The sequence below is a fragment of the Procambarus clarkii genome, chromosome 19, assembly GCF_040958095.1.
Source record: "Procambarus clarkii isolate CNS0578487 chromosome 19, FALCON_Pclarkii_2.0, whole genome shotgun sequence".
NCBI classification, from domain to species: Eukaryota; Metazoa; Arthropoda; class Malacostraca; order Decapoda; family Cambaridae; genus Procambarus; species Procambarus clarkii.
The window spans coordinates 693,112-837,290 of NC_091168.1; the positions used below are offsets into that span (position 1 = coordinate 693,112).

At 48.3% G+C, this 144,179-nt stretch overlaps 3 protein-coding genes and 1 long non-coding RNA gene across 6 annotated transcripts; 2 read left to right on the forward strand and 2 right to left on the reverse strand.

Moving 5' to 3' along the window:
• Positions 1-16,367: 16,367 nt before the first annotated feature.
• Positions 16,368-20,996, reverse strand: LOC123751521 (uncharacterized). The gene is made up of 5 exons (XM_045733605.2): positions 20,511-20,996; positions 17,543-17,919; positions 17,307-17,384; positions 16,945-17,178; positions 16,368-16,815 (listed from the first exon to the last, which is right to left on the reverse strand). Exons 2-5 carry the CDS (start codon positions 17,700-17,702, stop codon positions 16,541-16,543), a joined length of 747 nt encoding a protein of 248 aa, XP_045589561.2. The 5' UTR covers positions 17,703-17,919; positions 20,511-20,996; the 3' UTR covers positions 16,368-16,540.
• A 31,427-nt stretch (positions 20,997-52,423) lies between these two features.
• On the reverse strand, positions 52,424-74,697 carry LOC138366490 (uncharacterized). Of its 2 annotated transcripts, none has more exons than XR_011229132.1 (4): positions 74,612-74,656; positions 70,530-70,649; positions 68,651-68,736; positions 52,424-52,684 (listed from the first exon to the last, which is right to left on the reverse strand). It is a non-coding gene; the product is annotated as an uncharacterized lncRNA (long non-coding RNA). The 2 variants fall into 2 exon arrangements; XR_011229131.1 differs by having other exon boundaries at positions 52,426-52,684; positions 70,530-70,641; positions 74,612-74,697.
• Positions 74,698-90,279: 15,582 nt separating this feature from the next.
• LOC123751520 (uncharacterized) lies at positions 90,280-111,448 on the forward strand. Of its 2 annotated transcripts, none has more exons than XR_011229087.1 (2): positions 90,280-90,461; positions 110,704-111,448. XR_011229087.1 is itself a non-coding variant. In XM_069326905.1 (2 exons), the coding sequence occupies exons 1-2, from the start codon at positions 110,360-110,362 to the stop codon at positions 111,095-111,097; spliced, it is 594 nt and encodes a 197-aa protein (XP_069183006.1). In that variant the 5' UTR covers positions 110,139-110,359; the 3' UTR covers positions 111,098-111,448. The 2 variants fall into 2 exon arrangements, 1 of the variants encoding a protein (XP_069183006.1); XM_069326905.1 differs by lacking the exon at positions 90,280-90,461 and adding an exon at positions 110,139-110,559.
• On the forward strand, positions 90,472-106,172 carry LOC138366186 (uncharacterized). The gene is made up of 2 exons (XM_069326904.1): positions 90,472-90,663; positions 103,253-106,172. Exon 2 carries the CDS (start codon positions 104,247-104,249, stop codon positions 106,170-106,172), a length of 1,926 nt encoding a protein of 641 aa, XP_069183005.1. The 5' UTR covers positions 90,472-90,663; positions 103,253-104,246.
• Positions 111,449-144,179: the final 32,731 nt, after the last annotated feature.

Consider the following 144,179-nt stretch of genomic DNA (forward strand, 5'->3'; position numbering starts at 1 on the left):
CCCATAACCGTCGTGAGGACTCACAACCGTCGTGAGGGCCCACAATTGTCGTGGGGGCCCATCAACCGGCGTGAGGACCCACAACCGTCGTGAGGACCCACAACCGTCGTGGGGGGCCCACAACCGTCGTGAGGACCCGCAACCGTCGTAAGGACCCACAACCGTCGTGAGGACCTACAACCGGCGTGAGGACCCACAACCGTCGTGAGGACCCACAACCGTCGTGAGGACCCACAACCGTCGTGGGGGCCCACAACCGTCGTGGGGAGCCCACAACCGTCGTGTGGACCAACAACTGTCGTGAGGACCCACAACCGTCGTGAGGACCCACAACCGTCGTGAGGACCCACAACCGTCGTGAGGACCCACAACCGTCGTGTGGACCCACAACCATCGTGGGGAGCCCACAACCGTCGTGGGGAGCCCACAACCGTCGTGGGGAGCCCACAACCGTCGTGGGAAGCCCTCAACCGTCGTGTGGACCCACAACCGTCGTATGGACCCACAACCGTCGTGTGGACTCACAACCGTCGTGGGGGACCCACAACCGTTTTGAGGACCTACAACCGTCGTGAGGACCCACAACCGTCGTGTGGACCCACAACCGTCGTGTGGACTCACAACTGTCGTGGAGGGCCCACAACCGTCGTGAAGACCCACAACCGTCGTGGGGACCCACAACCGTTGTGTGGACCCACAACCGTCGTGGGGAGCCTACAACCGTCGTTTGGACCCACAACCGTCGTGTCGACCCACAACCGTCGTGGGGAGCCCACAACCATCGTGTGGACCCACAACCGTCGTGTGGACCCACAACCGTCGTGGGGAGCCCACAACCGTCGTGGGAAGCCCACAACCGTCGAGCGGACCCACAACCGTCGTGTGGACCCACAACCGTCGTGGGGAGCCCACAACCGTCGTGTGGACCCACAACTGTCGTGAGGACCCACAACCGTCGTGTGGACCAACAACCGTCGTGGGGGACCAACAACCGTCGTGGGGAGCCCACAACCGTCGTGGGGAGCCCACAACCGTCGTGGGGAGCCCACAACCGTCGTGGGGAGCCCACAACTGTCGTGGGAAGCCCACAACCGTCGTGTGGACCCACAACCGTCGTGTGGACCCACAACCGTCGTGTGGACCCACAACCGTCGTGGGGACCCACAACCGTCGTGTGGACCTGTAGCTAACGTGGGGACCCACAACCGTCGTGTGGACCCACAACCGTCGTGGGGACCCACAACCGTCGTGTGGACCCACAACCGTCGTGTGGACCCACAACCGTCGTGTGGACCCACAACCGTCGTGGGGACCCACAACTGTCGTGGGGGCTCACATCCTCGTAAGGGCCCCACAACCGTCGCAGAGACCCACAATCGTCATGGGGGCCTTACAATCGTCAAGGGGACGCACAACCATCGTGGGGACCCACAACTGCCGTGAGGGCCCACAGCCGTCATGGGACCCACAACCATCGTGGGGGCCCACAACTGTCGTGGGGGCCCACAACCGTCGTGGGGAGCCCACAACCGTCGTGTGGACCAACAACTGTCGTGAGGACCCACAACCGTCGTGAGGACCCACAACCGTCGTGAGGACCCACAACCGTCGTGAGGACCCACAACGGTCGTGTGGACCCACAACCATCGTGGGGAGCCCACAACCGTCGTGGGGAGCCCACAACCGTCGTGGGGAGCCCACAACCATCGTGGGGAGCCCACAACCGTCGTGGGGAGCCCACAACCGTCGTGGGGAGCCCACAACCGTCGTGGGAAGCCCACAACCGTCGTGTGGACCCACAACCGTCGTATGGACCCACAACCGTCGTGTGGACTCACAACCGTCGTGGGGGACCCACAACCGTTTTGAGGACCCACAACCGTCGTGTGGACCCACAACCGTCGTGTGGACTCACAACTGTCGTGGAGGGCCCACAACCGTCGTGAAGACCCACAACCGTCGTGGGGACCCACAACCGTTGTGTGGACCCACAACCGTCGTGGGGAGCCTACAACCGTCGTTTGGACCCACAACCGTCGTGTCGACCCACAACCGTCGTGGGGAGCCCACAACCATCGTGTGGACCCACAACCGTCGTGTGGACCCACAACCGTCGTGGGGAGCCCACAACCGTCGTGGGAAGCCCACAACCGTCGTGTGGACCCACAACCGTCGTGTGGACCCACAACCGTCGTGGGGAGCCCACAACCGTCGTGTGGACCCACAACTGTCGTGAGGACCCACAACCGTCGTGTGGACCCACAACCGTCGTGGGGGACCCACAACCGTCGTGGGGAGCCCACAACCGTCGTGGGGAGCCCACAACCGTCGTGGGGAGCCCACAACCGTCGTGGGGAGCCCACAACTGTCGTGGGAAGCCCACAACCGTCGTGTGGACCCACAACCGTCGTGTGGACCCACAACCGTCGTGTGGACCCACAACCGTCGTGGGGACCCACAACCGTCGTGTGGACCTGTAGCTAACGTGGGGACCCACAACCGTCGTGTGGACCCACAACCGTCGTGGGGACCCACAACCGTCGTGTGGACCCACAACCGTCGTGTGGACCCACAACCGTCGTGTGGACCCACAACCGTCGTGGGGACCCACAACTGTCGTGGGGGCTCACATCCTCGTAAGGGCCCCACAACCGTCGCAGAGACCCACAATCGTCATGGGGGCCTTACAATCGTCGAGGGGACGCACAACCATCGTGGGGACCCACAACCGCCGTGAGGGCCCACAGCCGTCATGGGACCCACAACCATCGTGGGGGCCCACAACTGTCGTGGGGGCCCACAACCGTCGTGGGGAGCCCACAACCGTCGTGGGGGGCCAACAACCGTCGTGAGGACCCACAACCGTCGTGGGGAGCCCACAACCATCGTGGGGGGGCCCACAACCGCGTTGGGGGCCCACAACCGTCGTGGGGGCCCACAACCGTCGTGGGTGTCCCACAACCGTCGTGTGGACCCACAACCGTCGTGTGGACCCACAACCGTCGTGGGGACCCACAACTGTCGTGGGGGCTCACATCCTCGTAAGGGCCCCACAACCGTCGCAGAGACCCACAATCGTCATGGGGGCCTTACAATCGTCGAGGGGACGCACAACCATCGTGGGGACCCACAACCGCCGTGAGGGCCCACAGCCGTCATGGGACCCACAACCATCGTGGGGGCCCACAACTGTCGTGGGGGCCCACGACCGTCGTGGGGAGCCCACAACCGTCGTGGAGGGCCAACAACCGTCGTGAGGACCCACAACCGTCGTGGGGAGCCCACAACCATCGTGGGGGGGCCCACAACCGCGTTGGGGGCCCACAACCGTCGTGGGGGCCCACAACCGTCGTGGGTGTCCCACAACCGTCGTGGGTGTCCCACAACCGTCGTGAGGACCCACTACCGTCGTGAGATCCCACAACCGTCGTGAGGAGCCCACAACCGTCGTGTGAACCCACAACCGTCGTAGGGAGTCCACAACCATCGTGGGGGGCCCACAACCGTCGTGGGAGGCCCACAACCGTCGTGGGGGGCCCACAACCGTCTTTGGTGTCCCACATCCGTCGTGGGTGTCCCACAACCGTCGTAGGGGGCCCACAACCGTCGTGGGGGCCCACAACCGTCATGGGTGGCCCACAACAGACGTGGGGGGCCCACAACCGTCGTGGGGGGCCCACAACCGTCGTGGGGGGCCCACAACCGTCGTGGGGGGCCTACAACTGTCGTGAGAACCCACAACCGTCGTGTGGACCCACAACCGTCGTGGGGGACCCACAACCGTCGTGGGGAGCCCACAACCGTCGTGGGGAGCGCACAACCGTCGTGGGGAGCCCACAACCGTCATGGGGAGCCCACAACCGTCGTGGGAAGCCCACAACCGTCGTGGGAAGCCCACAACCGTCGTGTGGACCCACGACCGTCGTGTGGACCCACAACCGTCGTGGGGAGCCCACAACCGTCGTTTGGACCCACAACCGTCGTGTGGACCCACAACCGTCGTGGGGACCCACATCCGTCGTGGGGGGCCAACAACCGGCATGGGGCCCCACAACCGTCGTGTGGACCTATAGCTAACGTGGGGACCCCCAACTGTCGTGGGTGCTCACATCCTCGTAAGGGCCCCACAACCGTCGTAGAGCAACCCGTCCTTTTAAAAATAACGTCACTTTTGGCTCGTATGCGCACTATGGCCAAATTTGGACGTAATTTGAAATGAAATCGACTCACAAAAGTGACGTACTGTTCCGTTTTCTGTTTGAGTCGTCCGGCTTACTCGGGAAGCTTAGAAAAGGATTCTTTCCATTAACGTTTTTCATAACGTTTTTAAACTTTATGAGAATTTCCTGCCCACCTAACCTATCAGAGGACCCTTAACTTACTGTTGTTGAAGAAAAAAAATCAAAATTTATTATCATTTCTTTTTCCATTTCAAATTACGTCCATATTCGGCCATACAGGCAAACGGCCAAAAGTGACGTTCTTTTTAAGAGGACAGGTTGCGTAGAGACCCACAATCGTCATGGGGGCCTTACAATCGTCGAGGGGACGCACAACCATATGTGCGTCCCATACCTGAGCTCAGGTATGGTGGCTCAGGTATGGAGCCACCATACCTGAGAGGATATCATTGACGTCCATTAGTTCCCCCTACAGGAGGCCGGAAGTGTTGAGGGCGGTATGAGAGAGCAGACTCTTGCGGATGTGGTTCATTACCCTTATTAGTTTTTCAAAGTCTGCAGAGGGGGTGTGTGTGTGTACTGTCCACCTTTCAGCGGGTAACTGAAGAGTATTTCCAAGTAGCTGGTGTGGTCATATCCCCCCCCCCCCCTCAGTTCCCCTCGTCAGGGACATGTCGCATCCATCATGGGTCTGGAGGACTGCTTTGAGAGTTTTGACATACCACTCACCTCAGCCAGAAGGTTTGCGTTTTCTCGCTAGGGAATGAAAGAATATATGCAATAAACGAGGGAAAAGTAAACACATTATATAAATTTATTTCTTTTATTAAACACTTAAGCGATTTACAACGATAATAATAATAATAATAATAAAACTTCTTGGTGTGTTAGCTAGCAGACAGATTGGGGAAAGGCTTTCATTCAGTCCGTCGAAGCTTCTTGTCATCCTAGTCAATCATTCAATCTGTAGAAAGGGTTTTGGTAGTAGACAAGCAGATTGGGAGTCATTCATCCTCTCCATCGAACCTTCCCACCACGCTAGTCAACCAGCCAATCTGTAGAAAGGGGAAAAAGGTTATAAGTTTTTGTTGTCAATGTTGTAAAAATAAATACAGACATTATGTTCATCATTCAATCTTAACAAAGTATTATTCACCGCACTATCATCCTAGCCAATTTCGTCACACAACGTTTCACACTCAGCATCAGTACCATTTAAGCAGAATGTTTGCTTACACACAGGCATTTTCATCTGAGCATAACTGAATTTCAAAACTTTTTCATCATTCTTGTGAAATTGACCATATTTAAATGCTTCATCAAAGTGAAGCAGGGCCGCCTCTAAGCCTAGTCTGGAAAAATGATAGGCAAAATAAACGGTGAAATTCCCACAGAAGTAACTATTCAAGGATTGAATCCTTTTCTTCATAATATATAGGGTATAGTCTTGGAAGTAGGACATAAACTCTTCGAAATATCTTGAATAAGATCCTATTGCAGGATTGGCGTAGCTGTATAGTATAACTATCTCGCCTCTACCTTCATCCTTATTTACATAGAATGTTATCCAATGCCCCATTTTATTACAAGAACCAGACTCCAGAGTGTTGATTATGAACACCGCGGGTCTTTTTTTATGTATTTTTGTCAGTATTTTCCTTACGCCATCAGCTAGGAAACATCCTAGATAGTTTACCTTATCACCTAAATTACTTCTGATAGCCTCATTTATTTCCAAACAATTCATATTAATATTTATCCTCGCGTATCGCAAATAACGCGACGGTCTGCGTTAATGCTGATCACACCTGTTGTAGACCCATAAACTAGAATGACTATTTCTAGCCACACCGCGTTTAAATTCCAAAGGTATCCGCAGATTACCACTTTTTTCAATCGGGATGGTGTCATCTATATCCTCAGGTTGTAAATTAAAGGCCAGTATGGTTCCACCATTCACATATGTGTCATAAGATAATATATTGTCTTTATCGAAGCCTAAGGCTTGTAATGCTGTGTAATACAACTTGGCGCAGTTATGAGGAAAGTCGCACCCAATATTGACAATATTAGTGCTATTCTGCAATATTAATACTTTACTAAGCTCACAGTTTTCCAAATAAAGCGGGTTGCGATTATATGCACCAGACACTGCCTCCATATCAAGGATGATCATATATAAATGTTCTGGTATAACAGTCCCCCACGGTTGGTCCATTGTTATCGAGCGCTGACCTGTGCCCAATATATACGTTTTGTATAAAGTTTTATTAAAAGTATACGTAATAGGAGAGTTGTTCTGCACCATGGCTTTATTAACGGCTACTAATCCTTCAGGGTACGGCAATACCCGATCCACCCATAGACGTGTAGACTTGAGTAAGTAAGTAATTATCAAAAGAAGGCACCAAACCGGGAAGGCTATGTAGCACCATCAAATACGCAAAATAATCAGAGGGCGCTAAATATCACCAAGGATGCCAATACGAGAACAAAAACGCATAAGGCGAACGATATCAAAAGTATCCGAGTCACCAAGAATTCTATCGAGGGACAGGTGACCGCGAGGGGCGGTCGGAAAGCAAGACATACGCTCGTCCTGGAAGTCAGGACATTCAAGAAGGACATGCACGACCGTAAGAGGGACAATGCAACTAGGACAATAAGGAGCAGGGCGGCGCTCCATCAAGTGACCATGGGTTAAGTGAGTATGGCCAATACGCAACCTCGCCAGAGCTGTTTCCCACCGCCGGTTACGGTGGAAGGAGGACTGCCACGAGGAAACACAACATTTAAGAGTACGTAGCTTGTTACCAGTAACAGACAACCAAGAAGCCTGCCAACGGGTAAGGACTGAGGAATGGATAACCGGGTAAAAGTCGGAATACGGAATGCCCTTACGAGAGATGGGACAAGAGCGGACAGCTTCCTTGGCGGCAGCATCCGCACGCTCATTTAAAGACACACCAATATGGCTGGGAACCCAACAAAACTCAACCGACTTAAATTTACTATGAACGAGAAACAGCCAATGCTGGATCTCGACAACCACTGGATGAACCGGATTAAAGGACCTGAGAGCCATGAGGGCACTACGAGAGTCAACAACAACTACAAAGGAAGACTGACAACGAGAAAGTAGGAGACGAAGAGCATAGAGAATAGCATAAAGTTCCGCTGTAAAGATGCTAGTCTCCGGAGGCAAGCGACACATATAAGTGCGATCAGGAAAAACAACAGAGTAGCCAACACCGTCCGCTGACTTAGACCCATCGGTGAAAACAGAAACGGAGCGGGAGTGAGAAGAAAAGTGCTCGAGGAAAAGGCGTTTTAGAACCGTAGGAGGGGTAAAAGCTTTAGTGATACGGGTCAAGGAAGTACAAAACCGCGGAAGAGGGACCCTCCACGGGGGCAAAGAAGGAACAACACGAGGAGAAACATCAGAAATACGAACGGAAAGAGAATCCTGCAGGCGAGATAACCGGACAGAAAGAGGGAGGTGGTGAAGAGGAACAGGAACCGCAGGAGGGGTAAAAGTTAAAGCACGACAGAGGCGAGAGGAAGGATGTTGCAAGGACCGCGCAAGATAGCGAAGACAGTAGCGATCACGGCGGTCCTGGAGAGACAGGAAGCCAGTGTCAACATACAAGCTAAGGACGGGAGTCGAACGAAAGGCACCAGAACTGAGGCGCAACCCAGTATGGTGCAAAGCATCAAGACGGCGAAGAGTAGAAGGAGAAGCAGACGAGTAAGCAGGGCAACCATAATCGAGCTTAGACAGGACGAGAGAAGAATGTAAAGCAAGGAGAGTGCGCCTATCTGCCCCCCAAGAAGTATGGGACAAGACCCGAAGGAGGGTAAGGGCCTTAGAGCACTCAACACGGAGGTAAGAGATATGGGGAGACCAAGACAAACGAGTGTCAAGGAATAACCCCAAAAGCTTCGCGGAATCTTTGTATTCAAGGGGATGACCATAAAGTGACAAAGAGGGACGAAGAACAACCCGTTTCCGCGTAAATGTCATGGCACAAGTCTTAGAAGTAGAGAACTTGAAGCCATGATCAGTGGCCCAAGACGACACGGCATCAATTGCAAGTTGAAGCCGGCGTTGAAGGAGAGGCGAATCATCACCCTGACAACAAAGGGTAAGATCATCGACATAGAGAGCGGAGAAGACACCAGAAGGAAGAGAGGAAAGAAGACCATTGAGGGCAACCAGAAAAAGAGTAGTGCTCAGAACACTACCCTGGGGCACACCTTCGTATTGCTGAAAAGAGGGAGAGAGAGCGGTACCAAGGCGCACCCGAAAGGAACGACGAGAGAGGAAGCTGCGGAGAAAGAGAGGGAGATGACCACGAAGGCCAAAAGAATGAAGTTGAGATAGGATATGATAACGCCAAGTGGTGTCGTAAGCCTTTTCCAGGTCAAAAAGGACGGCAACAACGGAGGTCTTCGCAGCAAAAGCAGTACGAATATAGACCTCCAAGTTCACCAGGACATCTGTCGTGCTGCGGCACTTGCGGAAACCAAATTGAGAAGGGGAGAGGAGGTGATGGTGTTCCAGGAACCACATCAGACGAACGTTAACCATACGTTCAAAAAGTTTGCAGACACAACTTGTGAGAGCAATAGGGCGAAAGTCCTTAGGGGAAGTACCCAGAGACCCCGGTTTGCGAACAGGGAGGACAACGGCATCGAGCCAGTCCTCAGGGACTGACGACGACTCCCAGATCCGATTATACAGACTCAGTAAATACTGAGACGTGCTCGGAGGGAGATGGCGAAGCATCTCATAATGAATACCATCGGAGCCTGCCGCCGTAGAACCGCAGAGGGCTAGAGCAGAACGAAGTTCAGAGAGAGAGAAGGGATCATTATAGGGAAGCTGAAGATGAGTGCAGAAATCTAAAGAACGAGACTCAAGGACAGGTTTACGAAGAAGGAAAGATTGGGGAAGATGAAGACCAGAGCTAACAGAAGAAAAGTGGGAACCCAGTTCGGAAGCGACCTGCAACGGGTCCGCCACAAGAGTACCATGGAGGTGAAGGACCGGTGAAACATCGGGAACGAACTTACCCGCTATCTTGCGGATACGCTTCCAGATCTGGGCCAGAGGGGTTTCGGACGTAATTGTTGAGACATAAGATGCCCAACATTCACGTTTAGCCGTACGGATGGCCCTACGGGCCACCGCACTCGCTTTCCGAAAGAAAAGAAAAGAATCGGTCGTCTGCCTACGGCGGTGCCTCTTCCAGGCTGCACGCTTACAGCGGACAGCCCGAGCACAGTCCGCATTCCACCAGGGAACGCACTTCCGTGGACCCCGAGAGGAAGAGCGAGGAATAGAGCGGAGGGCAGCGTTGAAGACAGTGTCATGAAAAAGGAGGAGAGCGCGAGAGAGAGGCAGAAGGGAGAGGTCAGAGAGAGCAGCACTGAGGGTAAATAGGGTCCAGTCTGCCTTAGCAAACTGCCACCTAGGGAAAGAGAGGGAAGGGCGAAAAGAGAAAAAGGAAACAAGGATGGGGAAATGATCACTTCCATGGAGGTCATCAAGAACCTGCCACGTGAAATCTAAGTAAAGAGAAGAAGAGCAGAGAGAAAGATCAAGACAAGAAAGGGTGCGAGTCCGAGAGTCCAAATGAGTGGGCTCACCAGAATTCAGAAGAGACAGGGAAGAAGATAGGAGAAACGGCTCAAGGAGGCGACCCCGGGTATTCGTCAGAACGTCACCCCAAAGAGAATGACGACAATTGAAGTCACCCAGCAGGAGCACAGGCTCCGGCAAGGAGTCTAGGAGGTGTTTCAAATCAGGAAGAGAGAGCGGGACACTCGGGGGGAGATAAATGGAACAAACTGTGTACCATTTCCCCACAAAGATACGAGCAGCAGAACAATGGAGAGGCGAAGGAAAAAGTAAAGGAACAAAGGGAACATCTGCACGAATCAAGAGAGCAGAAGAATTAGAAGCCCCAGCAATGGCTGGGGGGGGGGAGAGAAAGGAATAGCCACGAAAACGACCAGGACGAGCACCAAGCATTGGCTCCTGGAGACAGACACAAAGGGGCGAAAAACCGCGAAATCAGAAGTTGGAGTTCGAGGAAATTGGCGTAATAACCTCGAACGTTCCATTGAAGAATGGACAACGACGGGAAGAGAAAGGACAAAAACAGAGAACAAGGAAGAAACAAAGGCGAAAGAGCAACAGAGCACGTTAAAGAATATCAGGGTCGGGATCAGGGTCAGCAAAGTCAGGGTTAGGGGGCATGGGTAAACTGAGCAAAGACGGAGGGAAGGAAACGGGAGAACAGATCAGAGGTGGGCGGGCGGGGTCCGGAGGAGGAGGAGGAAGAGGAGGAGACAACGGAAAGGAGCAGTCAAGGACAGCAGTAGGAAGAGGGGGAGTAGGAAGAGGGGGAGTAGAAAGAGGGGAGCGCACCCCAGCAAGAGCAGCAACCGAAAGGGAAGCAGGGGCCAAAGAAACCTCCATAGCAGGAACAGGGGGCGCAAGCACTGAAACGGGAGTGGAAGGAGCAACAGAGCCAGAAGGAGGACCTGAGGAAGAAAGCGAAGCCTTCTTACCCGCCGGGGAAGAGGAAGGAGAGGAGCCAGGCTTACGCTTCTGACTTAAAGAGACCGGTGTCCCAGCAACTACGTACCGGGCAACGGATTCCAGTGTCTCAACAGGAGAAGCCGAACGAGAGCACACACGACGGCCGTTAGGAGAGCGATGGACATCCGCCCGCACCGACAGGCGGCGGGGAGAGCCGATAGATGGAGGAAGAGGATGGGAAGGAGGATCGGAGGGGGACGAGGAAGGAGACACAGAAGACACGACAGACCGGGTAGAAGGAAGGGGAACCCCAGACAGAGGACCAGGAGGAGGATCCTTCGGGAGAGAACCCAAAGGGACAGAGGAGGGGGCAGTGGGCGCATCAGGGTCCAAGGCCCGGAAACGGTTGTGAGTCTGAGGAAGGCGGGAAGGACGAGGAGAGGAAGAGCGCAACACGCGAGCATAAGAGATATTAGCATAAGGCGGGAGCCGGCGAACCTGGCGCCTCGCCTCAGGAAAAGATAAACGCTCCCGGTGCTTCAAGTTGAGGACGGCTGCCTCAAGCTTGTAATGGACACACGCACGGGAGAAGGTAGGATGGGCCTCACCGCAGTTGAGGCAACGAGCCTGGGGAGAAGCGCACTCCGACTTAGAGTGACCTTCGCCACCACACAAAGGACAGAGAGAGACAGTCCCGGAGCAGCGGAGGGCACCATGCCCAAACCTCCAGCACTTGTTGCAGAGCCGAGGAGAAGGAATGTACTCCTGGACAGAGCACCTGGCACCAGCAAGAATGACAGAGGGTGGAAGGGTCCTACCATCAAAGGTAATCTTCACAACCCGGAGGGGTTGACGGCGACTACCACGAGGGGGACGAGTAAACGTGTCCACCTGGAGAATAGAATGGCCCTGGGCAGCGAGGATATGTCGAATATCGTCGTGGCAGTCGCGTAGGTCCCGAACACCGGTCGCAACATGGGGCGGGAGCAAAATAGTGCCAACACTGGCATTCAACTGGACGTTCTTCGAGACCCGAACGGGGGTCTCGCCAAGGCAGGATAAGGCAGCCAAGCGGGAAGCAGCATCCTGAGAAGGAGCAGCAACGACACGCGTACCGAGACGAGTGGGGTTAAAAGTAATGGAGGCATCCACGGAATCAATGAGATGTCGATGAAGGGAGAAATCGTCAGGAGGCGCAGAATCAAGAGGGAGGAGATCAAAATATTTGGCCCACGAAGCGGGACCAAACAAGGCTTGATAGGTAGCAGAACTGGAAGGAATCGAGCGAGGGCGGCCGTGACGAGAACGGCGGTGAGAACCCCCAGAGAGAGAGGGGTTAAAAGGCGCAGTAGTAACAACTAGAGAAGGAGCCGCGCCAGGGGACGAGGTAGTCACCACTGGGGGCTTGGGGCTCGACCCAACCACAGAGGAGGGAGGGGAGCCAGGGGAAGGAGTCAGAGAGGCCAAAGGAGGAGCAAGGTCGGGGCCCAATGCAGCGGAGGCTACAGAGCCCGGTCTTCCAATACGGACCGACTCGGGGGCTTGGTCGCCCACCCCACGAGCCTGAGAAGGTAAACCAGAAGAAGCCGAAGCAGGGGTAATCATCTTGACGAAAGAAGAATTCACTCACGAATGTGCCCCCACACCCACCATGGAGCCACAATTAGAGGCAGGACACCCAACAAGAAGCTATCGCCGATCTTGTCGGGGCCTCCTAGGGGTGCGTCGTGAGTATACGCCCCACAAACGCCACCTTAAGAAACCGACAGTCCGTCGAGATCGGGTTCAGTGACGAAGTGGGGATTGACAATAAAAGGTTCCCCTCGCTCTCGACGTCGGGTACTGCAGTTCTACGGGTGCAAGAGTATGCCTCCTCAAGCACCCGGGCGTCAAAATAGAAGAAGTCCAAGGGAAGAACCAGAACGAGCAAAAGGTCGGCAGGAAACGGCAAGCAGATAGGAGAAGAGGGGGGAGAAAAACGAAACAGAAGGAAAAGGAAAGGAAAAGATGCCCAGCAGAATTGGAGAGGACGGCAGCAGGAGCACAAGGCTAGAAAAGGACAGGACTGTCCCAAGGAGCATCACACTCCGGCAGCCGCCCACCAAGCCCCCACACGGCGACAACGAGCTGAGCGGGGAGGGGGTCGCCTCAGGAAAAGATAAACGCTCCCGGTGCTTCAGGTTGAGGACGGCTGCCTCAAGCTTGTAATGGACACACGCACGGGAGAAGGTAGGATGGGCCTCACCGCAGTTGAGGCAACGAGCCTGGGGAGAAGTGCACTCCAACTTAGAGTGACCTTCGCCACCACACAAAGGACAGAGGGAGACAGTCCCGGAGCAGCGGAGGGCACCATGCCCAAACCTCCAGCACTTGTTGCAGAGCCGAGGAGAAGGAATGTACTCCTGGACAGAGCACCTGGCACCAGCAAGAATGACAGAGGGTGGAAGGGTCCTACCATCAAAGGTAATCTTCACAACCCGGAGGGGTTGACGGCGACTACCACGAGGGGAACGAGTAAACGTGTCCACCTGGAGAATAGAATGGCCCTGGGCAGCGAGGATATGTCGAATATCGTCGTGGCAGTCGCGCAGGTCCCGAACACCGGTCGCAACATGGGGCGGGAGCAAAATAGTGCCAACACTGGCATTCAACTGAGCGTTCTTCGAGACCCGAACGGGGGTCTCGCCAAGGCAGGATAAGGCAGCCAAGCGGGAAGCAGCATCCTGAGAAGGAGCAGCAACGACACATGTACAGACGAGTGGGGTTGAAAGTAATGGAGGCATCCACGGAATCAATGAGATGCCGATGGAGGGAGAAATCGTCAGGAGGCGCAGAATCAAGAGGGAGGAGATCAAAATATTTGGCCCACGAAGCGGGACCAAACAAGGCTTGATAGGTAGCAGAACTGGAAGGAAACGAGCGAGGGCGGCCGTGACGAGGACGGCGGTGAGAACCCCCAGAGAGAGAGGGGTTAAAAGGCGCAGTAGTTACAACGAGAGAAAGAGCCACGCCAGGGGACGAGGTAGTCACCACTGGGTGCTTGGGGCTCGACCCAACCACAGAGGAGGGAGGGGAGCCAGGGGAAGGAGTCAGAGGCGCCAAAGAAGGAGCAAGGTCGGGGCCCAATGCAGCGGAGGCTACAGAGCCCGGTCTTCCAATACGGACCGACTCGGGGGCTTGGTCGCCCACCCCACGAGCCTGAGAAGGTAAGCCAGAAGCAGCCGAAACAGGGGTTATCATCTTGATGAAAAGAAGAATTCATTCACGAATGTGCCCCCACACCCACCATGGAGCCACAATTAGAGGCAGGACACCCAACAAGAAGCTATCGCCGATCTTGTCGGGGCCTCCTAGGGGTGCGTCGTGAGTATACGCCCCACAAACGCCACCTTAAGAAACCGACAGTCCGTCGAGATCGGGTTCAGTGACAAAAGGGGGATTGACAATAAAAGGTTCCCCTCGCTCTCGACGTCGGGTACTACAGTTCTACGGGTGCAAGAGTATGCCTCCTCAAGCACCCGGGCGTCAAAATAGAAGAAGTCCAAGGGAAGAACCAGAACGAGCAAAAGGTCGGCAGGAAACGGCAAGCAGATAGGAGAAGAGGGGGAGAAAAACGAAACATTAGGAAAAGGAAAAGATGCCCAGCAGAATTGGAGAGGACGGCAGCAGGAGCACAAGGCTAGAAAAGGACAGAGGACTGTCCCAAGGAGCATCACACTCCGGCAGCCGCCCACGAAGCCCCCACACGGCGACAACGAGCTGAGCGGGGAGGGGGTTAGAGTATTGTAAAACTTATCGCGAGAAGGAAGGTGTGGTTCATCTAACACAGACATAGAGGATAAATAATCATAGCAGAATGATTGTTTACCCTTCAGCAGTTTTGGGATGGCTGCTTTATTTACCCCTTTTAACATAGCCAAAGTGAATGTGGTAGGTTTCCCACTATCAATATGATCCTTGACTATTCTTCCTAGCGAGCCGTTGAGAAGGGCTAAACTATCCAAAAATCTTAAGTTGTTCACATCAACTTTCATAAATTTAAATCCATCCCTAGCTAATATATCTATTTCACTTCCTGGTCTATCTCTCATCTCGTTTAGGATTACTTCTAAATCATAGGAAGCGTTGTGGGAAAAAGTGTATAGGAACTTGTATGAATTTATACACTGCAAATTACATCTATCACAGTAAGCTGCTTGATAATTGTGGAATCTTACTGTGTGGTCGTGATGACGGACTTTGATTACATCTTCTCCGTTAAAAGGTTCATCACAGAGTTCACAGGCAGTTTTTTGTCTCAAATATTGCTTGCTGTTGCTGCGACATGTGAAGTTCACAGGATACTAACCCCTTCTTAATTCTAGCCCATGATACTTCTAGCGTGGTTACAAAATGATTGACCGCACCTTTACCCAAATAAGTATCTTTCTCAACAATATTCATCTGTCTGTCAATGATGATGTACGCATACGCCACTGCGTTGTGACGTGATTCTATCATTCCCTTAGGGTTCGAGCGATCTAACATGCACTCAAAGTCATAAAAGCACATGTGACTTGGACCATATCCCCGTCCATAGTTACGGAAAGTAATCTTCCTCTCTGGTGGGTAAAATTTGAGAGTCTGATGTACTTTGCATGTACTTTCGGGACTCTGCATGCGATCTGCTGGGAGTGATATCATACAACAATGACAAAAGCTGTGATGACTTGGGATGCGATCTGGATTGCTGACCATATCCTTAACTAATACTAAGTGTTGAGCTTCCAACATCAGCAATGGTATGACATCTGTATATCCCCCTCTTCTCTTCCTAGCTAGTGTGATGTAGTGTCGTTGTCGCATAGCACTTTCATCTCTTTCTAGTGAATAGATGAATATACTGACTTTATTCATTTTCTGTACCTCGTGAATATCCTCAAACGTCACTGCAGAATTGACATCTGCTGGCCAATTAATGTGTCTGAGACACCATCTCGCTTCTCCACACTGTTTACGAATATTATCTAGATGCATCCCCTTAGCTAAACATTTATAAGCTGCAACACACTGCATAAGGCAAATATCAGCCTCTCCCTCTGGATTGAAAATCAACTGCTTTCCGCGCAAGCCTTCAGGATAGTCTACATGCGAGCCTAATCTTATTGGGTGTTCAATCTGACCACAGTTAATGTAAAACCCGGTGAGCCACTCAACCAAGACATTGGACCCCTCCTTCTCTTCAAGGTACTGGGTTATTTTCCCTGTCAATTCGTCAGCCCAAAAATCAATAAATGTATCTACTTCCTCTAGAGTTATTGTTTGCCCCTCACCTCGTATGGGAAAGCCATCGTTATTTATAGGATCCAATAGATTCTCCTCCTCCTCACCGTCTTGCTGTACATTTAAATTCCGCACAATTAGAGTGATGTCTGGGTAAATTAGGAGGGATGGGTGTTGTGGGGAGAAAAGGGATCGAATCTCATTAATGAAAAATTCACTATATGTTCTCAGATAGAGTCCTGGGGAGGTGTTAACATGTACTGGTTTGGAGAATGAAAGCCGAACATAGCCGCCATTATAGTTATCAATTCGATCCAGTAGCTGAGGTTGAATTTCTAGGGCAGGTGGGGGAGAGGGGGAGAGCGCTGGTGGGGGTGATGGGAGAGGACAAGGGGGGGGTGGGGGTGGTGATAGCCCCCCTCCGAGATGAATGGGCGACACTGCACGGTCAGCTATTATACCAGACGGTGCTAACCAGTCAGAATTGACAGACGCTGACGAGTCATGGTCAAGGTCTGCTGAGCTGTCGTCTGAGTCAAGGCTATTCTCACGGACTGAGAATGCTGTTGTTAACACTAGTGTTCTCCTCACTGCTGCTGATGCTGCTGTTGCTGCTGCTGCAGCTGTCGCTGATTGATTGGGGTATGGGGCTGGGGGAGGAACGGGGGGTTGAGTGAGCGTGTGAACGACCCCTTCCTTCCCTGTGAGCCGAGGGGTGCGAGCCGGATATGGGTAATGTCCACTCTGCTGAGTTGGGTGTGTCACTCTCACTGTCGCTCTCAGCGCTGCTGGATACCAAATCTATGCACAGCGGTGTGACATCTGTAAAAAAAAAGAAAAACATATTATCTCTAGAAAGAATGAAAGCATATATATATTGAGGTGAGGGAACAGACTAGTGGGAATTAATATGTTTAGGAAATAGGCTGAAATAAGACAGTAATAACTTACTTATGTCCTGGTGAGGGGGTTGAGCTGCTGTGAGGCTATGAATCCTTAACGTTGTGTTAACTGGGCGTGATAATGTCTCATAGCCCTCCATCTGCTGGCGCTGCCGTCCTTGTTGAAGGGGCGGTGGATGCTTGCGAGTGACGTCAGCTCTCCTTAGCTGGGTGTGGGACGGATGGGATACCGAATCGATGACGTCTATCTGTTCACTCCGTCGATTAAGGTAAGGATTATAACCTGAAATGGAACAAAATGATATTCAGCATGGGTGAATGTGGAAAATATGTTTATTATGCATGTGTGTTTGCTTGCTTGCAACTGGATGTAATACAGATACGAGAAGTATATTTATATATGTTACCTACGTTTATGTGAAGTTTCATTCCGGCGATGACCTCCTCGAGGGGCAGGTGAGCAATAAGGACACTTCACGGTTTTGTAAACTGAAATTGGAAAGAACATATTTAACTGTGTGGAATGTAATAGCCCGAAAGAGTAAATATTCTCACACTATAAGAGAGATAATAGTTTACACACGCGATATTTCACCTGTGGATGCCATAAAATGAACTGTGGAATATTAAATAAGAATAACACTCACGGTTGTCACAGAAAATCTGCTGACGTCGCTTGCATTTGATGTTGTAATGGCCTAGGGGCGGTTTTTCACAGCTTGCGCATTGCAGCCGACATAGTTGATTTGGTGATGGAATATAAAACACACCGCATTTCATGCAGGCTGTTGAGGTTCGTCTTTCCATGACGCGGAGCTGTATGGTGAGTGTGTGTAGCGAATGAAGACTCGCAGTGAACTAACGGCGCGTTTGTGTGTGAGGGGAGGGAAACGATCCCGGTCAAATGAGAAGTGATTGATGGTTGGCAGGTGAGGGCCTGCTAGCGGAAGTAAGAACCTCGCCCCTCCTTAACGAATCCGCAGTGGATCGAGACCCATGCTGGGGTGAACATCTCCAGAGAACTCTGAAGACATCGAAAAACCATTAAAGCAAATGGACCACATCCGCAAGAGGCTGCTCTCTCATACCCCCCTCAACACTTACGGCTTCCTGTAGGGGAAGCTAATGGACGTCACTTATCCTCTCAGGTATGGGGGCTCTCCTCTCCCTACACAACATAACCTACATACTCCTCCTCTTCCTCCTCCTCCTCTTCCTCCCTACATGACTGCATACCAACCACTTAGCTTCCAGCCCCTACCCAACATGACACTCAAGTGACGCCTGGCCAGATGCCATGCGTCATAACATCCGGGGAAACCTTTGAGATGATGTACACATACCCACATACTTATCTTCCCCTCTTACCTACATGACCCACAACATCCCTTACATTTTACCCCTATGACCCAAAACGTCCCCCTGGACGCAAACCGTCCCATTCTACGGACTCCCACACCACTTTTGACTATGACCGAGTTCGATCCCTGAGGTTCTCCTCAGGTTTGGGACGGTTGTAGTCCTCAACTTCGTGACAGAAGCATTATCAACTGTGGACAGTGGCCAGCAGCATTATCATCCGTGTACAGTGCCAGCAGCATTATCACCCGTGGACCTCGTAGGGTTCTCCTCGGGTTTGGGACGGTCGTAGTCCTCAACTTCGTGACAGAAGCATTATCAACTGTGGACAGTGGCCAGCAGCATTATCATCCGTGAACAGTGCCAGCAGCATTATCACCCGTGGACCTCGTAGGGGGGCCTCGTAGCCTGGTGGATAGCGCACAGGACTCTTAATTCTGTGGCGCGGGTTCGATTCCCGCACGAGGCAGAAACAAATGGGCAAAGTTTCTTTCACCCTAAGTGCCTCTGTTACCTAGCAGTAAATAGGTACCTGGGAGTTAGTCAGCTGTCACGGGCTGCTTCCTGGGGTGTGTGTGTGGGGTGAAAAGTGCCAGCAGCATTATCAACTGTGGACAGTGGCCAGCAGCATTATCAACTGTGGACAGTGCCAGCAGCATTATCACCCGTGGACAGTGCCAGCAGCATTATCACCCGTGGACAGTGCCAGCAGCATTATCAACTGTGGACAGTGCCAGCAACATTATCAACTGTGGACAGTGCCAGCAGCATTATCAACTGTGGACAGTGCCAGCCCCATTATCAACTGTGGACAGTGCCAGCAGCATTATCAACTGTGGACAGTGCCAGCAGCATTATCATCCGTGAACAGTGCCAGCCCCATTATCAACTGTGGACAGTGGCCAGCAGCATTATCATCCGTGGACAGTGCCAGCAGCATTATCACCCGTGGACAGTGCCAGCAGCATTATCAACTGTGGACAGTGCCAGCAGCATTATCAACTGTGGACAGTGCCAGCAGCATTATCAACTGTGGACAGTGCCAGCAGCATTATCAACTGTGGACAGTGCCAGCAGCATTATCAACTGTGGACAGTGCCAGCAGCATTATCACCCGTGGACAGTGCCAGCAGCATTATCAACTGTGGACAGTGCCAGCAGCATTATCAACTGTGGACAGTGCCAGCAGCATTATCACCCGTGGACAGTGCCAGCAGCATTATCAATTGTGGACAGTGCCAGCAGCATTATCAACTGTGGACAGTGCCAGCCCCATTATCAACTGTGGACAGTGCCAGCAGCATTATCAACTGTGGACAGTGCCAGCAGCATTATCAACTGTGGACAGTGCCAGCAGCATTATCAACTGTGGACAGTGCCAGCAGCATTATCATCCGTGAACAGTGCCAGCCCCATTATCAACTGTGGACAGTGGCCAGCAGCATTATCATCCGTGGACAGTGCCAGCAGCATTATCACCCGTGGACAGTGCCAGCAGCATTATCAACTGTGGACAGTGCCAGCAGCATTATCAACTGTGGACAGTGCCAGCAGCATTATCAACTGTGGACAGTACCAGCCCCATTATCAACTTTGGACAGTGCCAGCAGCATTATCAACTGTGGACAGTGCCAGCCCCATTATCAACTGTGGACAGTGCCAGCCCCATTATCAACTGTGGACAGTGCCAGCCCCATTATCAACTGTGGACAGTGCCAGCCCCATTATCAACTGTGGACAGTGCCAGCCCCATTATCAACTGTGGACAGTGCCAGCCCCATTATCAACTCTGTAGAGTGTTAGTCCGATTATTACCAGAAACACTATGCATGCATGTTTGAAAAAATATTCAAAAGTTATATTCTTTGAAAAAAAAAAGTGTATATAGTGGAGTTACTTGATGATGGAGGCATCATCTCGGTGCTTCCAAAAGGGGGTCTTGAATCATCAAGACACTTAGTTAATTCGATAGCATCAAAGGTTAAATTACTGACAGCGTGTTGTTTTCTATTGGGTTAAAAAGATGTGATTGAGGTGATCCAGAACTCAGGTTTGAATTCCTGAATTGCTCCAGTTATTTGCACAAAGATATATTTTGCCATTGTGTTTTCCTATGGCATGATATATCTTTGATTGTGTATGCCCCAGAATCTTTCGTATTATTTGTAACCCAATTTTAATCATTACAAAAGTCTTTATATAATACTACACGCATGTGCATGAGAATAAAATCCATATGAACATTTAACAGCATACCTTCATTGAGATGTGGACTGTTGAAAGCTCTTCGCATTCACGAAGCCAGTCCTCTTCAGCCACATTGTGCTGATCAGGTCTGTGTGTGATTGTGACAGCCTCCAGTGGTCTGTTAAGTCTCCTCAACATCTGAGGAGTCTGCAGCCGAGTCTTCTCTTCCTCTCCAGGTGTTGTCATAACCACAACACTGATATCCTCCTGCTCCAACAGCTTCATTGCCCCCTGGTTCTGCAGAACCAGACCATAGAATTGGTCCTGGAATTGTTCGTGGTCAGTCAAGTCTCCCCGTTGTTCCCAGTACTTCCCCAGTTGGAACAGTTCCTCTAAACAGTTAGTAGCGAGGCTTATGAAGCTGCTCTTCTCTTCCTCCAACATGGGCAGTAATTTTCTGCTCATGCTTCTTGGGTGAGCTTCGTATGGTCTTGTTACAACTGTTCCCACCGCTGATACCTGGGTACCTTTCCTGATAAGGGCCTCCTTATCAGGAGGCCCTTATCAGGATTGATGAATTGTGGAGGTCAACCACAATTGATCGGGAACTGAGCAGCAGCCGTGGCATTGTGCTGGATGCAGCAGCTTGGACACATCAGCTGACCATTCTTGACAGCTTTTTCAATGCACTCAGCGCAGAATATGTAGCCACACGGCACTAAGCGAGGCCGTAACAGATTTTCATAATTATTAAAACAGACTGAACATTGTTCTGGCGGGTTATCCTGTGGGAAAGAAAATTTGTTTAGGTTAGATGCATATTTTTTTTTAATGCTAACCCCATTTATTTTAAATGACACTGAAAACTGATCTAAAAATCAATTCACTAATGTCTGCCATCAAACTTATGCATAAAATTTACAAAACCTTTTACATAATGCTTTGTAACAAGTCCTCCAATCAAATTAATCTAAGAATTAACAATTTCAAATAATGTACAGATTAGAAGTAAATTCCTTTGGTACACATTGACAAGTTGAACATACGTTGCCATTTACAAAGAAAGTATAAAATCTCTTCAACATTATAGCCATTCACTGTTACCTGAAACCATACTTATTAGCTCGCACTGTCATGGAGACACTAATATTCGCTCGTCTCTCCATAACTCGCCTACTGTATCTGTGCTTAGAAATCTATAGTTGTTGATAACAAATATAAGAATTTTCCGTTTAAAATGATCTTCGACCTAATTGATCAACAAATCAACAATTAGAACTAACGAAATCCGGTTCCAGATAGTACTCAGCTCCTTTACTTCATTTATATGAAGTGTCAAGTGTGCTCTACATCTTTAAACTACGTCCTCAAAAGTTTGCTCTTCATCTTCAAACTCTGCAGTGCAATGCTAATCCTGACTAAGCATTTCCTGTAAATAGTAACAGAATACAGGGGCAAAAATATATTTTTGACATTCCAAGAGTGCAACTTGGTCGAAGCAAAAATGCACTGCGAATCAAGGGTCTTAACTGTGGAATGACCTTCCTATTAAGATTACAATTGCCATTTATCTTGCTCAGTTTAAAAGAAAACCTAAGACCTATTATGTGAGATTTTTTGAAATTCCTACTGATGTTACGTTAATGTAACTACCTCGCTTGGGAGGCAGACCTCAAACAGAAAGGACTACTAAGATACAGATTTTACTTTGTGATGAGACCATAGGAAAAAACGGGAGTAACCTCAAGGATTGCACATATGGTGGAATTCCATCCACTTAGGTCGCTGACTCCTTCTAGTGATAAAAACCAAATAAGGGTAACCGACGGATTCTCGTTTCACATTTTTTAGGAAGTGTGGCGGTATGAATTAATTCAAATTCAAGAGCAGACATATAAATTCATAAGTAGAAATGAATTCATAAGTAGAAATGAATTCATAAGTAGAAATGAATTCATAAGTAGAAATGAATTCATAAGTAGAAATGAATTCATAAGTAGACATATATATTCATAAGTAGGAATGGTGTTGCAAAACATTGATAGTGGGACAATATTTTCGTGGGGTAGAACGAAAGACCGTTACTTATGAACTATAACAAATTTATTCAACAAAAGACTAGCACTACTAAAATGAGTTAAGTTACTTTACTGTCTTCTAGTGGCAAGATAGAAACAGCTAATTCAACAGCCTGGTAGAACCACGGACTCCTATCCATAATCTCGGGCTGAATAATGACCGTAACTAAACAGTTGTGCCCACTGATGGCACAAGCTTACAGCCAATATTTCTCACGGCCCTCCCCACGAGATAAATAATATAATTACAATCTTGTCGACTCTCGCAGCCCTCCCTGCGAGGTACCAAAAGTAACTAGGTGGGTAATCCAACACTGATAACCCTCTGTCAAAATCTTACATTAACACTTGTTTCTCAAGACACCAACAACAATAGTAAAAGTACACTAATTGAATTCGATAACAATTATGTTAATTGACTGTCCACAAACAGCAACAATTCAATTACGTTAATCCACTCGTGTCTCAACGACACTAAACTGACAACGATAACTGGAAGGCCCTTAATTACACCACACTCGATACGTCAAGCATTCTCTGAGTAATTCTCAATTACTGTCACACCAACAGCCTATTAATCCAGACGAGTTACGTTAGACCATCTGTCGCCCTACCAACAGTTGTGTCTATGGTCTACGACAAAGTTACATTAACAAGGGTTCTATTACTCTACTTCACTATATCAATCTACACCCTGCAAAGGCGGGCAAAATCAACACCGAATTCATTTGGTGGCGAGTGCTAAACCCCATGAATCAGATACGAGTGCTTAATCCACTGTCCTGAAGATAGATACAATTAGTCCAACGAGAAATGCTTGCTCAATTGACTACACCCATGACAGGCAGTCAACCCTTAACGTTAATTAATTACTTGAAAACCCTAAGCCACTAATTAGCCATCCTGATGATAGTTAATTAGTCGTTAACGTTTCGTTAACACTACTTTAGTCGCCCTCCCGATAATTCCTCACCACTGCATGAACGCACTATGACTGATGCTAATTACACAAATTAGCAAGAGGTGATCAACTAGCTGTCTCGCGGACATGTAATTGCACCAAAATATTACGTTATTATGAACACTGTTTCAACAACATCAGTACAACATTAAGCAATACGTTCCCTGTTGACGTTAATGATTTCAAATTCTCACGGAATCCTTCACGAGCTAACCACATACTACACCAAGGACATTTTCAGCAGATTACACAACATCGTACACCTTTGTAGCTCTGCTGCAATTGAAAGCCGCATTTCCATAGTAAATTATGTCAATAATAATTCACAGCAGTAACCACACATACAACACAAGACTATTATAATGCGCTGGCCAATATATATATATATATATATATATATATATATATATATATATATATATATATATATATATATATATATATATATATATATATATATATATATATCAAATAACTACCAAGGGAAATCTCCCATTACACACCTCACTGCCGGGACTGGTTACTCTGAAAAGGTAACACATACTTGGCACACAGCGGACAGAGCATGAATGAATAAATTGCACTTTCCTCCACCCTTGGAAATACAGTAATATTACGTCACAACTCCACACAACTAAATGTGTATCTCATGAACTCGTACACATGTCCTCTCTCTTAGTTGCGCTCTCTCCTCAACTTGAATGACGTTAAATCCAGGTGTAACTCACGCGTCTGCAATTCTAATCACCTCATGTGTTACTGGACAATGTCAAGAGGGATCACTGGCTTTGAAGCAAGCTTTTGAGTCTGATACGCCAATACAGAATTCAGGTTACTTTATTCTCGAGACCGGTCTCATTCACACACCACATCTATTTATTCATTCCCACCCCACTGAAGCAGCAGTAAGTAATTAACAATAGAAGGCACCAAACCTGGGAAGGCTATGTAACACCATCATATGTGCGAGATAATCAGAGGGCGCTAAACATCACCAAGGATGCCAATACGAGAACAAAAATGCATAAGGCGAACGATATCAAAAGTATCCGAGTCGCCAAGAATTCTCTTGAGGAACAAGCGACCGTGGGGGACGGTCGGAAAACAAGACACACGCTCGTCCTGGAAGTCAGGACATTCAACAAGGATATGCACAACCATAAGAGGGACATGCAAAGTGGACAATAAGGAGCAGGGCGGCGCTCCATTAAGTGACCGAGTTATTCGGGTATGGCCAATACGCAACCTAGTAGAGCCGTTTCCCACCGCTGGTTACAGTGGCAGGAGGAAGGCCACTGGGACACACGACTCTAAGAGTACGCAGTGTGTTACCAATAACAGAAGATCAACATCTCTGCCAACGGGCAAGGATGGAGGCATGAATAACTGGGTAAAGTCGGAATAAGGGATACTTTTACGAGAGATGGGACAAGTGCGGATAGTTTCCTTAGCGGCAGCATCCGCACGCTCATTTAAAGAGACGCCAACATGGCTGTGAACCCAGCAAAATGCACCTGACTTAAATTTACTGGAGATAAGAAACAGCCAATGTTGAATCTCGACAACCACCGGGTGGACCGGATTAAAGGACCCTAACGCCATGAGGGCACTACGAGAGTCAACTACCACCACAAAGGAGGATTGACACTGGGAAAGTAGGAGACGAAGAGCATAGAGAATAGCATAAAATTCTCCTGTGAAGATGTTAGCCTCCGGAGGAAGGCGACACATATAAGTGTGGTCAGGAAAAACAACAGAGTAGCCCACACTGCCAGCAAACTTAGACCCATCGGTGAAGATGGGAACGGAGTGGGAGTGAGAAGAAAAGTGCTCAAGGAAGAGGCGTTTCAGAACTGTAGGAGGGGTAAAAGCTTTAGTGATTCGGGTCAGAGAAGTACAATATTTGGGAAGGGGGACCCTCCACAGGGGCAAGGATGGAACAATACGAGGAGAAACATTGGTAATATGAGCTGAAAGAGAATCCTGTAAGCGAGACAAACAGACAGAAAGAGGAAGGAGGTGAAGAGGAACAGGAACTACAGGAGGGGTAAAAGTCAAAGCACGATAGAGGCGAGAGTGAGGATGCTGTAAGGATCGCGCATGATAGTGAAGGCTGTAGCGATCACGGCGGTCCTGGAGAGACAAAGCCAGTGTCAGCGTACAAGCTGAGGTTAGGAGTTGAACGAAAAGCACCAGAGCTGAGGCGCAACCCAGTATGGTGCAAAGGATCAAGACGGCGAAGAGTAAAACGGGAAGCAGAAGAGTATGCAGGGCAACCATAATCGAGTTTAGACAGGACGAGAGAGGAATGCAAATAGAAGAGCGTGCGTCTATCCACTCCCCGAGAAGTATGGGACAAAACCGTAAGTAGGTTAAGGGCCTTAGAGCATTCAACACGGAGGTAAGAGACATATGGCGACCAAGACAAACGAGTGTCAAAGAATAACCCCAAAAGCTTTGCGGAATCTTTGTACTCAAGGGGATGACCATAAAGTGACAAAGAGATGAAGAACGACCCGCTTCCGAGTAAAAGTCATGGCACAAGTCTTAGTACTAGAGAACTTTAAGCCATGATTGGTGGCCCAAGATGACACGGCATCAATCGCAAGTTAAAGCCGCCGTTGAAGGAGAGGCGAATCACCACCCCGACAGCAAAGAGTAAGATCGTCAACATAAAGAGCAGAGAGAATGCCAGAAGGAAGGGAGGAAAGAAGATCAATGAGGGCAACCAGAAAAATAGTACTACTTAGAACACTACCTTGGGGCACACCTTCATACTGCTTAAAAGAGGCAGAGAGAGTGGCACCAAGCCTGACCTGAAAAATACGACGAGAGAGAAAGCTTTGAAGGAAGAGAGGGAGATTACCACGAAGGCCAAAGGAACGAATTTGGGACAGAATATGATATCTCCAAGTCGTGTCATAAGCCTTTTACAGGTCAAAAAGGACAGCAACAACGGAGGTCTACGCAGCAAAAGCAGTACAAATATAGACCTCCAAGTTCACCAGGACATCAGTCGTGCTGCGGCACTGCGAAAAAACAAATTGAGAAGGAGAGAGGTGGCGATGGTGTTCCAAGAACCACATCAGACGGACATTTACCATACGCTCAAAGAGCTTGCAAACACAACTCGAGAGAGCAATAGGGCGGAAGTCCTTAAGGGATGTACCGAGAGACCCTGGTTTCCGAATAGGGAGTACAATGGCATCGAGCCAGTCCTCAGGGACGGACGACGACTCCCAGACCTGGTTATACAGACTCAGTAAATACCGAGACGTGCACGAGAGGGAGATGGCGAAGCATCTCATAATGAACGTCATCAGAGCCCACTGCTGTAGATCCGCAGAGGATCTGGGCAGACTGAAGTTTAGAAAGAGAGAAAGGATCGTTATAGGGAAGGCGGAGATGAGTGCGGAAATCTAAAGGATAAGATTCAAGAACAGGCTTATGAAGAAGGAATGATTGAGGAAGATGAGAACCAGAGCTAACAGAAGAAAAGTGGGAACCCAGTTCCGTCGCGACCTGTACAGGATCCGCCACAAGAGTACTACGGAGGTGGAGAACCGGCGAGATATCCGGAACGAACTTGCCTGCAATCTTGCGGATCTTCTTCCAGATCTGCAGCAGAGGAGTATCGGACGTAATGGTGGAAACATAAGATTTCCAACTCTCATGTTTAGCTGTACGGATGGTCCTACGAGCCACCGCACTTGCCTTCCGAAACAGAATAAAAGAATCAGCCGTCTGCCAGCGGCAGTGTTTCTTCCAGGCTATCTTGAGGTTATCTTGAGATGATCTTGAGATGATTTCGGGGCTTTTAGTGTCCCCGCGGCCCGGTCCTCGACCAGGCCTCCACCCCCAGGAAGCAGCCCGTGACAGCTGACTAACTCCCAGGTACCTATTTACTGCTAGGTAACAGGGGCATTCAGGGTGAAAGAAACTTTGCCCATTTGTTTCTGCCTCGTGCGGGAATCGAACCCGCGCCACAGAATTACGAGTCCTGCGCGCTATCCACCAGGCTACGAGGCCCTGTCCGCTGTTGGCTGCACGCTAACAGCGGACAGCCGGAGCACAGTCCGCATTCCACCAGGGAACGCACTTCCGTGTGCCCTGGGAGGAAGAGCGAGGAATAGAGTGGAGGGCAGCATTGAAGACAGTGTCATAAAAAGAAGGAGGGCGCGAGGAAGAGGCAGAGAGGAGAGGTCAAAGAGAAGCACGGAGGGTGAATAGGCACCAGTCAGCCTTGGCAAACTGCCACCTAGGGAAGGAGAGGGGAGGGGAGGGTGGAAAGAGAAAAAGGAAACGAGGATGGGGAAATGTTTATTGTTTTGGAGGTCATCAAGAACTTGCCATGTGAAATCTAAGTAAAGGGACGACGAGCTGAAAGAAAGATCAAGACAGGAAAGGGTGCGAGTTCGAGAGTCCACATGAGTGGGCTCACCAGAACTCAGAAGAGAGAAGAAGCGAGAACGAACGGTTCGAGAAGACTGCCTCGGGTGTTTGTCAGAACATCACCCCAGAGGGAATGTCTACAGTTTAAATCACCCAAAAGGAGCACCAGCTCTGGCAAGGAGTCCAGGAGGGGCTTAAGACCAGGAAGGGAAAGCGGGACATTTTGGGGAAGATGAATGGAACAGACTGTATACTATTTACCCACAAAAACACGGGCAGCAGAACAATGGATAAGTGACGGAAGTAGGGGGACGAAGGGAATATCAGATCGAATTAAGAGAGCAGTAGAGTTATGGGGAGGGAGGAAGAAAGAAAGGAATAACCACGAAAGTGACCAGGACGAGCACCAAGCATTGGTTCCTGGAGACAAACACAAAGTGGTGAAAACTGTGTAATTAGAAGTTGGAGTTCATGGAAGTTAGCATAAATTCCACGAATATTTCACTGAAGAATAGACGTTACCAAAGAGACAGGACAGTAACAGAACAAAAAAAAAGAAATAAAGGTATAGAAGAACACAGTTTATTAAAGAATATCAGGGTCAGGAGCAGGGTTGGCAAAATCATGGTTAGGGGGCATGGGTAAACTTAGTAAGGATAGAGGGAAGGGAGCAAGAGGACAGACCAGAGGCGGACTGATGGGGTCCGGACGGGTAGGAGACAGCTGAAAGGGGCAGGCAAGGACAGCTGGAGGAGGGAGGGCAGACAGCAGGGAGTGCGCCTCAGCAAGGGGCAGTAACCGAGAGGGAATCTGGGGCTAAAGAAACCTCCATATTTGGGACAGGGGGGTTCGACCATCGAAATGGGAGGGGATGTAGTGAGAGTCAGAGAGAGGGGGTGAGGAAGAGAGTGAAACCTTCGTACCCGCTGGAGAGGAAGAAGGAGAGGAGCCAGGCTTACGTTTCTGACTCGAAGAGACAGGCGTTCCAGTAACAACGTACCGGGCGACAGACTCAATGGTCTCAGCAGGAGAAGAGGAGTGGGAGCGAATAGCACGAAGATTGCTGGGAAGATGATGGATATCAGCCTGGACAGACAGGTGGCGTGGAGGGTCAAGAGACTGGGGGGAGGGTCGGGAAGAAAGAGTGGGGAGAGATGCGGAAGAAGACAAAGGAGATATGGTGGACTGGAGAGGAAGGGGGGGAACTTCAGATGGAGAACAAGGAGGGAGACCATCTGGGACAGGAGGCAAAGGAATAGGGGAGGAGGTGGTGGGTGTGGTCGGGTTTAAGGCCTAGAAACGGTTGTGAGACTGAGGAAGGTGGGAAGGATGAGGAAATGTAGAACGCAACACGCGAGCATAGGATACGCCCGCGAAAGAGGCGAGACGACGAACTTGGCATCTCGCTCCTGGAAAGACAGACGATCACGGTGCTTCAATTTGAGGACGGCTTCTTCGAGTTTGTAGTGTACACACGAGCGTGAGAAAGGTAGGGTGGGCCTCACCGCAATTGAGGCAGCGAGCCTGGGGAGAAGTGCACTCGAACTTAGAATGACTATCGTCTCCACACATGGGGCATAGACACACAGTACTGGTGCATTTGAGGACACCGTGCCCGAACTTCCAACACATGTTGCAAAGTCTAAGGGAGGGAATGTACTCCTGAACGGAGCATCTGGCACCCAGCAAGAATAAGAGAGGGCGGGAGGGTCCTACTATCAAAGGTGATTTTTACAACTCGAAGGGGCTGACGGCGACGACCACGAGGGGGTTGAGTAAACGTGTCCCCCTGGAGGACAGAATGGCCTTGGGCTTCGAGGATATGTTTAATGTCCTCATGGCAATCTTTGAGGTCCCGAACACCAGTTCCAACATGGTGAGGGAGGAGAACAGTGCCAACACTGGCATTTAACTGAGCGTTTTTGGAGACCAGAACAGGGGTCTCTCCAGTGCAGGACAAAGCGGCTAAGCGAGTAGCTGCATCCTGAGAAGGAGCAGCGACGACACGCGTACCGTAACTGGTGGAGTTAAAAGTAACAGAGGCATCTACTGAATCAACAAGGTGTTTATGGAGGGAGAAATCGTCAGGAGGAGTAGAATCCAGATGGTGGAGATCAAAGTATTTAGCTCACGTAGAGGGACCAAACAAGGCGTTGAAAGTATTATTACGGGAAGGGATCATGCGAGTGCGGCCATAGCGGGAACGGCGTTGAGAACCCCCGGAGTTAAATGTGTTAAACCCCCGGTTAAAATGTGCAGTAGTCACAATGAGAACGAAGCCGTGCCAGGGGACGAGGTTGTCACCACTGGGGGCTGGGGACTCGACCCAACCACAGAGGAGGGAGGGGAGCTGAGTGGAGTAGTCAGGTCGTCGGGGCCCAATACAGCAGGGGCTACAGGGCCTAGTCTTCCAACACAGTCCGACTCGGGGGCTTGGTCGCCCACCCCACGAGCCTGAGAAAGTACAAGGGAAACATTATCAGCCATGAAAACGAAGGAAAACTTTCATTCACGAATGTGCCCCCACACCCACCATGGATCCACAATTAGAGGCAGGACACCTAACAAGAAGCTATCGCCGATCTTGCCGGGGCCCCCCAGGGGTGCGTCGTGAGTATCCCACAAACGCCACCTTAAGGAACGTGAGTCCGTCGAGAGCGGGTTCAGTGACGAAAGGAGGATTGACAATATAAGGGTTCCCTCGCTCAAGACGTTGGGTACTACAGTTCTACGGGTGCAGGAGTATGCCTACTCAAACACCCAGGCGTCAAAACAAAAGAAGGTCGAAAGAATAATCATAACTGGTAAAAGCTCGGCAGGAAATGACAATTTGATAGAAGAGGGGGAGAAAAATTTAACACGAGGAAAGGGGTTTGGCAAAATTGGTAAAGGCAGCAGCAGGAGCATAAGGCTGCAAAAGGAGAGGACTGACCCCATGGAACATCACACTCTGGCAGTTGCCCACCAAGACCCCTCACGGCGACAACGAGCCAGATAGTGAGGGGGATGAAGCAGCAGTAGACTGAAGCTGAAGTGGAAGCTCTCCCACTTCCTTCACGTGGTCAGACTGGACCACAGGTGGCTGGCCCAGTGTGACGACACGATGGGGCCCCAAGATGTGGGCGAGAAGTACCCGAGACTTAGGCTTGGCTCAGCCTAGCGAGATGGTGCGGTAACTCTCCTCAACTCATGACGGTATGCATACACCCTCAACATGGTGCAGTTCGGCACTGCACGGCGACGGCTTCGATAAAGTTAAGTCGTGTAATCAAGATTAAATACTACACAAGAAAGCCTTCCTAAGTTCGGCTCTCACAGGTACCTTCTGACTAAGGCACGATTGACGACGGATGTCACTACCAAACGCAGGTATAACAACCACCACAGTCCATTTCATCTGTGCAGCTGGCTCTTACGCAGTAGCCGACGCTCTCATGTAAAAGTCCACTTCTATATAACTCGATGATACCACTCTTCCACGATACCGATTCTTACTCTAGCGGTTCCAGGACGATGGCACGACGATAGAGTCTGCATAGACTTTTGTGTCTATGCAGGTGGTATTTCTGATGCTTGACCGAGCATGGAAAATCAGGCCTCCTTAAACAACTGACATGGCAAGAACGCCTCTTGGTGGGAAACGAGGTGCCCACCTAAGCCATGCACCATTCAGCCCTTCCTCACCAATCGGAGAAGCATCTTCAGAGGCCTGGTGCCCTGACGAATCACGACTCATCTAAGATGACGCTACCTGCATCATGGCTCGAGGGGGCTGGTGGTTGGGTGATCGGCTTATGACCAGTAATCCCCCCTCTCCTCTTAAACTTGTACAAAAATTCACCTGAAAGAATCTCTTATAACTTTCTCTACCGACCAGCTATAGCAACCCTATAGCATTGTTGGATCATTGGAGTGGAGTGACCGGTCACACGGGAGTGACGGTGAAGCGGCCCATACCATGACCACACGGTTCCTGCCCTGCTTGACTCCCAGTACTCCCCATCCCAGTCAGCCACCAGCGAGTATCCTCCAAAACCATCATTATTCTCGTAGTCTCCACCTACCAGACTCTTCCCTTGCTCACCTCTTTAACACACATCATTTTACTGTTGTGGAAGGTGTGGCCCCACTGGCCAGTACACAACAGCATAAACTGTCTGGCCAGCGGGGTGTCAACAGGGCTCAGATGAATGATGACCCGACCTCCTCTTGACACCACCCCGCCCGAGGTCTTTGAATGCCATGGTGCAGGTGGGCTTCAGTACGCTCACAGCATCACTTCCTTGCACAAAATGGAGTAAATCATGTTTATAACTGTATAATAAAATGTTTTATACGTTATTAAACTTTAGAAATGTCCGTAACGCTACTTTTACGTGTAATAGCGTTACTTGTAGGGTGAGCGTTGGAGGGCTAAGTCAATAAGAATGAGTGGAGGTATAGCTGGCTTCTTGCAAGGATATCCTGGTAGAGAGGCGGCCATATTGGTCTTGATTAACAGCCATTACAAGGCCAGCCTCCACCTGCCTCTTGACAGGTTCACTCATCTGGCGAAGATTCCTCAACCTTCGGAGAGGATTCGCAGGTCAGTCCTGTTGAGATCGGGTTCAGTGATGAAAGGGGGATTGACAATAAAAGGTTCCCCTCAGTCGAGACGTTGGGTACTACAGTTCTATCGGGTGCATGATTATGCCTCCTTAAACACCTGGGCGTCAAAACAAAAGGCCAAAAGAATGATCAAAATAGGCACAAGGTCAGCGGGAAATGACGAGAAAGGAGAAGAGGGGAGAAAAACGAAACAAAAGGAAAAAGGTGTCCAGCAGAAGTAGAGAGACAGCAGCAGGAGTACAAGGCTACAAAAGGCGAGAGGACTGTCTTAAGGAGCATCACACTCCGGCAGCCACCCACATCACTGCGTGGGTGGCTGCATGGGCAGTGTCTCCTCACGGCAACAACCAGCTGGACAGGGAGGGGGTATCTTGCCAAGACTACCATGTTCATTTAGAATTTAACGCCACTCAAACTATCTTGCCACCTTTACCTCTCTAGAAACTTCTTGCTTCAGATATCACTGCTCTTGGCAGAGTTCTTCCTTCTGGTGTGGGCTCTCTTTAGATTTTTTCTGAAGATGTTGACTGTAGTTTTGTGTTTAAACTTTATTACTATGGAACCAATAGTTCTTTCGTGTTTCCTAGGAGAATGATGGACATAACTTTGTTTACAACAGATGCAATGGCTTCCTGCAGATTGATTTCGTGTGTTCAAATTCTCAGGTGTCATGTATGTTGCATACCATTTTTCAAGGTCCTCCTGATATGTATACCAGTTGACTTAATTCCACCTGGTTGTGCAGGTATTGTGGGAGGACGTTCTATGTTTAGTGTTGTGACAGTAGCATAGTGGTCACTGGTGGTCACAGGTGATCACCGGTTCTACCTCTCACTTCGCCTGATGCTTGAGTGCTATTGAGATTAATGTAAGATCAAGGGGACCTCCTTGAATGTGAGTGGGTTACTCAGTGTTGAGAAGTGTAATCTCAGGTACTTCTCGTAGAGCTGCAGCTAAATGGCGCCCATCTGCATTGGCTGGCCCAGTCGCACCTAACTATGATGAGCATTAAAATCCCCAGCAATAATTTCATTTTCATGCGTGGCCAAGGCAAGCACTGCCTCTGCTTCTAGTTTACGTCTAAGGGACTTGTAGACGTTGTATGTGTGAATATGGCTAATATTAGCCATATTCACTGTTACTGCTAATACCTATACTCCATCTCCACATAAAACTGGGTCCATTTCCTTCCTGAGTATGGTGTTTCTGACTAGGATCATAACCCTCTTTGTCTCCCCTGTTCATTCGGTATAATAGTGCTGATATCCAGCTAAACTGACAGACTTCGTGGCTGGGGAAAACATTTCTTTCTAAACGATTACATCTGCTTTCGTACTGATTGTAGCTTCCTGAAGGGTGTGGTTTTTATTTACAAAACGTTGTATGTTCCACTCCAGTATTCGTAATGGCCTGACGACGGTTTCGGTTCGTGTTGCCTGCTCTAGTAGAACTCTTCAGAATCTAGGTCTATATTTTCCACCTCGCAAGTCATATCGCTGCAAATCGGACTGCACTGATTGTTCATGGCCGGTTCTTGTGTTGTCAGAATCTCTGCCATCCAGTATTCCGTTGTTGATGATACTGCATATTGGGTTGCATTGATAGTTCATAACCGCGCCTTGTGTAGTTGTTGGAACCTACGCATCTCTGCTGTTCATTACTTCTTTGTTGGTGGTGTTGCATATCAGACTGCATTAGCTAGTGTCTGTCTTGTGTTGTACGATTGTTGATCTTGAGTGGTCACTGCTTCTTGCAGTTGCTTTTGTGAATGTTGGTGGTTTGGTGTCTTTTCTACCCAACTGTTATTGGTATTATGTATGTTCATGTCGCGTTTTTTTCCTCTTGTGCTTCGTCTTGTCTCATACTATTTCTTGTGTAACCGTTGTCTGCTGCACGATCTTGTCCATTATTACACAAGTGATTTCTTGAGTGAGGTTGTGAGGCGTTGTGCATCTGTAGACAATTGATAATGGTCTCTGCCATAATCTTCACGATGTTTTTCAGTTTGATTTCTAAAACTTGAAATTTGTTGTGTTGTTTCCAAAAGTAAATGCTTTTTGCTTTTGTTCTATTTCTGCAGGATTTGTGTGTATTTTCTGAATTAGAGTTGGTAGATTCGGGAATTTTTTTTCTGTGAGAGTGGGTCTCTGCTTTGGCTGTACACGAGTGTTCCAGACGTTGATGTAAGATACACACACTGGTCTGTGTGTTTATCCAGGCCTGCACCTATTCTTTCCGTGCAGAGCAGGTTGTGCTCCAGGCATGATGTTTGCCGCTACAATTTGGACATTTGGCTGTTGTGGTCTGGTTTACCTTGTGCTTAGCTATACAGTCTTTGGTTGGATGCCTCAGGCTACACACACTGCATCTCTCATGCCGGTGCAGCGTGGTTGTTGGTGACCGTATTTCTGACACCTGAAGCAGCGCAGAGGTTCTGGGACGTATGGTCTCTGTCGGTATATCCCCCAATTCCCAAGATTGAATATTTCTGGCACATGTCCCATGACGGTCTCCAGAACCTGACGTGTCACTGCTTTGTCTGCTTTTGTGCGGCATCGTTCCGCATACAGGATTTGCTCGTGTTTTAGTACTTGATCCGGGATAAAGTCGATAGGGTATCCCAAAAGCACGACTCGTGTGTGTCTTACTGAAGGGTCCAGCTTTTCCAAGCACACAGATTTCACTTGCAGGACTTACTTTTTCCAAGTAATTTGCAGTCTGTTGGTCTCGTGGTGTCATTTTTTCTCCTTTCAGGTTGACTAATGGAAAGTTTGAGCTCTAGTGGTTCCTTTTCCATTGCCGTTACTACTCTATATGCTGTATGAAAGTGGTCTGTCGAAGATGTGCAGGGTCTGACGATGTCTGGTGTGAGAGAGGTGCTGTCCTCTCCTGTTTCATACTGTCGTCTTGTGGCTGGGTTGTGGGCAGAGGCATTGCCTGACACTGGCTGGTGTGTGACTGATGCTGTCCTCTGTAGGTCCATTATGTCTGCTCTCTTGCTGGTAGAAGCACATGATGAGGCCTCGATAGCAGTTTTCTTCGGCGCCTGCTGCACCTTGGTCCACTGTCTCCGTCTGAAAGCTGCCTCCATTGCCTTTGACTTCCCCACGTCGTCTCCACGTAGTGAGGACCGATTCACTGCTCTACCTAATGCCTGAGACACTCCTTGGCCTGGAGAAATTCTTTCCCCTCCAACGGAGGTCGTAGAATGATTACTCTAGGTCTAATGAGGGTTACCTAACACCTAATTGAGCTGTTTGGTCTACCTTCCCCTGAAAAGACTCAGTACATCTAAGGTGCCCCTTTGTGGCGATTCCCACAGGGAATCTTCAGGATATTCAGAATCTTCAGCCTTGCCCTTCAGGATAGGACTAAGTGACCTGGTCAGTGATACGGTCCTCATGAGAAAAAAAAATTGTCATGGGCGACGGGAATGAGGTACGAGAGTTTGGGCCGCCTGCATACTGGGTTGCACAGAATATCAGTCAGCTGGACAGCAGATAATCAACAACGTTGTTTGTCCAATTGTATACGAAATCGGAAATGTTTCTTTCCAAACAAGATATTGTCTGGGTCTGAGTATTTATGTATTTTTCCTCACAAAACCCCAATGATTTGTACTGATAGTTGCTCAGAATCTTAAGTTTTCCCCAGGCCAAATCCATTTTCTGCCAGCTTGAAATGGCGCTGGCAGAGTCCCCCCCTCGTGGTGGTAATTATGGTAGATTCGTCCCAGACTTATCGTAAACCAACTAATGCAAGTAAATGCATGAATGGTAAGAATATTAATTCATGGCTCCATGGGAGTATCCCCTCCCCCCCCCCCCCCCCCCACACACACACAAAAAGACATTTTAGTGTATTTAAAAAACAATTTACTTAAGCCTGTAAAAAGAATGAAAAAACTACATTGAATATAATTGACAGGGATTGTAAACTCTGCAGTAAAAAGTCAGATTCATTATAACATTTAGTCGAACAACTCTTTAATAGCTTGTCACATGGAACATAATTTTTCTCCCTCCTTTGACAGACTGAAGTATCCTAACGTAGTATATGAATACAAGTGCAGTTAGAGAGACTGCACACTTAGGAATGTACGCTACATTGGACACCACAAATACGGAGTAGATATCTTGCTTTTAATTTGCAAGGCAGTATTATGCATCACTCAACACCGTTCGGAGTTGCTAGGAAATAGTGAATTATACAACAATCAAAGGCACCAATGACTGAAGGCGGCTCTCAACATTTGTGGCTGTGTTTATTCAAGGGCCGACACCAGTAACACACATTCAAGTGAATTCAAGTTCGATTATACTATCGTTTGATTTCGGTCCTTTAATCCAGAAGAATTATAAACTTTGTAGACAAGATTTATATGTAGTGTGGCAGCAGTCACCTCGCCCAGTCCTTTGTCGCTCACTATGATTAAGAACGACAATCATCGGGCGAGGTGTACCGATTATCTTGAGGTTATCTTGAGATGATTTCGGGGCTTTAGTGTCCCCGCGGCCCGGTCCTCGACCAGGCCTCCACCCCCAGGAAGCAGCCCGTGACAGCTGACTAACACCCAGGTACCTATTTACTGCTAGGTAACAGGGGCATTCAGGGTGAAAGAAACTTTGCCCATTTGTTTCTGCCTCGTGCGGGAATCGAACCCGCGCCACAGAATTACGAGTCCTGCGCGCTATCCACCAGGCTACGAGGCCCCGATGCTTATAAATATTTTTCCATATACAATAGTATAATTGTGTCCCTAGTAGGCAAATATTCCTATAGAAGTAACATTGTTGACGAAACGTCGAAGAAATCAAATATAATGATTAAGTGATTTTTTAGTGTTCTTCACCCATCAGCAGGGCCGTCTTAACAGCATTATGGGCCCCCTACTGGGCAAACCCCAGTGTGCTGGGGGGGGGGCCCCTACTGGGCAAACCCCAGTGTGCTGGGGGGGGGGCCCTACTGGGCAAACCCCAGTGTGCTGGGGGGGGCCCCTACTGGGCAAACCCCAGTGTGCTGGGGGGGGGCCCTACTGGGCAAACCCCAGTGTGCTGGGGGGGGGGGCCCTACTAAGCAAACCCCAGTGTGCTGGGGGGCCCTACTAGGCAAACCCCAGTGTGCTGGGGGGGGGCCCTACTGGGCAAACCCCAGTGTGCTGGGGGGGGCCCTACTGGGCAAACCCCAGTGTGCTGGGGGGGCCCCTACTGGGCAAACCCCAGTGTGCTGGGGGGGCCCCTACTGGGCAAACCCCAGTGTGCTGGGGGGGCCCCTACTGGGCAAACCCCAGTGTGCTGGGGGGGCCCCTACTGGGCAAACCCCAGTGTGCTGGGGGGGCCCCTACTGGGCAAACCCCAGTGTGCTGGGGGGGGCCCCTACTGGGCAAACCCCAGTGTGCTGGGGGGGCCCCTACTGGGCAAACCCCAGTGTGCTGGGGGGGCCCCTACTGGGCAAACCCCAGTGTGCTGGGGGGGGTGGGAGCCCCTACTGGGCAAACCCCAGTATTCTGGGGGGGCCTACTGGGCAAACCCCAGTGTGCTGGGGGAGGGGGCCCCTACTGGGCAAACCCCAGTGTGCTGGGGGGGGGGGCGCCCCTACTGGGCAAACCCCAGTGTGCTGGGGGGGGGGCGCCCCTACTGGGCAAACCCCAGTGTGCTGGGGGGGGGCGCCCCTACTGGGCAAACCCCAGTGTGCTGGGGGGGGGGGCCCCTAGCAACCTTCCTAACTCGCACAGTGTGTAAAACAACTAGAGTAGAGAATATGAAGGCAAAGTTACACATGGAAATGACAATAACGTGATGCATCAAATGAACAAATTCACAAGGGCCGTGACAAGGATTCGAACCTGCGTCCAAGAGTAATAAAGTAAGGGCGAAGTAAGTTAAAAAAAAACTTCGGTTTCAACTCTTGACCATGTCGTAGCTTATTCGATTAAGGCAGCGTCTGGGATGCTTTTGGACGCAGGTTCGAATCCTCGTCACGGCCCTTGTGGATTTGTTCATTTGATGCATCACGTTATTATGATTTCCGTGTGTAACCTTGCCTTCATATTCTCTTCTACAGCTGTTTTACACACTGTGCGAGTTAGAAAGGTTGCTATCATAATGCTGACATAAGGGCCCACTACGAATCCAGTAATCTATTGCTAGTGTCATTATGTTCCATAGCCCCGGATGTCTCTTGGATTGTTAACTCCTTTACTGTTACAGATATGGGTATTTCCTCTTGTAAAATGTCACCAGCAGCAGCAACAGGCAATGATGATATGGCTGCTGAAACTGGATGATTGATAAACAGGAATGGATGTAGATGATGCTATATCTGAAGGAACAATAGTAGTGGCTGACATTGCAGAAGTGGATGTAGATGTGGATGCTATATCTGAAGGAACAGTACTAGTGGCTGACATTGCAGAAGTGGATGTAGATGTGGATGCTATATCTGAAGGAATGGTATGAGAGGCTGTCGTTGCACCTGTGTTGAGAGCCATGATGTTTATTTCGGAAGTTTTCCTATTTTCTTCTCCTCTGCAGTTCTTCCTCTTCTGTGCTCCACTCAGAACATTACGTTTAATTTCTGCTGAAAGGGTTATTCACTTTGAAATATATTTCTTAAATACTTAATCCAGCACCAGGATGTAGTGTATACTATCTATACTATCACTGCTATATCACCACTATACTATCACAGCTATATTGCCATCACCTCACTATCACTGTCATATGACCACCTCAGTATCACTATTATATTACTATCACTGCTATATCACCATCACCTCAATCACTCAGGTGAGTTGTGATATTACCATACTGGACCATAGTGTGTTGTGATATTACCATACTGGTCCATGGTGTGTTGTGATGTTACGATACTGGACCATGGTGTGTTGTGATGTTACCATACTGGGCCATGGTGTGTTGTGATATTACACAACACACAATATTATTAAGGTCATGTTGCAAGTGTGCTTGCAACATGACCTTAATATTTAAACATCCTGCTTCCATAATGAACATGTCCTATGCACGTGGGGCCCTCAGGCAAGTGCCCATCGGGTCCAGGCGGTAAGACGGCTCTGCTCTTCAGATGATACATATTTACACAATAGAAAAAAATCCATAAGAAAATTACCAAGTCAATACTATTGTATTTAATTACGCATGTATTAGAGAAAACCTGCTCTCAAAATATACTAACAATTATATACATTAACATACACGACAGGAGAGCTCGGGGAGACATGATCACTACCTACAAAATTCTAAGAATCGACAGGGAATAAAGATAAATCTTTAACACTGGTGGTATGTGAACAAGGGGGGACAGGTGGAAACCGAGTACCCAAATGAGCCACAAGGACGTCAGAAGGAACTTTTTCAGTGTCAGTAGTTAACAAATGGATTGCATCAGGCAGTGATGTGGTGGAGGCTGACTCCCTACACAGTTACAAATGTAGATACGATACAGCCCAGTAAGCTCGGGAATCTGTACACTAGATGATTGACAGTCGAGAGGCGGGACCAAAGAGCCAGAGCTCAACCCCAGCAAGCACAACTAGGCGAGTATACTGTTGAGGGTCCTCACACAGCTCTCGTACCCTTGTTAATGCCCCCGTTAAGAATTGTCATTATCTGTTTCACACAAGGACTACAGGGACCCTAGCAAGTCCCCTGATGACTGCCAGAAACACTCTCCCCCGAGGGTGGAAAAGGTGAGGTGCAATGGGGGCTTGCATCCCCCATGATCACCACACACTTATTATGCCTTTGGTTCTTGGGGTACACACCTCTTCACCCAGTGCAACATTAAACTCGCTCACCGCGGCTCCCCCCAGCTATTTCCTGTGGTAGCCGTCAAGCAAATTAGAGAGTAGGTTACCCCACAGTCCTACTCTGGATTAGGTTCCCCCTCAACAGCATCAACACTACTGCGAGCTTCTGGTTAACTATTGGCCTGAGTTTAGAACCGACACACACAACCAGGCAGAAATGTCACGACTGTTTCTGATGAGTTTCGTCTTGAGCTGTAACTGTCAGGACGCTCGCTAACAGGTTCATCAAAATGGAGACCACAAGTAATGGAGGCACTGTGACTACTATCGTCACTAGGATCACCACCAGACAAACTGGCAATTATTGCTTTTGAGCTAGAGGGGTTGACTGATGAAGTCAAGGACGCAAAGGACGAGGCAGAACTATAAAACCACCTTAGAAGAGAAATGCCATCTGCCGAAAGGGTAGAATTAAAGCGCAAACTGAAACGCACTAAGCACAAATTATTGCTCAAAACCAGAGCAGCTAACAAGTATGTCGTAGAACATGTTCCGTCTAGTGAAGATTCTAAACAATATATTTTCAACATGATTCATTGAGGAAGTTAAATCAATTTTTTGTTAGAAATTGTTAAAAATTGGTTAAAGTATGATTATTATTACATATGTAATAAATACTAATTAAATGATAATTCATTAAAAAGAACACTGATCACAAGGTAACTTAGCCTGCATCTGCTCCTCCCTCTCATGTGTGGTTTATAAAACATTGCTGCAGTGTTGGACATTCTTGAATTATTCTAATACTCTGGGGTGGCGCGAGTTCACCAACTCATAGCTGCTATGGCAAAGCATAATAGAGGTGAGTACGGAAACAAAATAACTAACATTTACCGAGAATAATAAATACAACACTGGTAGTACTAGCCTCATTTACCAAGTATTTATTAGCCGCTCTCGGCCATGGTTCTCAGTTTTCACTACATTACAGGGATACTGGTAGTGACACAAATAGTAATAATCCCCAATAATTACGAGATGTTGAGCCAAAATTTAATGTAATTTAAATTCTCTTGGTCAAAATTCACCAGATAACCTCTAACCGCCACTAGACTACAGCTCAAGTTTGATTATTATACGACATCAGTAATCAGTACACCTTAATATATGTAAATCAAAGCATATCCTGACAGCATTAGATTATAAAACCTGTTCTCTAAGGAGCTCCTTATCAAAAGGGGATATATTACAGGAGGGGGGGGGGGGTATTAACAGTTGATTAGTATCACTGAGGCGAAGAGCTGCTCCTGGCCCAAGTCCCGCCACTGCTTCAGATGCTGTCTCCAATGACGTTACTCCCTCACCAGTTGTCCTCCGATGTTGGGTGCACCCTTCAATCCACTCCACTTTCTAATAGCCTCGGTGGGTATTCACTGGCTTCATATTCCAGCTTCCTCACATCCGAGCCCACCACTACTGGGCTTCCTCGTAAGTGTCACAGGTCGCGTTCCCGGGGGCCCTTCCTGAACCCTCTCGGGGCCCTTCTGGAACCCACTCGGGCTAAGCTGTTGTAAAAGCTTTTCGCTCTACTAGCCTACTCGCCATCCTCATGTAGCTGTTGGGAAGTTGCTTCACACACTAACAAGCTACACTAGCTCCTAGAACCACACAACCACTGTCACTACTTGTTGGCCAATATTTAACACTAACCATCTCTGCTGACCAATAGTTTCTCGACTCGACAGCGAACTCTTCATTAATCACTGCCTTGCCGCATCAGTGTAATGTTTCCTGTCACTGCAATTTTCAGTCAAAAAATTGCAGTGACAGGAAACATTACACTGATGGAATTTTACATTACAATTTTTCAGTGAAAATTGTCACTGGCCACTTCTAAACCGGCACTACGTGTGCACTGACCACTGACCGACTCCCTCACTTCTTCGGGACTGCGTTGAAGACCTGGAGGGTGATTACACTGCCCAGTTACTCTTGGGGTTGTGGCTGATGTCCTTGGTCACTTCATTAAGCTGTGGAGCGACCCCTCAATAGGCCCTCCTGAACAGAAGGTAATCCAGCAAAAATCTTTGCGCAATCACGTGAATGTCGTTCCTCGTCCAAGTCTGAGATAACAGTTACATCGTCAGGACCTATGAGCTGTCTCGTAGCTCGGCTCGCCCAAAACAATCGGAAGGTACAGCCCTGCACCTTTCCTACTGATTAGAGGAAGGTGCAGGGCTGTAGCCAATCACGTCTCTCGTTGCATCCCGGGTATGCCAGTATCACCGCCCTAGATGGGAACCAACTCCCCTACAACTGTCACAGAAGCCAAATTTGGAGTACTAGGCTAATACCTTCCCTTGCGAATTCCTCAAAGCTGACGTTATAAACAAAATCGTGCGATTTGCACATTCCCACAAACTTAAACATTCTCTGGGCCATCTAGCACATTTGTAGGGTGGATATCAATGACTTTGGGAAGGCCTGAATTAGACAAATCAAAATATTCAACATGGTGCAATTTCAGAAGCTGTTTCAAGTATCATTTCACCTCTGGCCTGCGTGTGCTGCCAAAGACCATGTTTTCATAACCATATCTTTACATTTAAGTCATTGAAGGCTGGTGCAATCCCCATTTTTCTATTACTCCCTTTCATTTAAGTAAGTGGCTCGTAGTTGGTCAAATTCTTGAACCATCCCTCCGATTCTGATGTTGCAGTTACTGTGTTGTGGTCACTGTACGTCTTTGGCATTCCCCTCTCAATTATTGGCTTAATCTGTGCTAAACTAGTATGTAAATGTCTAGATTTGTCTCTTTGTTGCAAGTTTGCTTAAGTATCCTACAATCTTAACTGTCGAGTGTTCACATTAATGCTATGACATTTGTAGTCAGTTGGATGTTGCAATGTCTGTTCAATAAGAGCAGGTTCCAAAGCCTTTTGAATGGCTAGCATTTTTGTAAGGTAGAACACCTGTTTGAGTCTCTCCAACTAGCTACAAAATTTACTGCCTTAACTGCAGCTCCGGGTTCTTGTCCCTGCTGGTCTACTGATCCGTCAGTGAAGTGAATCTGTCAGGTAAGTTTGCTTCGTATTCATCTGTGCAATGAAACAACAGATCGGGATTAGGCCGATTATTTTTTTCTTAAAGAGCAATGATCTTAAAGTCTGCTGGCAGATGGATTACCAAGGGGCCTACATAAAGAAGTCTGCATGTATTTCGTCGACAACCCACTCAGTGATTGTATTTGTGACCTCTTATGTATGATGTGTTTATTGCACAATGGGTCCACGTGCTGGAGTCTGAAGCTCTTCGGTTCCGAGTTGGTGCTCCAGTGATTATAATTTCAAGTGAACCTATTCTTTGCCTAATCATTATCTTGGCCAATGCATCAAGCCCATTTACCGTTATTTCAACCGATGTTAGTTTAAATTCTAGTCTTAGGCTTAATATTTTCGTTCATCTAGGCGCTCCTGTTATGTCTCACATTACAAAATTTTGAACAACCTCAACCTGTGCCCATTGACCAACCCGTCCTCGACTAAAGTCCATTACATCCAGCGGGCGAACCCACAGATGCACTCCAAAATTTTTACATGCTGTTGATTCAAAACGGAAATTCTCAAAGATAAATTAATATAATATAATAGCAAATTGTGCATATATAGGCATAGGTTAGGTTAGCTGTTTAGGTTCTGTTGATTACTTGTATTTGTAGTACGTGGGTGAAGCATTTACAGCGTTGTGATTCGAACGAAATTCCTCAGTGAAGCACTTGTTCCGGAAGTGTTCTAATGAAATCGGTTGCGATTCGTGTGTACTCCGTTTTTCATTCATAAACAGGAGTGTTTGGCAGGTGCAAGGAATCACTTTTGGGTCTGTTTGGAGGATCGGCTGATTGGCCAGTAGGAAGAATGATTAAGGAAAACGCTGCATAAGCAACTAAGGAACGAACGACGCATTTTTAAAACATTAACACTGTCCAGCTCCTAGACTGCGCCATGTGATTGCTCTTATTGTGATGATAATGCTTAGTCGCCATGTACCATGTGATAATTGCTCAGTCGCAATTATGCCTTCTGATATTGAATTTACGGCTGAATGTAGTTTTAGAATTAATCCCCCGAAGATACCAGAGTTGTGTAACCCGCCGAAGGTTAATGTCGTGAATGCGTAGGTGCCTGTCTGGAGTGTTGTCACCTTGTTTCATTGCCTTAGGTTTCTGTGCAGATATGTTTAGCCCTAAAATGCTGCATTCGGCGGTTACTTTATCTAGTGCTACTTGTGCTTTATTCGAGAGTGAAGGACCTTTGGCGACTAATGCTGTATCAGCATAGCTTTCTAATTTAACTCCTGCAAATGCAATGGTAACTTTTTATCATTAACATATTTAGGTACATCTGCATTTGCGCAGCTATCCTAGATAATATGATGGAAGAGTACAGTGTGTCAAAAAGCTAGCTACGTGATGGTTAAATCCCCATCACACAGGATGGTTAGTCATTTGGGGCCATATGTGCAGTAGCCTGCACTGGCAAATTTTGGGTGCATTATTAGGATATCCTCAAGAACACGTGTGAATAAAGTTATTGCAAATCTTCAGGTACCTCATGCCAAAAGGTCTGAATGGTCTGATAACTGGGCATTCGGTGATGTGTGCAAGATCATACCCCAGTTCCTGTTCACAGTTTGCATCAGGAGTGCTCAGGATTGGGAGATTGTCACCTGTACCACCTGCCACAGGTAAGTAAGTAAGTAATTATCAAAAGAAGGCACCAAACCGGGAAGGCTATGTAGCACCATCAAATACGCAAAATAATCAGAGGGCGCTAAATATCACCAAGGATGCCAATACGAGAACAAAAACGCATAAGGCGAACGATATCAAAAGTATCCGAGTCACCAAGAATTCTATCGAGGGACAGGTGACCGCGAGGGGCGGTCGGAAAGCAAGACACACGCTCGTCCTGGAAGTCAGGACATTCAAGAAGGACATGCACGACCGTAAGAGAGACAATGCAACTAGGACAATAAGGAGCAGGGCGGCGCTCCATCAAGTGACCATGGGTTAAGCGAGTATGGCCAATACGCAACCTCGCTAGAGCTGTTTCCCACCGCCGGTTACGGTGGAAGGAGGACGGCCACGAGGAAACACAACATTTAAGAGTACGTAGCTTGTTACCAGTAACAGACAACCAAGAAGCCTGCCAACGGGTAAGGACTGAGGAATGGATAACCGGGTAAAAGTCGGAATACGGAATGCCTTTACGAGAGATGGGACAAGAGCGGACAGCTTCCTTAGCGGCAGCATCCGCACGCTCATTTAAAGACACGCCAATATGGCTGGGAACCCAACAAAACTCAACCGACTTAAATTTACTGTGAACGAGAAACAGCCAATGCTGGATCTCGACAACTACCGGATGAACTGGATTAAAGCACCCGAGAGCCATGAGGGCACTACGAGAGTCAACAACAACCACAAAGGAAGACTGACAACGAGAAAGCAGGAGACGAAGAGCATAGAGAATAGCATAAAGTTCCGCTGTAAAGATGCTAGTCTCCGGAGGCAAACCTGCCACAGGTAACTAACCCAACCTGATCCTGGCAACCACTGTGTCGCACAGTCTGGTGGACGTTTAGTACTGCCCATAAACATAGGTTTCAGTTTCATATCTGAACAAATAACTTTTTATTCTGGCGCTTTCAGGTTGTTGGGAGTCTAATTTCTCTCCTATCAGACCCGAGTGTTTGGAACAATATAGTTTTGACAGCAGAGATGGGGACACCCAGGTCTAATTTAACTTCATCTTTGTTACACGCTATTTTGGCTGCAATGTCATTATGATGGCTTATATTAATGTGTGCATTATGATGGCTTATTTGTGTGATGGTATCCATGCAAAGTTGAATCGAAACCCTTTACTCTGTGCAGCGATTAGGTCATTTAACAGTGGTAGTATGAGGCTCTTGCCATCGATATTCCAGAAGTTTTCGATTGCTTGAAGACCAGACTTTGATCACTAAATATTTTTCTTCCTCCTATGTTTTTTAATGTACTGGTAGCTAGTTCAAGTGCTGCTAGTTCTGCTTGTGTGGAGTACAGCCAGTTGTTTAACCGGACACCGACAGTCTGTGTGCATGTATTATTTCTATAAAACATTTATGCTGCGGCAATCCGTCCAGTAGAAGATTGGACAGTACCGTCAGGGTCGACAGTGCTCGTGAGATCTTAAACTTTTTATGAAGGAGGCAATTGTTTCAAGTAACTTTTTTGAGAAGAGCAAGTTTCTCGTAACCTTTTTTGGTGACTGGTGTGTATAACACCAGAGTGGTGAGGTACAGATGAAGAGAAATATCGGAGACAAGTAGATTGAATGTAAAAGGAATGTCGAGTTTGATGAGATTGTAGGCATTTTTGCTCAGCCATTAATCACAAGAAGCGCAAGTCTAAGTTGGCAACAGTCATTAGGGTGTTATCACTAAATAATGTCAGAGTAATGCAGGAGATGCAGAGTTTCTCATGACTAAGGCGAAAGTTAGGATGGCAAAAGGACAAGGGCTGAGGAGGAGGACTAAGAGTTCCACTCTCATACAAGTGTTGTCTCGCACCTGGCCTTGCAGCTTTAGTATAGCATATGTGCCTGTGCCTAAGAGTCAATGTCTACAAAATAATTATATTATATAATCAATGCAGTCCGATTTGCAATGTCTACTAGCGAAGTGGAGAATATGGAAGTCGATTCCATAGATAAGTTCTACTAAGACAGGTAACACCAACAGAAATTGATTCTGCATTGATTATTTATGCCAGTTTCTGGTGGTGTCTGAATGCATCTCTGCCATCCAGTATTTCGTTGTTGCTACATAATCAAACAGCATTGATTGTTTATATCTATCTCTTGAATTACAAGATATCATTGATTCTGAGTGGCTACTGCTTCCTGCAGCTGCTTTTGTGGATCGATATGGTCTGATGTCTTTACTACCAGACTCTTATTGGTAGTCTGTCCATGTCGTGTTTGTCCTCTTGTGCTCCGTCTATTCTCATACTGTTGCTTATGTAACTGTGGTCTAATGCACGACCGTGTATTATTACACGTGATTTATCGAGTCTTGTTGGGAGAGTCTGCGTTATCTGTAAGCACTTAATAATGGTCTTAAGCCATGATCTTCACATTGTTTCTCAGCTGGACCTCTAAAATTGTAAATCTTGTGTTGACTCAAAGTAATTGTATTCTGACCAATCCACACTAGAAAATGAAGGGACGACGACGTTTCGGTCCGTTTTGGATCATTCAATCGACTTGAGAATGGTCCAGAACAGACTGGAGTGTCATCGTCCCTTCATTTTCTAGTGTGGATTGGTCAAAATACTTCATTTCCGTTATTGTGAATCATCGGCTGCTAATTGTATTTTGTTACCATGCATTTCTGCAGTGTTTTTGTTTATTATCCTATTTGGAGTTGATTGAGTCGGTAAATTGTGTTCCGAGTACGCGTTTCTGTCGTGGCTGTGCACGAGTGTTCCAGACGTTGGTGTTTGTTTATGTTGTGCTGGTCGTCTGATTATCCTGACTTCAGCTGTCTGTACCTTTTCTTTCCGTGTGGCTCAGGTTGTTCTCCAAGCACGATGTTTGCAGCCATAACTTGGACATTTGGCGGCTGTGGTCTGGGTTGCCTTGTGCTTTGCTATAATGTCTTTGGTTGGATGCCTCAGGCTGTACACTCCGCATCTCTCCTCCTCGGTGCAGCGTGTTTGATGGAGGCCGTATTTCTGACATCTGAAGCCGCGCAGGGGTTCCGAGACGTATGGTCTCTGCACATTCTCCAACTTCCATGACAATGTTTCTGGCGCACATCCCATGACGGTCACAAGTACCTGACGTGTAGCTGCTTTTGTATATTTTAGTGAGCCATCATTCTGCATTCAAGATCTGCTTGTGTTTTAGTATTGGATCTAGTGTTACGTTGACTGGGTATCCCAACAGCACGACTCTTGCGCATCTTTCTGAAGGGTCCAGCTTGAGCAAGCACAAAGATTTTCCTTGCAGGAATATTACCATTTCTAGATAAATTGCAGTCTTTTGGTCTGGTAGTGTTATTATTTATCCTTTTAGGTTGACCGAGATGGGAATTTTGAGCTCGGGTTGCCTCTTCCGTTGCCGTTACTACTCCATATGTTATAGGAAAGTTGGCTGTGCATTATCTTAAATTTGGGAAAATGTGCCGAGTCTGACAGTGGATGGTGTATGACTGGTGTTATCCTCTCTAGGTTCATTATATCTGGTGTCTTGCTGGTAAAAATACTTCGTGTAGCCTTGATAGCAGTTTCCTTCTCTACTTGCTGTTCCTCGGTGCACTATCCTTTGTTGTCAGGAAAAGGCTTCCATTTCCCCTTTCTCCTGAACTTCTCCATGTCGTTTCCCCATAGTAAGGACAGATTCACTGCCCTCCCTAATCTCCAAGTCACTCGTAGGTCTGGAGAAATTTATTTCACTCCAACGGAGGTCTAAAGTGATTTTAACATTGTAATCAGGGATACCTAACACCTAATTGAGCTGTTTGGTCTACCTTTCACAGGCAAGCTCAATGCACCTTGTAAAATGCCCCTTTGTGGCACTACCCACAGGGTATCGCCTCGCCCTTCAGGGTATGACTAAGTGACCTGGTCAGTGGTAATGCCCTCACACAAAATAATAGGTCATGGGAGCCAAGCTACCAGACCACTGTGGTAACTGTGGGTCTCCTGCATAAGGTGCAAACAGCAAATAGTCAACAACTGTATTTATAAAAGAATTGCAGACGAAACCTTCAACGTTCCTTCCAAACAAGATATGATCAGAGTTTTGGTACTAATTTGTTGTTCCTCACAAAACAGCGAGGATTTGATCTCATAACTGCTCAAAGTCTGAAGTTTTCCATAGAACAAACCCGTGTGTCCTCTGCTGTACCAGTGGCGAGTCTCACGGCTTGTGATAGGCTCATCCTAGTAATGTAGGTCATTATGAGCTTTAGCCACAGCCTATAGTTCTTAGTTACCTCTACCTCTCGCCTGATGCTTCACTACTCGTAATTTGTATTATGGCTTCACTCAATTCTTAATGGATAGACCAAGTTATGGTATACTTTTATTAGCGTCTTGGCCTTGACACATACCAAACATCCATGAGCCCTCCCAATTATTAAAGATTCTAGAACATCACGCACTTCCGGCGGCACGCACTCCGGGCCCCACGCACTCCGGGCCCCACACACTCCGGGAGGCCCGACACACACATGCAGTCAACATGTTACATCAACAGCTGTGCAAGTTCACTTCCTCGTATCACTGGAGATTGCTGCGAACCCAAAATGTTTCGTCTGAGAACATTTAATACAAGAACATTAAGTCCAACAGATGCTATGTAGTGATTGTCTATAAGAAGACCTCATCCAGCAGACGACCCCATCGTCATAACCTCGGAGAGCTCAAGAGGTTCCTGCTCATGCTAACACCGCCAGGTGATGAACATTCCTTGACATGAGCGCTATGTGATGAGCATTCCTTCACATGAGCGCTATGTGATGAGCATTCCTTCACATGAGCGCTATGTGTTGAGCATTCCTTCACATGAGCGCTATGTGATGAGCAACTGCAGCCATCGTGTTGGGTTTGAGTGTTGTGAGTGGTGAGCCGGACTACGGTGCTCGGTGCTCACATGGCCACGTGTGCTCTTCGCCCCACAACCAACAACACTGCTCAAATAATGGAGAGAAAAAGGCCTCCAGAGACAACCTATTCTCCCTTGCCAAACTCTCCAGTAATAAACTAAAAATGCCTAAATGACCACAGAAGAAAAATTATCGACTGTGTGCTCACTTCAACCCAATTCCCAGACTGGAATTGGAATTACAATGGACCGGAGTCCATAATTTCCCCAAGTACTTATCTGGAGATAGTACCAAGAAGGTGGAATTTGCTGACTGTGTGGCTATGAGGGCCTCGTAGCCTAGTGGATATGAGGGCCTCGTATCCTGGTGGATAGCGATGAGGGTCTCGTAGCCTGGTGGATAGCGCGCAGGATTCGTAATTCTGTGGCGTGGGTTCGATTCCCACACGAGGCAGAAACAAATGGGCAAAGTTTCTTTCACCCTGAATGCCCCTGTTACCTACCAGTAAATAGGTACCTGGGAGGTAGACAGCTGCTACGGGCTGCTTCATGGGTGTGTGTAACAAAAAGGAGACCTGGTCGAGGACCAGGCCGCGGGGACGCTAAGCCCCAAAATCATCTCAAGATAACCTCATGAGAAGAGTAGCGAGGGCAGCCAAGTAACATTCTTACACATGTCCCCCACTGTGTACACCACCAACAATCTCTAGCAGCTTCACGCCCCAGTACTACAGGTACACATGTCCCCCACTGTGCACACCACCAACAATCTCTAGCAGCTTCACGCCCCAGTACTACAGGTACACATGTCCCCCACTGTGCACACCACCAACAATCTCTAGCAGCTTCACGCCCCAGTACTACAGGTACACATGTCCCCCACTGTGTACACCACCAACAATCTCTAGCAGCTTCACGCCCCAGTACTACAGGTACACATGTCCCCCACTGTGTACACCACCAACAATCTCTAGCAGCTTCACGCCCCAGTACTACAGGTACACATGTCCCCCACTGTGTACACCACCAACAATCTCTAGCAGCTTCACGCCTCAGTACTACAGGTACACATGTCCCTCACTGTGTACACCACCAACAATCTCTAGCAGCTTCACGCCTCAGTACTACAGGTACACATGTCCCTCACTGTGTACACCAACAATCTCTAGCAGCTTCACGCCTCAGTACTACAGGTACACATGTCCACCACTGTGTACACCACCAACAATCTTTAGCAGCTTCACGCCCCAGTACAACAGGTACAAACGTTACCATCATCCTCCTGGTGGTTCCTGAACCTCGGGCAGCTGTAAGTGCTTGACCGCAGTGGTCACCCATCTGTGGTCACAGCCACCGTCTTGTGTAAATAAGGTCACCTGGGTGTGGTCACAGCCACCATCTTGTGTAAATAAGGACACCTGGGTGTGGTCACAGCCACCATCTTGTGTAAATAAGGTCACCTGGGTGTGGTCACAGCCACCATCTTGTGTAAATAAGGACACCTGGGTGTGGTCACAGCCACCATCTTGTGTAAATAAGGACACCTGGGTGTGGTCACAGCCACCATCTTGTGTAAATAAGGTCACCTGGGTGTGGTCACAGCCACCATCTTGTGTAAATAAGGTCACCTGGGTGTGGTCACAGCCACCATCTTGTGTAAATAAGGTCACCTGGGTGTGGTCACAGCCACCATCTTGTGTAAATAAGGTCACCTGGGTGTGGTCACAGCCACCATCTTGTGTAAATAAGGTCACCTGGGTGTGGTCACAGCCACCATCTTGTGTAAATAAGGTCACCTGGGTGTGGTCACAGCCACCATCTTGTGTAAATAAGGTCACCTGGGTGTGGTCACAGCCACCATCTTGTGTAAATAAGGTCACCTGGGTGTGGTCACAGCCACCATCTTGTGTAAATAAGGTCACCTGGGTGTGGTCACAGCCACCATCTTGTGTAAATAAGGTCACCTGGGTGTGGTCACAGCCACCATCTTGTGTAAATAAGGTCACCTGGGTGTGGTCACAGCCACCATCTTGTGTAAATAAGGTCACCTGGGTGTGGTCACAGCCACCATCTTGTGTAAATAAGGTCACCTGGGTGTGGTCACAGCCACCATCTTGTGTAAATAAGGTCACCTGGGTGTGGTCACAGCCACCATCTTGTGTAAATAAGGTCACCTGGGTGTGGTCACAGCCACCATCTTGTGTAAATAAGGTCACCTGGGTGTGGTCACAGCCACCATCTTGTGTAAATAAGGTCACCTGGGTGTGGTCACAGCCACCATCTTGTGTAAATAAGGTCACCTGGGTGTGGTCACAGCCACCATCTTGTGTAAATAAGGTCACCTGGGTGTGGTCACAGCCACCATCTTGTGTAAATAAGGTCACCTGGGTGTGGTCACAGCCACCATCTTGTGTAAATAAGGTCACCTGGGTGTGGTCACAGCCACCATCTTGTGTAAATAAGGTCACCTGGGTGTGGTCACAGCCACCATCTTGTGTAAATAAGGTCACCTGGGTGTGGTCACAGCCACCATCTTGTGTAAATAAGGTCACCTGGGTGTGGTCACAGCCACCATCTTGTGTAAATAAGGTCACCTGGATGTGGATTTGATTTTCACGAACTTACTATTTGTGTGTTGAATTGTCTTCCACTGACGTGTCCATGTCCACAGCGATTAGCCTGTCAGTGCCAGAACAGGTGAAGGCCGAGTCTTGGAGACGAAGATTACCTGACCATCCCTGGCGTGTCCAGCACTGGGCGAGGTGTCCTCAGGTGAGTGGCTAAGTATAGCGGAAATATCTTATTTAACAACTCACTTTTCAACACTTTGTAGAGATTATTTAATGTATCAACTATGCATAACAAAGAACAATTATCTTGATTGGAACGTTTCTAAATCTTTGAAATTTGGGGAGAGAGAAGCCATATTGGCGAGGCAGGTCAAAGGGTTAAGGAAAGATTTCCCTTGAGAGGGTTGAGTACCCATCCAGTTGTATTGTTATGTGCCTCTGATATACAGAGCAATCGCAGCATAATGTATTATGCTTAATACACTGGATGACGAACACGTTACAGTTATGTTAGGTTGATTAACGATCCAACCCATCCTTGCAGGTTAGGTTGGGTTGGTTCGTTAATGCAAGATTCTCAACTAATTAAAAACAACATTGGGACTAGCACTATAGGTCAGTGTTAGATGGAGGAGCTGGTAGGCGGAGGACAACGGTGTGACCCGTTAGATGAATGGTGGATTAACAGGACGATGGTTCACTGGTAGACAAATGGTGGATTAACAGGACGATGGTTCACTGGTAGACAAATATTGGATTAACAGGACGATGGTTCACTGGTAGACGAATGATGGATTAACAGGACGATGGTTCACTGGTAGACGAATGGTGGATTAACAGGACGATGGTTCACTGGTAGACGAATGGTGGATTAACAGGACGATGGCTCACTGGTAGATGAATGGTAGATTAACAGGACGATGGTTCACTGGTAGATGAATGGTGAATTAACAGGACGATGGTTCACTGGTAGACGAATGGTGGATTAACAGGACGATGGTTCACTGGTAGACAAATAGTGGATTAACAGGACGATGGTTCACTGGTAGACGAATGATGGATTGATTAACAGGACGATGGTTCACTGGTAGACGAATGGTGGATTAACAGGACGATGGTTCACTGGTAGACGAATGGTGGATTAACAGGACGATGGCTCACTGGTAGATGAATGGTAGATTAACAGGACGATGGTTCACTGGTAGATGAATGGTGGATTAACAGGACGATGGTTCACTGGTAGACGAATGGTGGATTAACAGGACGATGGTTCACTGGTAGACGAATGGTAGATTAACAGGACGATGGTTCACTGGTAGATGAATGGTGGATTAACAGGGGGCACCGAGGGATAATGGTGTTAATATCACACAATTCGCTCTTGTACACAATAAGACAATTTAGGTTAGGTCAGGACAGTGATGCATCGACATTATTTACACGTTACATGTGTAGTGGGAGGAGGCGGGGGGGGGGGGGGGGGGGAGACAGTCACGACTGCCAGCCGACGAACGGAAGGGCAGACAGTCACGACTGCCAGCCGACGAACGGAAGGGCAGACAGTCACGACTGCCAGCCGACGAACGGAAGGGCAGACAGTCACGACTGCCAGCCGACGAACGGAAGGGCAGACAGTCACGACTGCCAGCCGACGAACGGAAGGGCAGACAGTCACGACTGCCAGCCGACGAACGGAAGGGCAGACAGTCACGACTGCCAGCCGACGAACGGAAGGGCAGACAGTCACGACTGCCAGCCGACGAACGGAAGGGCAGACAGTCACGACTGCCAGCCGACGAACGGAAGGGCAGACAGTCACCACAGTCAGCCGACGAACGGAAGGGCAGACAGTCACCACAGTCAGCCGACGAACGGAAGGGCAGACAGTCACCACAGTCAGCCGACGAACGGAAGGGCAGACAGTCACCACAGTCAGCCGACGAACGGAAGGGCAGACAGTCACCACAGTCAGCCGACGAACGGAAGGGCAGACAGTCACCACAGTCAGCCGACGAACGGAAGGGCAGACAGTCACCACAGTCAGCCGACGAACGGAAGGGCAGACAGTCACCACAGTCAGCCGACGAACGGAAGGGCAGACAGTCACCACAGTCAGCCGACGAACGGAAGGGCAGACAGTCACCACAGTCAGCCGACGAACGGAAGGGCAGACAGTCACCACAGTCAGCCGACGAACGGAAGGGCAGACAGTCACCACAGTCAGCCGACGAACGGAAGGGCAGACAGTCACCACAGTCAGCCGACGAACGGAAGGGCAGACAGTCACCACAGTCAGCCGACGAACGGAAGGGCAGACAGTCACCACAGTCAGCCGACGAACGGAAGGGCAGACAGTCACCACAGTCAGCCGACGAACGGAAGGGCAGACAGTCACCACAGTCAGCCGACGAACGGAAGGGCAGACAGTCACCACAGTCAGCCGACGAACGGAAGGGCAGACAGTCACGACTGGGTGTTACACTTGTACGGGAAGTAATCATTGCTAACAGGTATTGTATCTCACACCCCCTAAACCTTCCTTCATGCTGACACTAACCTGGTAATGCTTATCTCCTCACTAAACCTTAATGGCTTCACACAATCTACTTTAAATGTTCCTTGAAGCGACCTTGAAAAATGCTTTTTTCCTCTGTGAATCCTTATTTGCTTAATTGCTGCAAAGGGGCCTGACGGCTGAGTGGACAGCTTTCGTTATTCCTAGTCGTAAGGTTTCGAGTTCAATCCCCGGCGGAGGCGGAAACAAATGGGTAGAGTATCATTCACCCTGATGATCCTGTTCACCTAGCAATAAATAGGTACCTAACAGACAGCTGCTAAGGGGTGCTTCATAGGGGTGTGTAACAAAAAGGGGGCTTGGTCGAGGACCGGGCCGCAGGGACACTAAACCCCGAAATCATCTCAAGATCAAGATAACCTCATTGAAACTGACTAAACCAATTTGAAACTCTTCCCTAAACGTTTCTCCTCCCGAAATTAAAGTCTAATGTTTGCTGTATCTCTCACTAATTCTTTGTTACAGTATATGAAATGATCAACTGTATGAATCTATTTAAAACATTTGTAATTCTCTCCTAATTTCCTCCCTTCCCCTCATTCCCAGGCATGTTGCAATGATAATTACAGTTGAAAAACCCTACTTACACTACCTAATATACGAAACATTGAAAAAAACGGTATAAAACATTGATAAAACAAACACTTTGGTTTTGAAAGTTTTTAACTTCGTTCGTCACTTATGCCCTTCTTACCCTACTATTTTATCTTGTATTGTACCTCAATAAATGTGTTTTAGTAATATTCTCATACAACGAGACAGGATAGTTGAGGGCGCCAGGCTGTCTGATCTTAGTAATTAAGGGATCTCACCCTTTAGAAGTAAGTAAGTAAGTAATTATCAAAAGAAGGCACCAAACCGGGAAGGCTATGTAGCACCATCAAATACGCAAAATAATCAGAGGGCGCTAAATATCACCAAGGATGCCAATACGAGAACAAAAACGCATAAGGCGAACGATATCAAAAGTATCCGAGTCACCAAGAATTCTATCGAGGGACAGGTGACCGCGAGGGGCGGTCGGAAAGCAAGACACACGCTCGTCCCGGAAGTCAGGACATTCAAGAAGGACAAGCACGACCGTAAGAGGGACAATGCAACTAGGACAATAAGGAGCAGGGCGGCGCTCCATCAAGTGACCATGGGTTAAGCGAGTATGGCCAATACGCAACCTCGCTAGAGCTGTTTCCCACCGCCGGTTACGGTGGAAGGAGGACGGCCACGAGGAAACACAACATTTAAGAGTACGTAGCTTGTTACCAGTAACAGACAACCAAGAAGCCTGCCAACGGGTAAGGACTGAGGAATGGATAACCGGGTAAAAGTCGGAATACGGAATGCCTTTACGAGAGATGGGACAAGAGCGGACAGCTTCCTTAGCGGCAGCATCCGCACGCTCATTTAAAGACACGCCAATATGGCTGGGAACCCAACAAAACTCAACCGACTTAAATTTACTGTGAACGAGAAACAGCCAATGCTGGATCTCGACAACTACCGGATGAACTGGATTAAAGCACCCGAGAGCCATGAGGGCACTACGAGAGTCAACAACAACCACAAAGGAAGACTGACAACGAGAAAGCAGGAGACGAAGAGCATAGAGAATAGCATAACGTTCCGCTGTAAAGATGCTAGTCTCCGGAGGCAAGCGACACATATAAGTGCGATCAGGAAAAACAACAGAGTAGCCAACACCGTCCGCTGACTTAGACCCATCGGTGAAGACAGAAACGGAGCGGGAGTGAGAAGAAAAGTGCTCGAGGAAAAGGCGTTTGAGAACTGTAGGAGGGGTAAAAGCTTTAGTGATGCGAGTCAAGGATGTACAAAACCGCGGAAGAGGGACCCTCCACGGGGGCAAAGAAGGAACAACACGAGGAGAAACATCAGAAATACGAACGGAAAGAGAATCCTGCAGGCGAGATAACCGGACAGAAAGAGGGAGGTGGTGAAGAGGAACAGGAACCGCAGGAGGGGTAAAAGTTAAAGCACGACAGAGACGAGAGGAAGGATGTTGCAAGGACCGCGCAAGATACCGAAGACAGTAGCGATCACGGCGGTCCTGGAGAGACAGGAAGCCAGTGTCAACATACAAGCTAAGGACGGGAGTCGAACGAAAGGCACCAGAACTGAGGCGCAACCCAGTATGGTGCAAAGCATCAAGACGGCGAAGAGTAGAAGGAGAAGCAGACGAGTAAGCAGGGCAACCATAATCGAGCTTAGACAGGACGAGAGAGGAATGTAAAGCAAGGAGAGTGCGCCTATCTGCCCCCCAAGAAGTATGGGACAAGACCCGAAGGAGGGTAAGGGACTTAGAGCACTCAACACGGAGGTAAGAGATATGGGGAGACCAAGACAAACGAGTGTCAAGGAATAACCCCAAAAGCTTCGCGGAATCTTTGTATTCAAGGGGATGACCATAAAGTGACAAAGAGGGACGAAGAACAACCCGTTTCCGCGTAAAAGTCATGGCACAAGTCTTAGAAGTAGAGAACTTGAAGCCATGACCTGTGGCCCAAGACGACACGGCATCAATCGCAAGTTGAAGCCGGCGTTGAAGGAGAGGCGAATCATCACCCTGACAACAAAGGGTAAGATCATCGACATAGAGAGCGGAGAAGACACCAGAAGGAAGAGGAAAGAAGACCATTGAGGGCAACCAGAAAAAGAGTAGTGCTCAGAACACTACCCTGGGGCACACCTTCGTATTGCTGAAAAGGGGGAGAGAGAGCGGTACCAAGGCGCACCCGAAAGGAACGACGAGAGAGGAAGCTGCGGAGAAAGAGAGGGAGATGACCACGAAGGCCAAAAGAATGAAGTTGAGATAGGATATGATAACGCCAAGTGGTGTCGTAAGCCTTTTCTAGGTCAAAAAGGACGGCAACAACGGAGGTCTTCGCAGCAAAAGCAGTACGTATATAGACCTCCAAGTTCACCAGGACATCTGTCGTGCTGCGGCACTTGCGGAAACCAAATTGAGAAGGGGAGAGGAGGTGATGGTGTTCCAGGAACCACATCAGACGAACGTTAACCATACGTTCAAAGAGTTTGCAGACACAACTTGTGAGAGCAATAGGGCGAAAGTCCTTAGGGGAAGTACCCAGAGACCCTGGTTTGCGAACAGGGAGGACAACGGCATCGAGCCAGTCCTCAGGGACTGACGACGACTCCCAGATCCGATTATACAGACTCAGTAAATACTGAGACGTGCTCGGAGGGAGATGGCGAAGCATCTCATAATGAATACCATCGGAGCCCGCCGCCGTAGAACCGCAGAGGGCCAGGGCAGAACGAAGTTCAGAGAGAGAGAAGGGATCATTATAGGGAAGCTGAAGATGAGTGCAGAAATCTAAAGGACGAGACTCAAGGACAGGTTTACGAAGAAGGAAAGATTGGGGAAGATGAAGACCAGAGCTAACAGAAGAAAAGTGGGAACCCAGTTCAGAAGCGACCTGCAACGGGTCCGCCACAAGAGTATCATGGAGGTGAAGGACCGGTGAAACATCGGGAACGAACTTACCCGCTATCTTGCGGATACGCTTCCAGATCTGGGCCAGAGGGGTTTCGGACGTAATTGTCGAGACATAAGAAGCCCAACATTCACGTTTAGCCGTACGGATGGCCCTACGGGCCACCGCACTCGCTTTCCGAAAGAAAAGAAAAGAATCGGTCGTCTGCCTACGGCGGTGCTTCTTCCAGGCTGCACGCTTACAGCGGACAGCCCGAGCACAGTCCGCATTCCACCAGGGAACGCACTTCCGTGGACCCCGAGAGGAAGAGCGAGGAATAGAGCGGAGGGCAGCGTCGAAGACAGTGTCATGAAAAAGGAGGAGAGCGCGAGAGAGGGGCAGAAGGGAGAGGTCAGAGAGAGTAGCACTGAGGGAAAACAGGGTCCAGTCCGCCTTAGCAAACTGCCATCTAGGGAAAGAGAGGGAAGGGCGAAAAGAGAAAAAGGAAACAAGGATGGGGAAATGATCACTTCCATGGAGGTCATCAAGAACCTGCCATGTGAAATCTAAGTAAAGAGAAGAAGAGCAGAGAGAAAGATCAAGACAAGAAAGGGTGCGAGTTCGAGAGTCCAAATGAGTGGGCTCACCAGAATTCAGAAGAGACAGGGAAGAAGAGAGGAGAAACGGCTCAAGGAGGCGACCCCGGGTATTCGTCAGAACGTCACCCCAAAGAGAATGACGACAATTGAAGTCACCCAGCAGGAGCACAGGCTCCGGCAAGGAGTCTAGGAGGTGTTTCAAATCAGGAAGAGAGAGCGGGACACTCGGGGGGAGATAAATGGAACAAACTGTGTACCATTTCCCCACAAAGATACGAGCAGCAGAACAATGGGGAGGCGAAGGAAAAAGTAAAGGAACAAAGGGAACATCAGCCCGAATCAAGAGAGCAGAAGAATTAGAAGCCCCAGCAATGGCTGGGGGGGGGGAGAGAAAGGAATAGCCACGAAAACGACCAGGACGAGCACCAAGCATCGGCTCCTGGAGACAGACACAAAGGGGCGAAAACCGCGAAACCAGAAGTTGGAGTTCGAGGAAATTGGCGTAATAACCTCGAACGTTCCATTGAAGAATGGACAACGACGAGAAGAGAAAGGACAAAAACAGAGAACAAGGAAGAAACAAAGGCGAAAGACCAACAGAGCACGTTAAAGAATATCAGGGTCGGGATCAGGGTCAGCAAAGTCAGGGTTAGGGGGCATGGGTAAACTGAGCAAAGACGGAGGGAAGGAAACGGGAGAACAGATCAGAGGTGGGCGGGCAGGGTCCGGAGGAGGAGGAGGAGGAGACAACGGAGAGGAGCAGTCAAGGACAGCAGCAGGAAGAGGGGGAGTAGAAAGAGAGGAGAGCACCCCAGCAAGAGCAGCAACCGAAAGGGAAGCAGGGGCCAAAGAAACCTCCATAGCAGGAACAGGGGGCGCAAGCACTGAAACGGGAGTGGAAGGAGCAACAGAGCCAGAAGGAGGAGCTGAGGAAGAAAGCGAAGCCTTCTTACCCGCCGGGGAAGAGGAAGGAGAGGAGCCAGGCTTACGCTTCTGACTTAAAGAGACCGGTGTCCCAGCAACTACGTACCGGGCAACGGATTCCAGTGTCTCAACAGGAGAAGCCGAACGAGAGCACACACGACGGCCGTTAGGAGAGCGATGGACATCCGCCCGCACCGACAGGCGGCGGGGAGAGCCGATAGATGGAGGAAGAGGATGGGAAGGAGGATCGGAGGGGGACGAGGAAGGAGACACAGAAGACACGACAGACCGGGTAGAAGGAAGGGGAACCCCAGACAGAGGACCAGGAGGAGGATCCTTCGGGAGAGAACCCAAAGGGACAGAGGAGGGGGCAGTGGGCGCATCAGGGTCCAAGGCCTGGAAACGGTTGTGAGTCTGAGGAAGGCGGGAAGGACGAGGAGAGGAAGAGCGCAACACGCGAGCATAAGAGATATTAGCATAAGGCGGGAGCCGGCGAACCTGGCGCCTCGCCTCAGGAAAAGATAAACGCTCCCGGTGCTTCAAGTTGAGGACGGCTGCCTCAAGCTTGTAATGGACACACGCACGGGAGAAGGTAGGATGGGCCTCACCGCAGTTGAGGCAACGAGCCTGGGGAGAAGCGCACTCCGACTTAGAGTGACCTTCGCCACCACACAAAGGACAGAGAGAGACAGTCCCGGAGCAGCGGAGGGCACCATGCCCAAACCTCCAGCACTTGTTGCAGAGCCGAGGAGAAGGAATGTAATCCTGGACAGAGCACCTGGCACCAGCAAGAATGACAGAGGGTGGAAGGGTCCTACCATCAAAGGTAATCTTCACAACCCGGAGGGGTTGACGGCGACTACCACGAGGGGGACGAGTAAACGTGTCCACCTGGAGAATAGAATGGCCCTGGGCAGCGAGGATATGTCGAATATCGTCGTGGCAGTCGCGTAGGTCCCGAACACCGGTCGCAACATGGGGCGGGAGCAAAATAGTGCCAACACTGGCATTCAACTGGACGTTCTTCGAGACCCGAACGGGGGTCTCGCCAAGGCAGGATAAGGCAGCCAAGCGGGAAGCAGCATCCTGAGAAGGAGCAGCAACGACACGCGTACCGAGACGAGTGGGGTTAAAAGTAATGGAGGCATCCACGGAATCAATGAGATGTCGATGAAGGGAGAAATCGTCAGGAGGCGCAGAATCAAGAGGGAGGAGATCAAAATATTTGGCCCACGAAGCGGGACCAAACAAGGCTTGATAGGTAGCAGAACTGGAAGGAATCGAGCGAGGGCGGCCGTGACGAGAACGGCGGTGAGAACCCCCAGAGAGAGAGGGGTTAAAAGGCGCAGTAGTAACAACGAGAGAAGGAGCCGCGCCAGGGGACGAGGCAGTCACCACTGGGGGCTTGGGGCTCGACCCAACCACAGAGGAGGGAGGGGAGCCAGGGGAAGGAGTCAGAGAGGCCAAAGGAGGAGCAAGGTCGGGGCCCAATGCAGCGGAGGCTACAGAGCCCGGTCTTCCAATACGGACCGACTCGGGGGCTTGGTCGCCCACCCCACGAGCCTGAGAAGGTAAACCAGAAGAAGCCGAAGCAGGGGTAATCATCTTGACGAAAGAAGAATTCACTCACGAATGTGCCCCCACACCCACCATGGAGCCACAATTAGAGGCAGGACACCCAACAAGAAGCTATCGCCGATCTTGTCGGGGCCTCCTAGGGGTGCGTCGTGAGTATACGCCCCACAAACGCCACCTTAAGAAACCGACAGTCCGTCGAGATCGGGTTCAGTGACGAAGTGGGGATTGACAATAAAAGGTTCCCCTCGCTCTCGACGTCGGGTACTGCAGTTCTACGGGTGCAAGAGTATGCCTCCTCAAGCACCCGGGCGTCAAAATAGAAGAAGTCCAAGGGAAGAACCAGAACGAGCAAAAGGTCGGCAGGAAACGGCAAGCAGATAGGAGAAGAGGGGGGAGAAAAACGAAACAGAAGGAAAAGGAAAAGATGCCCAGCAGAATTGGAGAGGACGGCAGCAGGAGCACAAGGCTAGAAAAGGACAGGACTGTCCCAAGGAGCATCACACTCCGGCAGCCGCCCACCAAGCCCCCACACGGCGACAACGAGCTGAGCGGGGAGGGGGCCCTTTAGAAGTAATGACTACAGGTTGACCTTGCCTTTTGCTAAGCCGATAATTGTAGACAGCTGGCTGGGGTGTGTCCTTCAGACAAGCAGCTGCCTACTGTTTTAGGGAGAGAGCCTGAGGCTATCTTACCGGGTAGGCAGGGCTTAGCTCCAGGATCCCTCACAAATACCCATGGAAGTGTACTTTTGAGAGGAGACAAAATTGAATGTTGAGCAGAACAGTAGTGGAGACCGCTGGTCGTGAGTCCCACAGCCAGGCCAGGCTTACACAGGCCGGGTGGGGAACTCAACTGTAACCATCCCACCCTCTCACCTCTCTATCAAACTTTGGCTCAGTCTTGGGTGAGAGCTTGTGAGGTGACGTATAGTGTGTTTTCCAACTTAGGTGTTGTGTGATTTTCAGGGGCAGTCAGCCGTAGAACTGTCAATTTCCTGTATGGTGATTCACATTTGTGTATTCATGTTGATATTGAACATGTTATGATATAGTTGAATTGTATTACCCATTTAAGTGAAGACCTAATAGTAAATATAAATGATTAATTTGTTGCTGTAAATTGGCTTTAATTCCGATCCCGGGATCTTGAGTTTCCTATGATAGGTTGCAGGTTGGAAAGGGAGGGGGGAGGGGAAGAGTTCTCGGATGCTTATGGATTTGAAGGCTTGATTATATACGAGTACAAACTTACAGTTGATACATGAACAACTCTGATATTGTGTTGTACAAACAAGTTCCATTCCTTGTATTACATAGGTTTACAAGAATGGATGGTGGCGGTGGAAAGTATTAGTCTCTCGAGTTTACTGGTAGCTGATCAGGTACAATGCCTTGTTTTTGTGGTACCTTGGTGATCAATCCTCGAGGTTACAGGGTGTTGACCTGGAGCGTGTAGTATGAACTCTGGGGAACTCTTGAATAGTTAATATAATGACCGGGCTAATGGACAGAAGAGCTATTAGTTTCCGTTTTTCGTTACAGTAACATCTTGCATCTAACCAAAAACATTTGGTTTTCTATAATTTCACCTTTTTAATGTTGCATGCATTCATTGCAGCATGACTTAACCACGTTTTAAATTCTCGGTATTGCTTTGCAATACCGAGGATTTTCAACCCAGGACGGGAGGCATCCTTTACATCCTCAATAACCCCTACAATGGTCCTCTGCTGTTATTATTTAATCTTAGTCTGAGGCATAGTATCTTACCTGACAGCTAGACACTGACTCATAATACCCAAGCCAAATTAACAACAATTCAGGCCCACATCAGAAAATTAATGAGAGTCGAGAGAGAGTCGAAGCGATACTCGGGGGACTTCCAATCAAAGATATTAGACAATTGCACCACCACATGGTCAAATAAATTGCAACCTGGAATGTCTTTGATTACCCAGAGCCGAGGTTCGAATCCTGCTCACAAACACCTAATTTTCTCATTGATACATCACATTAATGTGTTTCTTGGTGCCTTCAGACCCATCTCTGACATCCTGTAAGTTTAAAGTTCTTGAAAACATTATACACGACAGGTTAATGATTCAAATTAGATTCCAACTTGCTACTAACCTGTATGGTTTCCTTCCTGGAAGAAGCATTCAGACTTGCTTTACTGAATATTTTATTTGACAGGGACCATATTCTCGGGCGACATTTATTGACCTCCAAACTGCTTTTGATTCATCAAAAAGGGGAAATAATCTTAGAACAATTAACCTCTTTTGGAGATAATGTTATACTCGACATACCTCAAGGGGTACCCTTGTATCACAACTGCCTCAGTTCTTTCAAGGGGGCTCAAAAGTAAACATTTTGCACCATTTGAGTCGAGTTCGTCGAAAGGAGGCGGGCTTAGCCCATCACTGTTCAATGTGCTAAAACGCCAAACAAACTTATATTCCCACACTAGCTGATGAAGCTGTCATCAGTTATGTCTGACATTTGTATTGTTTCGAATACCCAAACGAGACTGCAAGCTCTACGCGATTCACTCGCTGCTAAAAGCATCGAATTCAGTTTTGTATATAATTTAATCCATCGCTCTTTTCCCTAAAATGAATCAATGTCCCTCAAGCTTTCAAAGTCAACAACCAAAACAAATATAGGCAGCACAAATACCTTTGAGTAGGTATCAGTGACAATGTAAACGACCATCTTAAGTTAAAAGACAAATCACTGAAAATACTTTCTGGTAAGAAATTGGTATTAATGTTAAATATGGTAGACTGTTCAACACTTGTTAGTTCATTGCATTTATCTTCCTCGCCTCTGTTTGAACAAATTGGAAGTAATACATAATGAAGCCATGAGGGTGTTTCTTGGTACCCCAAGATGCACATGAATCATTAACTTGAGGGAAGAACTGAAGCTTCCAATTATACTAGAGAATCTTACAAGTCAACTCAACCTTTTCCCTTAAAGTCATGAGACCTTACATCTCCAGCCTTGCTCGGAGACAAAGTATTCTGTACCGTTAACTCCGTATTAAGTGGTGCAACATACCAACTCACTCCTTGTATGATAAATGACCGAGTAAAATCCCAACAATCTAATCAAACTGAACATTCCTTTTAAATGCAATACACCTGCAACTGATATTCCTCTTCATCTGTTCCCACAATTCAAGTACCATATACACCTGCCACTAAGAAAGGTAATGAGAATCTGCTCTTTCCAAAGCTGTCACACTTTAAATAATTGCCTCTCGTCATAACTTAAGATCCCATGAGTACTGTCTACACCGATGACCCAGTCCAATCATCTACAGGACGGACTGCAGCAGTATGCAGGTACAGGAACAATACTTCCACACAGTAAGTGTCAGGTTAAACAACTGGCTGACCTCTGTACAAACTGCTGCTGCACTACAACTAGCTCTCAGTATATATAAAGTCACAGGAGGTGGTGACATAATTGTGTTTCAAAGTCTGCTCTTCAAAACTTTTCCAGCATGATCGACAGTAAGAGCTTCATAATTGCACTTATAAATAGTCGCAGAATAAAGGGTTCAGAATCTCATGTATGGATACCATCTCACAAATATAACCCACCATAATGACTAACATTACAGACAAATTTGCGTGTAACAAGGAAGTTGAATTAGACCTAGGTGTCCCCCATCTCTTGTCAAAACTATATTGTTTAACACTCGGGTATAAGAGAAATTACCGACTCCCAACGATCTGAAAACACCAGGATAAAAACCTGTTTTGTTTAGATCAGAAACCTATGTATATGGGCAGCACAAAACGTTCCCAAGACTGGGCGACGTTACTGAAAATCAGAGTCAGGCCAAACCGACTTGCACAAGACGTTAACATACTGAGAAGCTGCACATTTATCACAATATATTATAACACCTGACAGACTGAAAAAGCCATCGACACACTGGCTTGACTGCTAGAAGTAAATTATGAATGACCTTCCACGTCCGATAAAATACTTCTTTGACAACTACAAAATAAAAGATTCCTCCAACAATACACTGACTATTTGGACCCTAATGCTGGAGTGCCACAAGGCTGTGTACTCGCGCCAACATTACACCTCACACTACAGAGGGAAGGAAGGGGAGGAGCGCGGCCCTGCTGATGAAGGATTAGGGTTTCCAGGAGATTGATATCCCAGGCTGCGAGGAGTTCAGAGACTACATAACAGTCGCCATGACGATGGCAGGACCAAAGATAGTAACTGATACATAACCCTCCATTAAATGACAACCATTGCAGTTCCTACCATAACTGAAAGGGCAGACTGTCGCCTGTTAAAAATCGATTCCGACTTCCAATCATAGGGACTCCACCCATTAAAAGATACAAGAACCATATGGTGGCACAGCGAGCGAGCTAAACTATTGGACATGACAAACATTTTAATCCAACATGTAATCAACACGTAAAGATTAACCAGCGTGACTTTACCTCGAATTCACTGAACGATTCACATACATGGGAAATAATGTTCGAAGACCCATGTGAATGAGTGAACACTGTCTTTACGTTTAAATATATGGTGAAAGAAAGGATAACTTACTCAGGGAAGGGACCAGAAAGCCAAAGCCTGCAATATCTAAATTGAAATTACAAGGAAACAAAATTTATAATATAACACAGGTAGAAAAGCTCAAAAAGAAAGACTGCACAGACGTTATTGATTACATCACCCAGAAGAGTAAGGAGGTGGCACAAGTTTGTCCTGGTATGAGAGAAAGGATTTTCACTTGTGTTAAGTTGGGCGAGTGAGTATGACCAGATGTATATCAGCGTGGAATCCACAGGAGTGCACATCCATCCGTGCACTCTTCTGTATTCTCTGGTCTGGGACCAAGGTCTGCCTTCCTGGGTTTCTATGGGCTGGACTCTGGCTGGGCTGGCCAAGGATATTGCAAGAGTTGTTGCACGCCCAGATCACCAGAGGAGACTATGCAAGTCATCAGTGGCACTCAGTTGTTCCCATCATAGGGAGAGAACTTAGAGGGTTAGTTTCGTGCACCCAGGTCTGAAGTGTTCGCTCACACGTTAAGGCAGGTCTAACCTTCCTTGTTACTAGTCCACGACACCATGAATCCTTGACATTTCTTTATGGAATTGCCATTTGTCACGGTAAAATCTCTAGGAAGAGATTCGGCCTACTCCATTATCACCTATTCTACTCATTCACATCTATTTAATCAAGAACTGCAGCCAAGAACAACTACTTCCGTACATCTAGACAATACCACCAGTCTACCTACCCCATCGGCCGTCACCCCACCTCACACCTGGGTCGCTGGGAGACCACCTCCGAAACAAGCAGTTTAACAGCCGGTTAATAGTTAAAGAAGTCACCAACGCCATCTGCCCGGCCATTATTCTGTATAAATTGGGCGTTTTTGCTCAACATGAGTTAGATTACTCCTGTGTGCTTAGCTGAGTAGACCTGTTAACCCATCTCTGTGGTGTAACGGATTTAGACTCGCCCATAGTATCCTGCACCTTTATTTTGCATCTAACCGTAACGTAAATTTGATTGTTCATCCTGTTTGTTTTGCACACTTTGTATTAGAGCCAAGCCTGGATATTTTTGTAATTTGTTTAATTTATTTTTAAAGTAAAGTATATTTTAAATGTTTTTTTCCCTCTGCTTTATCCTACAGTTTACCTCACTGTGAAGACACCTTTGCAGTTTAACTTTTATTTTTTAATATTTTGTGACTGGTATTAGAGACTGCACGGCCACCAATGTTTCCCGTCACACATTCGTTTACACATTTGTCTGCTATTCGTCTTATTAGGTCACTAGATAATTGGGCAAAGCAAAACTAGACCAAATTATGTTTTTTTTTCACAGCCAGGATTGTGCAGCAAGCACTACTGACAGAACTCATCAATAGCATCAACTGAGAGAAAACATGAAACCAGGAAGTCTGTTCTATCCTTGTTTGTATGTGATAATGATGGAACTAGTACTCTGAGCAGACCTAGATGAATTATGGACTTTGACTATAGATTTCAAAGAGTACACAGGACTAAGATTCTTACAGCAGGCACCCAAGGACACAGCAGAAAAAGTATATTTCTGTCGATTGAAAGAATAAAAGATTGAATAAAAGATTGTCGATTGAACAGAAATAATGGATAAGGCAAACAGGCTGGAGACAACGATAGGCCCAGACCAAGAGAAGGAGCATCCCCCAGTGACATTAGTATGCTTCATTCCCAGCAAAACCATAGACCCCTTGAGTAGTATGGGGTCCCTGCTTTAAAACCTTTTATCCTGTGGTCATAGGAGCTCTGCCAAATATATAGTCTTCTCGCAATAATGAGGGACACTTAGCACTAACAAACCAGGTAAACTACGTTACGCAGTTCTGGAGACCCAGAAACGTTCACCTCTAACACTTCACAGGGCCTGCCACCTGACCACAATATCTGTTGATCTGTAGAAATGCTGCAGCGTTCCAGAGCTACCAATACCTTGTGCAAGATGCGGATGATGGCCACGTAGCTGCCAAGTGGTCAGCCTCCCGAAACTGTGCCCGACGGTATATTAAGCTTGATAGGCTTTGCCCCGACACTTTCTCCTCATGCTATAACTTTCCTCTCGCAGAACAGTCTTCTAACCCCAGCTGAAGCATCACCCTCTTGGGTAATTTTTGTTTATAACTGATTGGACTGGTGGGATAGAAGAGACTAACAGAAGGGTGGATGGAGAGGGGAGGCAAGAGGATTGAAATGTACCCAAAAATTTTAGATTAACATTAACCATGTTACACTACCTACTACTAAATGGTCAAATTACTGACCAAAAGAATGGTTTACCACTCTTAAGTGGTTGATGCACAAATTACATTAGAATATACCTATTAGAAGATCACTGCTTCATGGTATAGTGAGTTAAATTATTAAAATTATTAAACCCTTCACCTATTGTACTTGTGGGAATATATACACTACATTATGACCACTGCGATTCAAGAGAAGTTTTACCAAGTAACTTTAATCCCTCCATACCTGCAGTGCCGTTGTACGAGACCAATTTCTTGGGTCTGGTTGACCATTCCTGCAGTGCCGTTGTACTGGTGCACTCTCGTACATATCTGAAATTACAAATTATATTAAATACCTCAAAATAATAAAATGAACACATCTTCATGTAAAGTTTGAGAAATATCCCGCTAAACAATCGATCAGATCAGACTTTGGTTGATCTAAAAAGCCAACTTACCACTGAATGGCAAAATCCAACCTCAGACTTGACTCGTCCACAGGCCGTTCTCAACAACGGCCAAGTGGTCGTTAACCCGGGCAGCCAAACATGACCGTTCTCAACAACGGCCAAGTGGTCGTTAACCCGGGCAGCCAAACATGACCGTTCTTAACAACGGCCAAGTGGTCGTTAACCCGGGCAGCCAAACATGACCGTTCTCAACAACGGCCAAGTGGTCGTTAACCCGGGCAGCCAATCATGACCGTTCTCAACAACGGCCAAGTGGTCGTTAACCCGGGCAGCCAAACATGACCGTTCTCAACAACGGCCAAGTGGTCGTTAACCCGGGCAGCCAAACATGACCGTTCTCAACAACGGCCAAGTGGTCGTTAACCCGGGCAGCCAAACATGACCGTTCTCAACAACGGCCAAGTGGTCGTTAACCCGGGCAGCCAAACATGACAGTTCTCAACAACGGCCAAGTGGTCGTTAACCCGGGCAGCCAAACATGACCGTTCTCAACAACGGCCAAGTGGTCGTTAACCCGGGCAGCCAAACATGACCGTTCTCAACAACGGCCAAGTGGTCGTTAACCCGGGCAGCCAATCATGACCGTTCTCAACAACGGCCAAGTGGTCGTTAACCCGGGCAGCCAAACATGACCGTTCTCAACAACGGCCAAGTGGTCGTTAACCCGGGCAGCCAAACATGACCGTTCTCAACAACGGCCAAGTGGTCGTTAACCCGGGCAGCCAAACATGACAGTTCTCAACAACGGCCAAGTGGTCGTTAACCCGGGCAGCCAAACATGACCGTTCTCAACAACGGCCAAGTGGTCGTTAACCCGGGCAGCCAAACATGAACGTGAAGAACGCTTCACACATAACTTGTCCTCAATCTATGCTCCTCCGTGCACTGACCCACAACAGTTCATACATTTTAACACTAGATTCATTTAAAATAGTTTTTCATACGTGAACTATTATTATACATAGTTATTTATTACGCGAGGGAGACTGGTTGGAATACACTCGGGAGCTATAATGTCCAACAACTATCAGACCTATACACTATATAAATATACATTAATATTTACTTGTATTGGACAAAATATAGTGCTTAGTTACACAGGAGGTTAATGTTAATTATGGCGTCTCTGGTGTTGGCTGCAGCGTGGACGACATTGAGTCAGGATGCCTAGTTGCATTCACATTGGATGGTCGGAGGGGGGGGGGGAGGGGTGAAGAGTGATACTTGCTAAATTAAAAGTCTTTGGTCCGAATTTCAAAGCCTGAAGTCTGATAATTCACAAGAAACACCTTGTAACTGCCAGAATTAAACTTTAATTGTAAACTTTTTCCACCTGCTTTTGGTCGAAGGTTCAATTTCACTATAAAGTTAACACGCCGTTGTTATGGAACAGTTAATCACGTAGCAGTCGTTTTAGAATTTAATTTTGTTTTAATAAGCTTCATGAAAAGTCTTGAGCAAGGTAAAAGTTTCTACTAATAAACAAAGGTATATTACACTATAATATTTACTAACAAGTAAACCAGAGCTAATTGAATTATTTTAAATAAAGTTTTAATATTTTGTAGCAATGGTTATTTAAAAAGTCAGCAAATATTGTTCTACCAACAGAAAACAATGTGATAAAATAACTAAACATATAGAGTAACTTGCCTGTAAGCCTGGCGCAGGTAACCTGATCTACAGCACTGTCCAGGTGACTAATTAGTAACACCAGTGAGGCGGGCGGTGAGCTGTACCTCTCCCCACGACGGCCCTGTTATATCTGTAAGACTAGATTCCATTCAGCTTGTACAGGAGTGAGTAACACTACGGCACTGAGAGCTGGCCACTTGCTCTGGGTGTGTAAAAATGACCTGCCAGCTTGGAATATCCTAAAAACCTTCTAGATAACATGACGCATGAACGGAAAGCATCATTCATTGGAAGCCTACCAGCCATCCAGAAGGAGTGGGAAAGGAACAACAATTCTAATATACAAGGGGCGGAGGCTATAGTCAGGGATGAAACTGAGGCTGAAACTCAGGAAGTTGTAAACTCTGACTCAGTAGGCCAGGATGTAGATGACAGTAAACTAGAAAGTGTACCAGACAGCACTGACAGCTCGATAGGTACAGACACCACGACGGTTCTCGATAGAGCAATTCAGAACAGAAGGACAGACTTATGCAAATTTTATGCAAAGGGCATATGCAGACATAGATATGCTGGTAATAAGAAAGGATTAGAATGCAGTTACCAACATCCCAAAAAATGTTTAAATATGCTTAGGAAAGGTGAGTGTCGATTTGGATCAATATGTAGGTTTTTCCATCCTGACATGTGCCAAACCTCACTGGAGGACAGAAAATGCTATGACCTTAGCTGCCCACACTTTCACGTGAAAGGCACGGAACGCTACATAAAGAGTGGCAAGCAGGATAATGAATTTGGAAGAAACTATAAATTTTTTATACCAGACCGGCAGAGAATTCAAAAGGAGCAGCATGGAGAGTATGGAACTGGATGCCAGATCCACTTGCATTCCAGAATTACGGATACAATTACCCACCGAAAGGGAACTACAACTACGACAGAAAACTGCCCTACAACAATCAGTACTGGTCAGAACAAACTCATTATGTCCACGATTAATGGACTTGCCGAAAAAGTCTCCCATTCAAACTATCACTAATAGAGTAACCTCATTCATCTTTGCCAACATACAAGGACTGAAAACAAGAACAAACAACAAAGTACAGTTCATAAATGGCCTCCTCACGGAGTCAAATGCAGTATTTGGAGCTTTCACAGAAACCCATGCAGGGGAATTGTTGGACAGTGAGATCTGGATTCCAGGATATAACCTATACAGGTGTGATAGGAAAATTAGGTCACATGGAGGAGTGGGTCTGTATATTAGGGAAGACCTTGTATGCTCGGAGCTCCTAAACGTTACAAATGAGGTGGTAGAGGTATTGGGATTAAAAATAGAGAAAATAAATTTAGTGATTATACTAATATACAAACCGCCAGATGCAACGGCTGAGGAATTCACAGAACAGATAAGCAAAATAGAGAATAGCCTTGATAATTTGGAGAACCCGATACCTGATATTATCTTCCTAGGTGACTTCAACTTGCCTAGTCTCGGGTGGAAAATAGCAAACAATAATATTATACCAGGAAATCTATCAGGACCTAACCAACCACAGATTAGAGAACTACTTATATTCTGTGACAAATTTTCACTCAATCAGCAGATATCGGAGCCAACGAGAAATGAAAATATTCTTGATCTGGTCTTTACGAACAATGAAGACATTATCAGAGACATTACGATATCAGATACCACATACTCAGATCACAAACTCATTGAAGTGCAAACTACCATCAATACTCAGAATAGACCTAAAACGTTGATAAAGCGAGAGGGGGCTATTCAGTAAATTCAATTTTAATAATAAAAGGATAGACTGGGAGATAATAAACAGGGAACTTACAAACATTCCATGGGGAACTGTTCTAAATAATACAAGTCCTACAGAAGGAATAGAAAAACTGACTTCAGGAGCGTATCAAGTCTGTCTGAAACATGTTCCTTTGAGGAAAGCCAGAGAGAGATCTAACGTATAAAGAGAACGCAGACGACACTATAAACGCAGGAAAAAAATAACGGAACTGCTTATGCAGACACGAATTTCCCGTCAAAGAAGGAATAATTTAAATAGGGAGATTGAAGAAATCGAGCGGAAATTGAAACACTCATATGAAACTGAAGAAAGGCAGTTAGAACAGAAAGCAATTCAGGAAATAAAGAAAAATCCAAAATATTTCTTCTCATATGCGAAATCAAAAGCAAAAACCACTGCCAGTATTGGACATATTCGTACAAGTGAAGGTTCATACACGGAGGATGACAAAGAAATTAGTGAAATCCTAAAAAAGCAGTATGAGGACATGTTTAGCACTCCAATAAACAACATCAAGGTGGAAGATCCAGACAATTTCTTTATGTGGGATATTCAAACCCCTGTAAATATAACTGATATAAACACGAGCGCACTAAATTTTGAAAAAGAAATTGAAAACATGCCCATGCACTCGGCCCCAGGTCCAGACTCATGGAATTCAATATTTATAAAGAAATGCAAAGTGCCGGTAGCACAGGCACTCAGTATAGTGTGGAGGAAGAGCTTGGACACGGGGGAGATACGAGATGCACTTAAAGTAGCAGACATAGCCCCTCTACACAAGGGAGGGAGCAAAGCATTGGCAAAAAATTATAGACCAGTTGCACTAACATCGCACATCATAAAAGTATTTGAGAGAGTGATTAGGAGTCAGGTCACCAATTTCATGGAGACCAATGACCTTCACAACCCAGGCCAACATGGATTTCGAGCGGGAAGATCGTGCCTCTCACAGCTACTTTAGCACTACGACAAAGTCACTGAGGCATTAGAAGAGAAACAGAATGCTGATGTGATATACACGGACTTCGCAAAGGCTTTCGATAAATGTGACCATGGCGTGATAGCACACAAAATGAAGTCAATGGGAATAACCGGTAAAGTAGGACGCTGGATACTCAGTTTTCTGTCAAACAGGACTCGGCGAGTAACTGTCAACCATATAAAATCTAGTCCAAGTGCAGTGAAAAGCTCTGTACCTCAGGGTACAGTCCTTGCACCGCTGCTTTTCCTTATTCTCATATCAGATATAGACAAAAATACAAGTCACAGCTTCGTATCATCCTTTGCAGATGACACAAAAATCAGTATGAAAATTACCTCGGCTGAGGACATTGAAAACCTTCAAGCTGATATTAATAAAGTTTTCGACTGGGCATCAGAAAATAACATGATTAACAGTGATAAATTCCAGGTACTCAGGTACGGTAAAAATGAGGACCTTAAACATAATACAGAGTACAAAACACAATCAAATGTACCCATAGTAGGAAAACAGCATGTAAAGGATTTGGGAATAATAATGTCTGACGACCTAACGTTTAAGGAGCATAACCAAGCAAATATTGCGACAGCCAGAAAAATGATAGGATGGATTACGAGAACTTTCAAATCCAGGGATCCTATCACAATGGTTGTACTCTTCAAGTCACTTGTGTTGTCCCGTCTTGAGTACTGCTCAGTACTCACTTCCCCCTTCAGAGCAGGAGAGATTGCTGAAATAGAGGGAATACAGAGAACATATACGGCACGCATAGATGCAATAAAGCACCTAAATTATTGGGATCGTCTCAAAGCCCTCCAAATGTACTCACTAGAAAGAAGACGAGAGAGATATCAAATAATATACACCTGGAAGATACTGGAGGGCCAAGTACCAAATCTACACAGTAAAATAACAACGTACTGGAGTGAACGACATGGAAGAAAATGTAGAATAGAACCAATGAAGAGCAGAGGTGCCATAGGCACAATCAGAGAACACTGTATAAACATCAGAGGTCCGCGGTTGTTCAACGTCCTCCCAGCAAGCATAAGAAATATTGCCGGAACAACCGTGGACATTTTCAAGAGGAAACTAGATTTATTCCTCCAAGGAGTGCCGGACCAACCGGGCTGTGGTGGGTATGTGGGCCTGCGGGCCGCTCCAAGCAACAGCCTGGTGGACCAAACTCTCACAAGTCGAGCCTGGCCTCGGGCCGGGCTTGGGGAGTAGAAGAACTCCCAGAACCCCATCAACCAGGTAACCAGGTATCAACCAGGCCCGCCGCGCCTCTTGACTACCTTGGCCTGTGGTGGGCGGTGAGCAGCACCTCTCCTCACGACGGCCCGCGCCACACTGCCCGCCGCGCCTTTTGACTACCTTGGCCTGATGGGTCAACTACCTGTGACGTCATTCACCTCACCTCACATGAGGCCGCCTCACTTACAAAGCAACAAGTCACTTCAACAATATTAATATAGTTTATTTCTATTAATGTGAAGAATGAGCAAGTGTGAGTATGTATTAAGGGCACATACTTCACTACTGGACATTAAACCCACTACCACACTCACCTAGTAGCTTGGAGGCTCCATAACGCCTTCTGTAATTGTTATGTTGGGGTCTAGGCCAGGGGCCAGGTACAGCAATCGGTAATGGTGTTCAGCCTCGTGTGTGTGTGTGTGTGTGTGTTGGGGTCTAGGCCAGGGGCCAGGTACAGTAACCGGTTATGGTGTTCAGCCTCGAGTGTGTACTCACCTAATTGTGCTTGTGGGGGTTGAGCTCTAGCTCTTTGGTCCCGCCTCACAACTGTAAATCAACTAATATACAGGTTCCTGAGCCTACTGGGCTCTATCATATCTTCACTTGAAGCTGTGTATGGAGTCAGCTTCCACCACATCACTTTCTAATGCATTAGATTTCACTACTACTCTTCACTGAAAAAATCTTTCTAACGTCTCTATGGCTCATTTGGGCACTCAATTTCCACCTGTGTCCCCCTACTGCGTGTGCCCTTGTGGTAAATAGTCTGTCTTTATCTACCCTACCAATTCCACTGAGAATCATGTATGTGTTGATCATGTCCCCTCTAACACTTCTGTCATGACCTACAAGAGGCAGCTACTTTTGAGCCACGGCGCACCTACTATTTAACCACACGAAGCAGCTACTATTGACCTACGTGAGGCAGATATTATTAACGCATACGAGGCAGCCACTATTGACCCTTGGGAGACAACTACTATTGACCCCCACGAGGCAGTTTCAATTGACCCAAACTAGGCAGCTACTATTGACCCACAAGAGGCAGCTACTTTTGACCTACAATAGGCAGCTGATATTGACCCCATACGAGACAGTTGATATTGACCCACACGAGGCAGCTACTATTGATCCATAGGAGGCACCTACTATTGACTCACACGAGGCAGCTGATATTGACCCATACGAGGCAGCTGCTATTGACCCACACGAGGCAGATACTATTGAGCCACACGAGGCAGCTACTACTAACCAACACGAGGCAGCTACTATTGGCCCAAGTGAGGCAGCTACTATTGATCGACACGAGGCAGCTACTATTGACCCACAAGAGGCAGCTACTATTGACCCAAGTGAGGCAGCTACTATTGACCCACACTAGGCAGCTACTATTGACCCACAAGAGGCAGCTACTATTGTCCCACACGACGCAGCTACTATTGACCCACGCCAGGCAGCTACTATTGACCCAAGTGAGGCAGCTACTATTGACCCACACGAGGCAGCTACTACTGACCCACACGAGGCAGCTACAACTGACCCACACGAGGCAGCTACTATTGACCCAAGTGAGGCAGCTACTATTGACCCACACTAGGCAGCTACTATTGACCCACAAGAGGCAGCTACTATTGACCCACACGAGGCAGCTACAATTGACCCACGCGAGGCATCAACTATTGACCCATATGAGGCAGCCACTATTGATCCACATGAGGCAGCTTCTCTTCACCAATACGAGGCAGCTACTATTGACCAACACGAGGCAGCTACTATTAAGAACATAAGAACAAAGGTAACTGCAGAAGGCCTATTGGCCCATACGAGGCAGCTCCTATTTATAACCACCCAATCCCACTCATATACTTGTCCAACCCGTGCTTTTTTTTTTTTTTATTTTTTTTTTATTTTTATAAATTACACAAATACAAGAACACACAAAACAACGCAAACCTGTACACATCAAGCACACCAATGAAGGAACAGTACACAGGAATAAACAGTCTGTACACTAAACAATAACAGTAACCGCAAAACAAACACAAGCGCTGAACAAAATAAAAACGCATTGAAGCAATGGGCTAAACAGTACAGGGAATAAGTGCTAAAACAGTACATGGAAACAATAGGCTAAACAGTTCATATCTACATAGCAACACAGAACATGGCCAAGAAAATTACATGAAAAATAAATTAACAATAAAGTACATAAATAACATTTAAACACACCTGGAACCAATAACATAAACATACACAGATGTGGATATAGAATCACGTGCACAAAACCACGCCTACCACACACACAGAAGAACAATGGAGCATAGGACCATGCACGCGCTACCCAGGAAAATGATATACACGAAATAAGAAGAAATTATGTACACACACACTGAACACTCTAAACAACAAGACAAACACACTCATACCACCCACACCACCACGGCACACCACACTGCACCCAAGCACGCAAAATAATGGGTTTCAGGCCAAAGCGAAACACGACCACAAAAGGAACAGTAGAAAACAGTACAGCAGAAAACCCAGGCCCACGCAGGAGCCAAAACCCCCCTCAAAACCACACACCCACACGCATACGGACACAACCGGCACCCGGAGGTACGGAAAACACACCACACACACACAGGAGCAGCAGCATCTCAAGGGGGGAGACACACAAATACACGCAACCCCCGCCAAGGACACCCCAAGAAGCGGAAAGGGAGCGCATAGCAAAGCGAACCCCGAAACCCCCCAACCCCTCTAAACCCCCCCATCAACACCCCAACCCCACCCAAGACGAGAACATCACCTTGCCACCAAGGCACCCGCCGACCCAAAGGCAACCCCACGAACATAGGCATCTGTGAACCACCGACCAAACTCCTCCGGAAAAGCGCGCTGCAACCACCACCAGGTAAACCGCATGCGCCCCCGTAAAAATCCTAACATTCGGGCAATCCCAAAACCCTCCCGCCTCCCAACCCACACACAAAACACATAATCAGCAACCAAAACACACAATGTATTACGCACCCGCTGCGGATAAGCCGGAAAATACAAAAACAAAAACTGCAAAACATCACCCCGACAACCCGGACCACAAAACACCTCCAGGACATCCCGAAACCAGTCCACCAACCCCTGTAACCGGACACAAAAATAAAATACATGCACCTGCGATTCACATAAACCACAGTGAACACACGCCCCAGAATCACGCAAGCCAAGCATACACAACCGCTCATTTGTCGCCAGCGACAAATGCAGAACCCGAAACAGCAATTCACGCTGCTGAGGCGCCAAGAACCGTGCCCCCAAACACGACCAGATACCACCCCAATCCCAACACGGGAACAAGCCCTCCACTCGAGGCCGCACCCGGGGCAACAACACCCCATACACAGCCTTGCACGAGAAAGACAGAAACCCAGGATGGCGGCAGAGCTCCCGAAGAATCCCCACGGCCCAAGAATAAACAGGGGGGGTAAACAAGGCCACCTCCTGACAAACCCCCAAATCAACCAAAAAACTGAAGCGAAGCGAGCAGAAAAACACACCCAGCGTATTCAACCCCCCACCGAGAGCCAGCCCCCGACGCAACGAGACCCAGAAGAGGGCCTTGGCCTTCGTGAAGACGTCAGGAATGCCAACACCCCCCTCTCTCACCCCTAACACCAACGTCGAACGGCGCACCGGTTGATAACGCCCACACCATACATATCTATACACCACACTCTCCAAACTCAAGGCCTTCCGACGATCCAACGGGAAACATCGAGCCACAAACCAGACACGCGACAAGACCTTACACGCAACAAGCAGTCCCCTCTGATAAATCGTCAAGGGACGATGCGACAAAAGGCCAACTGCAACACCAACCGACCGAGAGACAGCACCCCAATTCCACTCCAAGGAGTGGTCATAGGAGGCAAACCAAGTAACCCCAAGAACCCGAATCGAGGAGACCACCGGAAACCACGACCTATCCCACACCAGGCGGGAGGCCCACTCACCGATCCCCATCAACCCTGACTTCGCCCGATTAAGAACGGCCCCCGTAGCGGACTCAAACCGCAGGAGAACGTCCTGGACAGCTTCAACAGAATCCTCCGAAGCTACAAATAGAATGGTGTCGTCAGCATACCCGCAAACGGGTAGCCGGAGACCGGACGGCAGACAAGGAGGCACGATCAAGGAACACGCTTTCACCGCCCGGAAAAGAGGTTCCTGAAAAATCACATACAAAAGCATGGACATGGGACACCCCTGACGAACGGAACGGCAAATAGGAAAAAATGAGCTAAAAAACCCATTCACACAAACGCGACTGCGACTCCGGACATACAACAAACGGACCCACCCCACAAACACCACCGAAAAACCAAGCCTCTCCATAGCACTAAAAACAAACTCTATAGACACCCGATCAAAGGCCTTGGACCAGTCCAAGCTGATCATAGCCGCCGAAAGCCGATACTCGGACGCATAGAGAAGCACGTCACGAAGTAAGGCATTGCAATGCATCAGGGCACGGCCAGGTACACCACAAAATTGTTCCACAGAGACCACCGACGCAACGACACCCCGACATCGACGCGCTAAAACCTTAGAAAGAATTTTATAATCAACATTTAAGAGCGTAATAGGCCTCCAATTGGAAAACAACTGCAAATCGCCCGGCTTCGGGAGTAGCCGCACGATCCCGTCACAAAAGGAATCAGGCAGAGCACCCAAACGCAAACACGCCTGCACCACTTCCAAAAGCACCCCCCCCCCAACACATCCCAAAAGGTAAGGTAGAACTCAATGGGCAGGCCATCCGCACCCGGCACTCTCCCAGAACGAAACGACCGAACCACCTCCAGGAGCTCCACCGTGGAAACATCCTGCACCAACCGGTCACACTCCGAGCGCGACAAACCGGGGAAGCACCCGTCCAAAAAGGAACCCGTGAGCACACTATCACCATGCACCTCCCCATAGAGTGCCTCCAACTCCCGCCGCGCGGTAAGCAGAACACCCTCTGTGCTAGAGAGCACAGACCCATCAGGCCGCCGAAGGCCCTTGAGAAGAACGGAACCCCTAGCAGCCTTCTCCCTCCCTAAAAGAAAGGGAGAGAGCCTCTCCCCATCCACCCGCTCAGCTACACGAGCACGCACGCGAACACCGTCAGCCAACACCGCACGCAAATCACAAATACGCTCCTTACACTCAGCAATCTCACTAAAGCAGTCAACCCCAGCATTCAACTGCACATATAAAGAAGACAAACGCGCCTGAAGTAACCGCAGCAGACCAAACCTCCCGGCAGCCTCCCGCTTAGCAACAATCCCAAAAAACCTCCGACACTCCACCTTACACCACTCCCACCAAACGAACAAAGAGGAGAAATCAGCCTTCCGGGCAACGATGCCAACCCACCAGGCCCGAAACTGCGCACAAATACGTGGACAACGCAATAACCGACAATTGAGTTTCCACCACCCAGGCCCCACCCGCACCTGACTCCGGACACCAACCCGGACAACCACCATACAATGATCCGAGAAAGCCACCGGGACCGTGCGAAAATAAAAAACCGAACACTCCCCACCAGAAACATAGAACCTATCCAACCTAGAACTCGCCCCACGCGCAGCGAAGGTATACTCCAACGAGCCGCCACACAAAACAGCCGCATCGCGAAACCCGCACGCACGCAAAACCTCAATTAAAGCGGCCGAAACATTCCGAGGGTGAGCACTAGAGCAATCCCTCACACACGTAACACAATTAAAATCCCCCCCAAAGATCAAATCCCGCGTATCATGCCGCAGGTATGGCAAAAGCCCCTCCCGAAAAAACAGCTCCCGGTCCTGACGATGCGCCACCCCAGAAGGGGCGTACACTGTCAAGAACGGAATCACAACCCCCAAATACTCAGCCCGAACAAACAAGACCCGCCCGTCTTCATCCATTTCCGTGTGAAGCACGGAAATGGATGCCCTCCGCGAAAACAACATCAGCGTTCCCCCAAAGGACGTCCTCGGCGGGTTCAACACAACATGATACTCAGCACACAACCCCTGCAACACAGACACATCCCGAACATTGTGCTCTTGGATCAGAGCCACATCCACCCGCTGCTCCCGAAGCACATCCACAAGGCCCAATTGGACCGCCAAAGCATTCAGACCACGAACATTCAAAGACGCACAAACAATAGCAGGCGCCATCGAACCCATTAATGACCCCCAGCCCCTCCAGGACCACCAGAGGGCACAGAGCCACCCACTGCAGAGGCGCCGTCATCATCCTGAGGCTCAAACTGCCGCCGCCCCACCGTCGGGGAATCCACCATAATGCCTGGCCTCTGATCCCGCAGGAGGCGGACAGTGCCGGCATCACCCAGCTAAGCACGCCGAGACCCTGCTGCCACTGACCAGGTATCACCAACGTCCACCACCGACGAGGAATTCTTGCTGCCAACCGGCACTGCATCACTTCCGGAATCCATATCAGACACAGGAGAATTAGGAGGAGGAGGGGGGGGGCACCACCCAAAGCACAACTCCGCGAAGCCTCAATCCGTTTGCCAGGGGGCTCTCGACTGCGTGAGCGCGCCCCCGCAACGCGCTTCCGGCGAGGAGCAAGGGAGGGCAACGCCCCCTCATGGCACGCACCCGCAGGGGGAGCAGAAGGCGGACTCGCAATGCATGCAACAGGAACGCCGGCACCAACGACGACGCTTCCATCACCCTCAGTGAAAGCATCGCCTACAACGGGAGGCACCGAGACGACACTCCCAACACCACGCCCATTCACCAACGAAGCACCAGGAACAGGATGCACCTCCACATCCACCGGAAGTAGAAGACGGGAATCAGGAGCAGCCACGTCCTCCACCACAGCTGGCACAGAAGACACGACAGGCACAGACGAACCAGCAGGCACAGCAGTCGCAGGTGCACCACCAGGCACAACAGTCGCAGGTGCACCACCAGGCACAACAGTCGCAGGTGCACCACCAGGCACAGCAGTCGCAGGTGCACCACCAGGCACAGCAGTCGCAGGTGCACCACCAGGCACAGCAGTCGCAGGTGCACCACCAGGCACAGCAGTCGCAGGTGCACCACCAGGCACAGCAGTCGCAGGTGCACCACCAGGCACAGCAGTCGCAGGTGCACCACCAGGTACAGCAGTCGCAGGTGCACCACCAGGCACAGCAGGCGCAAGTGCACCACCAGGCACAGCAGACGCAGGTGCACCACCAGGCACAGCAGTCGCAAGTGCACCACCAGGCACAGCAGGCGCAAGTGCACCACCAGGCACAGCAGACGCAAGTGCACCACCAGGCACAGCAGTCGCAGGTGCACCACCAGGCACAACAGTCGCAGGTGCACCACCAGGCACAACAGTCGCAGGTGCACCACCAGGCACAACAGTCGCAGGTGCACCACCAGGCACAGCAGTCGCAGGTGCATCACCAGGCACAACAGTCGCAGGTGCACCACCAGGCACAACAGTCGCAGGTGCACCACCAGGCACAACAGTCGCAGGTGCACCACCAGGCACAACAGTCGCAGGTGCACCACCAGGCACAACAGTCGCAGGTGCACCACCAGGCACAGCAGTCGCAGGTGCACCACCAGGCACAGCAGACGCAGGTGCACCACCAGGCACAACAGTCGCAGGTGCACCACCAGGCACAACAGTCACAGGTGTACCACCAGGCACAACAGTCGCAGGTGCACCACCAGGCACAACAGTCGCAGGTGCACCACCAGGCACAACAGTCACAGGTGCCCCACCATTCACACCCCCACGCCGAGGACCAGCCAGGGATGCACCATCCTCACGGAGGGGGGGAAATCCCCCACACTGAATACAGAAGCAGTCTCCAGTCGAGGAATCTCACACTGGGCAGCGTCATGGCCCTCCTCCCCACAGCGGAAGCACGTGCGGGCCTGCCCTGGATAGAAAACCCGGAGCGGAAGACCACAGCACATAACCTTGGAGGGGATGGGCTCCTTGAGGCGCATATGCAGCGTGCGAGTACCCAGCCGGAGGCCCCGCAGCCGCCCGGCACTAAACAAGTTGTACCGATGACGCAATACCATACCATACCTCGTAAACACAGAAGAAAGCTCCACCTCTGGAAACGTAACAGGTACCCCGTGCATGCTCACAAAGGTCAGTGGACCCCACGGATCAGAGACAGTCACAGACAGCCGAATGAGGAAGGGGAGTCGTCCGCTCGTTCCAACACCCCACAAACCGCTCGTATCCAGGTGACGTGGCAAACGTCACCGCCACGCGAGTGGGAGAAAATTTCTCGAGACCGAGGAGATCTTTAATATCCACCTGACTCTGGCTTCAAACTCAATTCAGTGCTGTGCCTTGTGGTGTGGTACTGTCTTGTGGCGGTGTGCGAGCCAGCAGTAATTTTCATCAGTACTCGGGCTGCATGTGCTTAGGGTTACCTTCCCTAGTTGCCCTGTAAAGGATTCGCTCACTGGCCGCCAGAGGGCCAGGACGTGCTCGTTTGACCTGCCAGTTGTCGCCTGGTGCTGAGTGGAGGCGGGTGTGGGTTGTGGTGTGGTGCGCCCGCTGGCCGGAGGGCCCGGCTGGTGGTATGGTGGTTGGTGGTGTGTCCCGCGTTCGGCGGGTGGACACGGCGTGCCTTGACTTCTCAGGGGATGTGGACTGGGCGATTGTGGAAGTTGCTGTCGTCGATGTGCTTCAAGCGGATGTCCAGGATTTGATAGGGCTGGAAAAGCTTTCCCCTACGCGAGTGGCGATGACCTTCTGCAGGAGCTCGCTGTACAAGGAGTTTGTGGCGCGTTGGGCCGGCCACTCTGTTCCAGTCACCGACACGGCTGTGTCTGTGGCCGTTTCGGATCCCTGGGGGGCCGTGCAGTACGCGAGTGTGCATGGTGTACCGGTGACGTTCTCTGAGGATGAGCTGCGGGTTGTGTTTGGAAAATATGGAGAGGTGCAGTTTCATCGTTTCAACCATCTGCGTACAGGTCGGCTGAGCGGGCTGCGTACGGGCATTCGTACGCTAGGTATGAAGATTACGTCACCGGTACCGTCTCGTCTTCTGTATCGTGGGCTCTCGCTCAGAGTATTCTATCAGGGACAGACTCGTACTTGTTTCCGGTGTGGTGCTGAGGGCCATGTGGCAGCGAGCTGTGATGCTCCTCGGGCTGAGGCTCCCTCCGTTTTCTTGGAGGGTGACTTCCCCCCTTTGGAGACGCGGGGGGCTTCCTCATCGCTTTCTCGCCCTGGCGAGGTGCCTGGGGTGGTTCCTGCGGCGGCTTCAACAAGTGCTCCCTCGGTCCCTGTTTGGTCTGGACATAGTACGTCTGCTTCCCCAGTGTGCTCTGTGGGAACGGGAGCTCCTACCTCGGGGGTTCCTCGTTCGGTGGTGGCGGAGGTGCATCCACAGCCGGAGGCTTCTGTGCGGTCCTCGGCTGCTGCTGTTGGTGTGGTGCCTGCTTCCCCTGCTGAAGATTGTCTGCTGCCCGGGGATGCTGGGGTGGTGGGGTGTGTGTCCTCCTCCCTGCCCTCTGACTCTGCGTCGACTCCCTCGTCGTCTACGAAGGTCGCCTTATCCCGTGGTTCGTCAGCTGCGATTGCCTCGGCGTCCGTGGTGGATGCCCCCTGTGAGCTGGAGTGTGCTCTCCCGCTTTCTGGACCTGCTCCTTCTGCTCCGGTCTCCGGGCGTGGTGGTAAGCTGTGGCCCCATGCTGTGGAGGTTGCTGCTGTGTGTGCCCGTGCTGCTTTGGCTTTGGGCCCGCCCGCGTCGGGTTCTTCTGGAGCACCCCTTGCTGGGGGTTGTTGTACCGACGATCAGCAGCCTCATGTGAAGCGCCGTCGTTCGGCTCAGAATACATCGCCTCGTCGGTTGTGGGCGGAGGGCGGTGTTGCGATGGAGGTTGCGGGCGAGGACATCGAGGAGGTTTCTTCTGTGGTGCCTCCAGTGACGGCAGCTGCGCCTCCTGATGGTGGCACCTCTGGGTGGGTGGCTCATCGCGGTGACCGGGACCTGGTGGTCGTGTTGTCTAAGAGTACCTGTCGGGGGTCTTCGGCCCTTGTTCCGGTTGGTGGGGGCTCTGCGGATCCGGCAGAGGGCTCGTCCGTGGGGCTGGGTACGGCGACTGGCGGTGTTCATTGTGATCGCCCTGAGGTCCGGGATGAAGTGCGGCCTGTGTGTCACGACGGGTTGGGGGTGTCCTGAGGTTGTTCCAATGGCGCCCTCTGTAGTTTGTGCGTCCTTGAATGTTCGGGGTTTGAATGCTCTTGGGGTCCAGTTGGGCCTGTTGGATGTTTTGCAGGAGCAACGTGTGGATGTGGCTCTCATACAGGAGCATAATGTGCATGATGTGTCTGTGTTGCAGTGTCTAAGCGTGCATTATCATGTGGTGCTCAACTCGCCGAGGACGCCTTTCGGGGGGACCCTTATGTTATTCTCTCGTAAGGCCTCCTTCTCCGTGCTTCACACGGAGTTGGACGAGGATGGGCGGGTGTTGTTTGTGCGGGTGGAGTTTTTGGGGGTCGTGATTCCGTTTTTGACGGTGTACGCCCCCTCGGGTGCAGCGCGTCATCGGGAGAGGGAGGAGTTTTTTCGGGTGGGGCTTCTTCCTTTCTTGCGCCATGATACGCGGGGCATGATTTTTGGAGGGGACTTCAATTGTGTGACGAGTGTGCGGGATTGTTGTAGCGCCCGTCCGCAGAATGTCTCGGGTGCGCTGCTGGAGGTGGTGCATTCATGTGGTTTCCGGGACGCTGCTGTGCTCTTTGGTGGAGGGTTGTCGTTTACTTTTGCTGCACGTGGGGTGCGTTCGCGCATCGATAGGGTGTATGTCAATGGTGGGGAATGTACGGTGTATGATTTTCGCACTGTCCCGGTTGCATTCTCCGACCACAGTTTGGTGGTGGTCCGGGTTGGGGTACCCAGTCAGGTGCGGGTCGGTGCGGGGTGGTGGAAGCTAAACTGTGGGTTGTTGCATTCTCCGCGTGTTTGTCGTCAGTTTCGGTGTTGGTGGATCGGGATTCGAGCCCGGCGTTGTGAGTTTCTCTCTGTCATGGAGTGGTGGGAGTGGTGTAAAGAGCAGTGTCGTTTGTTTTTTCGCGTGGTTGCTAAGCGCGAGGCTGCTGGGCGCTTTGGGTTGCTGCGGTTGTTGCAGGCGCAGCTGTCGAGGTTGTATGTACGGTACGATGCTGGTGTTGATTGTTTTGATAAGATTGTGGACTGCAAGGCGCGTATATGCGGGTTGCGGAGTGAGTGGGCGGAGGGTGTGCGTGTGAGGGCTCGTGTAAGTGAGAGGGTCGACGGGGAACGGATTTCTCCATTTCTTTTAAGTAAGGTACGGGCCGCGCGGGACTCTGCTCTTTTTACGGCCTTGCGACGGCCAGATGGGACGGTTGTTTCGGACACTGGTGGGGTGTTGCACTATGTTCGGCAGGAGTTGGCTGCGCTGTATGCAGAGGTGGCTGGGGACGCCGCACTTGCGGAGGATTTCTTGGGTCGGTGCCTTCCTGGGTTGTCGGTTGCGGAGTGTGCTGGTCTGGTGAAAGAGGTCTCCTTGGCGGAGCTGCTTGTGGTGGTGCGGTCGTTTCGTTCCGGGAAGGTGCCGGGTTCGGATGGTCTTCCTATTGAGTTCTATGTCGCCTTTTGGGATGTGTTGGGGGATGTTCTGCTGGAGGTGGTCCAGTCTTGTCTTCGGGAGTGTGTTCTGCCTATGTCTCAGTGCGTTGGGATTGTGCGGCTTCTCCCGAAGTCGGGCGATCTACGGTTATTCTCAAACTGGCGGCCCATTACTTTGTTGAATGTCGACTACAAGATCCTGTCTAAGGTCTTGGCTGGTCGGTGTCGCAGTGTTGTTGCGTCTGTTGTCTCTGTGGAGCAGTTTTGTGGTGTTCCGGGTCGTTCCTTGTTGCATTGCAATGCATTGTTTCGAGATGTGCTCTTGTACGTGTCCGACGCTCGCTTGTCGGCAGCGATGCTTTGTCTGGATTGGTCGAAGGCTTTCGACCGTGTGTCGCTCGATTTTGTGTTTCGCGTGTTGGGGAGGCTGGGATTTCCGCCCTTGTTTGTTCGTTGGGTGCGTATGTTGTACGCTCAATGTTGTAGTCGGGTCTGTGTAAATGGGTTTTTGAGTGATTCTTTCCCTGTGCGTCGCTCGGTGAGGCAGGGTTGTCCGCTTTCGATGCTCCTGTATATCGTCTTTCAGGAGCCGTTTTTTCGGGCGATCAAGGGATGCCCGTTGACCATCCCCCCCCGTTTGCCGTCGGGTCTTCGGTTGCCTATCTGCGGTTATGCAGATGATACCGTCCTGTTCCTGGCCTCGGAGGGGTCGGTTGGGGCGGTCCAGGTTGTGGTTGAGAGGTTCCAGTTGGCCACTGGGGCGCAGGTGAATCGTGCGAAGTCCGGTCTTATGGGTCTTGGTGGGTGGTCCTCTCGCCTTGTGTGGGTGGGGTCATGGTTTCCGGTTGTCACTTCTATGCGGGTTTTGGGGCTTACCTGGTTCGCTTCCTATGAGAGGTCCTTGGCATGCAATTGGGATATGGTTTTCCGGAGTGTCGGTGTTGCGATTGGGTTGCTGGCTGTGCACCCGTTGACGCTTTATCAGCGGGCGTTGCTTGTGAATTGCAAAGTTTTGTCCCGGGTCTGGTTCGTGGCTCGGGTTTTCCCCCTGGATCGTAAGCTGGCTTTCGGGTTGGAGCGCCAGGTTTATCGTTATGTGTGGTGTGGTCGTTACCACCCAATTCGCCTGTCGACGTTGGTGTTGGCTGTGCGGGAGGGTGGGGTGGGCATTCCTGATGTGTTCACGAGGGCTCGGGCGCTCTTTTGGGTCTCGTTGTGTCAGGGGTTTGAGTTGGGTGGGGGGCTCAATGGTTTTGTGTGTTTATTATTGCTCTGTTAGGTTTAGCTATTTGGTGGATTTTGGTGTTTGTCGGGAGGCGGCGGTCTGTACCCCCCCGGTTTACTCTTGGGCGGTGGCAATTCTTCGGGAGGTATGCCGTTGTCCGGGGTTCCTGTCCTTGTCGGTCAAGGCGGTGTATCGGGTTTTGTTTCGTCGTGTTCCACCGCGGGTGGAGGGTTTGTTCCCGTGTTGGGATTGGGGGGATGTGTGGGCGGCGCTGGGGGCTCGGTTTCTGGCTCCGCAACAGCGGGAATTGTTGTTTAGGCTCTTGCATTTGTCGTTGGCGACTAATGCACGGTTGTGCATGCTGGGTTTGCGTGCCTCTGATGCGTGTGTGCACTGTGGGCTCCCTGAGACGCAGTTGCATGTCTTTTATTTTTGCGGGCGGTTGCGGGGTTTGCTTGATTGGTTTCGGGACGTGTTGGTTGGAGTTTGTGGACCTGAGTGTCGGGGTGACCTTTTGAGGTTTTTGTTTTTGTCCTTTCCGCGGAGGTCGCGCCGTGTTCGTAATACGCTTTGTCTTCTTCTTGTTGCTGACTTTGTGTATTGTGTGTGGGTGGGTCGGAGAGAGGGTTATGGGGTTGCTAGGCTTTTGGGGTTTTTGAGGGGTCGTTTGCGGTTCACGTGGTGGTGGGTGCAGCGTGCGTTTCCGAGCGAGTTCCGTGGTTGGTTCACGGGTGGGTATGTGCGTGGGGTTGCTTTTGGGTGAGTGGTCTTCTGTTTTCATCCTAGATCCCCGGCCCTCCGGTGGGCCTCCTCGGGGGAGTTGTGCTGGGTGTGTGTGTGGTTGCTCCTGTGGTTGTGTGTTCGGTTTGATATGTGGGGTCGAGTGTGAGTGTGGGTTTGCTTCTATGTTGGCTCCTGCGTGGGCCGTTGCTTGTACCTTGAGTGAGTTGCATGCGGCTGTTTTGTTACTCATTTTGTTGGTTTGATTGCTGTTCTTCCTGGAAGTGTGTTTGTTTAGGGTACATGTATCTCTGTGTTACATTGTTCGCCCCGGATTTTTTCTTGGAGTTGTCATATAGTAGTGCCTGGGCCTTGGCCATGGTTTGTTTTTATGTTACTTATATGGTTTGTGTGCGATGTGCTTATGCTTTGTGTTATTTCTGTACTTGTGTGCATTGTGTATTTATATATGTGTGTCTGGTTTATTCTTTATATGTTAGTTGTGTCTTTCCATGTCCGTATGCGTCCGTTTGTTGTGTGTCCGTTTCTATGTTTATGTGTATTCGGACTTGTGTCCCTGGAGTTTCTGGGGTCTTATTATGCAATGTTCTCTTCTATGCCTGTTTATGATTATGTTTTTGTTGTTATGTTCTGTTCTTAGTTTCATGTCATGTATATATTGTGCTATACTTTGTATATTTCTTTTATCAAAATAAAAAAAAAAAAAAAAAAATATCCACCTGAAGGACATCCAAAAGCGCAGCCGCCACTAGTTCCCAGTCCACCGGTGCAGAGAACTCCAGCCGAGCAGTATTCACACGGCGGATGCGGCCACCACCAGCCGCCGCCATATTGCTGACCTCCGCCTCAGTCAGCTGGCGCCCAACAGCAACGAGCAACCACCACCAGTCAGCGACAAACAGCTACTGGCAGCCAGAGCCCGACGTCCACGCCCCCCAGAGGCAGAGGACGGAATCCACCTTGTGGTAAATAGTCTGTCTTTATCTACCCTACCAATTCCACTGAGAATCATGTATGTGTTGATCATGTCCCCTCTAACACTTCTGTCATGACCTACAAGAGGCAGCTACTTTTGAGCCACGACGCACCTACTATTTAACCACACGAAGCAGCTACTATTGACCTACGTGAGGCAGATATTATTAACGCATACGAGGCAGCCACTATTGACCCTTGGGAGACAACTACTATTGACCCCCACGAGGCAGTTTCAATTGACCCAAACTAGGCAGCTACTATTGACCCACAAGAGGCAGCTACTTTTGACCTACAATAGGCAGCTGATATTGACCCCATACGAGACAGTTGATATTGACCCACACGAGGCAGCTACTATTGATCCATAGGAGGCACCTACTATTGACTCACACGAGGCAGCTGATATTGACCCATACGAGGCAGCTGCTATTGACCCACACGAGGCAGATACTATTGAGCCACACGAGGCAGCTACTACTGACCCACACGAGGCAGCTACTATTGACCCAAGTGAGGCAGCTACTATTGATCGACACGAGGCAGCTACTATTGACCCACAAGAGGCAGCTACTATTGACCCAAGTGAGGCAGCTACTATTGACCCACACTAGGCAGCTACTATTGACCCACAAGAGGCAGCTACTATTGTCCCACACGACGCAGCTACTATTGACCCACGCCAGGCAGCTACTATTGACCCAAGTGAGGCAGCTACTATTGACCCAAGTGAGGCAGCTACTATTGACCCACACGAGGCAGCTACTACTGACCCACACGAGGCAGCTACAACTGACCCACACGAGGCAGCTACTATTGACCCAAGTGAGGCAGCTACTATTGACCCACACTAGGCAGCTACTATTGACCCACAAGAGGCAGCTACTATTGACCCACACGAGGCAGCTACAATTGACCCACGCGAGGCATCAACTATTGACCCATACGAGGCAGCCACTATTGATCCACATGAGGCAGCTTCTCTTCACCAATACGAGGCAGCTACTATTGACCCACACGAGGCAGCTACTATTAAGAACATTAGAACAAAGGTAACAGCAGAAGGCCTATTGGCCCATACGAGGCAGCTCCTATTTATAACCACCCAATCCCACTCATATACTTGTCCAACCCGTGCTTGAAACAATCGAGGGACACTACCTCCACCACGTTACGCGGCAATACCTGAGGACATGTGGGCCGACACTAGGCGCAGTTCGAGGCTCGCGTTACTGGTTGGTGGACATGTATAGTTGTGGACGAGTTCTTCGTCAACAGTTGGCCTCCTCCTTAAAGGCCTTCTCGTACAGCAGAAGTAAGTTGGTGTTGATTGCTCACATCGTGGGTCATCCGGTGTTTACGACCTGTCCTCTAGTTTATTGTAACATGGTTACCCACTGAGGTCGTGTTCTGGCGCTTCACTGTAATTGTTACGCTAATAACTATATTTGATTAGTGAGCTTCCGCACCTGTAAGTGACGTGGGTTTTAAGAGATTCAGCCGCAGTAACATGACTAGTAAGCTAATGTTCCTTCTGCTGAAGGGTATTATTTAAATTAAATTTTTGCTGGGGGTTTAACTACTGGCCCGTTGACAAGCAGACTAAATCCTATGCACATATCTGTTGCTTTTTTTTCCCCGGTCTAAGAATATCGCCGTCAAATCTTACTTTATCAGAAATATCGGCGTGACTAAGAATGAAATTCGGTGAAATGTGTAAGAACGTCTTTGGGGACAAAGATGGGTGAATGACATTCGAGTTGCGTGGTGACCACCGGCCAGGTCGGACGCTCCTGAGGTCTCTCCGCACTGGCTAGTGTTTACGTTGGGTGATTGCTTGTTTGCCCTGCTGGTGGTGGTTTGCCACTGACAGGGTGACGTTTGCCTTCGCCATGGGGTCATCTCGCCCTCCAGTGCAGAGGACATTGTCGGCTGGTCTAGCGTTTACGGTGCCGGTGGACCATCCATTGGTTGGTGTCGCCCTGGTGGACGTGCTTCATGTGCAGCTGTCGGACCTGGTGGGCGTCCAGCTGCTTCAGGGCAACCGTGCTGTGGTAAAGTTCCGCCTCCAGGCTGCCTTTCAGGTGTTTCTCGAGCGTTGTGAGGGGCGTGTTTACCCACTCCCTGATTCAGCTGGCTCAGTTAAGGTGGTGAATCTTAGTGTCACCTTGACGTCTGTGGCGGTGCATGGTGCCCCCTTCGAATTTCAGGACGACTTTTTAACCTCCTGTTTTGAGCGATTTGGGACCGTGTTAAGTGTTCGTTGGAACAAGGTCGTTGCCGGGCACTGTGTTGGTATGCTTGACGGCTCCCGCACCCTGACGATGTCGCTGAAGTGTAGTGTACCGTCGTCGATGTCCGTGTTGGGTTACACGCTCCGCTGCTTGTACCGGGGTCAACCGCGCACCTGTTATCGGTGTGGTCACGAGGGTCACCTGGCTGCGGCGTGCGACGTGGGTGCAACTGGTAGGGTGCATGTTTTTCGTGCAGAGGATTTCCCGCCCTTGTTACGTTCGGACGGTTCTGAGGATGGAGTAGGTGCTGTGCCTGAGGCGCCTGATTGCCTGTCTGCTGCTCCGCCTGTTGGGGCGAGTTCTACGGCGACACGTCAGGTGACTGCTATGGCCCCTGGGGTTGTTGAGCCGGTGTGTGTGGGTGTCGGGCCGTCGCCTGAGCTGCGTGTAGTGAAGGATGTCTCGGTGGAGGTCCATGTCCCGCCCCCGCCTGTGGATGTGATACCGGCTCCCGGGGACGCGGGTTCTGCTGTTTTAGAGGGGGTGCTTCGGCAGGGGGAGGTGCCTGCCGTGTCTGTGTGTGTTGGTGAGTGTAGTTCTGCTCTTTCCGTCCCTTTGCAGAAGCGTGCGCGTCGGTGTTCTGAGGCTGTTTCCCTGCATGATGTGGACAGTGTGGGTGATGTGGCCTCTGTGGACTCTTCGGACGGTGCGGGTGTGGCCTGTGTGGATGTAAAGATGGTGGCCGTGCCTGCCTGCTGGGCGTGGTGTGGTAAGGCCTGTCTCGAAGCGTTCACGGCGGGCTCGGAGTGTGTCTCCCCTTCGTGGTGTGCCTTGGGAGGAGGTGGGGGAGTATGGTAATCTGGCGCCCCCCGCCGAGAATGGTGGTGCTGTGAGGGGCTCCGACGTTGCTACCTGTGCCTCTCCTCCTGCGTCTCCTGCTGTTGGATCTCCACAGTGGGGGGTTGTCCCTGCTGATCGGGACCTCGTCGTGATGTTGCGGAAAGATGTGCGCCAGAGGGCCTCGGCTCCTGTGCCCGGTGGTGGGGTCGGTGCCGCGCCTGCGTCCCCTGCTGTATCCCCTCCTTCCTTGCTCCAGTCTGGGGATTGCCTAGTCCCGTCTGCTGGGGTCGTGCCCTGTGAGGGTCCGGAGTTGGGCCCTTATCGGGATGCCCGGGTGCTTCCGATCCCGTGGTGCTCGTCCACTGTCTGGGTGTCGCGGGTGAAGGAGTTTGTGTATAGGGTGCCGGATAGGATGTCTCAGCCGAGGGCGCCGCCTGGTGGCCGGCTGCCCGCTGACCTGCGGGTGATATGGGAAGCGTACTGCTTGCGCTTTCCGATACACAAGTTTCCGGAGAAGTATTAGTTCCCGTCTTGCGCACGCTGCTAAGCCGTGCATGGATCAGCTGCCACCGTGATCACGACGCCCCGCCCCCCGGTGCGGGGAGTCTCCCTCTAACGTTCGCCTCTGTTTTCGTCGCCACTCCTCTCTCTACGGCCCATCACATCTACCGCTTTTGACTTTCTTCTCCTCCTGACCGTCAACGCGTCTCCTTACATCTGTCCTGGTGCAGTCATCGGGAGGGTTACCCCTTCATGCAAACTGCGCCTATTCTCAAGAAGAAGAAGAAGAATGACATTCATGAACTATCGGATGACTTGCCGACAATTTGGTTTGGTAAATATTTTTCATAAAGTATTAAAGATTGCCTTGATTACAGTATCCCTGTGACTGATGTGGTGAACCTTAGCAGTATGTAATTCCTAAAGTTTATTGTTGACTGTTGTTCTTTAAGATTCGCTACCTGGAACAAAAAGTTCCCAGTAGCACGGGCTATGATGAGCCCGTAGTGGACCTATTGTAGACGTGTAAGCTATAACTATCTTTATGTCTGAAAAGGAATTTTCATCTTGTATTATCTGCGGTTACTATTATATAAATATATAATATACTAATTGCTGAATTGGAGTCTGGTCCTAGCTTCGGTGCGGGGCAGACGTGTTGAATCGGCGCTCCAGCAGTTTGGTGTTGTTTGCCCGTTTCGGCCGGTTGGGGGCGGGTGTGTGTCTGCTCGCCTGTGCTGACGTGGCGTTACGATGGGGGTCCCTCTACCCCCAGTCGTCCGGGCTCAGTCTGTGGGACTAGAGTTCTCTGTGCGGGCTGGTTACCCGGAGATTGCCCTGGCTTGTGAACTGCTCTCTGTCCCTGTGTTTGCGATTTATGGGGTCGATTTGGTAACGGCCCGTAGGGCCATTGTGAAGTTTGCAGAGGAGGCGGCGTATTGCGATTTTCTCCGGCGATACGAGGGGCGGACACTGCCCCTGCCGGATGGTGCGGGCACTGTCACCCTCTCGGATAGAAGTGGTGCACTTACTTACATCAGTGTGCATGGGGCACCCTTGGAGTTTCCAGAGGCTCTGCTACGGCGGTATTTTGGCCGGTTTGGCGCAGTTGTTAGTGTGAGAGTGAACGTGGTGTCTTCTAGTCCTCTTAAGGGTGTGAGGTCTAACATTCGCACCCTGGGCATGAGACTCCGGGCGGATATTCCGTCCTCTGTGCGCCTTATGGGGTACAACGTTCGGGTGTTTTACGCCCGTCAGCCGCGGACGTGTTATCGTTGTGGTCTTTTGGGCCATCAGGCTGCTGACTGTTCTGCGCCTCCTGTTGCACCAGTGAACCTCTTCAGTGAGGAGGATTTTCCGCCCCTTCCTGTGGGGGATGATTCGGTGGGTATGGACGTCTCTTCGGCTGAGGTGCCCTCTGTAGCAGCTGTTGCTCCGCCTGTTGCGCCCCCTGTTGTTGCCGCATCTCTTCCAGAGGTTGGGTCCTCGCCTAGTGCTCCGGCTGATGTCCCTGCGCCTCTTCCGCCTGCCGTTTGCTCGGTCCCCTCGTCTTCCAGTTCTTCCTCTGCTGTGTCTGTCCCGGTCCCTGCACCCTCGCCGTCTGTCCCGGCTGTGCTGGGAGATGAGGTGGATCCGGAATTCCCTCCTGTGCCTGGCCTGGTGCCCCGTGTGGTTAAGGAGCCTGCCGTGCTGCGGCGTGCGTCGGTTCGCTCGGTTGGTGCTGCGCGGGTCGCTGAGTCTGCCTCCGGGTCTGATGATGTGCGGCCCGAGCCTAAGCGTTCCCGGCGTTCTTCTGCGTGGGCTGATGTTGGCGAATTCGACGAGTGTCGTCCTTCCGTTGACGGTGGCGTGGCTCCGGATGTGGTGCACACTACGGTGGTGGCGGAGGTACACTTGCCTGAGGATGCCGGTGCCGGCGTTTCTGCCTCCACTTCTGGTCCGGTGTCAGAGGGTCCTGCTTCAGGTGCGTTGCCTGCGTCGGATGGCTCCGGTTCTTCGTGGGCGGTGGTTCCCCCTGCTGTAGTTGGTGGTGAGCGGGGTGGCCTGGTGGTGATGTTGAGAAAGGATGCTCGCTCTGGATGTTCTGTGGCCCCTTCCTCGTTACCCGTTTCCTCGGCAGCGGTCTTGCCGCCTCTTCCGTTTCCTGCAGTCCCTTCCGTGTCTCCTGCGGTATCCGTGGAAGTGCTATCGTCTCAGCGTCCGCCACCTGCTCCGATGGCGAAGGCGTGGCAGGCTCGGCGTCCCTCGTCCGCTTCTCGGGTGTCGTCTGCTTCCTCGAAGGGCGTGGTTGGCGCTCCCCAGCCTCGTTATGCGACTTGCGTCAGTGACCTTAGGCATTGGCCGATGCCGCCAGATATCGATGTTCCTGAGTTTATGATACCCGCTCGAGTGCGGGGGATCAAAAACCCTACCGACCTTGCAGATCTCGTCTGGGAAGCTTAAAAGTCGAAATATCCTTGTGAGCTGTTCCCGTAGAAGTACGTTTCTTCCGATGTTCCTCGCAAGTGATTTCTATGTATTTTGTGTTGCCTGGTTGTGGGGTGTGTATGTGAGTGGGTGGGGTGGGTATTGTTTCCCGGTTCCTGCGTGCTCCGGTTTGTTTTGTGGGTTTTTTTGTATGGCTCGTGTGGGGGGGGGGGGGGTGTGTGGTTCCTATGCGTTTGTGTGTTCGGTTATGGATGTCGTGTGCGCTTGTTTGTCATATTGTCTGCCCTTCAGGCTGTTGGCGTGTGCTCTTTGTTATGTTTTGCCTTCCGTTTGTTATGGCGGATCTGTTTTCTTTATTGTTATTGTCCTTATTCTTGTATGTTTCTCGCCTCTCTGTATGTATTTGAGGTGTTAGCAGGCTTGTTTTGTGTGCATTTTGTCCTGGGGTTTTCCCTTATGTTTGTATTACACTGTGTTACTAATTGTGTATTGTTTGTATATGCATTTTTTTGTGGTCAGCCCTTCTGGCTGGTCTTCTATTGATTTGTTCCTTTGTCCTTGTACATATGTGTGCTTTGTACTTTTGTTCTATGTTATATTTGTTCTGTTTTTCTTGTACATTATACGCATGCTTGCATGTAAAAAAAAAAAAAAAAAAAAAAAAAAAAATTGCTGAATTTGAACCACGTTGCGTGCGTGAAGTGACTTAGATTCATTAATATATAAATGTAGATACACATTTGACTTTATTAATGAACTTCGAAATATATTTAAGCATAATGTTTATAGTAGACTTTGCACCTTTTACCAAAGTGTCCATGAAGAACGTGAAGGGAAGCTGTTGGGTAGCTCTTCAAACTAAAAGGGTAATTTACTATGTTACGGAACCAACAACGCCTTGTCCGATAAGCTTAAGTTAAACTACTTAAATTTGTTTCAGAATACATTAGATTTTTATGGTGAAAGGCAAGTTGCCTTTAATGTAGTAATTGCATATTAACCCATGCAATAGTTTGGTTTAAGCGGACATAATCTTCAAATATGCAATAACTGAAAACTAGTTAGATTTCAAAATTTTTCAACTAGTTTATGTAAAGGGCTTAATTTGGTCAGTATCGGCATCGTAGCATAAATGGGGAGAAACAATATTTACTAGTGTCAACAACTTGCCGAAATGTTAAAAAATTATCATCAAAAAAGTGTCGACTGAAATCTTTACTATCGGCTGTCAAAATAGCATATAATAAATATATTTAGTTGTATCCAAAAAACTTTAATATTTTGTTTATCGAATGATTTGCATGAAACTTGTACACCTGACTGCACGTAAACCTATCTGTAAGGATGCCAATTTTGAAGGAAATTAGTTATCAACCCCGGCCACGGATGGCAGCACCTTAGACTTCTTTTTTTAATTTCTATTAAAGTAATATAAACGTAACATTTACTTCCCTCTTTTATTCAATTTACATGAAACTTACCTTGTGTAGTTTCTCTACAGTCTGCAAGAAGCGTTTTTTTCTAAAGTTCATTTAATAATTTTATAAATGGTAATAAACATACTTGTAAAATTTTTTAGGAACTTGGACTACTTGTAATAGTTTTCACTAAACATCTTTTGGAGAATAGTCCTGGATACTTTATTATATGCTAATGTGATAGTGCCATAGAAATTTTCATTTCACACTTGTGGTTGTAGATCCCTCCGTGATGTCGCCTCGTCGTAGTGAGAGGCTTGCGTACTAGGGACATGTGAGGTTTGCCTTTGGCCTCCTCTCCTGCCCCTCTTTGGGTGGTGTACATGCAGGAAGTCGTACCGTAGGGGCCTTGTGAGCCATCGAACCACTCGCTGGAGGGGGTCGCCCGTGAGGGGCCGTCCTGAGTGGATGGTTGGGGTTCAAGGCTGGGGCGATAGGGGGGAATGGGGTCTTGGCACCAATGGGGTCTTGGCACCAATGTGGGAGAATGAACGATGGAGTAGGACTTCCATTTTGAAAAGGGGAGCACTGCTTGGGACGACGCCCCTTTCCTGCACTGGCCCTCGCTCCACCTCCCTGACTTGGTAGGTGATATCCCTTGGGTTCAGGCCCCAAACGTATCGTGACTAATGCATGGCTGACGACATGACTTCTCTTAACCAGGCTAAAGGGGTGGGCGACCAGGTCACTGTGGTGGAAGACCAGGCTCTGTAGCCCCTGCTTAATAGGGCTCAGACTGAATTATTCTTCCTTCTCCCCCACCCCTTTTCCTCTTCTATGGTAGGGTTGAGCTCCAAGCCATAGGGTTGAGCTCCCTATGGTGACAGTCTCGTCCCTTAGCACGGCTCCATCTCTCGGTGACTACTGCGCCTTATGACACCTCGCTAGGGGTTCTCATCGTTGTCCCCGCCACGGCCGCTCTCGCACGTTTTTCCCATACTAATTCGTACCACGCCTTGCTTGATCCTGCTACATACAATAAGTACTTTGACTTCCATCAGTTGGATTCTTCTCCTCCTGAGGATTTCTCCCTCCATAGGCATCTTGTTGATTCGGTAATTACCTCTGTTATTTTTTTAGCCCCACCCATCTTGGCATGTGTCGCTGCTCCTCAAGATGCAGCCACCCGCTTGGCCGCTTTGTTCTGCATTGGGAGACCCCTGTTTGGTTCTCCTAGAACGCTCGGTTAAATGTAGTGTTGCCACTGTTCTCCTACCACACCATGTTGCGACTGGTATTAGGAACCTAAAGTACTGCCACGAGGATATTAAACATATCCTCGAGGCACTAGGCCATTCTGTTCTCCAGGTAGACGTTCACTCGACCCCCTCGTGGCCGTCCCAGTCTGCCCCTTTGGGTTGTGAAGATTACCTTTGATGGTCGGACACTTCGCCTGCTGTTACTCTTGTTGGTGCCAGATGCTCCGTTCAAAAGTACATTCCCTCTCCTCGGCTTTGAAATAAGTGCTGGAAGTTCGGACATGATGCCTTCTGATGCTCCAGTACTGTCTCGTTCTCATGTGTGGGGGCGAGGGTCACTCTAAGTTCGCGTGCACTTCTCCCCAGGCCCGCTGCTTCAATTGCATTGAAGCCCACCCCACCCTACCTTCTCCTGTGCGTGTATACATTTCAAACTTGAGGCAGCCATCCTCAACTTGAAGCACCGGGAACGTTTGTATTTTCCCGAAACGAGGCGCTAAGTTCGCCGTCTCCCCCACTCTTGCTGACATCTTGTGTGTTGTAATCTTCCTCTCGTCCTTCGCACCTTCCTCAGTCTCGCAAGTTTCCAGGCATTAGACCCGGACACGCCCACCTCCTCCCCTGTTCCTTTACATCCAGAAGGTTCACCAGCTGCTTCTGTCTGGGGGAGGGGGGGTTTACTTTCTACCAACTGTCATGTCTCCTGTATCTTTCCTAATTTCCCTCCGATCCTCCTTCCCGTTCTTCTCCCCTGTCTCTTGGCTCTCCACGCTGCCTATATGTGCGAACTGCTTTCCATCGCTCCCAGCAATCGTGTTCCCTCTTTGTCCGTTCACACGCTAGAGGTCTGTTGTCCAGTACGTTGTTGCTGGAATACCTGTCTTGAGTCAGAAGCGAAAGCCTGGCTCGTTTCCCTCCTCCCCAGCGGGAAAGAAGGCTTCACTTTCTTCCTCGCACTCTACCTCTGACTCTATTGCTCCATCCCCTCCCATTTGTGGTAGTTTCCCCCCCCTGTTCCTGCTATGGTTTCTTTGGCCCCTGCTTCCTTCACGGTTGCTGCCCTTGCTAAGGTGTGCTCCCCGGTTTCTGCCCCTCCTGCTGTCATTGACCCTCGGATGTCTCCTCCTACAGACCCTGCTCATCCGCCTCTGGTCTGTTCTCCTGCTCTTACCTTCATCCTTACTCGGTTTACCCATGTCCTCTGACTTTCCTGAGCTTCTTTAACATGTTCCATTTTAACCCTTTGCGTATTCTTTATTCTGTTGCTGTCCTCTCTTTTTGTCGACGTCTATTCTTGAATGGAATATTCGTAGATATTACGCCAATTTCCATGAACCCCAATTTCTGATTTCAGTTTTCCCCCCTTTGTCTCCACGAGCAGATGCTTGGTGCTCGTCCTGGTCGCATCCATGGCTATTCCTTTCTCTCTCTCACCCCAGGCTTTTGCTGAGGCCCATTACTCTACTGCTATCTTGATTCGTTCTGATATAACATTAGTTTCCCTACTTTTCTCGTCGCCTCTCGGATGTTCTGCTGCCAGTCTTTGGGAGTAAATGGTATACGGTTTGTTAAATTTCTCCCCCAAATGTCCCCCTTTACCTTCCGATCTTTAACACCTACTGGACTCTGTGCCAGAGCCTGTGCTCCTGCTGGGTGATTTAAATGGTTGACATACCCTCTAGGGTGATGTTCTGACTACTGGGTTTGTCTTCTCGAACCGTTCATCCTCTCTTCTTCCATGTCTTTTCTGGTTTCTGGTGAGCCTACTCGTGTAGACTCACTCACACCCTTCCTGTCTTTATCTTTCTCTCTGCTCGTCTCTTTACTTACATTTCACTTAGCGGGTTCTTGATGACCTCCATGGCAGTGACTTTCCCCATTCTTGTTACCTCTTTCTCTTCACCCTCCCCTCTCCTTCCCTAGGTGGCAATTGTCCAAGTGAGACTAGAACCTCTTTACCCTCGGAGCTACTCTCTCCAACCTCTACATTCTGCCTCTCCCTCGTATCTTCATTCTTTTTCAAGTCTTCGACGCTACCTTCCACTCAATTCCTCGCGCTACCTCTTGGGACACACAGAAGCGAGTTCCCTGGTGGGAAGTGTAATGTGCTCGGGCTATCCACTGTAAGCATGAAGCCTGGAAACGACACCGCTGCCGGCAGATGGCTGATTATTATTTCCTGTTTCGGAAGGGAAGTGGTGGCTGGTAGGACCATCCGTATGGGGTAAAAGTGAGAGTTGGAAGTCTTATGTTTCAACCATTACGTCCGAAACTCCTCTGCTGCAGATCTGAAAGCGTATCTGCAAGTTATCAGTAAAGTTCGTTCCCGATATCTCGCCGGTCCTTTACCTCTGCGGTACTCTTGTGACAGACATGGTGCAAGTTGCAGCCGAACTATGTTCTCACATTTCATCTGTTAACTCTGGTTCTCGTCTTCCTCGGTCTTTCCTTCTTCGTAAGCCTGTTCTTGAATCTCATTTTTGGATTTCCGTGCCCATCTCGGATTTCCTTATGACGATCCATTCTCTCTGATTTTCAATCTGCCCTGGCCCTCTGCGGTTCTACGACAGCGGGCTCTGAAGACATTAATTATGGGATGCTTCGCCATCTCCCTCCGTGCACGTCTCCGTATTTGAAGTCTGAATAACCGGGTCTGGGAGTCGTCGTCAGTTCCTATGGACTGGCTCGATGCTGTTGTCCTCCATGTTCAGAAACCAGTATCTCTTGGGACATCTTCTCAGGACTTCCGCCCTATTGCCCTCAAGAGTTGTCTGCAAACTCTTTGAACGTATGGTTAACGTTCGTTTGATGTTCTTGGAACACTTTCACCATCTCCCTCTCAATTTGGTTTTTGCAAATGCCACAGCACAACAGATGTCCTGGTGAACTTGGTCTATATTCGTACTGCTTTTGGTCCGAAGACCTACGTTTTTTGCCGTCTTTTTTGACCTGGAAAAGGCTTTAGATACCACTTGGCGATATCATATTCTGTCCCAACTTCATTCTTATGGCCTTTGTGATAATCTCCCATTCTCTCCAGTCTCTTCTCGTCGTTCTTTTAGTGAGGTTTGGTGCCACTCTCTGCCTCTTCTCGGCAATGCGAGGGTGTACCCAAGGTAGTCTTCTGAGCTCTACTTTTTCTGGTTGCCCTAAATGGTTTTCTTTCCTCTTCCTTCTGAAGTCTTCTCCGCTCTGTCGACGATCTTAAACTATGTCGGTGATGATTCGCCTCTCCTTCAACGGTGGCTTCAACTCGAGATTGATGCCGTATCGTCTTTGGCCACCGATCATGGCTTCAAGTTGTCTAAAAGTCTAAGACTTGTGCTATGACTTATACTCTGAAGCGTGGTTTTTCTTCGTCCGACATTTTATGGCCATCCCCTTGTGTACAGAGGTTCCACTAAGCTTTTGGGGGTTAATATTTGACTAGTTTGTCTTAGCCGCTCCATATCTCTGATGTAAGAGTTGAATGCTCTAAGGCCCTTAAGCTCCTTAAGGTTTTATCCCATACTTCTTGGACCGGAGAAGAGCATGATCCTCTTTACATTCCTCTCTCATCCTGCTAAACTCATTTATGGTTGCCCTACTTACTCGTCTGCATCTCCTACTCTTCGCAGTCTTGATTCTTTGCACCATACTGGGTTGTGCTTCACCTCTGGTACTTTTCGTACTGCCCTCGTATTGTTTGTTGACACTGGCTTCCTATCTCTTCAGGTCCGCCATGATCGCTACCGTCTTCCCTATCTTGCGCGGTCCTAACATCCTTACTCTTGTCTCTATCGTGCTTTGACATTTACCCCTCCGGTAGTTACTGTTATTCTTCACTACCTCCCTCTTTTTGTCCGGTTATCTCGCTTACAGAATTATTTTTAGATTCGTATTACTGCTTTTTCTCCTCGTATTGTTCCGTCCTTACCCCTTGTAGAGGGTCCCCCCCCCCTTCCTAAATCTTGTACATCTCTGACCCGTATCGCTAAAGTTTTTACTCCCTCCTACGGTTCTGACACTCATTTTTCTTGACCATTTTTCTTCCCTCTACCACTAGATTTCCATCTTCACCGATGGGTCTAAATCTGCAGAAGGTGTAGGCCACTGTTATTTTTTTTCCCCTGACGACACTTGTCACCTGCCTCTGGAGACTAGCATCTTCACAGCAGAACTTTATGCAATTCTCTATGCTCTAGTCTCCTACATTTTCGTTGTCAATCCTCCTTTATGGTTGTAGTACTCTCTCGTTGTGCCCTAATGCCTCTAGGGTCCTTTAATACAGTCCATCTGGTGGCTGTCGAGATTAAACATTGGCCGTTTCTTATCTCTAGTAAATTTAAATCGGTAGTTTTGCTGGGTTCCCAGCCATATTATAGTTTCTCTAAATGAGCGTGTGGATGCTGCCACTACGGAAGCTATCCGCTTTTGTCCCATCTCCAGTAAAGGTATTCCTTATTCAGACTTGTACCCAGTTATTCGTTCCTCCATCCTTGCTCGTTGGCAGGGTTGTTGGTCTTCGGTTACTGGTAACAAACTGCGTACTATTAAGCGAAGTGTCCCCCATGGTCTTCCTTCATACCACTGTAACCAGCGCTGGAAAACGGCTCTGGCGAGGTTGCGTATTGGCCAAAAACACTCAACTTGCGGTCACTTAATGGAGCGCTACCCTGCTCCTTATTTTCCGAATTGCTTTGTTCCTCTTAGTCGCGCATATCCTTGTTGAATACCATGACTTCCAGGACAAGCGTGTCCTGCTTTCCGATAGTTCCTCGCGATCACTTTTCCCCTCGATAGAGTTCTTGGTGAATCGGATACTTCTAATGTCGTTCGCCTTGTGTATTTCTGTTCTCGTATTGGCATCCTTGGTGTTATTAAGCACCCTCTGATTATTCAGCACATTTGACGGTGCTACATAGCTTTCCCAGTTTAGTGCCTTCCTTTGATTATTAATTATTGTGGTTGTAGCAGCTTAATGAATGTGAAATTCGTTGAAAAAAAAACTAATTTGCTTTCTATTGAAGCTGCAATACTGAAACTTGAAACAGTTGCAGCCATTTTCATATCAAACTAGTAAAAAAAGTTTGACCTTGAACAACTTATTATGACCCCCTTAATTACAAATTAAGAGGGTGGGTGGGGGTGAAATATGAAAGATAAGGGGTTCAATGGTGGAGAGGTTGGGGTAGACTGTTACCTTTGCTTGTACATAAATGTGTAAATTTGCTTATTGGAGAGAGGGAAGAGATGTTGAATTGGCAGGAGGGATCCAGAGCCTTTAACAGCTACCCTCATAGTACATGATAAAATTATAAGTGTTGTGCTATTAATGTAACTTTTTTTGTATTTTTATGAAAGGTAATATGAATATGTAATGGTTATCGTGCAAAAGCCAGAAAGTCGTGAGCAAGTTTCTAAAATTAAGAGATGTATGTTTGGCAGTGGGTTCTGCAGGAAGTGCGGGCGCTGTCGGACCGCAGGCCAAAATAAAGGACGATCATGTGAAGGAGGCACTGAAGATGGACAAGGGCAGAGAGGCCATATTTATCTCTCAAAGCGTAAGACCTTGCTGGCAAGGGCGACCACTTTTCTTCAACGGTTACCAGTGTTGAAGTAAAATTCTCCCTGATGGGGAAGCATAACGTAGTGTCTTATGTGGTAAAAATAAGCCCACACCCTGGAAACACAAATCGAAACTTTCTCTCTTTTCCGCTTGTTACAACTTGTAATAAAGTTGTTACATCTTGGCTTAACGTGTTTATGACGTATTAAGACGTTGTTACAACTTGCTATATTGGTTGTTATAACTGGTTAGGTGTTAAAACTTGTTCCAACGCTGTACCATCGTCGTAGTTTCGGTGTGTTTGGCGGGCATAGATCAGAGGACCACTTGGCTGATTTTCCCCCCTCCCCGCTCAGCTCGTTGTCGCCGTGTGGGGGCTTGGTGGGCGGCTGCCGGAGTGTGATGCTCCTTGGGACAGTCCTGTCCTTTTCTAGCCTTGTGCTCCTGCTGCCGTCCTCTCCAATTCTGCTGGGCATCTTTTCCTTTTCCTTCTGTTTCGTTTTTCTCCCCCCTCTTCTCCTATCTGCTTGCCGTTTCCTGCCGACCTTTTGCTCGTTCTGGTTCTTCCCTTGGACTTCTTCTATTTTGACGCCCGGGTGCTTGAGGAGGCATACTCTTGCACCCGTAGAACTGCAGTACCCGACGTCGAGAGCGAGGGGAACCTTTTATTGTCAATCCCCACTTCGTCACTGAACCCGATCTCGACGGACTGTCGGTTTCTTAAGGTGGCGTTTGTGGGGCGTATACTCACGACGCACCCCTAGGAGGCCCCGACAAGATCGGCGATAGCTTCTTGTTGGGTGTCCTGCCTCTAATTGTGGCTCCATGGTGGGTGTGGGGGCACATTCGTGAGTGAATTCTTCTTTCGTCAAGATGATTACCCCTGCTTCGGCTTCTTCTGGTTTACCTTCTCAGGCTCGTGGGGTGGGCGACCAAGCCCCCGAGTCGGTCCGTATTGGAAGACCGGGCTCTGTAGCCTCCGCTGCATTGGGCCCCGACCTTGCTCCTCCTTTGGCCTCTCTGACTCCTTCCCCTGGCTCCCCTCCCTCCTCTGTGGTTGGGTCGAGCCCCAAGCCCCCAGTGGTGACTACCTCGTCCCCTGGCGCGGCTCCTCTCGTTGTTACTACTGCGCCTTTTAACCCCTCTCTCTCTGGGGGTTCTCACCGCCGTTCTCGTCACGGCCGCCCTCGCTCGATTCCTTCCAGTTCTGCTACCTATCAAGCCTTGTTTGGTCCCGCTTCGTGGGCCAAATATTTTGATCTCCTCCCTCTTGATTCTGCGCCTCCTGACGATTTCTCCCTTCATCGACATCTCATTGATTCCGTGGATGCCTCCATTACTTTTAACCCCACTCGTCTCGGTACGCGTGTCGTTGCTGCTCCTTCTCAGGATGCTGCTTCCCGCTTGGCTGCCTTATCCTGCCTTGGCGAGACCCCCGTTCGGGTCTCGAAGAACGTCCAGTTGAATGCCAGTGTTGGCACTATTTTGCTCCCGCCCCATGTTGCGACCGGTGTTCGGGACCTACGCGACTGCCACGACGATATTCGACATATCCTCGCTGCCCAGGGCCATTCTATTCTCCAGGTGGACACGTTTACTCGTCCCCCTCGTGGTAGTCGCCGTCAACCCCTCCGGGTTGTGAAGATTACCTTTGATGGTAGGACCCTTCCACCCTCTGTCATTCTTGCTGGTGCCAGGTGCTCTGTCCAGGAGTACATTCCTTCTCCTCGGCTCTGCAACAAGTGCTGGAGGTTTGGGCATGGTGCCCTCCGCTGCTCCGGGACTGTCTCTCTCTGTCCTTTGTGTGGTGGCGAAGGTCACTCTAAGTCGGAGTGCGCTTCTCCCCAGGCTCGTTGCCTCAACTGCGGTGAGGCCCATCCTACCTTCTCCCGTGCGTGTGTCCATTACAAGCTTGAGGCAGCCGTCCTCAACTTGAAGCACCGGGAGCGTTTATCTTTTCCTGAGGCGAGGCGCCAGGTTCGCCGGCTCCCGCCTTATGCTAATATCTCTTATGCTCGTGTGTTGCGCTCTTCCTCTCCTCGTCCTTCCCGCCTTCCTCAGACTCACAACCGTTTCCAGGCCTTGGACCCTGATGCGCCCACTGCCCCCTCCTCTGTCCCTTTGGGTTCTCTCCCGAAGGATCCTCCTCCTGGTCCTCTGTCTGGGGTTCCCCTTCCTTCTACCCGGTCTGTCGTGTCTTCTGTGTCTCCTTCCTCGTCCCCCTCCGATCCTCCTTCCCATCCTCTTCCTCCATCTATCGGCTCTCCCCGCCGCCTGTCGGTGCGGGCGGATGTCCATCGCTCTCCTAACGGCCGTCGTGTGTGCTCTCGTTCGGCTTCTCCTGTTGAGACACTGGAATCCGTTGCCCGGTACGTAGTTGCTGGGACACCGGTCTCTTTAAGTCAGAAGCGTAAGCCTGGCTCCTCTCCTTCCTCTTCCCCGGCGGGTAAGAAGGCTTCGCTTTCTTCCTCAGCTCCTCCTTCTGGCTCTGTTGCTCCTTCCACTCCCGTTTCAGTGCTTGCGCCCCCTGTTCCTGCTATGGAGGTTTCTTTGGCCCCTGCTTCCCTTTCGGTTGCTGCTCTTGCTGGGGTGCTCTCCTCTCTTTCTACTCCCCCTCTTCCTGCTGCTGTCCTTGACTGCTCCTCTCCGTTGTCTCCTCCTCCTCCTCCTCCTCCTCCGGACCCTGCCCGCCCACCTCTGATCTGTTCTCCCGTTTCCTTCCCTCCGTCTTTGCTCAGTTTACCCATGCCCCCTAACCCTGACTTTGCTGACCCTGATCCCGACCCTGATATTCTTTAACGTGCTCTGTTGGTCTTTCGCCTTTGTTTCTTCCTTGTTCTCTGTTTTTGTCCTTTCTCTTCTCGTCGTTGTCCATTCTTCAATGGAACGTTCGAGGTTATTACGCCAATTTCCTCGAACTCCAACTTCTGGTTTCGCGGTTTTCGCCCCTTTGTGTCTGTCTCCAGGAGCCGATGCTTGGTGCTCGTCCTGGTCGTTTTCGTGGCTATTCCTTTCTCTCCCCCCCCCCCAGCCATTGCTGGGGCTTCTAATTCTTCTGCTCTCTTGATTCGGGCTGATGTTCCCTTTGTTCCTTTACTTTTTCCTTCGCCTCTCCATTGTTCTGCTACTCGTATCTTTGTGGGGAAATGGTACACAGTTTGTTCCATTTATCTCCCCCCGAGTGTCCCGCTCTCTCTTCCTGATTTGAAACACCTCCTAGACTCCTTGCCGGAGCCTGTGCTCCTGCTGGGTGACTTCAATTGTCGCCATTCTCTTTGGGGTGACGTTCTGACGAATACCCGGGGTCGCCTCCTTGAGCCGTTTCTCCTCTCTTCTTCCCTGTCTCTTCTGAATTCTGGTGAGCCCACTCATTTGGACTCTCGAACTCGCACCCTTTCTTGTCTTGATCTTTCTCTCTGCTCTTCTTCTCTTTACTTAGATTTCACATGGCAGGTTCTTGATGACCTCCATGGAAGTGATCATTTCCCCATCCTTGTTTCCTTTTTCTCTTTTCGCCCTTCCCTCTCTTTCCCTAGATGGCAGTTTGCTAAGGCGGACTGGACCCTGTTTTCCCTCAGTGCTACTCTCTCTGACCTCTCCCTTCTGCCCCTCTCTCGCGCTCTCCTCCTTTTTCATGACACTGTCTTCGACGCTGCCCTCCGCTCTATTCCTCGCTCTTCCTCTCGGGGTCCACGGAAGTGCGTTCCCTGGTGGAATGCGGACTGTGCTCGGGCTGTCCGCTGTAAGCGTGCAGCCTGGAAGAAGCACCGCCGTAGGCAGACGACCGATTCTTTTCTTTTCTTTCGGAAAGCGAGTGCGGTGGCCCGTAGGGCCATCCGTATGGCTAAACGTGAATGTTGGGCTTCTTATGTCTCGACAATTACGTCCGAAACCCCTCTGGCCCAGATCTGGAAGCGTATCCGCAAGATAGCGGGTAAGTTCGTTCCCGATGTTTCACCGGTCCTTCACCTCCATGATACTCTTGTGGCGGACCCGTTGCAGGTCGCTTCCGAACTGGGTTCCCACTTTTCTTCTGTTAGCTCTGGTCTTCATCTTCCCCAATCTTTCCTTCTTCGTAAACCTGTCCTTGAGTCTCGTCCTTTAGATTTCTGCACTCATCTTCAGCTTCCCTATAATGATCCCTTCTCTCTCTCTGAACTTCGTTCTGCCCTGGCCCTCTGCGGTTCTACGGCGGCGGGCTCCGATGGTATTCATTATGAGATGCTTCGCCATCTCCCTCCGAGCACGTCTCAGTATTTACTGAGTCTGTATAATCGGATCTGGGAGTCGTCGTCAGTCCCTGAGGACTGGCTCGATGCCGTTGTCCTCCCTGTTCGCAAACCAGGGTCTCTGGGTACTTCCCCTAAGGACTTTCGCCCTATTGCTCTCACAAGTTGTGTCTGCAAACTCTTTGAACGTATGGTTAACGTTCGTCTGATGTGGTTCCTGGAACACCATCACCTCCTCTCCCCTTCTCAATTTGGTTTCCGCAAGTGCCGCAGCACGACAGATGTCCTGGTGAACTTGGAGGTCTATATACGTACTGCTTTTGCTGCGAAGACCTCCGTTGTTGCCGTCCTTTTTGACCTAGAAAAGGCTTACGACACCACTTGGCGTTATCATATCCTATCTCAACTTCATTCTTTTGGCCTTCGTGGTCATCTCCCTCTCTTTCTCCGCAGCTTCCTCTCTCGTCGTTCCTTTCGGGTGCGCCTTGGTACCGCTCTCTCTCCCCCTTTTCAGCAATACGAAGGTGTGCCCCAGGGTAGTGTTCTGAGCACTACTCTTTTTCTGGTTGCCCTCAATGGTCTTCTTTCCTCTCTTCCTTCTGGTGTCTTCTCCGCTCTCTATGTCGATGATCTTACCCTTTGTTGTCAGGGTGATGATTCGCCTCTCCTTCAACGCCGGCTTCAACTTGCGATTGATGCCGTGTCGTCTTGGGCCACAGGTCATGGCTTCAAGTTCTCTACTTCTAAGACTTGTGCCATGACTTTTACGCGGAAACGGGTTGTTCTTCGTCCCTCTTTGTCACTTTATGGTCATCCCCTTGAATACAAAGTTTCCGCGAAGCTTTTGGGGTTATTCCTTGACACTCGTTTGTCTTGGTCTCCCCATATCTCTTACCTCCGTGTTGAGTGCTCTAAGTCCCTTACCCTCCTTCGGGTCTTGTCCCATACTTCTTGGGGGGCAGATAGGCGCACTCTCCTTGCTTTACATTCCTCTCTCGTCCTGTCTAAGCTCGATTATGGTTGCCCTGCTTACTCGTCTGCTTCTCCTTCTACTCTTCGCCGTCTTGATGCTTTGCACCATACTGGGTTGCGCCTCAGTTCTGGTGCCTTTCGTTCGACTCCCGTCCTTAGCTTGTATGTTGACACTGGCTTCCTGTCTCTCCAGGACCGCCGTGATCGCTACTGTCTTCGGTATCTTGCGCGGTCCTTGCAACATCCTTCCTCTCGTCTCTGTCGTGCTTTAACTTTTACCCCTCCTGCGGTTCCTGTTCCTCTTCACCACCTCCCTCTTTCTGTCCGGTTATCTCGCCTGCAGGATTCTCTTTCCGTTCGTATTTCTGATGTTTCTCCTCGTGTTGTTCCTTCTTTGCCCCCGTGGAGGGTCCCTCTTCCGCGGTTTTGTACATCCTTGACTCGCATCACTAAAGCTTTTACCCCTCCTACAGTTCTCAAACGCCTTTTCCTCGAGCACTTTTCTTCTCACTCCCGCTCCGTTTCTGTCTTCACCGATGGGTCTAAGTCAGCGGACGGTGTTGGCTACTCTGTTGTTTTTCCTGATCGCACTTATATGTGTCGCTTGCCTCCGGAGACTAGCATCTTTACAGCGGAACTTTATGCTATTCTCTATGCTCTTCGTCTCCTGCTTTCTCGTTGTCAGTCTTCCTTTGTGGTTGTTGTTGACTCTCGTAGTGCCCTCATGGCTCTCGGGTGCTTTAATCCAGTTCATCCGGTAGTTGTCGAGATCCAGCATTGGCTGTTTCTCGTTCACAGTAAATTTAAGTCGGTTGAGTTTTGTTGGGTTCCCAGCCATATTGGCGTGTCTTTAAATGAGCGTGCGGATGCTGCCGCTAAGGAAGCTGTCCGCTCTTGTCCCATCTCTCGTAAAGGCATTCCGTATTCCGACTTTTACCCGGTTATCCATTCCTCAGTCCTTACCCGTTGGCAGGCTTCTTGGTTGTCTGTTACTGGTAACAAGCTACGTACTCTTAAATGTTGTGTTTCCTCGTGGCCGTCCTCCTTCCACCGTAACCGGCGGTGGGAAACAGCTCTAGCGAGGTTGCGTATTGGCCATACTCGCTTAACCCATGGTCACTTGATGGAGCGCCGCCCTGCTCCTTATTGTCCTAGTTGCATTGTCCCTCTTACGGTCGTGCATGTCCTTCTTGAATGTCCTGACTTCCAGGACGAGCGTGTGTCTTGCTTTCCGACCGCCCCTCGCGGTCACCTGTCCCTCGATAGAATTCTTGGTGACTCGGATACTTTTGATATCGTTCGCCTTATGCGTTTTTGTTCTCGTATTGGCATCCTTGGTGATATTTAGCGCCCTCTGATTATTTTGCGTATTTGATGGTGCTACATAGCCTTCCCGGTTTGGTGCCTTCTTTTGATAATTACTTACTTACTTGGCTGATTTTCATTTATCCATGATGAAGAAAGAAAATGAATTTTTCAAAAAAATCCTTCCGCAACTCAACTAGGAGCTGAATTCCTTGGGGGACAGTAACTTGAGAATGCCAAGGTGGTTATACACATCTTTAGAAGAGGGTAAAGAGCTGATCTTCTTGGAAGACCTCCAACCTTTGGGCTTTAAAGTATTCGACTGCAAAGTGGGCCTCGATGTAGACCATACAAACCTGGTCCTGAAGGAGCTGGCCCGACTCCATGCAGCCTCTCTCCTGCTAAAGGCAAAAACGCCCTTGCAAGACCTGGCTCAAACATTCCCGCACATTGCTGTAGACTGGACCAGTTTATCGGAAAATGCATAACAAGACATGCTCGGGAAGTTTAGCGGGTGCCGAGGCCTTGTTGACCAACATGAAGGGCTACGAGGTGGCGAGGCTGTGGTTGGCCAAGCATCAGAACAATTCTCTTGATCTTGTCAAACACTTTCTGGTCAGAAATCCCAAGTTTGATGTGATTTGTCATGGCGACTGCTGGGTGAACAACGTACAATTCAGGTAGGCAGAAGTTTGTTCATCTTACACTTTTTAGATGTATTTTGGCTCTCAATTTTGAAAATTTAACTCGCTCAAATAGGTATTTTTTTTTAATGATATACAAAATAGTTCGTGTGCCACTAATGTTTTACCTCATAATTCCAGGTACAGTGAAGGTAAACCGGTTGATGTAATGCTCCTTGAACTCCAGCTGAACCGTCTGGCTTCCCCGGCCACAGACTTAAACTACCTTCTCTACACCAGCCTCCACGGCAAAGACAGGAAGGCGAACTGGCGGGACTTCCTCTCCTACTACTATGACTCCTTTAGAAGTGTGATGGAGGCTGGGGCTAGGGGGATGCCCTTCACCCTAAAGGAGCTCCATCAGGAGTACAGAAACAAGATGGAGTACGGTATGTTGTATGGGTCAATAACGGTGTCGTTGGTGATGAGGGAGAGCTCCAGTACCCTGGACGAGAAGAAGAAAAATCCACAATTTCTATCTCGGTTCCTCGCCTTGTATGGTGAACTGATTGAGCAAGAGCGATCACGTCTTTAATGTTGCCCAGTGAAGAAATCGCAGGAAATTTATTTATACCTAATGAATTCGGCCGTGTAGCAGACTGTGGCAATGTGGTGGACATTGATCCTGAACTGTCGGTGTTTTTGCAGGAGCCTCGGACCCAGAACCTACCAAGAGTATCTCTATGAATGTAACTAATTACTACTTGGAGTACCAAATTTGGCAAGTATCAACTTTTACTCGGACTTCTGAAGTCTTCGTGTATATATAAGGGTAACAATTTACCCTTTCACTTGCTTAGAAAGTTGATAGTTCCACCATTGTCCTTTAATACCAAATAAATATCTATAAATTGTTAATGATCCAATTATAAAATTAATAGGCATTCTTGTACTTGTCAATTCTCTCCCTTTTATAGTTATTAAATTTGGAAAGGTCTTTAAAATATGTGGGACCTAAAACATGGCTCCTTTTCGTCCTGACATCTAATGTCTTGACAACTTCAGTCAGGACAAATATTTTAGACCAGGCAAATAATGCTCTAAATTGGTAACTGTAGTGACCTTGGTCCTGCCTGCCGCTGCCGCCAGTATTGTAAGAGCTAAACATGGTCATGGTTGTAAAACGTTGGTCAGTTTGATGGAGAAGGGATGGTGAGGGGGGGGGGGGTTTGAGGTAAATGGGGAATTTTGTATAAAAAGTTTACACTATTAATACTAGATATTTAATTTGCAGTATATTAACAAATCTAATCTACAAAAAAAAAACGACTCTAAAAAGTTGTGAAGCATTTTATTGAACGTTTAACTTCATGCTTGACTTGCAATACAGCACTCACTGGTGTTGACATGATCGCACCAATAATAGCTTGCCAAAAGTGATTGTTACAATGTTAGGCTTGCTAACGTCAACACACTGAGGAGGATCCACACAAATCTTTGGCCAATAATAACTATTTTACAATTGCATTCTATGTAACGTTCCAAGCTACTTAGCCATGTTGACGAATTATTTACAGACAGAAGTCACAATATCACTAGACTGTTGACATTGATATACTCGGTGGCCACAAATGTCCAATCGGTTTTGCATGCTACTTTCTAATCTTGATATTAAACAATCACTTAAATCACATTCGTTTTGCATGTGCGGTATATAATCTATTAAACCCTCAGTAAAGTCGGAATTCAGTTAAGAGATTTTGGCGGTAAATGTCACTAGCTTAATCTTTTGCTTCCGTTTCATGTTGTGAATTTTAACCTGGAAAGTGAACACTGAAGACATCAACATCTTTGGAAAGCGGAATAATAAAAAATGTATTAATTTAAGATGACCTTTTTATAAAGGTCATAGGCACAACTAGAACCACACTGTACAGAGTTTCATATAAATGACTAAGGGAAGTTTGCTGTGGAGAATGTCAAGATTGCAAGGAAAGGGAGGAGGCGACGACTATTTTAAACAAATTTGGTGCAAACCTGTGTAAGCTCGTCCCCTATCATACCATGGCTACAAACACAAATAAAAGCCGAATATAAGTCTTGCTCGTTTATATGGTAAGTAGACGCCCAATTTCACAACCGGCTTCATCGTGGACCATTATACTATAGTTAAAAAGTTTGAGAGGCGACTCTGCCAAAGATCCCTCACTGGGTTCGTTATCGGACTATAAAGCCTGCCAGCCTGGCCTCCAAACAAAGACCCAAAAGTGATTCCATGCACCCGCCAAACCCTCTGTTTATGAATGAAAAACGGTTTACACAAGTCTCGCGACTGATGACGTTTGAACAGTTCCAGAAAGTGCTTCACTGACGCCTTTTGGTTAAAACACGACGCTGTAAATGCTTCACCCACGTACTGCAAATACAAATAATTGCCAACAGAACTCTAAACACCTACCCTAATCTATGCCTATATATATGCTAATACATTAATATTAATTTACTTAAGAATTCCTGTTTTAAATGAACAGCATGGTTTAAAATTTATAAATGCCTCTGTGGGTGTCGACTGCTGGATGTAATGGACAAGTCGAAGATTAGTTGAGACTGCAGCTATAGCCCCCATCCCTAACCCCCCCCCCCCAACACACACACACACACACACACACACACACACACACACACACACACACACACACACACACACACACACACACACACACACACTGCAATTCTTGGACAATGCCAAATCGTACATAAGATTCCCTGCCGGCGCCATTTGCATATCAGGCTGCACATAGCTCTCTGGGGGAAAACATTATATTCTGAGGAGCCATTTGCTCTCAGCATTGCTGTTTTGTGAAGTGGCCCCCTTCTCTTCCCAGGCCGTAGCCGTCGTGAAGGGAGGGGGGGGGCTTAATGGGCGGCTCCCCCTCCCTGTCAAGCTCGTTGTTGCTGTGAGGGGGGGCTTGGTGGGTGGATGTTGGAGCGTGATGTTCCTTAAGACAGTCTTGTCCTTTTGTAACCTTATGCTCCTGCTGCTGTCCTCAAATTCTGCTGGACACCTTTTCCTTTTTCGTTTTTCTCCCCCTCCCCTTCTTTCTGGTTGTCATTAACTGCTGACCTTGTCCCTGTTTTGATCAACCTTTTGGCCTTCTTTTGTTTTGACGCTCGGGTGTTTGAGGTGTTGTTTTTACTCTTGCATCCGTAAAACTGTAGTACCCAACGTCTCGAGCGAGGGAAACCTTTTATTATCAATCCCCCTTTCGTCATTGAACCCGATTTCGACGGACTGACAGTTCTTAAGGTGACGTTTGTGGGGCATATACTCACGATGAACCCCTAGGGGGTCCCGGTATGATCGGCGATAGCTTCTTGTTGGGTGTCCTGCCTCTAATTGTGGATCCATGGTGGGTGTGAGGGCACATTCGTGAATGAAAGTGTTTCTTGTATTTGTCTGTGAACGTTCCTCTTGTACCCTTTCTGGCTCGTGAGGTGGGCGACCAAGCCCCCCGAGTTGGACTGTATTGCAAGACCAGGCCCTGTAGCCCAAGCTGCATTGTGCCCCGATGACCTGACTACTCCCCTCAGCTCCCGTCCCTCCCTCCGCGGTAGGGTCGAGTCCCCAGCCCCCCGTGGTGACCACCTCGTCCCCTGCCAAGACTTCGTCTCTCATTGTGACTACTGCGCCTTTTACCCGCTCTCTGGGGGTTCTCAACGCCGTCCCCGCCACGGCCGCACTCTCACGATCCCTTCCAGTAATAATACTTGCAACGCCTTGTTTGGTCCTGCTACGTGGGCAAAATACTTTGATCTCCACCATCTGGATTCTACTCCCCTCCTGACTGTTTCTCCCTCCATAAACACCTTGTTGATTCAGTAGATGCCTCTGTTACTTTTAACTCCACCAGTTACGGTACGCGTGTCGTCACTGCTGCTTCTCAGGATGCAGCTACTCGCTTAGCCGCTTTGTCCTGCATTGGAGAGACCCCTGTTCGGGTCTCCAAAAACGCTCGGTTAAATGCCAGTGATAGCACTGTTCTCCTCCCACACCATGTTGGAACTGGTGTTCAGGACCTCAAAGATTGCCATGAGGATATTAAACATATCCTCGAAACCCAAGGCCATTCTGTCCTCCAGGTGGACATGTTTACTCGACCCCCTCGTGATCGTCGCCGTCAGCCCCTTCGAGTTGTAAAAATCACCTTTGATAGTAGGGCCTTTCCGCCCTTTATTATTCTTCCTGGTGCCAGATGCTCCGTTCAGGAGTACATTCCCTCTCCTACACTATGCAATAAGTGTTGGAAGTTCGGGCACGGTGTCCTCAAATGAACCAGTACTGTGTATCTATGCCCCTTGTGTGGGGACGATAGTCATTCTAAGTCAGAGTGCACTTCTCCCCAGGCTCGCTGCCTCAATTGCGTTGAAGCCCACCCTGCCTTCTCACGCTCGTGTATGCACTACAAACTAGAGGAAGCCGTCCTCAATTTGAAGCACCATGATCGTCTGTCTTTTCCTGAAGCGAGACGCCAAGTTCGTCGTCTCGCCCCTTTCGCGGGAGTCTCCTATGCTCGCGTGTTGCGTTCTACCTCTCCTCGTCCTTCCCGTTTTCCTCAGTCTCACAACCGTTTCCAGGCCTTAAACCCGACCACACCCACCCCCCCCCTCCTCCCCTATTTCATTGCCTCCTGTCCCGGATGGTCTCCCTCCCGGTTCTCCATCTGGGGTTTTCCCCTTCTTACGCAGTCCACCATATCTCCTCTGTCTTCTTCCCCATATCCCCCCCACTCTTTCTTCCCGACCCTCCCCCCAGTCTCTTGACCCTCCACGCCACCTGTCTGTCTTGGCTGATATCCATCATCCTCCCAGCAATCTTCGTGTTGTTCGCTCCCGTTCCTCTTCTGCTGAGACCATTGAGTCAGTCACCCGGTACGTTGTTACTGGAACGCTTGTCTCATCGAGTCACAAACGTAAGCCTGGCTCCTCTCCTTCTTCCTCTCCAGCGGGTAAGGAGGTTTCACTTTCACAAGGGAGCCGAGCGGACAGCACACTGGACTTGTGATCCTGTGGTCCTGGGTTCGATCCTAGGCCCCGGCGAGAAACAATGGGCAGAGTTTCTTTCACCCTATGCCCCTGTTACCTAGCAGTAAAATAGGTACCTGGGTGTTAGTCAGCTGTCACGGGCTGCTTCCTGGGGGTGGAGGCCTGGTCGAGGACCGGGCCGCGGGGTCACTAAAAAGCCCTGAAATCATCTAAAAATAACCCCCTCCCTCTGACTCTCACTACATCCCCTCCCATTTCAGTGGTCAAACCCCCTGTCCCAGATATGGAGGTTTCTTTCGCCCCCCGATTCCCTCTCGGTTGCTGCCCTTGCTGAAGTGCACTCCCTGACTTCTACCCCCCCCCCCGTCCTCCAGCTGTCCTTGCCTGACCCTCTCAGTTGTCTCCTCCCCCTCCGGACCCCGTCAGTCCGCCTCTGGTCTTTCCTCTCGCTCCCTTCCCTCTATCCTTGCTAAGTTTACCCATGCCTCCCTAACCCTGATTTTGCCGACCCTGCTTCTGAGCTCTGACCCTGATCCTGAAATTCTTTAATAAACTGTGTTTTTTAATACCTATATTTTTATCTTGTTCTGTTACTGTCCTTTCTCTTTGGTAATGTCTATTTTTCAGTGGAATATTCGTGGATTTTATGCCAACTTCCATGAACTCCAACTTCTAATTACACAGTTTTCACCACTTTGTGTTTGTCTCCAGTAACCAATGCTGGGTGCTCGTCCTGGTCACTTTCGTGGTTATTCCTTTCTTTCTCTTCCCCCCCCCCCCCAGCTCTTGCTGGGGCCCGTAACTCTACTGCTTTCTTAATTCGATCTGATATTCCCTTCGTCCACCTACTTCTTCCGTCACCTATCCATTGTTTTGCTGCCCGTGTTTGTGGGTAAATGGTATACAGTCTGTTCCATTTATCTCCCTCCAAATGTCCCGCTTTCCCTTCCTGATCTTAAGCACCTCCTGGACTCCTTGCCAGAGCCGATGCTCCTTTTGGGTGATTTCAACTGTCGACATTCCCTCTGGGGTGATGTTCTGACAAACACCCAAGGCTGTCTTCTCGAACCGTTCGTCCTCGCTTCTTCTCTATCTCTTCTGAATTCTGCTGAGCCCACTCATGTGGATTCTCGAACTCGCACCCTTTCCTGTCTTGATCTTTCTCTGCTTGTCGTCCCTTTACTTACATTTCACGTGGCAGGTTCTTGATGACCTCCAAAACAGTGATAATTTCCCTATCCTCGTTTCCTTTTTCTCTTTCCACCCTCCCCTCTGCTTCCCTAGGTGGCAGTTTGCCAAGGCTGACTGGAGCCTATTTATCCTCCGGCCTACTTTCTCTGACCTCTCCTCTCTCCCTCTTCCTCGCCCTCCTCCTTTTTTATGACAGTCTTCAACGCTGCCCTCCGCTCTGTTCCTCGCTCTTCTTGTGCGTTCCCTGGTGGAATGCGGACTGTGCTCGGGCTGTCCGCTGTAAGCGTGCAGCCTGGAAGAAACACCGCCGCCGGCAGACAGCTGATTCTTTTTGTTTCGTAAGGCAAGTGCGGTGGCCCGTAGGACCATCCGTAAAGCTAAACATGAGAGTTGGAAATCTTATGTTTCCACCATTACGTTCGATATTCCTCTTGACACAGATCTGGAAGAAGATCCGCAAGATTGCGGGCAAGTTCGTTCCAGATGTCTCGCCGGTTCTCCACCTCCGTGGGACTCTTGTGGCGGATCCAGTGAAGGTCGCGGCCGAACTGGGTTCCCACTTTTCTTCTGTTAGCTCTGGTTCTCATCTTCCTCAATCCTTCCTTCTTCGTAAGCCTGTTCTTGAATCTTATCATTTAGATTTCCGCACTCATCTCCGCCTGCCCTATAATGATCCTTTCTCTCATTCTGAACTTCAGTCTGCCTTGGCCCTCTGCGGATCTACGGCGGCGGGCTCGGATGACGTTCATTATGAGATGCTTTGCCATCTCCCTCCGTGCACGTCTCGGTATTTACTGAGTCTGTATAACCAGGTCTGGGAGTCGTCGTCCATCCCTGAGGCCTAGCTCGATGCCGTTGTACTCCGTATTCGGAAACCAGGGTCTCTCGGTACGTCCCATAAGGACTTTCACCCTATTGGTCTCACGAGTTGTTTGCAAGCTGTTTGAGCGTATGGTAAATGACAGTTTGATGTGGTTCTTGGAACCCAATCGCCTCCTCTCTCCTCCTCAATTTGGTTTTCGCAAGTGCCGCAGCACGACTGGTGTCCTGGTGAACTTGGAGGTCTATATTCGTACTGCTTTTGCTGCGAAGACCTCTGTTGTTGCTATTATTTTAGACCTGGAAAAGGCTTATGACACAACCTGGAGATTCCATATTCTGTCCCAACTTCGTTCTTTTGGCCTTCATGGTAATTACCCTCTCTTCATTCAAAGCTTTCTCTCTCGTCGTATCTTTCGAGTCAGGCTTGGTACCACTCTCTCTGCCTCTTTTCGGCAGTATGAAGGTGTGCCCCAAGGTAGTGTTCTTAGTTCTACTTTTTTATCTGGTTGCGCTCATTGGTCTTCTTTCCTCCCTTCCTTCTGGCATCTTCTCCGCTCTGTATATTGACGATCTTGCCCTTTGCTGTCGGGGTGATGGTTCGCCTCTCCTTCAATGGCGGCCTCAACTTGCGATTGATGCCGTGTCATCTTGGGCCACCAATCATGGCTTCAAGTTCTCTACTACTAAGACTTGTGCCATGACTTTTACTCGGAAGCGGGTCTTTCTTCGTCCCTCTTTGTCACTTTATAATCATCCCCTTGAGTACAAAGATTCCACGAAGCTTTTGGGGTTATTCGTTGACACTCGTTTGTCCTGGTCGCCCCATGTCTCAGAACATTCAACATGAAGGTAAAAGGCCCTTAACCTACTTAAGGTTTTGTCCAATACTTCTTGGGGGAGCAGATAGATGCACGCTCCTATTTGCATTCCTCTCTCGTCCTGTCTAAACTCGATTATGGTTGCCCTGCTTACTCTTCTGCTTCTCCTTCTACTCTTCGCTGTCTTGATCCTTTGCACCATACTGGGTTGCGCCTCAGCTCTGGTGCTTTTCGTTCAACTCCTACCCTCAGCTTGCACGCTAACACTGGTTTTCTGTCTCTCCAGGACCGCCGTGATCGCTACAGCCTTCACTATCATGCGCGATCCTTACAGCATCCTCACTCTCGCCTCTATCGTGCTTTGACTTTTACCCCTCCTGTAGTTCCTGTTCCTCTTCACCACCTTCCTCTTTTTGTCCTTTTGTCTCGCTTACAAGATTCTCTTTTGGTTCGTATTACTAATGTTTCTCCTCGTATTGTTCCATTCTTGCGCCCGTGCAGGGTCCCCCCTTCCCAAATTTTGTACTTCTCTGACCCGCTTCACTAAAGCTTTTACCCCTGGTAAAGTTCTGAAACGCCTCTTCACTGAGCACTTTTCTTCTCACTCCCACTCCGTTCCCATCTTCACCGATGGGTCAAAGTATGCTGACGGTGTGGGCTACTCTGTTGTTTTTCCTAACCACACTTATATGTGTCTCCTTCCTCCAGAGGCTAGCATCTTCACAGCAGAACTTTATTCTATTCTCTATGCTCTTCGTCTCCTGCTTTCCCGGTGTCCATCCTCCTTCATGGTGGTAGTTGACTCTCATAGTGCCCTCATTGCTTTAGGGTCCTTTAATCCTGTCCATCCGGTGGCCATCGAGATTCAACATTGGCTGTTTCTTATCTCCAGTAAATTTAAGTCCGGTTGTGTTTTGCTGGGTTCCCAGCCATGTTGGTGTCTCTTTAAATGAGCACGCGGATGCTGCCGCTAAGGACGCTATTCGCATTTGTCCCATCTCCAGTACAGGTATTCCTTATTCTGACCTTTACCCAGTTATTCATGCCTCCATCCTTGCCCACTGTCAGAATTGTTGGTCTTCTGTTATTGGTAACAAACTGCATACTCTTAAGTCGTGTGTCCCAGTGGCCTTTCTCCTGCCACCGTAACCGGCGGTGGGAAACGGCTCTGGCTAGGTTAGGTATTGGCCATACTCGTTTAACGCACGGTCACTTAATGGAGCGCCACCCTGCTCCTTGGTGTCCAAATTGTATTGTCCTTCTTACGGTGGTGCATATCCTTGTTGAATGTCCTGACTTCCAGGACGAGCATGTGTCTTGTTTTCCGACCGTCCCCAGCGGTCGCTTGTCCCTCAATAGAATTCTTGGCGACTCAGATACTTTTGATATCGTTCGCCTTATGCATTTTTGTTCTCATATTGGCATCCTTGGTGACATTTAGCGCCCTCTGATTATCCCGCACATTTGATGGTGCTACATAGCCATCCCGGTTTGATGCCTCTTATTGATAATTACTTGCTTGTGCTGTCTAAACACGATTATTGTTGTCCTGCATACTCGTCGGCCTCTCCCTCAACTCTTCGTCGCTTTGATGCTCTTCATACTGGGCTCCGACTTAGCTCTGGTGCCTTTCGGTCGAGTCCTGCCCTAAGCTTGGATGTTGAAACCGGCATCCTGTCTCCACAAGATCGCCGTAATCGTTACTGTCTTCTACTTTATGTAGTCCCTACAACACACACTATCACATATGTCGTACTTTGACCATTACCCCTCTTGTGGGCCCATTTTCCCTTTCACCGCATTCCCCTTTTTATATGATTGTCTCGCTTGCAACGTTCTTTCTCGGTTTGTGTTATCAATGTTTCTCCTTGTGCCGATCAATCCTTGCCCCCCATGTAAGGTCCCTCTTCCTAAGTTTTGGAAAATTAATATAATATGAATATATATATGTGAATATACCTTTGCCAAGTTCTCCAGTAAATCCCTTAAATCCTCCCTGATAATCGGTGCCATCTATAGATTTCCTAATACCAACATAGCTTTATTCTCTGACAATGTAAGGAATCTTATCATAAATAACAATCTCAACAAAAATCATATCATTCTGGGAGGTGATTTCAATATTGACCTGGGTCTTCAAAACAACCCTCAAGTTGACTATTTCCGTAACAGCATGCACTCCTGTATGCTAATCCCCACAATCACCAAGCCCACCCGAGTCACTCAAACATCTGCCACTACCCTGGATCACCTATGGACTAATATAACAGCTCCCCTTACATCTGGGGTAATTTATGACAGAACAACTGACCACTATCCTACCTTCCTCATAGCAAACATTGACACATCACCAACAGAAACCAAAAAACTTTCATTCAGGCTACATAGTGAATCAGCTTTAGGCAATCTCTCAAATGCACTTCACAATATTAACTGGGAATCTGAATTTAATAATTCACAGGATATAAACTCATCAACTAACCACTTTCTCTCCTAAACTCTAAGCCTCTACAACACTCACTGTCCCCTCCTTACCAAACAAGTAACTGATAAAAGAAAAAATAACCCGTGGCTCACAAGTGGCATAATTAAATCAATCAACAAAAAACATGAATACGAAAAGAAATTTAGGAGTGGCATAGTTTCAATGGAAGTAGTTAAAAGGTACTCATCAGTGCTTACCAGTATCATAAGAAAAGCGAAACTTTCATATTATGAGACTTGATTCAAAGAAGCAAAAGGAAACATGAAAAGCACATGGAATACCATCTCTAACATCCTGGGAACTAAACAACACTCCCACAACCATATAACACTCTCTAAGGATGGCCTTACACTGCCATCTGACTTAGAAATGGCGAATGAATTTAATAGCTTCTTTTCATCGGTTGGTGCTAACCTTGCAAGTAAAATCCCACAGACTCAGACACATATCAACACATATCTCTCAGGCAGCTATCCAAACTCTCTTCTCCTCTCACCAGTCAGCCCGTCAGATGTTGTGTCCATCATACTCACTAAAAACCAAAGCTGGGAACATCAGTGAAATCCCATCCATTGTATACAAGAGCGCCTCCCATGCCCTTGCACCACCTATAGCTCTGCTGTTCAACAAATCCCTTGAGTGTCATACCTTCCCTGATATCCATAAAAACGCAAGAGTAACGCCAGTTCATAAAGGAGGTAATCCGTCAGACATAAACAACTACAGACCAATATCGAACCTACCCATACTATCAAAAATATTTGAAAAAATTATCTACAAACAGCTCTACTCCTATCTCGTAAAATTCGACATTCTTAGCCCCTGTCAGTTTGGCTTCCGCTCTCAAAAGAGTACCAACGATGCAATTATTAGTCTCCTTGATATAATTTACTCAGCCCTTGACAAAAATGAGTTTCCAATTGGACTCTTCATTGACCTGAGAAAGGCCTTTGATACTGTTAATCACGATTACCTCTTATGTAAACTCCATCATTATAGAATCCGAGGCCATGCACTGGACTATATCCAATCCTATCTTAGTGATAGACACCAATGTGTAGCCATCAATAATATAATCTCTCCCAGTCTACCAATAACCGTTGGAGTGCCACAGGGCAGCATCTTGGGACCCCTACTATTTCCTATATACATTAATGATCTGCCTAATGTCTCTAACATTCTGAAACCTATTTTGTTTGCTGATGATACTACCCTCATTTACTCCAACCCCAACCCACATACACTAAATGATGGTGTTAATAATGAACTAAAAAAAGTCCACTTATGGATGTCAACCAACAAACTAACACTTAACATAGAAAAGACCTCCTACATCCTATTTGGAAGCAAATCTACAAATGCAATTCAGCTTCAGATTGACAATGTAAACATTAGCAATAAAAATGATGGAAAGTTTCTTGGCATATTCCTAGACAAGAGACTCAACTTCAGTACCCACATACAACACATAACTAAGAAAGTCTCAAAACAGTTGGTATTATTATAGACTGTGGGTTGTTGGTGTTGTTGTCGTTGATCCTTCTCTACGGACAACCCAACCCACAACTCGGCAGAGTGCTTTTACTTCACTAGGAGATCACACTAGGTTCTGGCTCTTGGAGAGGGGCTCGACGTCACACGTTTAGGGGATGCGGCTCCAACACTTAGCCTCGTTGTCACATGCACACACCCACTCGAGCCGCTGTGACTCCCCACTCTCTCCTTAGGTGATATGATCTCCTCGATCCCCCTTTGACTTACTAATATTACCTTCTACCCTGTCCACAGCAGTGGTTCTTGGTTCTTTCTCTCTCTCTCTCCTTCTTTACTACCTCCTGGGAAGCCTCACTAGGACAAGGGCAAACACCAGCAAATTGGGATACATTTACTGGACGAAGCACATACACAATACATACACACATATGATAATAATGAATCCTATACTCTATAATATTACGATCAGGTTGCACTCCATCACCATCAGAACCCTATTATCAGCTTATCAAGTGGTATCCTATCTCCTGGTTCACCACCTGATACTATCAACCACCTCAAGTTGATCAAGTCTACATACACTGTTGCACCATCAGCAAGATAATATATATATAGAAAATCAGCATTTGAATGCAATAACAGATATCAGTATAAATGTTCATTGATACACAACAATGATCAATCGATCACCCTATCAGTCCTAGAACGCATACAACCGCAGGTAATCCAGCCTACGTCTGTAACTCTAAACTTCAGTGTAAAACACTCCTTGACATAAGAATGCAAACAACCACTCACCTCTCACTGCATCATGCACACTAATGACAACCAAACACTATCAACTCCCTACAAGTAATCCACCAGAACTTCCCTTCCACCTCTGGAAGTTCACTACCCTAATATCTTTAGGTTCTTCCGGGCTTCACTACCAGGATCCTCTGCAGCTCCTCCAGGCTGCTATCATGAAGTTTCCTTGAGCAACTACGGTGCTTCACCCTTCTGCTGGGTTCCTCCACAGCTCTCTTGGCTGCTACACCACCTCTACAGAAACACGTGACACTCCTCTTCACTGCTTCTCCTCACAGCTCGAGGTCCTCTGCTTCACTACCTTGGAGTCTCATCAATTACCTCATCTAGGCTGGCTTCGAAGTTCTCAGCAACTTCTTCCCCAAAGACAAACCTGCAACCCATCGACACTCCAATAAAATTGTTTCCCCTTTGACACATAAACAAAAATAATCACACAATATGTTTGCCTCCAACCTCTATCTGTTCTCTACATACAGTGAGAGTGGACTCCCCCGTTTTGGGCGGGTCCATACTCCACCTCGCCTGGCGGCGGTCCTCACTCGCTGGGAGGGTCTTCCTCCGTCAGGAGCCGGGCTCCCTCAGTCGCCCACCAGCGCTCAGAGGGGATGGACGTCGCTCCGTGTTCCTCCTTCTCCACTCTCTTATTTCAGGCCTTCTGCCTTATTAAAACATGTCTAACTTATAAATAAACATCGCTACTGTCGCTGGGCACACGACCAACTACAAGCAATCACTATGAACTGGCGTATATCGTGCTTACCACAGATCGTCTGGTCGAGGGCGCTTCTTCCTCTGACGAGGCTTGGTCAGGGCGCTCCACGGCCCACAATAATGCCTCCGGGCGGCTTAATATTCACTAATTATCGTCCACGACTTGAGACCACACGTCCCCAGCTCGATTTCACAGCTGGTACGTCTGCACACTTCTCTTCTCTTCGAGATATATCACTAGGGGTTCCCTTCTGACGGGAGCTCAAACGGAGCGCGGCTTCCCCCTGCGATGTCTGGCACTCAAGTGAGGTCAAAGTCCTCCGGAAGCGAGCCTCACGCCTCCAGCAAAATGTCCACATCTCCTAGCCAGTCATTTATCTATTTCCTTACTTACTGCCCATAATCTTAAACTGCTCATTGAATCCACCATACTATTTTTCATATGGGTTATCACCTCAATATATGCTAGACCTTCTAATCAGGTCAGGCTTGATGAATAACTCTCAAGGAGGGAGACTCGTTTCTCCTGCAGGCTAAGATCATAACACTCCCCTCCCCTTATTTTTGAGAGTTATTCCAGTGGCAAAGCTCGGGATAATACATCCGCCACCACACTGTCTCGTTCTTCAACCGATTGGTTCGAACGGTTGATCTGCTTACGTACTCCCTTAAGAGTCTACAATTAGTTCGTTGCTCCTTGCAACATCTGGCTCACAACTCGCCAGAAACATGATCTTCTCACAAACAACTTGACCTCTCTGGCACCTCTTGGCTAGGCTGTCCTCCCTGGACGCCTGCACTCCATCGGTCCACTTTACTTATTGTCTCCACCCTCCGTTTCCTCGTCTTCTTCTCTTCACGTCCAGAGTCAGACATCTGCTGTCTGTACCTCCTCTGTCGTCTTCACACTTCCATCTACTGCCATTATACTTTCGTCTCCTGTCATCATACTTCACTCCCTCGTCTTCACCGACGATCCTCCCTTTCGTCTCCTCATTTATCCGAGACCTCATCCTGTTTGTCCTCCATCGAGTCCTCGGCTTTCTTCTATTCCTCCATGCTCGCATCATCATCCTCTTCTCACATTTCTCATCTTTATACAACTCCATTTCTTCTCCTTCAACTCTTCTTCGTTCCTTAAAAGTTTCTTCGGGCACTGTACTACAACGAACAGCACTCGACCGTACACGTCGCCTTGCCTCTCCTAGATTGCTCGTAAGCATCTCTCCACACATACTGTCTCTTCTCTCATTTTCTCGGCTATTACTCTTCTTCACTATCTTTTCTTCACGTTTCCTGTGAAACATGTCAACTCTTGACATCTCCCACAACTTAACTCTACTATCCATATGCCTCTGTGCTCGTGGACCACTTGACGCTCTACTCCCGTCCTCCGTATGTCCACATCTTTCCTCATTCCTACTCAGCACAGTTGCATTCACCTTCCGACTCTTAATTTCAGCAGTCTGGGCTCTACTCAGGTCCGCTCTCTTCACATGATTCTTCTTCGGCTGGGCCATCTTCACTTTTGACCTCACCGATGCTTCATTTTTCTGGGCTGGACCTTCATCAAACAGCCATGCTATATCTACATCAATATCTTCTACTGGTTTAATTGACACTGTCTCATCTCCTCCAGCGTCTTCCTTGCCGGCCACCTCTGCCTTCGTCACTACCGAGACAGGGTACTCAATGGCTTGGCGGTCTCCTGACTCATCTTCTCGGATGTCAGTCAGGTTCACACTCTCAGGTGTCCCACCCGTGCCGTGGCCTTCTGGGCTCTCCTCTGGCACAGTCTCCGCTATGACTCTTGGCAACACCTTTGTCCCGCACAAGTCATTCCCCAGGATCATTTGGACTCCTGGAATAGGTATGTCGGGGCAAACTCCCAACATCACCTCCGCCGACACATATTCCGACCTTAGCTGGACAGTACATACGGGCATGTCACTCTCAGACAATAACCCATATACTCTCATCTTACTCCTGCCAGCTAACCGTCGATCATTCCCAATCAGGCTTCTCGCAATCAAGCTCTGATTAGCTCCGGTATCCCTTAAGATACCAACTTCTACCTCAGGTTGGCCTCCTACACTGATCCAACCTTTGCTCATGAACGGCCTATATCTCTCGTTCACTAAGTTCGCTCTCTGTGGTTTGTCTTGGAACACATTAGTATATTTACTTTGGGGGTCACACATGGCCAGGGTCACAACTCTCTTGCCCTGCCGACAATCTCGCATCACGTGACCCAATCCGTTACAATTGTAACATCTCATCTGGGAAAAGTCTCTTCTATATGTACCAGAGTAGCTCTCACTCTGCCCACTCGTATGAGAATTCCTCGGGCCAGGTACACTACTTGCACTCTGTGGAGCTTTATTGGACTCTTGATTCCCTAGATAACGATTAGTTTCTCGTTTAGCTCCTCCATCTTCACTTTCAGACGAAGTACGCGACCTACTCTTCTGAGTTTTAGGATACTTACTTTTATCTGCCCATTTATCAAAATTTTTCTCACCCCAGACTCTTCTGGGTCTCTCCTAATTTCTTCCTCCCCAGACTCCATTGGATCTGCCATTGCTGCGTCTCGCCTCGCTTCTCACTCTGTTCTCCCTCAAGCTCTTGTATGCTTCAGTAATCATATCTGCCCTATCTGCGGCATCTTTCACCTCCTTTATCCCTGCTTCTTGGATCTTGAACTTTGTTTCAGGATGCATCATCTTCAAGAACTTCTCCATGACCATCAGTTGCTTCAGGTCAGCGTAAGATCCAACTCCAGCAGCCTCAATCCACTTCTGGAATCGTCTTTCCAGATCTCTTGCTGTCTCAGCAAACGTACATGCTCCAACTTTCACCATCTCTCTGAAGCGCTTTCTATAAGCTTCTGGGGTTAACTGAAACGAGCGCAATATGCTGCTCTTTACCGTGGCATAATCCTGGCACTCTTCCAGTGACAATTGGGTGTATGCCTCCCTGGCTGCACCGGTCAATCTTAACTGGACCAGCTGGGCCCATTCCTCCTGTGGCCACTCCTTGATACTGGCTACTTTTTCAAAGTGCTCGAAAAAGCTCTCTGCCTCTTCGGGAACAAACAAGGGAATGTCCTTCTCCCTAACCCTAACATCTGGTGGGTGTGATACCTGGGTGGTGCTCTCTGGCAACCCATGTTCAATCCTTTGCTCAGCCAAGGTTCTATTCGCTTCTATCTGCATTTGTTTTGTTCTCTCTTTTTCTTTTTCGACCTGGGCTTTTTCTTTTTCGACCTGGGCTTTTTCTTTTTCTATTTCCAGTCTGGTTTTCTCTTTTTCTTTCTCGGCTTCATTTTTCATCTGGAGTTCTAATTTCATCTTTTCCAGCTGGAACTGTCTCTCCTTGTCCTCACGCTGCATCTGGAGCTCTAACTGGAATCTCTCCAAGCTCCTATTTCGGCTACTCCTGCTACTGCGGCTACTCTTGCTGCTCCTACTCGATCCCTGGGATCTCACTTCATCCTGCCCATCATCCTCCTTTCCACTTTCAGCTCCTTTTTGGGCTCCTTGTTCTGCCACTTCACTTTTGGCTCTTAACTGCCTCAGGATCTCATCCTTCATCCCAGCTACTTTAGATGCTTTCAACCTAATGCCACATTTTTCTGCTATTTGTTTCAATTGATCCCTCGTGCAACCTTCTAAGTCCTCAGGCTTGCCTGACTCCACAAACGCTTGCACCTTATCCATCTTTGTCCTGTGAGTCTTCCCGAGAGAGAGTATACACCTGCGGTCACACAGTTTATCTCGGCAAGGGTGTACAAATCCACTCTTGGACAGGGTGTGGGTGTGTCAGTTCACTCTCCCATACACAGGCCCCCAATTTATTATAGACTGTGGGTTGTTGGTGTTGTTGTCGTTGATCCTTCTCTACGGACAACCCAACCCACAACTCGGCAGAGTGCTTTTACTTCACTAGGAGATCACACTAGGTGTTTCTGGCTCTTGGAGAGGGGCTCGACGTCACACGTTTAGGGGATGCGGCTCCAACACTTAGCCTCGTTGTCACGTGCACACACCCACTCGAGCCGCTGTGACTCCCCACTCTCTTCTTAGGTGATATGATCTCCTCGATTCCCCTTTGACTTACTAATATTACCTTCTACCCTGTCCACAGCAGTGGTTCTTGGTTCGTTCTCTCTCTCTCTCTCCTTCTTTACTACCTCCTGGGAAGCCTCACTAGGACAAGGGCAAACACCAGCAAATTGGGATACATTTACTGGACGAAGCACATACACAATACATACACACATATGATAATAATGAATCCTATACTCTATAATATTACGATCAGGTTGCACTCCAACACCATCAGAACCCTATTATCAGCTTATCAAGTGGTATCCTATCTCCTGGTTCACCACCTGATACTATCAACCACCTCAAGTTGATCAAGTCTACATACACTGTTGCACCATCAGCAAGATAATATATATATAGAAAATCAGCATTTGAATGCAATAACAGATATCAGTATAAATGTTCATTGATACACAACAATGATCAATCGATCACCCTATCAGTCCTAGAACGCATACAACCGCAGGTAATCCAGCCTACGTCTGTAACTCTAAACTTCAGTGTAAAACACTCCTTGACATAAGAATGCAAACAACCACTCACCTCTCACTGCATCATGCACACTAATGACAACCAAACACTATCAACTCCCTACAAGTAATCCACCAGAACTTCCCTTCCACCTCTGGAAGTTCACTACCCTAATATCTTTAGGTTCTTCCGGGCTTCACTACCAGGATCCTCTGCAGCTCCTCCAGGCTGCTATCATGAAGTTTCCTTGAGCAACTACGGTGCTTCATCCTTCTGCTGGGTTCCTCCACAGCTCTCTTGGCTGCTACACCACCTCTACAGAAACATGTGACACTCCTCTTCACTGCTTCTCCTCACAGCTCGAGGTCCTCTGCTTCACTACCTTGGAGTCTCATCAATTACCTCATCTAGGCTGGCTTCGAAGTTCTCAGCAACTTCTTCCCCAAAGACAAACCTGCAACCCATCGACACTCCAATAAAATTGTTTCCCCTTTGACACATAAACAAAAATAATCACACAATATGTTTGCCTCCAACCTCTATCTGTTCTCTACATACAGTGAGAGTGGACTCCCCCGTTTTGGGCGGGTCCATACTCCACCTCGCCTGGCAGCGGTCCTCACTCGCTGGGAGGGTCTTCCTCCGTCAGGAGCCGGGCTCCCTCAGTCGCCCACCAGCGCTCAGAGGGGATGGACGTCGCTCCGTGTTCCTCCCTCTCCACTCTCTTATTTCAGGCCTTCTGCCTTATTAAAACATGTCTAACTTATAAATAAACATCGCTACTGTCGCTGGGCACACGACCAACTACAAGCAATCACTATGAACTGGCGTATATCGTACTTACCACAGATCGTCTGGTCGAGGGCGCTTCTTCCTCTGACGAGGCTTGGTCAGGGCGCTCCACGGCCCACAATAATGCCTCCGGGCGGCTTAATATTCACTAATTATCGTCCACGACTTGAGACCACACGTCCCCAGCTCGATTCCACAGCTGGTACGTCTGCACACTTCTCTTCTCTTCGAGATATATCACTAGGGGTTCCCTTCTGACGGGAGCTCAAACGGAGCGCGGCTTCCCCCTGCGATGTCTGGCACTCAAGTGAGGTCAAGGTCCTCCGGAAGCGAGCCTCACGCCTCCAGCAAAATGTCCACATCTCCTAGCCAGTCATTTATCTATTTCCTTACTTACTGCCCATAATCTTAAACTGCTCATTGAATCCACCATACTATTTTTCATATGGGTTATCACCTCAATATATGCTAGACCTTCTAATCAGGCCAGACTTGATGAATAACTCTCAAGGAGGGAGACTCGTTTCTCCTGCAGGCTAAGATCATAACAGTATACTCTCCAAAATCAGATATTATGTTCCTAACTCTGCTCTCATCTCTCTCTATTATGCATTAATCTATCCCTATCTCAACTATGGTATCTGTGCATGGGGTTCAACCACTGCAAACCACCTCAAGTCCATCATCACCCAGCAAAAATCTGCTATCAGAATAATATCAAATTCTGCTTTCAGACAACACACAGCCCCCTTGTTTAACTCCCTAAACATGCTAAACATAATCTCACTCCACAAATTCTCCTGTGTGAATTACATTTACAAAATCCTGTTCTTAAATGCAAATCCTTGTCTGAAACTCTTCCTGGACAGATGTAATAGGACCCATTATCACCACACCAGAAATAAATATCTCTTCGATATCCCCAGAGTTAAACTTAATCTGTGTAAACACTCTATGCAAATAAAGGGACCCAGTTTATGGAACTCACTCCCTACTGAATTGAAAAGCTGTCCAACTTTTACATCATTCAAAATCAATACTAAAAAGTACCTAATTTCATCTTCATAGTTTTTCACTTTTTACCTTAAAATTGCACTGTATCTATTGCTACCCAATCTCCCAACCTTTATGTTCCCAATTTGAACATTCTTTACCATTGAGATCATTGCTGTTTTCTTATATGTGCTGCCAATCTGTTGTATGGTGTTTATAAATCTTGTTATCTGTATCTTTTGGTACCCAGTCTCCCAATCTTTATGTACCCATTCTGAACATCTTTACCATTGTGATCATTGCTGTCTTATATGTGCTGTCAATCTGCTGTATGGTGTCTATTAATCTTGTTTAAATTACTAATCAAGCTGTCAATGTAATCAATCAGAGCTTTAATATAACAATGTGCTTTAATATACTTACTTATCTCTCTCATCTCATTTTTCTCTTGTAATGTATCTTTCATTTATCAATTCTGATTGAAATTACCTACTTAAAATTATCTGCTAGATTAAGGACCTGCCCGAAACGCTGCGCGTACTAGTGGCTTTACAAGAATGTAAATACTGTACTATCCAATGTATTCTCTCAAACCCAATGTACCTTCTTGTATATATATAAATAAATAAATAAATAAATAAATAAAAAAAAATCTTGACCCACATGACAAAATCTCTTGCCCCTCCTTCCGTTCTGAAAGACCTTTTCCTTGTTCACTTTTCTGTACACTCCCACTCCGTTTCCATCTTCACAGATGGGTCTCAGTCTACCGGCGGGGTAGGCTGCTCCGTTATATTTCTTGGCAGCACCTATGTGTGTCGCCGGCCTCCAGATACTTGGCATCTTCACGGCTGAACTTTATGCAATTTTGTATGCTCTTCGTCAACTGCTTTCTCCCTGTCAATCTTCCTTGGTTGTTGTAGTTGTCTCATGCAGTGCCCTCTTGGCTCTAGAGTTCTTTAATCCTGTCCATTGTCGTCGAAATTCAACATTGGCTGTTTATTATCTCCAGCATATTTATGACATAAAAGTTTTGCTGGGTGCCCAGCAAAATTGGTGTTTTCTTAAATGAGCGTGTGGACGCTGCCGCTAAGGAGGCTATCTGCACTTTTCCCATTTCCTGCAAAGGTGTTCCTTATTTCGACTTCTACCCAGTTATTCATTCCTCACTCTGTGCCCGTTGGCATGATCACTTTTCTTCTGTTACTGGTAACACACTCCGTGCTCTTCTGAGCAGTGTGTCCCCGTGGCCCTCCTCTTACCACCATAACCGACGGTAGGAAACGGCTTTGGCGAGTTTACGTATTGGCCATTCACGTTTAACTCGCATGCACTTAAAGGAGCGCCGCCCTGCTCGTTATTATCCAAACTGCATTGCCTCTTACGGTCGTGCATATTCATGTTGAATGTCCACACACCAGGACGAGTGTGCGTCTTGCTTCCTTGCTGTCCCTCGTAATCACCTGTCCCTTGATAGAATCCTTGGTGAATCAGATACCTTTGATGTTGTTTGCCTTAAGCACTTTTGTTCTCGTATTGGCATACTTTGTGATATTTAGTGTCTTTTGAATATCCCTCTCATTTGACGGTGCTACATATCCTCTCTGGTTTGGTGTCTACTTTTGATGATTACTTTCCTGTGGGTTAAGTTGCGACCCCGCTACTTGTCCCACAAGTGGCACTTGACACAATGACACTTGTCCCACAAGATAAATACTTGTGGGGAAATTGGCGGGGGGGGGGGGGCGTCAGACACAGCAGCTCGCAGAACTGACCGTTTGAATCACAGGTAGCAGACATCTTTGGAAGAATGCATCGTCTAGATTACCATGAGCGGTCGCCAAGTTGTGTAGAAAGTGTTGGAAAGTCTTGGACCCTTCATACTGACAGTTCTCTCAGCAATCAATAGAAGTTGGAACAGAAAAGATGGAACAGGGACAAAAGAGGCTTCCTCAGAAAAGTTTCATACAGAGAACCTTATGTCTGAGTAGTTTCACTAATTTTTCTCCTTTAGCCAGAGAAAAAGCTAAAAAGTGGGTGAACTGTGCTACATAGCTGCACCACCCAACCCAACGTTCATAGAGGCTGGAATGAACGGAGGAAATAAAAAATAGATACAGAACAAATGGGATGCACTAAGGTGGTATACCGCCAGTGAACTAAGTTCTACTCCAAGCAAGGTCGTGGCTAAATTCCCTTAACATTTCAGTGTATGCACTTAGACCGTAAAATTCTTTCAAACCTGTGTGCTGGAAAATTTAGGGATAAAAGGTGGAACACAGAACTCAAGCTAATCCCATTAACTTGCACTGGAAACACTTTATCACAGTTTACTCGAGAACATTTTGATTGTTTAAACACTAGTCAAGGGAAGCCTTGTCTTTACGTAACCAAGTTAGAAAATTACAGTCAAATTCAGTCAAATTCGCCTTTTCTGGTGTTTTTGAGAAAACGTTTAGGAAATGCGTGTGTCTGGGAACACACAGTGCACAAGTTTAGATCCTCATCACTGCTCAGACGGATTTTCTCATTGTTACAGTCATGTTAGTGTGATTACTCAAGCCGTTTTTATTCTCTTAAATACCATAATTATATATAAATAAATGTTGAGCACTGAGGGAAGAAAGGTATAGGTGTTATTTTTTTTTTAACTCGGCAGTATTTTCCTTCATTAGACTAAGGATTCTTGAGTAAGTCTCTGAACTTTTACCTGTCGTCAGGTTGTGTGGTCTTTGCCTGGCCCATGATCAGGTTTCTCAGTTAAATATATTAGCCAATATATTTACCTAACAACAAAATTGAGAACTTTAAGTTATTATAGTTAAAAGAGTATAGCACTTAAATTAAATTTTGCCCCGAGGGGGTTCAAACATATTTGAACTGACAGGATTAGATGACCCGTCAGTGTAGATTTCATCTAGTTCATCACCGGCTTCCTTATAAATTTCCTGGAGATACTTGTGCCTCATTTCTTGTGGTATCATGTTGGATGTTTTCGTTGCCATTTCATTGATGATAATCTTGCATGAGTCATCCTCCCAGGGAGGTAACCTCTCAACAGGCAGGAGTTCACGGGCTTGCTCAAGCAGGTGAAGTTATTCGAGGTAGCAGACTGATTTGTGATGCCATTTTTATTTCTCCTGTTTCCCCCTGAAAGTAGCACAGAACTCAGTTTTTTCTTAGCAATATCATTGTAATGGGGATCTCTGGCTATCCTAAGTGCAAGCTTAGCATTCAGCTCCTTAATTTTGCTTTTAACACTGGGGAGGGACAACTCCTCTCGTAGATTGGACGTTTGGGCTGTTCTTGGAACTCCAAGAATGATTGTCATGGCTTCATTCTGAATGCTTTCGAGCCTTTTCATATCGCTTTGGGAGTAGGTGCATAAGACTGGTGCGGCATAGTCTATGACGGAGCGCACATAGGTTGTGTACATCATTTTAAGCACGGCAATAGAGGCTCCATGTCCATTCCAGGTCATGGCTTTCAGTGCCCTGAGTTGACTTTTGCATGTTCCTATGAGTTGGTTGAGCTCATCTTTTGTTATGGTTTTGGTCAGACAAACAATCTTCGTCCATATGGTTTTATTCTCCGCCAGTAACAACAACAAAACAATTATCAGGTACATTAAATATTATTAACAAGATCATAAACAAAAGAGCATCTGCTCCAAACATGCTACCTCTAACATCTGTAGTACTCAATCCCAACATTCCTCCCCTTTTAAATAAACTATATCCCTACAGGTTAAGTCTATCAGGCGGTCGTATGACTCTTCCTGATTTTCTCAACTGGGGGTCCTGGCCTGTTACTTCTGGGAAACATTCTTCTGAATTACTCCTTGTAAAGTCCATAGGGTTAACTGCATCCCCATTACCCTCTACTGTCCCTTGCTCTGCCTCCCGGTCTCCTGCAGGTGCTGCTATCCCTTCATCATTAGGATGGATATCACTAGTTGCCCCATCCTCACCTGAAGGGTCTTCAAAATTCCCTGTGAACCTTGGCATGAGCTGATCGGCATGCCTTTTCCAATTAATGTTCCCAAAACTCTGCACTTGCACAGTGAAGTTCCTGTGGCCCAGGACCTCCCTAATTTTCCCTTCCACCCAGGGCTTTCCACTTCCAAAATTCCTTGCATATACTGCATCCCCCTCATTAAACAACAATTCCTCTCCCTGAGCCAACTGACTGGCCAAGCTAGTTACCGATTTCTCTTTATTGGGATCTGTCTTTACTGCTTCCATGTGCACTTTAAAGTGTCTATTAAACAGTATTTCAGAAGGAGATTTACCAGTAGTAGAATGAACAGTTTTCCTTTGATTTTATAAAAATCTACAAAGCCTTGGATTAATAGTACCTTCCGTAAACCGCTTTAACCCTTCTTTCAAGGATCTCGCTGCTCTCTCTGCTAGACCATTTGAAGAAGGATTATAGGGGGCAGGTGTTACATGTTTAATACCATTTTTCCGAAAAAAATCCTCCATTTCCACAAACAAAATAAGGAGCATTGTCTGAGACAATTATGTCTGGCAATCCAAAATTACAAAATGTTTTCCTTAGTAATTCACAAGTTACAGATGATGTGGTGGAATTACACACATGCACATCCAGAAATTTGGTGTATGAATCCACCACAACTAGGTAGTATTTATTATCCATAGGTCCTGCATAATCTACATGAAGCCTAGACCAGGGTTTACCAGGGCATGGCCAAGAAAGTACTGGGGCCTGGGGTTTCTGATAATTCTTAAGGCAAATATGACAATTTTTTGTTACCTCAGCAATATCCTGGTCTATTTTTGGCCACCAAACCCAACTTCTAGCTTCTGCTTTCATAGCATTTATGCCATTATGGCCTACATGCAGCTGTTCCAAAATCTTACATCTCAGTTCCCCAGGCACCACCACTCTATTCCTATACAAGAGTACATCCTGGTGAATACTAAGGTCAGCCTTCACTGCAGCATACTTTGACAATAACAAATTATCATTCCAACCATATTTGACATTTTTCAACAACAGACTTAATTTAGGTTCTCTACCAGTTGCCTTCCTAATAGTCTGGAATGAAATATCCTCAAAAGACATAGATTCCACCAGGTTAACATATTCCACTGGAATACTGGAATTTAATTCTTCTGTCACAGGCAATCTACTTAATGCATCAGCTACTACATTATCCTTGCCTGGCTTAAACTCTAAATCATACTCAAACAGAGAGAGTAGTAATGCCCATCTTTGAATTCTAGCAGTGGCATTAACTGGAATCTGCTTACCTCTGCCAAACAATCCTAGCAGGGGTTTATGATCTGTTTCTAGCAAGAAATTTCCTCCCCAGCAGAAAATACCTCAGTTTTTTTACAGCATATACCAAAGCTAAGGCTTCTTTATCTAACTGAGAATAATTCTGTTCTGCAGGAGATAATTTCTTGCTAACAAAATATACTACTTTATCCTGACCATCTACTTCCTGTAATAATACACACCCCACTCCTACTGGGGAAGCATCTACCTCCAATTTTAACGGGAGTCTACCTGTAAAATTAGTGAGCACTGGAGAAATGATTAATTCCTGCTTAATATTCCTGAATGCATTTTCCTCTCTTGCTGCCCACTTAAATCTATCCCCTTTTTTCAACAATTCATACAAGGGTGCTAATTTTGTTGAAAAGTTCTTCACGAACTTAAAAAAATATGTAACCATCCCAACAAAGACTGTACTTCCCCAACTGATGTTGGGGCTGGGGCATCTATTATAGCAGCTACATTTTTGTGAGAAGGAGTAAAGCCCTTACCTGAAATATGGTACCCCAGATATTCAATGGCCTTGGTCTTCAACGTTGTTTTTTCCCTTATTAATCTTCACATTGTGCTTTTGCAAAAGATTAGTAATCTGGCATCATGCACATCCTCATTCTCCCCAAATACAATAATGTCATCTAAAAAACTAGCCACGAGGAGAGTCCAAAAGGAAGTCTTTTATACTTAAATAACCCCTTGTGGGTATTAATCACTAACAATTTCTGGTTCTCCTCCTCTACAGGAATTTGCAAGTAAGCATCTTTCAGGTCAATCTTAGAAAAAATTGCCCCCTTGCAGACCACTGACAACAACTCATCTATCTTAGGTAAAGGGAACTTCTCACAGTGTATGCGGTTGTTCAGTTCCTTTAAGTCTGCACAGATTCTCAAGGATTTCCGATCTGCCTTCAACACTGGTACAATTGGGGCTGCCCACTCACTATGTGTAATTGGCTCTAAGATGCCTTCTGCCACATGCTTTTCCAGGGCTGATTCTAACAATTGCTTGTAATGAAACGGCACTGTTCTTGCCTTGAAAAATTTAGGTGAAGCCCCACTTTTCAGGTGAATTTTTGCCACCATGCTATTAATTGGCTTATTTGCCTCCACTGAATATTTGTCTAACATTTGTTCGGCACTTTTAATTGTTTTAACTATCGACAATTCATCTAGGCCCGCCAAGAAAATTCCCACTTTTCCCATGAGATCCTTACCACATAGGCTAGGATTATGTGAATCCACTACATAAAATCATGGACAATTTCTTTTCCATTATAACCTACTTTTGCCGACACCTTGCCATAGACCTTAATCGGTACATTATCATAAGCACTTAAAGATTTTTTACCTGGTTTTACATTCAATTGCAAGGTATCTGCCCAATCTCTAGACAATGTTGACACTGCAGCACCAGTGTCCAGTTCCAAGGGAACTAACTTCCCATTAATTACAAAATTCACCACTTGTGACTTCACTGAACATACCTTTTCTTTCACCGAATATAGTCGGTTTTCCTCACCTGCAGCTTCTTCAGACTGGTTACCTTCCTCTACTGCCTTGACCACAGTACCACTACCTCCTTCTACCTGCATTCCCTGGTCGTCTCCTCTCCCAGGCCTTGTTGTTCCTGTTCAGATATTCCCTACACACTCTCTGCAAGTGTCCCTCCTTGTTACAAAAGTTGCATATATATGCACGAAACTTGCACTTGCTACTTATGTGCTTGTATCCACAGTGTGTACATCTGGTCTGGCTCTGTACGACCAAAATTTCCTGAGTAGAAGTCTTACTTCCAAAAGCTCTTTCCAGGTTCAATATCTTCTCGAGCACTGTCCATGAAGTCATCGATTGTAGATCCAAACTTTCTGCCACCAGGTTAGGGAAATAATTCTCCTTTTCCACTGCCATGAACAACTGGTCCCTAACCCTGCCGTCCAACTGTGCTCCGAAGTTACAGTGGTTAGCCAAAGCCTTCAATTCCGCAAATAAATCCTGTACGGATTCCTGCTACTTTTTCGTCCTCTTCTGGAAATCCATCAAACTCCTGTGATATGATGGTTTCACCACATACTGACGTTTAAGCAAAGCAATCAAGTCTACATTGGTCTTCGTGTGCGGTAGCTCAGGTGCACACAAATTTCCGTGAACACTATATGCTTCAGAACCCAGTGAAACTAAGAGTACCGCTTTCTTGGTGGCGTCCTCCTTAATCTCCCGGTACTGAAAGTTTGCTTCCAGGCAGGCTGAGCCACAGGTCCAACGAGATCTTGGCAAGTGTCTAACGGCTCGATTGACATGGTAGCCATGGCCACGGTGTAGCACACTCCACTGTTATATGCGAAGCGTCCACTCGTCGTACCCTGCACTGTCTTGATCCTCACACCACGTCTCGTACCCAGGCTCTCTGCCAGCGATGTTTAATTCTCGTCGCTACTGTTATGGTTTTGGTCCAGACAAACAATCTTCGTCCACATGGTTTTTATTCTCCGCCAGTAACAACAACAAAACAATCATCAGGTACATGAAACATTATTAACAAGATCATAAACAAAAGAGCATCTGCTCCAAACATGCTACCTCCAACATCTGTAGTACTCAATCCCAACACCACTATTTCTTCTGTTAGCTCTGGTTCTCATCTTCCTCAATCCTTCCTTCTTCGTAAGCCTGTTCTTGAATCTTATCATTTAGATTTCCGCACTCATCTCCGCCTTCCCTATAACGATCCTTTCTCTCATTCTGAACTTCAGTCTGCCCTGGCCCTCTGCAAATCTACGGCGGCGGGCTCGGATGACGTTCATTATGAGATGCTTTGCCATCTCCCTCCGTGCACGTCTCGGTATTTACTGAGTCTGTATAACCAGGTCTGGGAGTCGTCGTCCATCCCTGAGGCCTAGCTCGATGCCGTTGTACTCCGTATTCGGAAACCAGGGTCTCTCGGTACGTCCCATAAGGACTTTCACCCTATTGCTCTCACGAGTTGTTTGCAAGCTGTTTGAGCGTATGGTAAATGACCGTTTGATGTGGTTCTTGGAACCCCATCACCTCCTCTCTCCTTCTCAATTTGGTTTTCGCAAGTGCCGCAGCACGACTGATGTCCTGGTGAACTTGGAGGTCTATATTCGTACTGCTTTTGCTGCGAAGACCTCCGTTGTTGCTATTATTTTAGACCTGGAAAAGGCTTATGACACAACCTGGAGATACCATATTCTGTCCCAACTTCGTTCTTTTGGCCTTCGTGGTAATTACCCTCTCTTCATTCAAAGCTTTCTCTCTCGTCGTATCTTTCGAGTCAGGCTTGGTACCACTCTCTCTGCCTCTTTTCGGCAGTATGAAGGTGTGCCCCAAGGTAGTGTTCTTAGTACTACTCTTTTTCTGGTTGCCCTCATTGGTCTTCTTTCCTCCCTTCCTTCTGGCATCTTCTCCGCTCTTTATATTGACGATCTTGCCCTTTGCTGTCGGGGTGATGGTTCGCCTCTCCTTCAACGGCGGCCTCAACTTGCGATTGATGCCGTGTCATCTTGGGCCACCAATCATGGCTTCAAGTTCTCTACTACTAAGACTTGTGCCATGACTTTTACTCGGAAGCGGGTCGTTCTTCGTCCCTCTTTGTCACTTTATGATCATCCCCTTGAGTACAAAGATTCCACGAAGCTTTTGGGGTTATTCGTTGACACTCGTTTGTCCTGGTCGCCCCATGTCTCGAGCATTCAACATGAAGGTAAAAGGCCCTTAACCTACTTAAGGTTTTGTCCAATACTTCTTGGGGGAGCAGATAGATGCACGCTCCTCTATTTGCATTCCTCTCTCGTCCTGTCTAAACTCGATTATGGTTGCCCTGCATACTCTTCTGCTTCTCCTTCTACTCTTCGCCGTCTTGATCCTTTGCACCATACTGGGTTGCGCCTCAGCTCTGGTGCTTTTCGTTCAACTCCTACCCTCAGCTTGCACGCTAACACTGGTTTTCTGTCTCTCCAGGACCGCCGTGATCGCTACAGCCTTCACTATCATGCGCGATCCTTACAGCATCCTCACTCTCGCCTCTATCGTGCTTTGACTTTTACCCCTCCTGTAGTTCCTGTTCCTCTTCACCACCTTCCTCTTTCTGTCCTTTTGTCTCGCTTACAAGATTCTCTTTTGGTTCGTATTACTAATGTTTCTCCTCGTATTGTTCCATTCTTGCCCCCGTGCAGGGTCCCCCCTTCCCAAATTTTGTACTTCTCTGACCCGCATCACTAAAGCTTTTACCCCTCCTAAAGTTCTGAAACGCCTCTTCATTGAGCACTTTTCTTCTCACTCCCTCCGTTCCCATCTTCACCGATGGGTCAAAGTATGCTGACGGTGTGGGCTACTCTGTTGTTTTTCCTAACCACACTTATATGTGTCTCCTTCCTCCAGAGGCTAGCATCTTCACAGCAGAACTTTATTCTATTCTCTATGCTCTTCGTCTCCTGCTTTCCCGGTGTCCATCCTCCTTCATGGTGGTAGTTGACTCTCATAGTGCCCTCATGGCTTTAGGGTCCTTTAATCCTGTCCATCCGTGGCCATCGAGATTCAACATTGGCTGTGTTCTTATCTCCAGTAAATTTAAGTCCAGTTGCGTTTTGCTTGGTTCCCAGCCATGTTGGTGTCTCTTTAAATGAGCACGCGGATGCTGCCGCTAAGGACGCTATCCGCATTTGTCCCATCTCCAGTACAGGTATTCCTTATTCTGACCTTTACCCAGTTATTCATGCCTCCATCCTTGCCCACTGGCAGAATTGTTGGTCTTCTGTTATTGGTAACAAACTGCGTACTCTTAAGAGTCGTGTGTCCCAGTGGCCTTCCTCCTGCCACCGTAACCGGCGGTGGGAAACGGCTCTGGCTAGGTTAAGTATTGGCATACTCGTTTAACTCACGGTCACTTAATGGAGCGCCGCCCTGCTCCTTGGTGTCCAAATTGTATTGTCCTTCTTACGGTGGTGCATATCCTTGTTGAATGTCCTGACTTCCAGGACGAGCATGTGTCTTGTTTTCCGACCGTCCCCAGCGGTCGCTTGTCCCTCAATAGAATTCTTGGCGACTCAGATACTTTTGATATCGTTCGCCTTATGTGTTTTTGTTCTCGTATTGGCATCCTTGGTGATATTTAGCGCCCTCTGATTATCCCGCACATTTGATGGTGCTACATAGCCTTCCGGTTTGATGCCTTTTATTGATAATTACTTGCTTGTGCTGTCTAAACACGATTATGGTTGTCCTGCATACTCGTCGGCCTCTCCCTCAACTCTTCGTCGCTTTGATGCTCTTCATACTGGGCTCCGACTTAGCTCTGGTGCCTTTTGGTCGAGTCCTGCCCTAAGCTTGGATGTTAAACCGGCATCCTGTCTCCACAAGATCGCCGTAATCGCTACTGTCTTCACTACTTTATGTAGTCCCTACAACACACACTCTCACTTATGTCGTACTTTGACCATTACCCCTCTTGTGGGCCCTTTTTCCCTTTCACCGCATTCCCCTTTTTATAGATTGTCTCGCTTGCAACGTTCTTTCTCGGTTTGTGTTATCAATGTTTCTCCTTGTGCCGATCAATCCTTGCCCCCATGGAAGGTCCCTCTTCCTAAGTTTTGTAAAATCTTGACCCACATGACAAAATCTCTTGCCCCTCCTTCCGTTCTGAAAGACCTTTTCCTTGCTCACTTTTCTTTACACTCCCACTCCTTCCATCTTCTTCAGAGATGGGTCTGAGTCTACCGGCGGGGTAGGCTGCTCCGTTGTATTTCTTGGCAGCACCTATGTGTGTCGCCGGCCTCCAGATACTTAGCATCTTCACGGCTGAACTTTATGCAATTTTGTATGCTCTTCGTCAACTGCTTTCTCCCTGTCAATCTTCCTTTGTTGTTGTAGTTGTCTCATGCAGTGCCCTCTTGGCTCTAGAGTTCTTTAATCCTGTCCATTGTCGTCGAAATTCAACATTGGCTGTTTATTATCTCCAGCATATTTATGACATAAAAGTTTTGCTGGGTGCCCAGCTAAATTGGTGTTTTCTTAAATGAGCGTGTGAACGCTGCCGCTAAGGAGGCTATCTGCACTTTTCCCATTTCCTGCAAAGGTGTTCCTTATTTCGACTTCTACCCAGTTATTCATTCCTCACTCTGTGCCCGTTGGCATGATCGCTTTTCTTCTGTTACTGGTAACACACTCCGTGCTCTTCTGAGTAGTGTGTCCCCGTGGCCCTCCTCTTACCACCATAACCGACGGTAGGAAACGGCTTTGGCGAGTTTACGTATTGGCCATTCACGTTTAACTCGCATGCACTTAAAGGAGCGCCGCCCTGCTCGTTATTGTCCAAACTGCATTGCCTCTTACGGTCGTGCATATTCATGATGAATGTCCACACACCAGGACGAGTGTGCGTCTTGCTTCCTGACTGTCCCTCGTAATCACCTGTCCCTTGATAGAATCCTTGGTGAATCGGATACCTTTGATGTTGTTTGCCTTAAGCACTTTTGTTCTCGTATTGGCATACTTTGTGATATTTAGTGTCTTTTGAATATCCCTCTCATTGACGGTGCTACATAGCCTCTCTGGTTTGGTGTCTACTTTTGATGATTACTTTCCTGTGGGTTAAGTTGCGACCCCGCCACTTGTCCCACAAGTGGCACTTGACACAATGACACTTGTCCCACAAGAGAAATACTTGTGGGAAATTGGCGGGGTGGGGGGGGGCGCCAGACTGTCAGACACAGCAGCTCGCAGAACTGACCGTTTGAATCACAGGTAGCAGATATCTTTGGAAGAATGCATCGTCTAGATTACCATGCGCGGTCGCCAAGTTGTGTAGAAAGTGTTGGAAAGTCTTGGACCCTTCATGCTGACAGTTCTCTCAGCAATCAATAGAAGTTGGAACAGAAAAGATGGAACAGGGACAAAAGAGGCTTCCTCAGAAAAGTTTCATACAGAGAACCTTATGTCTGAGTAGTTTCACTAATTTTTCTCCTTTAGCCAGAGAAAAAGCTAAAAAGTGGGTGAACTGTGCTACATAGCTGCACCACCCAACCCAACGTTCATAGCTGCTCGAATGAACGGCGGAAATAAAAATAGATACAGAACAAATGGGATGCATTAAGGTGGTATACCGCCAGTGAACTAAGTTCTACTCCAAGCAAGGTCGTGGCTAAATTCCCTTAACATTTCAGTGTATGCACTTAGACCGTAAAATTCTTTCAAACCTGTGTGCTGGTAAATTCAGGGATAAAAGGTGGGACACAGAACTCAAGCTAATCCCATTAACTTGCACTGGAAACATTTTATCATAGTTTACTCGAGAACATTTTGATTGTTTAAACACTAGTCAAGGGAAGCCTTGTCTTTACGTAACCAAGTTAGAAAATTACAGTCAAATTCGCCTTTCCTGGTGTTTTTGAGAAAACGTTTAGGAAATGCGTGTGTCTGGGAACACACAGTGCACAAGTTCAGATCCTCATCACTGCTCAGACGGATTTTCTCATTGTTGCAGTCATGTTAGTGTGATTACTCAAGCCGTTTTTATTCTCTTAAATACCATAATTATATATAAATAAATGTTGAGCACTGAGGGAAGAAAGGTATAGGTGTTATTTTTTTTTAACTGGGCAGTATTTTCCTTCATTAGACTAAGGATTCTTGAGTAAGTCTCTGAACTTTTACCTGTCGTCAGGTTGTGTGGTCTTTGCCTGGCCCATGGTCAGGTTTCTCAGTTAAATATATTAGCCAATATATTTACCTAACAACAAAATTGAGAACTTTAAGTTATTATAGTTAAAAGAGTATAACACTTAAATTAAATTTTGCCCCGAGGGGGTTCAAACATACTTGAACTTGAACTGGCAGGATTAGATGACCCGTCAGTGTAGATTTCATCTAGTTCATCACCGGCTTCCTTATAAATTTCCTGGAGATACTTGTGCCTCATTTCTTGTGGTATCATGTTGGATGTTTTCGTTGCCATTTCATTGATGATAATCTTGCATGAGTCATCCTCCCAGGAAGTAACCTCTCTACAGGCAGGAGCTCACGGCTTGCTCAGCAGGTGAAGTTATTCGAGGTAGCAGACTGATCTGTGATGCCATTTTTTGTTTCTCTGTTTCCCCTGAAAGTAGCACAGAACTCAGTTTTTTTCTTAGCAATATCATTGTAATGGGGATCTCTGGCTATCCTAAGTGCAAGCTTAGCATTCAGCTCCTTAATTTTGCTTTTAACACTGGGGAGGGACAACTCCTCTCGTAGATTGGACGTTTGGGCAGTTCTTGGAACTCCAAGAATGATTGTCATGGCTTCATTCTGAATGCTTTCGAGCCTTTTCATATCGCTTTGGGAGTAGGTGCATAAGACTGGTGCGGCATAGTCTATGACGGAGCGCACATAGGCTGTGTACATCATTTTAAGCACGGCAATAGAGGCTCCATGTCCATTCCAGGTCATGGCTTTCAGTGCCCTGAGTCGACTTTTGCATGTTCCTATGAGTTGGTTGAGCTCATCTTTCTTCCCCTTGTTAAAGCCGACAGTGACGCCAAGGTACCGATAGTGGTCAACCCATTTAAGTGTTACACCATTAATTTGTACTTCATTTTCTCCCCGCTTGTGATGAGAGTATGCTTTTGTCTTGTTTATGAAGAGA

Excerpts from the sequence above, each read along its gene's own strand:
- LOC123751521 (XM_045733605.2), bottom strand. The coding sequence starts at position 17,702 with ATGGAAAGACGAACCTCAACAGCCTGCATGAAATGCGGTGTGTTTTAT. Across the intron at positions 17,385-17,542 it reads GCAGATTTTCTGTGACAACC|TTTACAAAACCGTGAAGTGT; the intron begins GTGAGTGTTATT and ends TTCCAATTTCAG. Across the intron at positions 17,179-17,306 it reads GAATGAAACTTCACATAAAC|GTTATAATCCTTACCTTAAT; the intron begins GTAGGTAACATA and ends GTTCCATTTCAG.
- LOC138366186 (XM_069326904.1), top strand. The coding sequence starts at position 104,247 with ATGATTACCCCTGCTTCGGCTTCTTCTGGTTTACCTTCTCAGGCTCGT.
- LOC123751520 (XM_069326905.1), top strand. The coding sequence starts at position 110,360 with ATGCATAACAAGACATGCTCGGGAAGTTTAGCGGGTGCCGAGGCCTTG. Across the intron at positions 110,560-110,703 it reads GTGAACAACGTACAATTCAG|GTACAGTGAAGGTAAACCGG; the intron begins GTAGGCAGAAGT and ends TCATAATTCCAG.